This window comes from Polyergus mexicanus, unplaced genomic scaffold (genome assembly GCF_030449975.1).
Source record: "Polyergus mexicanus isolate NDT 795.1 unplaced genomic scaffold, iyPolMexi1.0 SCAF_9, whole genome shotgun sequence".
Taxonomy (NCBI): domain Eukaryota; kingdom Metazoa; phylum Arthropoda; class Insecta; order Hymenoptera; family Formicidae; genus Polyergus; species Polyergus mexicanus.
In genome coordinates this window covers 8,730,639-8,864,512 of record NW_027223329.1, presented here as the reverse complement: position 1 = coordinate 8,864,512, position 133,874 = coordinate 8,730,639, and the positions used below count along the sequence as shown (strand labels likewise).

The window sequence follows — 133,874 nt, the reverse complement described above, 5'->3', positions numbered from 1 at the left end:
TATCAACGCAGAGTACTTGCAACAGTGCAGAGAAAAACGTGGATATTTTATACCCGTCACATACGTCACATTGTCATCTACTTCTTTTATCTCGTTCTTTCTTCGTTCATCCTCCTCCTTCCCTTCTCGGAAGCTATGGAGATTTGGACGATAACATGGTGGATTCAACGGTGTATCCACGCCCGCTCCCATCACCGATCCATAAATTCGACAATTTGTCCGACCCGTCCGCGGAGTTTTGATCGCGGCCGATTCGAATCTGAACGGGCCCCCCACCCACCCTCGCTGCGCCGCCCGCGGCCTCGTATAATTAGCCGGATACGAACGCCGATATCACGCGTCACCGAGATTCGCCGTCCAATTCTGAAGATCGGGAAGGAGCGAGAGAATCCACGGAGTAGTAAGATCGATGAAAATGTTTTAATAAAAATAAATCCAAAAAAATTAGACAATATTAACGTGAAAATCCAGCGAAGCGACGCGTTTAATTTCACGATCTGTATTTTATCTCACTGCGTACGTCGCGCGACCCGAGGTTTTTCTCGCGCGACGAGCATAATTTGGCAGGCGCGAGGACAAAGGGATTGTCAGTCCGGCCGGCGCTCGACAGTCGTTTCGAAAATGTGTTGCGACACGAAATTCCTCTGGCGTTATAAAGCGTTCACCAAAATGGCAGCGCGGTCGCTCGGTAACCGCGCCGCCTCGGTAGAGAAGAGACGCGGCCCCTTTGTAATGCCCCGCGTGGAATTCCAACGCCGAAAAGCTACTCATAGAAGGCTGCTGGCTCATACACGCGGCTCTCTCCTCTTCCCTCTTCCCCTCCCGTCCGGTTTCTTCGTGTTTTATTGGGAGGGTCCTCGCGACATAGTCGGCGCATTTTGACGGGCCCCCGCGGATCGCATACGAAATCAAGTGCCCGAGCCTGCCGGAGAAGAGAGGTGCCTGAGTTTTATCGCTCGAGCCGCGGCGGCAACGGACCCCGCCGACCATGTAAATTATGCGTCACTTTCGGCTACCTCGTTAGACATCAATTTCGGTTGTCCCCGTCGTGTGTCTTCAACTTGGTAAAATGTGTACGGTCGGATGCAAACTATTTCGCAATTTCGTTATCTCGAAGAAAAAATTCAAAGGCGCTAACAATGGATTGCCGCTATTAATGATATTGTTGTTTTAAAATAATTAATTTAGCCGACAAAATCTAAAACTCGTACGCTCGATGCAGATACAATATATGCAGAACGCGGTAAAAAATCGTTATACGGCGTTTCTTTAAATACTATAAAAACGAGATATTCGTCATTCGATTCCTGCAAAATTCTAGACGCGAAAGACGGCAACGGATTTATTTGAGAAGAGAATAATCCAAATTCGCGCGAGGATCGAGAAATCCGCGTCCTCGTCTCCGCGACGGAATCGTAGAGGGGAGGGAGGGAGGGAGAGGCTTTGACGATCCGTAAATTATTCGCGTATTATTCCACGTAGCTTCGGTGGCCTTGGGAAACGCTCTGGCCCCCTGCGCGATAATGCGCGCGCTAACGACTTTATCGCGTTATAACCGGCCGCTTGCGAAAGGCTCTGCGGCCCCCGCAAGCGAGTCGAGCGGGCAAACGAGGAAGGAATTATCGATCCGCGCGCGCGCGCGCGCGGGACTACGGAGCCACCGATGGCGGCGCGATAAATCTTTCGTAGTTCCTTCTGACACGTTTCAACGTGGTGGCCGTAAGCGTTATCTTCGCCGCATGAAATATGTCGGAAACGCTTTTCTTTCGCCGCGCGAATATCGCAAGCTCACGCTCGCGCACGTGCGCTTCGAACGCGGCGCGTTCGCGAAATAGCTTTAAAAAAGAGAGAGAGAGAAAGAGAGTGTGGGAGAGCGATAGGCGAGAAGGGGGAAGAATCGGCAGGAGGGGAGAAAAGAAGGGACGCGAGATTATGCGGCGCGTTTGTCTTCCGACACGAGACTGGATCGATAGTACATTAATAATATAACTTCATTTCTCGCTCGCGTACATAATACGAACACGAGAACGCGCGACATCGCGTGTCCTGCCGTCGCTCTCTCGGTTATACGCTTTCTACGCGAACGTTCTATTTGATATAAATGTAGTTTTTTTTTTTTTTTTTTTTTTAATTCCCCTCGTAATATTTCGACCCGGTAACTTGAAACGTTATCGGATACGTCGTGCCTTGTATAAGCGCAAAGTCTCTTCGTGTAGTCTTAAATCAGCCAATTGGAAAGGTCTTTTTTCCTTCGAGCTCGCCTCAATCGTTGTAAACTTTCGGCGTACAATATACAATATATGTACCGAGGCTTTAATAGCAATTCATAAACGCTACTCGCGGAGCCTGTTATTTAATTAGCATGCTATTTCTCGGTTTAAGAAATGTGTTTTAATCTTTGAAACAATACGGTTTATATCCGGAAAGAAATTCTAAATTCTAAAATTGCCAGTCAGTTTGATAATATATATCATTATTAGGAAAAAAATAATATTTAATTTTTAATATAACAATATTACGGAATTATAACAATTTCATTGAAAAAAGCCACGAGTGTCCGCGGTGTCACGCGAAAAAATCCGCATCGTTCTCTCATCGCGCGGTAATTTAATAACGCGCAAGCCTGCCCTATCGCGTTACTCGGACTTACTTATGCAACGATGCGATGATCGCGAACAGCGCGGAAAATTTAGATGCGCGCCGCACGTGGAGATATATACGCATCCTGACGAAGGCGGAATAATGTTGCGAATACGGCTAATAACTTTCTCTCGCGCACGGCATTAATAACGCGGCGACGAGGCGCACACCTGGCGAAACGTTGTTAAAGTTAATCGATCGCAACGAGAATGAAAAATGAAGATCTTATCGCATCGTGAATTAAAAGAAAATCTGGAGAAAAGCACATCGCGAGGAAGAACCATTATTAAGCTTCAAGTTGCAGAAACGAAATGTGTTGTTTCTATATAAAAAGATATTTATATTTTATTGCTATAAGTACTATATAATTTCAGCATGCGAAACAATATATTAAATATATAGAAAATATATTGAGAACAGATATTTTCTATACCCTCGGAGATTTCGCGATTGAATTTTTTTTCTTCCCAAAGACGCGAATTTTTCGTCGAGTCGCAACGAGAGAGTTTTATGCATGGCAGCGTATATAGCAAACGTTTAATACATATATAAATATGTAAATAACACGCCACGCACACGAGTATCTTTCGTGCGGCCGGGACCAAACTGGTGGCGGCGGCTAACTTATGGCAGGGACCAGGAAGACCGGCTATATACGGTTCGGTCATCCATAATGGTGTGTTCCTCGCTGCGAATCTATCGTCACGTTTTATAAGCTCTCTCGCATGCGTACACACGAATTACATCCCGGCGATAAACGTCCCGAGCCACTTAGTACCTCATTCGGTTGATATTCAACGACCTTCATAGAGACTCATGCTGGCGCATTAATATGTCTCTTGAGAGATATTTAAGAGCAAGTTCTCTTTCTCTCTTCTTCCCCCCGCTATTATATTTTATCATAAATAGAAATCTATTCGTCAGATAGATTGTCGATTATTTCAAACTCTCGCTACATATTTCGTTATGAAAATATTAATTACAACCGTTAAAAAGAGAAAAGAGTTTCGCGAAAATCAGGACAGCCAGACGATAGCCTTGTTCCATTAAAATCCAGCATTTTTCTCATCGAGCATGATAAGCCAGCAAAAGGTAAAGTCTCGCGTGAGCGGGCGATTCGCGTGACGTTCGCAAGCATTACTATCCAGCCCTGACCTATTCTCTACACGAATCTCGATCGTTTTAACCGATAAAAGCTCACGCGGTTATGGACCAAAAACGACTTTACATATTTATATCGTGCTCCGAAAAGTGAGATCGGTGTCTCTAAAAATTTTATTAAAATAAAAATCGATTTCTCAGATTTATATATTAGAAAAGAAAATATATAGAAATGTGATTGCTAAATCAGAAAGGATCACTCATTTCGCAGCGCGAATAAAGATCAAGATTCAGTTTCCTTTATTTTCACTAATCTGATAATCACGAAAAAGAACTACAAAAAAAAAAAAAAAGGGAGAGTAGGATACGTTATCGCGAAACAACGCAATCCGAAAGTAAGCAGCAGAAATAGAGTCGATGCATCGACTCGTCTACGGGAATCGAAAGGGAATCGACGACAGTTGACAATAGTTTGGCCAGCGGCGAGACGATCCGGCGTGCTCGAAGAGGAGAGAGTGCCCGTCGCAATAAAAGATCTTCGACAGCGGATGTGACAAAAATGAATTGTTATATTGTTTTAACAAATGAAGAGGGAGAGAGAAGGGGCGAAAGGGGACGAGGGGGGGAGGGAGAGAAAGAGAGGCCGCCGCTCACCCCCGTTTCCTCTTCGTCGCATCGAAACGAAGAAAGAGGCCATCCTCCTTTTTTCCCCCCTCCTTCGCCCGCAGCCTCCTCGCCGTATTATGTATCTGGACCCCGCGTTCTTCCCAACCACCACGCCGATCTCCTCCCTCGACCACCTCACTCTCTCATTTTCTCTCTCTCTCTCTCTCTCACTCGCTCCCACAGATCCTTTGGCTGGTTTTGCGGAGCGCGCGCGAAGCACGTGTTTTGCCAGTTCCTATTGTTTCCTGTATGATAAATGACTACGTGGACCTCTCGCCGGCTTCGACTGCATACGCCTCGTTTCGGGCCTTCGATGGCTCGATAGATCGCGAGGGAGGCGCTGCGAAATTCGAGAGGCGAACGCGGAGGCACCTTCGGATATGGTTTGAAAAAAAAAAAAAAAACAGTGCAAACGGCAATAACGTGTGTGAATTAAGCGCGGGGATTCCTTTACACAATCCTAAGAATAACGAAAACGTTTCAGATAATTTATACAAAGTCTGCCTGATTAAATGCGCAATTAACTCTTTGGTACTAATAATATATATATATATATATATATATATATATATATAGATCAAATACATATCAATAAAATATGATATTAGAAAAAAATGTTTAAGAGCAAAAATGTGTAGAATGCACGTTTAACTGATAATATCTCACACGGTGAAATAGATTGAAGATTAAAACGTCTCTATAAGAGACTTAATTGTCATTAAGAATATAATTTTATTGTACAAGAGAATATAGTTACGCAATATCGATTGATTAGAGATTATATTTAACGATACGCGTCACGTATTGCGATTGGAAGACATATATTAATCCGTTCAATGGACTAACAGCGTGGCTCGTCGTTTTAACGCGACGTCACGCGAAAAGGCAATCTACCGGTTGTTTCAGAAAAATACGGTTCGCTCGAAGTAGTAATAACTAATCGATTATGTAACGCGCCGCGCCACTTAATTAGAATTGCGCAACGCGCGCAGTATAGGTGGTGCGTATAGAGAGAGAGAGAGAGAGAGAGAGAGAGAGAGAGAGAGAGAGAGAGAGAGAGAGAGAGAGTGTTCACGCTGCAACAAAATATATTAACTTGAATAAAATTCAATGACAAAAATTCATGAAATATTGAGATTAAATGAAAAATTAAATTCATACCTTACATTTTTTTGTAAGGTATTTTAAAGCTTATATTATTATGTCGTAAATTATTTTCTTGGTACACACACACAAGATACGATAATATAAAATTTCCTTGGGAGAACTCGAGATCCATTTCTCAATAATGACGCGCAGGTGCTTGATTTTTTTCTTCAACGAAATACGTTTGACATAAGAATTATTGTCTAAACGCGGACATGGATTCAATGAGTAGAGTCCGAAAGTCTAATATAACGCGCCTTCCGATTCTCAAGAACATCATCGCGTCGCGATAAGGCCTTTTCTCCCCGCGATTGGTCAACTCGACTACTGCAGCGGGGAGTCGCCGTAAAGACTCGCCGTGCACACAAACGCACTCGTAAGTCCGTAACGTACATAAACCACGGCGGTTACGTACGAGTATATGTAAGAGTTGGTAGCTTCTGAAATCCGTGGCTGATGCGGGACCGATAGTGTTGGGACGCCCAGCGGGCAGTCCCAGCTACCACGGCACCCAAGGATCTACTACGGTCGTGACGAGAATCCACGGGACCATTACAAGCCGAACGTAAGCGTTCCGGGATTCATTTTTGCCGCGAGGGGGGACGACGGGGGAGGAATGTCTCGCCGCAAACCCGAAAATACGCCGCGTCGATTCTCGATCAGCACCTACGCAGTGTCCTTACACGCGTGTACCGATATACATATGTATAAGAGATATTCTGCATCTCGTATGAGTTGCCAAGCAGTGATAAAAAGAAAAAAAAAAAACAAGTCTACGATTCACCAAACATGTCAAAAAATTGTACAAAATTTTATATATTTAAATTCGATATCTTGCATTATTATCAAGGAGTGGCAATATTTTCTCTTTTAAAAACCGTATTAACCTGATAATTCTTTACAAAAGAAAATTATATTCTGGATATTAAACTGGTTGTCTCGTAGGTTATTAAAAAAAAATAAATAAATAAATAAATAAATAAATAAATAAAAAGAAAGTTGGCTAATAAAGAAAAGAAAGATACACGGGCATCGGGACCGTGAGAACGAAACGGATCACTCACCGCACTTTGCGGACGCGCATAAATTTAATGGGGATTATAGCAGGGGCGATATTTAGTCGGCATAACGTCGAGAAGTCTCGACAGCCACCCTCGGTCATCCTTATCTGCGCGGCCGCATCTGCCATGAGCGACGAAAGAAAAATGGTCCCCGCTCGATAATCAAAGACGGTAGCCACCGGTCGCAGCCGGTTGATCGCCGATCGGATACTTCGCGAAGGAAAAGACGAGTATAATTCAAAATCGCGCATGACTTCTCACCTCGCCCGATCTCTCGGCAAAAAAAATAAGTCGGGAATAATTGACGTACGGCGAGATGTAAAACAAGAGGGGGAGGGGGAGAAGGAATCGCGCTCGCGATGACGAGACTCGCGCGCGAGAATTCAATCCACGTACCTGGGAATGGTTATATCTCATAAAGCGACGCGTGTTATCATCGCATCGTCATTGTGTCCCGGGCTTCCTCGTTTCGTCCCAGATACGCATACGCATCCGCGAGGGAGAAAACGAAAGAAGGATTGTGCCGTTTAAGGAGATGCGAAACTCACTGCGCGTTTCCGCGTACGCTTGGTTAATTTCGCGACGCGAAAGCTGTATACGTGGATTATCAGAGAGATAAAACATTGTTAACCGGAGGGTTCGTTAAGTTTTATAATGCCCGCTGTATAAGCGACGTGCGTAACGACGTTGCGATGATTGCGACGATAGCGTATAAGTATATATATATATCACTCGTGCATAATTTATTCGCATAATTTACAATATTCATTAACGTTTCATAAAATTAAAATGTACCGGGTTAAAGAGTCATTAGCGCTTCGTTTAAAATGTCTCGGCGCGTTCGTTGTCGGCATTCAAATTAATCGTAATTTATCGATGAAGATGGAAAAAAAATCCTCCAACTCTAATAAGATTCGCTGCTTCGTTAAAGCGTCGAAATGATTGGCGCGACGTCGCGCGCTTCGAAAAATCATCGGTTATCGCGAGGGTAATAGTATCCGCGAGGCCCGATCGCGCTGAGGTTGGACACGATAAATCTAAAGAGGAATTAATTGCCGTTTGGTCCTGTCCGGTCTGGGTCCAGTCCCGGGTCCCATGCGCCTCTCCTCGCTGTCTCTCGTTTCTTCTCCCCCGCCCTTTCCCCCTCTCCCTCCCTCCCTCCCTCCCTCTCTCTCTCTCTCTCTCTCTCTCTCTCTCTCTCTCTCTCTTTCTCGAGCCTCCCCAGCCTCGCATTCTACGTCCCCCTCTCGGGGCTCGCCTCGCCTGCGCGACTGGTTGACATCCTACAAATAAAATCAGCTCCAGGAATGCCCGCGACGACACCGGGGCCTGTGGGATCTCTCTCGGAGGCTCTGTCCCCCTCCGTCACCCCCCCTCCCCTCCCCCCTATCTATCTCGGATGGGGAAGAAGGAGGATCCGATCCGGACGCGCGCGAGCAGGACGAGGACTAACGCCGGGACCCCACGGCATGAGACGTAATATATAGTAGCCCTAAGACAACAGTTTGGTATATCTTTGGGTATACCCGTGGATATCCCGTGCCCCGTATCCACCTTCGGCACCCATTCCACTCGGAACACGCTCAGACGGCGATATATGTGTAATGTATATCGTTCTCCTGCGTATGCAAAGGGGAAGACGAGCGCCCGAGCTTGTCGCAACTTCGACCGCATCTGGGCCCATTTGTGGTTTATTTAATTGTCGCTATTCGGGGAGGCGGGGCCGTAAAGCGCTTGTACGGGTCTTTGAATGAATTGCGTAATCGGACGCACGATTTATTCGAATATTCCTTTAACGAATGACGCAAAGCATAATTGACATAAATTTAATTACAATCATTTAAAATTTAAATTAAGAGAGAGAGAGAGAGAGAGAGAGAAGGGAAGATTTAAAGCGTGGAATCGTCTCCGTATAATTGAGAGAACGGGGAGGTGGCGCGGAAGGCACGCGGAGAAACAAGAGCAACACCTCTCTCGTCGCGAAAAAGAAGGACCGAGGAAGGCGGGAATGTTGTTCGCTCGCGGAGTTTGTCACCGTGGAACGCTACATTATACCATTAAAGGAGACCCAAAAATAGGAGCGACGGGCGGTTCGAGTTTTACGTGCCACATTTGCCACGAAATTCGCGCGGAGTCCGTGCGCGTGATTTACAATTGGCTTTATACAGACCGTCGCGAGCCAACGAACGAGTGCCATACGGCAAACATTCGACGTTCATCTTCAATTCTCGATATCGATAAAAATCCATGAGCTGCCATAAAGCTAAATCAAAGTCGCTGACGTAACGAGGTAAATCGTGTAATGTTTGGGCCGTTAGAGTTTTATCTCGCAAAATTATACGTTATGACTCATTGTTGGGACGATGTCAATATCTCGAAACGAGGACAATGTCGGTGCCGTTTTGTATCTTGAAAGTACACAAAGGAACGAACGTGCTAAGTCACGGAATGACGTCAGTTGTTTCGGAATGTTGATTTGAAAGAATTGTCTAGGGTCTAGGAAATTTGATTAATAATTATTAACGACATTCGCGAAACTTTGGACGTAAATTAACGAGAGACGCATAATCGAGAGCGGAGACGGGATCGAACGATGACGAGGGATTCTGATCTCGACGAGAGAAATCGCGAAGAAGCTGAGCGATCGACATTCGGGTTTCTTCCGACGAATGATTCTCTCCGTTTTCGTGCGGACAACGCGGCAAAAAAATCCATCATATGGCGACGGAGACGTGGTGGCGACATGCCGCACATCCAATTATCATAAAACGCTCCAGATGCTGAGAGTCCGCAGTTATAGCGAATCGCGAATCGGCGATTCTCTCGTTGTCTCCCGAGACTATAAATTCTGCACGCGTCCGAACGATACGTCCCCGTCGGAGCCGCGGATCCGACTTTATTCCTGATTCCCTCTCGGTGGAAGAACACGGGTTTTAAGGTGATCGGAGAAACCGGGGCAGATCCGATCCGAGTGCTCTGATGGATTGACTTGGTGCGCCGTGTTAACGAACACGGTGGTCCCCCCGCGCGTGGGCGTGCTTGGAAAAAAAAATTATCGACTGTTCTTAGAAAAATTCTCTTGTCGAGAGTAACGCTGCATCTCTATTCCAGATCGAGGAAATTCTATTTCGCCATATAAATTCTTATTCCATATACGATACTTTTTCCTCGAATTTTTTTATACTTAACGATATATCTCGATAAACAAATATTTAAACGGATCGGACAAATTCGGTTTAAACTTCGATAAACACTCATTGTCGAATTTCTAATTAATCAGGTAGATGCAAAAAAAAAAAAAAAAAAAACGCAAAATATATATCGATATTATTTATATAATTTTATAGAATATAATTTTTTATAGAAAATATGAATATAATTATAATATAAATTAATATAAAATATAATATATTATAGAAAGTATATTATAACGTTCTAAAATTATATCGCGCTGAGGTATTTGACAATTCGCGAAGGGGAAGGATGAGTCGCCACCGAAGCCTTTACGAAGGAGAGAAAGACTCGCGACGATTCTCCCCGGGCCGCGTTTACCTACGGCCGTATGTAAGAGGGCACGTACCGTGGGCCCCTAAAGACCGCGGTGAAGCCGATACTTAAATCACTCCGGTCACTCAGCCTCGCAGCTCAGATTGATGTAAGGCCGTGTTTTACATTCAATTCAATTGGGCAAAAAACTGCTATCCGCTGGCGGGACGCGAGCGATGTCGGCGCATTGTGCCGACGAGATCCGCTCCCGCCGTAAGGTCGGTCCTTTGGAGGCACGATCGGCCTCTGCTTTCTTTCCATTCGTGCGGACCTCCGGCTCGGTGCGCAAGAGGTAAAGGCTCGTTAGAACTGTCCGCACGCGGTTCCGCTGACACGAAATTGTCATTATCTATCACGCGCCGGAGAGCGTTCGCTGCAGAAAACGAACGATTGCAGTCCCGATTCTCTCTCTCTCTCTCTCTCGCTCCCCTTGTCTCTCTTCGTCGCTTTTTTCTCGCAATGTTTCGCGGCATTCGCCTTCCGAAAGCAAAGTGAATCCTTTAAACGCCGATCACTCAAGGGAAGGGAACACAAATGAAAAGAAAGACCCGCCTTATCGCATTATAATATAATACAAAATCTTACAAGGTATGTCAAATTAGAAAAATGCAACAAAGTGTGATATATAATACCTTTACGCATGAAATATAAGGCATATCATACAATGTCTTTGCTTTATCCTAATTACGTTGCTCGAGGAAAAGGATGAAGCAAACAGAAAATTATTTTACACAATAAAATATTACACTGATTTTAAAGTCTCTATAAAAAAAGACCGGCGATCGTGTGAGAAAAGTTATTTGTTAGATCAGTGTTTCGGATATCCGAATAAATGATTGTGTCACATGTGACGATCGTTGGAAAGATGCACCGACTATTTCCTTTTTTCTGCGTGAGATTCTAGAGAAGGAAAAGGAGAGAGAGAGAGAGAGAGAGAGAGAGAGAGAGAGAGAGAGAGAGAGAGAGAGAGAGAGAGAGAGAAGGACAGACGCGCGGTATTTTCCTATCGGGATCGGATCTACATAGGGGACATTATTCTCGGGACGACGTCGTTATTCGGTATGCGGGATCCCACGACGCCGCTTTTGACGTAAATTGCGAGGAGCGCCGGTCACGTTCCCGCTTTATTCCGCCATCGTGTCGTTTGCGTCTCGTCGTCGCTGCCGAAGGACGTGCAAACATCCAACCGTCGTGTCGCAGGACGCACGTGTCCACCCTGCTTCGATCTTGTGTACGGTCAAGCGTATCTTCAAAACCCCCTTTAACCCCTCCCCCCTCCCCCCGTGGACTCCACAATAAACTTATAATGCGACGGATTTTTTGAAGCCAAATTCGGAATATAATCTCGACGGATACAATATGAACTTTGAGAAATGCCAAGTGTAATTGAATGTCTCTAGTTTTGCATTGTATCTTGAATATTGCAAAATATTTTCTACGAGTTTTAATGAAATTATTTTAATTGCTTTAAAAAAGCAATAATTATTTAATTAAACAGGCTATAAATATAAGAATGCTGCTTAAAAGAAGTATGTTAATTTAAGATGACAAACGTATTTTCTCTCTCTCTCTCTCTCTCTCTCTCTCTCTCTCTCTCTCGCTCTTTTTATAAAATATTTTTAAAATATCATGAAAATATCAATAATAATTCCCGCATACATGCGTAATTAAAAGTACGCTTATGCACGATTTGTCACCCGAGGCGACACATTGACGTCGCGCGAGATATATACGAGTATCTTGCAATCAGATTCGACGACTTGGTGGTTCTTTCGCTACCAATCGGAAAAGAAGAAAACGAGATAGCCGCTAATTAGTGATTCCAAGAATCGAGGCCGTTTCCATTCGGCGATCTCCTGCGTGGATCAAATCGCCGGAGAAAGATAGGCTTCTTGAAGGTGCGAAGGGTCGAAAAGAAGTGCGAGGCATTCGAAATATTCGTTGAAGAAATCGATAAAACGTGCATCGATCGACTAGAAAGTATCTTATTCTACTGGCACTCAATGTCACTCAATATCGATTAGTATTTATCTAACATAGATGAAATTATTAAAATTAATTTGAGGGAGAGATTAGAGAGAAGCAAAACTTTGTTCGAGTCATCACGATCCGCGAATGTGAACTTGATTTAAAGAATGTCAAGGATCATTTTCAAAATAAATTACAAATTTAAATAAACATCTCGATATGGACTTGTTCTTTTATCATAAAATTAAATTATCGAATGCCGAAAAATATTCTTAATAGAATGAAATTTGTTTGCGAGGGGGAAAAAAAAAATTGTACGCGATTGCGATTACGTGCGATTCCGAGAAGATGAAATTGTCATCCCGGGCGTCAATCTGTCTCTGATCGAGTAGAAGGGGACCAATGTCGCTGCCACGACGTGAACACCGATTTTCAGGCAAGGGACGAGAGGCGACGGGAATAAAACAAGCGGGACACTAATTAGCGATTCCAGGAACCGAGAACACACGAACCGTAGTACAGTACCGGACCTCTTCTCCCGCTTGTCGGAGCCCATAACACTGGATCCGTGTCGGATCCAACTGGAGGTACCCGCGTGGAGGATGAGAGAGGATCGAGAGACATCGAGGGAAGGGGACGGGATGGGGAAGAGAAAACCATCCGAAATATTCGGGCCAGCCACGAATGTCAACTCATAGAATGCATCACCCTTGACCCCACATCCTCCCTCCCTTCCTCTCTCACCGGTCTTTTCTCTCACGAACTCACCCTGTCGTTGAGGGAATTTTCCCCGGAATTCTTAAGGCTTATCAGTACGTCGAAATTAACGGCAGGGTATCCAATGCCGATGTCTAATTTGAAATGTATATATGCGCGATGCAAATTAACTTTATGATAGATAAAACAATCTTTTCTAAGATCTAAAAAAGAATTACATTGTATTTTAATGGATGCAGAAGAGTTTTGTTATTTAGAGAATATTTAAAGAAATGACAAATAGAGAAAATTTTAATAATCTAGAATTGTAATATCTAAATTTGAAAGTTGATTCGAGTAAAATTTAACGGATTGTGTGTAATTTTGATATGTATTAAAGTATCAAATTTAAATAATACAGCAAGAACAACGAAGTTTTACGTCAACCTTGATTTAATCTTATAATCTCATCGCAAATAAATATTTATCCTACCATTACTACAATATATTGTCAGACGCAATTACGATCTTTTTTCCCCAAAAAGATCTTTCCTCGTTATTATATCGTCAGATGCAATTACGATATAGAAATATAACAAAGCCCTATCAATTATATCGAAAATGGCTCGCTCACCTCGGAGCTCTTGCGACACACTTGCACGTCACGGGCAATTGTGGATACATGCAGGCTCAAAAATAATTTGGTAATTGTAAAAGCGTAATGTCCGTGCAATTACACGCGACAGAGAAATCGGAAGAATTATCATCAGCTGACAGCGGGTGAATTGAAATTTTTTTGTATGCCCGTCAACTTAACGATCCTCCGTGATGTATCGTTGCGCGCTTATTGTTGTGTCGATCTAATGTAAAATCTTGGACACGTCTAAACGATTTTTATCGGCAACGCAACTACACGATACATGAAAATTACGCCTTCATTAATCAATTTCATCATTTAATTCGATTAACCGTGTTACTCTCGATTTAATGATATGTAAATTATATTTTTAAATAAATAGAGAGTTTTTAATATTTCCTCTTTTACTTATGCCTAAGAGAAGAGTAAAAGTTAGATTAAATATTTGTTTCCTGTAACAATGATTAAATATTCTTGAATTTTTTTACGTTATAATATTAGCATTATAATACTGATTAGTGATGAAATACGTTAAAAACTCTGGAGATAAGAAATCGAGATGAATTAATAAATCTTGAACTCGTTATCCGCGACGAGTAAAAGAATTCCCGATACAGGTCAGTTAGTAAAGTGATTCGAGAGAGATTCGTGTGAATCGTTTCGGATAATAGTGTTATCAGACACGGCTCGTGTAGGACACGATGTGTTTCTGATACCAAGATCGAGCTACCTGAGCCAAGGCGCTGAGAGAAATGTTTGAGCATCGCGACATTTCGAACAAATCGCAAGATGAAATAAAATTTTTTCTTTAGTGCTTACATGCTATATACAAAAAAGAAAGATATTTCTTCTTGCAATAATATATCTACATATATTTAGAAATATTATTATCCGTAATAATGCGCCAACCGTGGATGTAATTCTGAAGAAACGTGTTGTATCAAACCATTTGACACGTAACATTTACAACGTTCAAATTTTCGTGTTATATCAAATAATTCTACGTGACATAATATTTTATTCCATGCTTTTTTTTTTTTTTTTTTTTATTCTGATTTACCTTCATTTTCGTCGAATATAAAGCAAGAGATAACTTGTGCAGATATTGCTCTTTACAGACTCGTTCGCTCACAACTTGGCGATTTTTCTAAATACAGCTAGTATTTTCACGAGCTCTGCGCAAGTTTCTTTCTCTTTCTTTCTCTTTCTCACGTGTATATATACATGTGTATACGTACAACTACTAAATTCGAAATCCTGAACGCGCGCACAGACAAGGGTAAAACTACCGATCGGGTTTAAGAGCGGCGCGACTCGGCGACCATTTCATTTAATTAAGACTTGTTTTTATTTTTCTGCGGTAAACTCGTTCGGGTATTTTAGAAAGCGATCTGCCCGAGTCGGCGATTTACCTCGTCTCGGGCTCTACTCTTGAATTTATTTATTAGCTCATCTAATATAATAGCAATTACCGCTACGTCGCCAATGCGAAAATCGCGGGAAAAAGCCCAGTAAAGATATAGTTTTTGACGATACACAATCGTCAAAACGCTTTATCGAAATTGACATTGAGATAAATAAATTTGTCACTTGACGATTCATCGCTTTATCGGAAAATTAATTACTATAAATAACTCTTTTATGCGAGAGAGATTCCCAAGTTTATAATGCATAAGATTATCGATTCGGCACCCGCAAGAAACGTCACAGTTGCAACAACGCGTTGAATAAATTTAGACATAAAATGAGTTTAATGTTCATAAAGCAAAACGCCCTGAAGAAAATTTCTCTCTCTCTCTCTCTCTCTCTCTCTCTCTCTCGTTACTTCTTCTCGATAATAATTCTCGAGTAGCAGCGAAACAGGTTACGGCAGATATATAAAAAAGAACTAGTAGTTAATAATCGCCAACGTATCTACTGGGGAATAGCCTCGCGTTCGTTTCTATATCTCACAACAAGATAGTCTCCTAAAGTGTAATTGTCGCATATCGATATAAGAAACATCTCTTTAAGAATCTTCCTAGACATTACGAGAAATCGTGTCGATTGAACAGATATAACAATGCAATTATTTATTTTATTTCACATAAATCGAAATTATTAATATATGTTAAAATAATTTTGGGATGACAAATTAAAAATAAAATATTTTCAAAAATATTTAAATAATTGCAAAAAATACTAATTTATTAAACAAATAAATTTACTACCAAAATCCGAATATACTTTTATATAACAAAGAATCAGCTCTTTTTCGTCAAATTTTCATCAAATTATTTATTATCGCGATCAGATACACATTAGCCAATCGATGATTAGATTGATCGATAATCATCGCGATAACGCAATGCGAGGACCACAAAAAAAAAAAAAAACTTTTCTAGCAAACGTAACTCGCGAGCGGTCGCGAGCGTTAAAAAGCGCAGAATTCAACTCCCGCGCGCGATAATGAAACCGGAGAAAAAAAATTTCATCAGACCGACGTTAACGCGCGCGAAACAATATCTATCTGCGTCTCTTTCTCGTGTGGAAACACACTGTCGGATTATTGCCGCGGCAGACAGGACAGTTGAGAGAAAAAGGAAGAACGCGCGGTGAAAAAAAAAAAAATAACGAAACGGAGACAAAGAGGGCGATAAAAAGAGGCGACAGTGAAGGGGACGCGAGAAAGGTGGAGGCGGCGGGAGAACGAGATGGAGACGGATCCGGAGAGGGTTGCTCGTACCCAGGTACCCCCAATTCTGGGAAACATGTTCTGCCAGCTTGTTAGGTGTCCCCAACAGTTCTCTAATATATGACTGGCACTCTCTACCCTTTTTCGAGGGAGGAGAACGAAAGAGAGAGAGAGAGAAAAAGGGAGAGGACAGGACTAGTCCTCGAGAGAAGGTCCAGTTAGAATACCGTCGGACTTACCTGGACTCACTAACCGCGACGACGTTCCTACGCGCCCGCTCGTTCCGGTCCCCGTTGTTTTACGGCGACAAAAAAAGCGCGCTCTCCACCTCTTCCTTTTTCTCCGCAGCATTGCGCGATAATTAATGGACCCGTGCGCAGCGAGAGAATCCGTTCTCCGTCGATTTGATTGATGGTGCCTGCTGGCGTTCCTTTAAAACGGTCACGTGGGTCGTGACCGTGATACCGCTCCGGCATTTGTACTTGCACGTCGCTCTCTGGAAAATCACGAACAATCGTTTCTTAGAGTTATTTATCGTGAGTGGACGCGCGTTGTTACAACAATCATTCGTCAATTGCCTTTCTCGCTCGGATATAGTCACTTGTACTTAATAATTGTGACATACTTAACGTAATAAATATATTAGTTAGAATAAATCATTAGAAAAAATCAAATCAAACATTTTTGCTTCTCGAATATAAAATCACATTTTAACAGATATATGTATATATATAATAAAAATTTTTCGAAAAAAAGTTGGAGAGAAAAAAAGATTAATATTCGAATTCCGAATTATGTAACCGAGTTGACAGCTTAAGAACAGCTGACGAATTCGCGTGAAAGCGAACCGGGATCGGATTTTCCAATAGCGGAGGGACAAAGATCTATCGATCATCGCTGAAATCAATCAGCTACTTTCCGCGCGCGCTTTTCCTTCCGGACAAGGTCGATGATGTCTAGTCGCAACACTATTGTTTCAATAGCCCGCTGTCCCGCCCAGTAGGTGGTCCCACCCACCCTTCAGACACTAATGAGGCGACAAGTTTGAGTTTCAAGGATCATCAATACGCGGAGAGAGAGACGAGGAGGTGTTGATATGGCCGAGCCTCCTCTCGGGATGGAAAAATCATCTATAAATTTTCTTGTTATTCAATTTTTTTTCAACGTAATAAGCCTCCATTACTCATCTATCCAAAAGATTTTAGCGGTCGCAACTTGTATTCGCTTCCTTCTTATGCTCTACATATAGGATGATTTATCCTGAAATGAGTCGAGGGTAATTTCTATATATCCAGAGTATCATTACCCGTGCGATCGAAGAGAGTACAAAGGTGTCATTCAAAACTTATCGTCTAACAAGTATCAAAGCAACGTGTTATCGCAACGAGAGGTGTGGGAGGGAGGGATAGGAGAAAGGGCTTCCATCGAGACGGGCTTTCGACGTAAATCGATCAATCGTACGCGCGAGATATCGATACCGGCTGGAAATGAGGCAGCTCCGTGACGTCCGTAACATCCAGCGTGAATGAGGCGCTAACGACCAGTGATTACCACGCACGGTACCCTGCGCGGGTAACGCACGCACGCACGCACGCACGTACGCACGCGGTCCGACGAATAATCACGCATGCGAGTAGGTAGGTGAGGATGTCCATCAATCCTGCGGGACCTCCCGCGACGTTTCTCATCTTCTCACCATAACCCGACACGGGGCGTCGTCTCCCGCCATCAACCCCCTTTCCGTCTCCCTCCCCCAGCGGACGTCACCCCGTGAGATTCTCGGCGCGAAGAAGAAGCGTCTCTTCCGACGCGCGAAATCAATGAGCCACCAGCGGCTACCACATCGCGTCCGAAGACACGCGCGAAATAACGTGCGCGCTTGAATGGGATCCGCAACATCGTGAACGTCGGTCGTAGAGATCGGTAAGATAAATGATAAATAAGCGAAAAGAGAAGTGAAATATGGAACGAAGAAGTGAAGCGCATTTTTTACGACGATCTGTAATCCGTGAATAAAATTGGAGTAATGTTTCGATTTTAATACATTTGTATCGTTAAAGACACGCGCGTATATCTATTAGCGCCATTGTGCGTTAACAAAGATCCGCGATATATATTGGGAGTAACTAAGTTTCTCTCTCCGTCTCTCTTCGGCATCACAATAGGCTTCGTTCATGTCGATGAGAAATTCTTTCATCAATCGCTAGTCGATTCGTGAACACCACCTGTGGTCTCCGTGCCACATGGGCGCAAGATTAATACGCGGCCCGGTAGACTCTTAAATTAATATCCACCGTTAGTCAATATCCTTTTCACAAGTACGTGACGTCGTAGCCCGCCTTCCACCCAATAACTATCTACCACGAAACCAATTTCTAAATCAACATTCATGTGTAAAATATAAATATATACGTATAGACATTTATTATTATATTTTGACATCTCAAATATCCGCTAAATAGCAAATGTGTTTCTATAAATAGCACAATTTTCTCTCGAAAAAGATAAGGTAAAATTTAACAAACAACGCGAGCAATTCTTTTTCTCAGTAAAATATTGATATGATATAATTTACATTTATTCTCTCTCAGAGTCGAATCTTATAAATTTGGGACAAGTCATTTGCCAAAAAGAGATAAACGCCGATTACGCCGCATCACGTAATTACCTAAGAATGTGTTTATATAAATTTAAACATAGCGTGGATTATATCAGTGGTGAATCCAACGCGACGTTAATAAAACCGAAATTACACCGGTAAATCGAAGAGGATCGCGGGACGCAAACACGGGCATATAATGCGAAATGCCTGGAAATAGACAATGGACACTTACGGGCTGAGAATGCGATAACTCTATACGCGATCGACCAACGGGGAAGGTGGCGAGACGAGCAAGTGGAAGAGAAGCGCGAGGGAGAGGAGGCGAAGGGGTGAGCGAGAGAGAAGGCGTGGATGATCACGATTTACCCATACAAAATCGCGCCGCGCGCGTATCGTACACGACGGTAATCAAACCCATAAATCCGAGGCACAACCAACCTCTGACACAGATTCTCTTTATACCTTTTTATCTCCCGCGGTCCGCGCTCGGTAGTAGTGCATCATCGATTTCGCTGGATAAGTCCGTTTCGCATTCTCCTTCTCTGTCTCTCTTTCTCTTGTCGAACCATTTCCTTATAATTGTCACCGTCCCTCAAGTAGCGGTAGTGAGATATGTCGAATAAACGCGCGATCGATCAACGATTATTTATCAAAATACTATAAAATATTATAAATTATATATTAATAAATATATACAGAGTACCTTCGAATTCACAACAAAATTTGCACGATTACGAATATAATGAGTTTTGTATTACAGTGGATATAAAAGAGTAATAATCTCTCAAAAATTCAATCATTAGAAATTACAAGAAAGAAAATACAATATATGTAATTTTTAGAGAGATTTCTTACTTCATCTTTAGATTCTAATTTCTCATCATTATTATTCATATTATTCATAAAACATTTTTATTAATTTATAAATTATATTTTATTAAAATATTATTGTATACAACTGAGGACCTACGGAAAACTACCTAATTACGGAAAGAATACGATGCAACGAACGCGAATGCATTTAAAGTCTGTGAAATATAAAACGGTTATTGAATAATTATCTTTTCAACCCCTCTTCGCGGCAATATATCAATATATATATATATATATTTACAACGCGCTTTCAACAGAGTCTCCTTCCCTTTGCGCCGAAAGATTCCCGAAGATTCTTTTCGGCCGGAGAGAGCGGGGGGATCTCGGCAAAGCCACCCTTGCCGGGCGGGTCTCGGAGTGTACTTTGTGCCTGGCGAGAAATTGCAGAAGCTTCGAAGGCTCGCTCTCGCGCATCCTCGCCCTAAGGGCGACAGAAATCCCCCGGTGCTCGATCGAGCGAGACCGCCGCAGCATAACATTAAAGAGAGCGAGTCCCGCTCGTCGGCGGATTAACGTTGCGTTGGCCGTTTGCGGTGTTTATCGAGGGGAGGGTTTGCGGGGCTGCGTACTCGCTCGTGTACACCACGGGATGGGCGTGGTTGGTGCACGGAGAGAGCTCCGGCTATCGAACTGCTCTATCGCTAATAAATCTACGACTCAACTAGAATCTGCCTCGAGTTATACGAGAGGCGCAGCTGATAACGATGGATCGACCGCGCCGCGTCGATCCGTCAAAAAAATTCTGCGCCCCGCCATTTTTACGATCGACGATGATGCTCCGATGAAGCTCTGGGAGTTACCTTCATTATTTCGCAAACTCCCTCTCTTTCTTTCTATCTATCTTTATAGCGAGCCTTCGACGTTCCTCGCGATCGTTGTTGAGGGAGAGTATCCGAGGCGCGTGCACCCATAGTTTTGATTTCATTTATTAGAGAGTTTTATCATCTTTCCGCGATATCTGTATAATCGGATATTGCGTACGGTATAAAAGTTGGCAAATTTTGAAATTAGTTGCCTAAATTGATATCAATTAAAACATAGATTTTCACCGCTAATTATCGGAAAAATATACATATAATTGTAAGAAAATAATTTAATTTTAAAGACCTTTTAAAAAATAAATATTATGAATTTATTATTAAAAAATGCCCTCTGGAATATACATATAAAATAAATAGATGTCAAATAGAAAAACGGAACAACATGCAGTGTCGAAAGACGTACAAGTAGAGTCATCTCTTGAGAAAGTCTGCAAACCGCAGAGGGGCATCTAGATATTAGATGCATAAAATGCATCGTGCCTCGAATCATACTCTAGAGAGAGAGACAGTTAAATACAGATATCGCTAATCAAAATTCCCGTCATCGATGTCACTCTGATCGCCATTGCCCAAAATATAAAATAAAGCAAGATAAAAATAAATCTGTACCTCTAAGGCGAATAAATATCGATCAATAACAGCTGTTCTAATCGAGAAGTATGCCAACTATGTCAGATGTAACATTTTTAGAACGGCCAATCGGCACATCGATCCGAATAAATTGAAGGCGTAGCGAGGGGCACGCTTGGATTTGTCATTGATTCCTGGGTGGCCGCGGGTCAGGATAACACGATGCCTAGGAAGTGGCTGAAACGGTTTTGTGCCGGGACATCAATACTTGCACTCCACTACGAGGGACCCCCCTCCCACCCCACATTACCCGATAATAATAATAACGGCCTATACTCGCGACGCGAATTACGCCGCGATCGTTATTATCCCCTCGCGCCCCCGACTTGGCCGGATGATGAAACGCGTCTCTCGCCTTTGATCCCTGGACGAAAGGTTGTCAAGGAATTCAGCAACGCGTGTATCTGACGTTATCTCGCATCAAACTTTCTATCGTCAAACATGTTCGGAACGACACTATCGATTCTCGTCGCTATCGATATCGCTTGCAATTGCACGCAATCCGTCTCGTTTCCATTCGCGAAAGCAGAACTTTCTACGTCGATTAATCCAATTTGAAATAAAAAAATTTGCATCTTTTTACGAAATTAATATAAAATATTTGCACATAGGAAGAGTATCCAATACGCATTTTAATTTATTCAAACGTATTAATATATCGATTAATTATGCCCCGTTCGACATTTATTTAATTAACAATACTTAAGCGCTAAATAAGATTTTTAATTGTATCGTGACAAACGCGTGGATGCCGTGGGAGAGATTCTCGAGAGTACGAACTTCTTTCTGTACAACGAGCAGAGAAACGCAAAGAAGGGATAAACATGAAATAACAGAAAAAGAGGGCAGAAGGAGGCGAGGGATGGGGAAAAATGAGGCAAAACTGTATCGGAAGATAATAATGGGGTAGCCGTTATGCGATGATCGAGTCCGTTCACCGAAGAAATGGAAGAGCACGATGCAACCGAGACACCACAGCTAGATGCAATTTAATAAGAAAAAGATGTTCTCTCTTCGTAAAAAATTTCTAGGCGATAACTTATTTGTATTTTTTTCTCGCGCACACCTGTATATTCCCGCGGCGGGAATCTTCCCTAAAAACGTAGATAATTATCTACGGCAGCCCTGATATAATTAAGTAACATTTGACGAATGGACGTTTTAGATCGACTATTTAATATTTAGCCAGAAATTTCTCAATAGTATATCGATGAATTAACAAGTGGAAATAATTTTGAGAAAAGTATTGTTACGTATAAATTTCGTCAAGAAGAATTTATTCGATCATGACGTGACGTTTCCATTTCGATTCTGTCACGTCAAATTTCAATTTAATTCAACTCGAATAATTTAATCACGCAACGCCAATGCATTCCCGCGATTCGCATGATCGATATATTGTATTTTTCAAGTTCCGAGGGGAAATTTTCGCGAGTAAAATTTTCAAAATTTTCAGGATCAGAGGGAGGGGCGGGAGGGGGAGGGAGGGGGGAGGGAAGAATGGCAAAACTTTTCGATTGTATCTGTCGATCGAAGGAATGTTAGCGCTCACTGTCGAAGCCAATAAATTTTTCGCATAACCTGTACCAATAAAATGAGATAGCGGGAGTAGAGGAGAGCATCGACGCGATCCTGAAACAACTATACTTATCGAGGATCGTGCCTCGCAGGGTCCGATGGAGCCCCGCGTTTTCAGTCCCGCTTCTGTAATTACTATCTTCTTCGCGTATATAAGGATCGTTGTGTGCCTCTTTTACTCCGTTTCGTGCCAAAAATCCCGATAACTTTCTCGGTTCACATCACAATAGGGGCAATAGTCGCGCGATTATCTTCCTACCAAGAACATATGTACACATATCGTTCTATTCTCTTCGCAATGAATTGTAGAATATTTCTTACCTAACACAACATTGTACGAAATAATATACGTTACGTGTAATATTGTCGCAACTGTGCGACGATATTACACTCGTAGCCTTGCCTTTTCTCACACGCCGAAAGCGGGTCGGGTGAAGGAATCGTTATCCCCCGCGTCCGGTTTTCCCCATATAATATATATACCGACGATCGTGATAAAACCATCGGACAATAATAAACAATACGTGGCAGGGGGAAGGGGGAGAAGGGCGCGACCGGGGGCATTTCGCGAGATGCTATCGTGTCCGTGGGACTCGCAGCGCCCGGTAGCGGAGCGCAATCGATCATTCGTACCGGATAAAATATAAAATACGGTACACCAGCAGGCCGCGATGTATGTTTGCCGTTTTATTTATTTGCACGGTCATGCAAGCCACGCGGAATTAACGTATTTTTTGCACGCGACCTCCTCGCCAGGATATGTGACGGCGGCGAGGTACCGGCCTAAGCTTTCGTTATCGCCGGCGCGTTCAAACAGCCGCGATAACAATTTTTTTTTTTCTTTTAATCTCCCTCTATTCTCGCGACGCGATGATGCTCGGAGGATTTCGCCGTAATTTTAAAAGAATTCAGAGAGTCGGATAGGTTCTCTGGATTAAGGGCAACGACGCGAGTTTCTAGAGACGGAAGCTCTCGTAAAAGAGACGCGGTCGATCTTTGGAGAGGAGCGTAATGGCGATTCGCGTCGCGTGATGGATGACACCCGTGGTATCTTGTATCGCGGTATATATCGCCGCCACCGCTCTTGCTTATTAAACTGTTCGGTATTTCTCGCGGACGGGTAACAAGGCAGAGGGTATATCGCGCTCGTGCGGGAAGAAAGAGATGCGCGAGGGGAGGAGGGGGGGGGGGGGAAGATCGATGCCTCGTGTGTGCGGCGACTCGATCCGAAACTTTTAATAAGTGTCATCCGTGCTACCGAGATAGTGAAACAGTCTCGTCTCGTTATAAATCGCTACCGTTCTCCTTCCTCGAACACGTCGGAAAAATTATCTGATTTATTTCAAACGACCGGATCGGGCTGGCTATCCTGAAGGTACTCGAGACTCGAACTTGGAAATCGAAGGATCGTTTGACATTTAATCTTTCGCTAAGAAAGTTGAAAATGTCGCAGAACTTTGTCTTATCGTACATACATTTATTTCGCGTATGCGATTTTAACGCTTGTAAATCTATCGATTTTCTGTTTTCCACTGTAAATTTTCTTAAATGTAGAGATCAAACACGAACGCGTTCGGCAAATATCTCACGATGCTCGACGTGACTCGGAAGAATTTTTCGTATTCCTATACAGCGGGTGATAGCGCGATTACACTTGTATACGAGCAATAAAATATCCTCGGAGGAAGCGCCTTATAGGTCTTGTAGTTCTCCGCGGACACCCGGTACCGAAACGGATGATTGCGCGCCGCGAACGCAACAGATCGCTACGTTATTATTTTCGCCAGTTATCGAATTAGATGTTGGCTTAACGGATACGTACAACATGGTCCCCGTATAGCCGTCTCATAGGCGTACATACGCGTGACTTGCCATCCGACGAATATTCTATATAATTCGAACCTCTTCCCGTTACATTCGCAAATAAAACAAAAATGCTTCGGACAAAAATATTTCGGATAATTCATCGGACGAAAATTTCGCTCGCCCAAAAGCTGCGACTGCGGGAAATTGTTTCGCGTAATGTAAAAAAAAAAAAAAAATCCTAATCGATTAAGACGAGATAATTAAAAATCTTCGATGAAAACGATCATGAATTGTCAATGTCGATTTGACAAAAATTATTGACGGGCGAGTGATCGAGGAGTAAAAATGCTTCCTTTGCCGGAAGGAAAAAAGCGGCGGCCGAGTCCGAGTTTCTGCCGCGATCGTCCTCACGTCGATCGCGTGCTTTATGTCACCCACCCCTTTTGCATAAACGCGCTCGATTTGTTCGGATGGGGCTGTAAATTATGCCAATTCAGAGGAACGTAGCACGGATGACGCCCATGGGCTCTCTCTCTCTCCCCCCCTTCTCTGTCTGTCTTTCATCTCCCTCCCCTTTCCCTCCGTTTCAGCTCTCTCGATTCCTCTCCTCCTTTACCTCCCCACGGACATAGGGGCATCCCCCGAGATTACGGCTCTCCCTCCCCCCCCCCCTCCACTTGTTACTACCTACAACGTACTTACGTTACTTTTAGAACTGCTTATTACTGTGATTACCGCCGCATAATGCGGCGACCGAGCCGTTCTACAATTTATTATTGAATTGCTATAATACGTACCGAACCGCGGCATCGTTCGATGCGCCCCGCCATCGTTATTATACACGTTGTTGCGGAAAATGCACGACGCGAATCGAATTTCTCTATACACGAAAAATTTGACACGCTCGATGGCATTTTATTCACATTACAGCTAGATATATCGTAGTTTATCATTATACAGAAAGATTTTCGTATCTTCGAAGATAACTTTTCGCAAGTTTTTAACGATAAAATATCGCGATCAATTGTCAAATTACAAATTTGTTAAAATTTACTGTAAATGAGAGATGATGTATATAGATCTTCTCTCAATCCAATTTATAAAAAACAAAACTTCATTATTAAAAATTTACCTTTATCAAATACAACTTCTCGAATTTAAAAAAATTATATTTATAATTATATTTAATATCAATTACAGATTTATAAAATATTATTATATTTATAAGAAAAATTGATATATATTACAATGACGGGAATCCAATGCCGGGTATTTTATTGTTTATTATAATATATTCTATCGAGTCTATTTTATATAATAGCAGAAGTAAAGAAGAATCGATGTAGGAAATATGTTTTCGCGAGAATTCAGTCATTAGCATCTCCAATTGTATCTTACGTACAAATTTTGGATAGCGCATTTTCTGTTTCCTTAAAAATAAAATTTTAAGACGTTATAAATCCTATCTATTTGCTTTATATATACTTCACTTAAATCGTCAACTGTAATATCGCAGAAAAAATTTAAAATTTAATCAAATAACAATACTTTATAAGAATATTCTTTACTCCGTGTATATAATCGACAGATAGTTTCGTAGAATTTTTCCTCTTTTGACGACGTGAAATGCGGAAGAGGATGCCCAAGGCGTGGACTCCGCTGAAACTGTATACGTGTATATATACAGAGAAAAAAAAGAAAGAGAGAGAGAGACGCACACACACGCACACATGCATGCAGGTGCTCGAACGCATCGGACAAAATCACCGGTCTGGCCTTCTATCCGCCTATTTCGATGCTATTCATTGTTACTTTCATGCGTGATTGCCCACGCTCAGGTGGTTGCACAAAATAACACATTCAAGTCGAACATACTACCATAAGTGTGTGTGTGTGAAGGGGGGGGGGGGGGGGGTAACGGGTTGATTTTCTCAAATGCGTTATGTTGCATTTTCTTGTAAAGTGCACGTTGCGTATATATACGCAAAAAATACAATACACGTACAAAAATCCATAAAATATACGAAATATATATTTATAAAGCGCGTTTAAAAGTTCGTAATGATCGTAATCAGAATTTTTTCAAATAAAAATCAAAACAATCTATTTTAATTGATCCTTTACATAAACTTTATAATATCGAAAGGAATATAAAAGTGAATTGATAATAAATTATATTCATTAGTTTATTATCAAACACAAGACACAATGAATTGTGCAAATGAAATTACGCGAGATTGAACGAAGAAAAATTAATCTTTCCTCTAATTACAATTTAGAGAAAAATTGTTGCTAAAACAGATTTAAAAGAATATATACATATAAATATATAAATAATAAAAATAATTTAAAACCTTGCTAGGAGAGATTAGTTTATATAAAAAAATTAAACATTAAATAAATAAAGAAATATCCGAAAATTACTATTATTGTGAGATATAAACTGATTAATTGTATAATTTTGTATAATCGACAAAATTCGATTAGCATGTATTTTAAATTTCAACTATATTTAAGTTTGTCCTTTGTTCCTTGTCTTTTCTACTTCCAATGCTTACGTACACACATCTATCTTATTTTAACGATAAAAAGTGTGAAAAGGGGCAACTGAATTTATTTGCACATTTATATAACAATCTATTTCAACTAGAAATGTAGGCTGTATCGTTGCGTGTCGCTAAACACGTGGCGTCAGTGGCATCGTAAACATAACCTGACATAACCTGCAAGTGAGCGTATCATAAAGGACAAAAAATGTTGCGAAGGCAGGCACGATTGCGTAGAGAATATCTCTACAGAAAATCCGTGCAAGATAAGGTGAAAGGTATTCAAGAGAAGAAGGAGAAGCTGAAGCGTAGCTTGGAGGAGAATGTACCGATTCACCCGGATCTGAGGAAAAGCGCGTTGCACGTGCAGAGGAAGATCGAATGGGAGGATGCCGGACCGCGGATGGCAATGGCCATGGGCACGGAGATGGGTGGCGGTGCCGTGGCCAACCACGAGGACGACGAGTATCGCTGGGCCGGCGTGGAGGACCCGAAGATCGTCATCACGACGTCCCGCGATCCGAGCTCCCGGCTGAAGATGTTCGCCAAAGAGCTACGTCTGATATTTCCCAATTCGCAGCGAATGAATCGCGGTAATTACGAGATGAAGCAACTGATCCACGCCTGCCGCGCCAACGACGTCACGGATTTTATCATCGTGCACGAGCACCGGGGTATTCCCGATACCCTGGTGATATCCCATCTGCCGTATGGGCCAACGGCCCACTTTACCTTGTCTGGTGTCATAATGCGACACGATATACCTGATATCGGCACAATGTCGGAGCAATATCCACATCTAATATTTCACAATTTTAAAACGAAACTAGGAGCGAGAGCTATGAACATTCTAAAGTATTTGTTTCCTGTACCGAAGGAAGATAGCAAGAGAGTGATCAGTTTCGCTAATCACGATGATTATATATGTTTCCGCCATCATACGTACAAAAAGTTACATGGAAAGGATATCGAAATGACAGAAGTTGGACCCCGTTTTCAGATGAAGCTATACGAGATCAAATTGGGAACCTTGGATACTGAATCATCGGCTGATACAGAATGGGCTTTGAGGCCCTACATGAATACAAGTCATAAAAGGAGATTTCTATCCGACCAAGATGGTTGGGAGCAAGAAGATAGCATTTAATTTAATTGTATTAATATAAGCAAGTGTTTAGTTGTGACAAATTTTAATAACGCTATATTAATATTTTTATACGCGTAATAGAAATGCTTTCTTGTACATATAGTACTATATATATCAAATATTCTCATTTAGACTGTAAAAGAGTACAAAAATAGCACACGCACATATAATGAATATAAAATAATCATAAATGATATATTAAAGTTTCAAAGTATTTCAATATTATTCGATAACTTATATATAATCAACGCTACAGTGAAAAACATGCATCGATGATATAAATTATTGGCCATATGTGTAAAGAAGCGTGACAAAATTGCTTTTTGCTTTTGATAGAAGCAAAAATTTTATACCGGAATTATAATACATTGGATTTATATTTTATATATCTATTCGTATATTAATAATCTCTCTCTCTTTTCTTCATGTAATCTTGATATAAGAAAATATTATTCGACTACAATTAGCGTCAGCTATATTTGTCACGGTATTAATATTCTTTTTCATAATAATTTCATATATAAAATCCAAATGTGTACATATACGAGTATGTATTAATAAAATCTATAATGATAAATATATTGCATACATTTTATAATTATATAACATGCTATTCAAATATAAATTTGACTCTAAATATACAAATTATCCAACAATATAAAATAATTAATTAGAGATTTATGAAAAAATAATTATCTTTATAATTCAACTTAAAAACAAACGTGATTACAAGATAGTTATACTTTTCTCACGTACCTATTGACAATCGCTTTACATTGATATGGCAAACAGAGATCTCGATTTAATGTTATTTTTTCCGCAAAGATTTTTTTTTTTTTTTTATTTCACGACGCGCGAGAAAAATTTTGTACCGCGGGTCGGTAAAAGAACTTTAGAAACTTGGGCGATCCGCCTAAAGAAGTCGCGCTATTCGAATTTATGGGTGATGGGGTGGCTAATTTTTTTATGATTGAAGGTTACAGAATTATGCGATTATAAATCAATAATTTTGTCACTTACCCATCAGCAATCATTGCCCTTCGATATTGCAAACGAAGACTTTGATCCACTGCTATCCTCTCGACAAAGATCTCTCTCCTTTCTTCCTCGATTCTTGATATTTCGCACGATTCGTGACGCGAAGAGAAGAGTTTCCGCGAACCGTTAAAGAAACTATCAGTCGCGTCTCGCTTGAAGTTTGTCGCGCCGTTTAATTTCGTCAGGCGAATAAAGGGGGCGTTTAATCTTGGTTGAAGGTTATTAAAAAGAATGCCCGATTTTGAGACAATAAATATTATCATATACTCATTAGCATACTCACTGCACTTCGATACGGCAAACATGATCTCGATCTAATTCTATTCTTTTCGCAAAGATTACTGTCCTTTCTTCCCCGATGCCTGATATTTCGCACGATTCGCGACGCGAAGAGAAGAGTTTCCGCGAACCGTTAAAGAAACTCTCAGTCGCGTCTCGCTTGAAGTTTGTCGCGCCGTTTAATTTCGTCAGGCGAATAAAGGGGGCGTTTAATCTTGGTTGAAGGTTATTAAAAAGAATGCCCGATTTTGAGACAATAAATATTATCATATACTCAGTATACTCACTGCACTTCGATACGGCAAACAAGATCTCGATCTAATTCTATTCTTTTCGCAAAGATTACTGTCCTTTCTTCCCCGATTCCTGATATTTCGCACGATTCGCCACGCGAAGAGAAGAGTTTCCGCGAACCGTTAAAGAAACTCTCAGTCGCGTCTCGCTTGAAGTTTGTCGCGCCGTTCGATTTCGTCGGCGCGACAAAAAAAAAGAAGGCGTTCATCTTAGTTACTAATTATTAAAAAAATGCGCCATCTTGATAAAAACATTATCACATACTCATTAGCAATCACTATCGTATTTGAATATCAACAAACAAAATCTCGATCTAATTCTATTCTTTTCGCAAATATCTCTTTTTCGATTCTTGATAATTTTTATATTTTCACCCGTAGAAAACGTCCTCGGTCGCGTTCTATCTAAAATCGTTTCACGATTGATCGGCGAATGAAGGAGAAAGAGGTTTCTTTAATAGTTAGAAATATGCGAGAGATATGAAATAAAAATTTTTAATTAACATACCTATTAAAGCAGTCACAGAGACGTAGGCGATCTTATTCTTTCCGCAAAAATCTCTCCGGTTTCTAACAATTTCTATAGTTTGGCGACGCGCGGGAGAGAGATTTCGTACTATTTATATAAAGACGAGCACCGATGAGTGTGAAACTGCCGCCTGAAGTGAATCTCGCGTCTCGGAATTGGCGCGTGCGGCGGATTATTCGAAATGTCGCGCGCTGCGCCGGCGCACATCTTGAGCGCGAACGCACGTCTCGTGCGTAGCAATTGTTTTCGAAAATACGTCGTAAATAAATAAAGGTGATTTCGTCAGTTTTACCGCGACGTGCGGGCGAGGAATCGACGAATCCTTTCGCGCTCGTAAGCGCTCGTAGAACACGTTGATTCGAAATTGGCGGCGCGATTGAAGGTAGCGTCATGAATACGAAGTTTCGTGAGCCCGCGAAATCCGACGACAGTACGCCACGGCGCAGCGCCCGCGTTCAGGCATCACGGTGGCGGAGGGACGCTATGGATATGTACGGATCGTCGAAACCACGCACGCAGAAGAGCGACGGTGAGGATCGGTTTCTCGTTTCACGCGTCTGCATCGGATAGTTGGTTTTTGCTTGCTCGGCTGGTATCGCTTGCGGTGAATCGCATGAATATACGCGCGTTGATAGAAAATCCCGGAGTTTCTCTCTCCGGCGATATTCGGTTGCGACTTGGCCCGTTATATGTCTCTATGTATGTGAGGTGTTATATAGATACGTTTTGGCGGCGCGCGGTGAATAATCGCCGCACTAACTGCCGCCGTACACGAAACCATTCGTCGTGTACTGCGTCATTGGAATTTGAAAATTTCGAAATCGAGTTAATCTCGCGTCAAGTTTTTTCCCCGTGTCTCTATGATCTTTTTAAATTATAATACATATTTCTTCGTACATTGTTTAAACTTTCTCACGATTTGTTGCGTTTACTCAATGAACGGAGTTGTGTCAAAAGTAAATGCATTGGACCAGAGATGTAGAAATATCTTTATTATATTTTCAAATTTATTCATCTGGTTGTTATTATTTTCTATGAAATGTTTGAATAATTGAATAAAATTGTCTTTTATAAGAATATAATACAGAATTTCCAAGACAAAAAGAAATCTCCAAGTTATAACGCAACTGGCTGCCCATGCCTTTAGTAGCTGATACATCGTAGCCTGCATAAAAGTAGTGTTTCTATACTGTGCCTCTATCCTGACTCTATAGATGTTTAAGCCTGGTAGTTAGCTATTGCAAAGTATATTAGACCCTTTCCTTTGTTTGGCAAGGTGCAGTCTGCTTTATCTTTCAGATCTAGAAGTCACGGGTATCTCTCGCAGTGGCCGTGTAAGGAAGAAATCTTCTAAGCTCGTTGACTTTGAGTCTCCCGATGATCTTACGGAAAATAAACTCAAACGACAGAAGGCGCAACAGTTACAAACTCAGCAACTCTTGGATCAGTATGAAGTACAACAGCAGCAGCAACAAATATTGCCTACCCAATCTAGCCAATCCCATCAAATCATTGGGCGACAAAGAAAAAATTCAGGCTCCAATCATGTGCAACAAAGGATCAAGGTGGAATCCCTGTCTGATAATGAGATACAGTCATCGGGTTCAGAATCTGACGATCCCTCTGGGATAAATGAGGATGAGAGATACAGCATGGACTCTGGGAGCGACAATGAAGTAGATCCCCTTATGATAGATGATAGAGAAACGGGGTTTAGAAAACTAGAGCCACCATCAGGTCAGGAAACACCATCGCAAGCAAATAGTTTATACATGCTCGAAAAATGTAAGAAAAAGTTGATTATTAAGGATGGAAAAATTATAGGAAAAACGAAGGCACAGCGTAAAGACAAAGGGGTACGTACTAATAAAGAGCGATACCATAGAATCGCCTTAATCTTTTGATATTTTTAGAAGACGAGATTTACCGCTTACATGCTATGGGCAAAGAAAATTAGACAAGAACTGTTAGAGCAATCTCCTTATATGGGTATTTAAGCTATATTTATTCTTTTTCATACAATTATACAAAAGCATGCAATTTTGATGTTGTTTATTGATTGTTGCTTTTTGTAGATTTTGCGGCAATTTCTAAGCGATTAGGAGAGTTGTGGGCTACAGTACCACATCTGGAAAAATATAATTGGCGTAGACGCGCGAAACGCCTAGCAGCAAAACCTCATACTTTACCAGCGAGTAAAGATGAGCCTATCTGGAAAATGCCACCACCCGCCTCGCGAAAAAAATTCATTAATAAAATTGGTGGGTTTGTTTAGTTCCTTGTGTATATAAGCAGTGTATGATTTGTGTGTGTCATGTTATGCATCTTTTATTAGTTTATGTATCTTTGTCTTCTTCATGTGCATGTTGCATTAGTCAAAAATATTTATTGAACTAAATATATATTCATCCTTTATAATCTTCTTTGTAGTTCTTTTCTTTTTCTTTTTTTTTTAGCGTGCATGCACTTTGTTTAAATGTAAGAAGTACAACGTTAATAAATTATTCTCGTATGCATTGTATTTCAGGTAATGGGAAAGAAACGAAGACTATTACCAAAAAAACTATCCAACTCGGTGTGCCGTCTGTTGTCGGGAATATCCCAATCTCACCGCCGTCAAATCGTACCGGTAAAGATCTGGTTAATGAACCGGTAATAGGTACGGGAATGTACAAGGTGATTGGAACACAGCCGATTGATGTTGCGGCTCATCTCAAACTGCTTGGCGAAAGCTTGACGATCATTGGGGAACGTTTGAAGGAGCACGATGGACAAATAGCTGTCTCTGGCAGTCTTTCGGTTCTATTGGATTCATTGCTCTGTGCCTTAGGTCCATTAATTTGTTTAACGCAACAATTGCCAGAAACTAACGGAGCTAAACCAGAGACACTTTCCTCGATGCTCGATAACATCGCTTATCTTATGCCTGGTCTATAATACATGTACAAAATATTTAAAGAATAACTATTATCAGTAATTGTGTAAATATGTGTATCAAGTTAGATAAAAATTAGTAGGTTGAGCATGAAAACAAAAATGGAGATATATGTCATTTATTTGCTAAAAGTTTGAATTTTTGACACAGATTGTCGTATTTTCTTATCTACAGATATAAAAAAATAGCACATTATGTTTTATATAAATAATATATCATTTGCAGGTGTAAAATAGCATTGTGTTTTCTATATAAATAATATATTGTATAAAAATTATAATAAATATATAAATATACAATTTTAAGTAGGAAGTGAGCTAATAATAACCAAACACAATAAGTCGATGCAACTAAATTATGTATAAAAATCTTTAATTTTACTGAATGTTCCAAATGATAAATTCATGTAAATCTCCTATCAGTTTCAGCTATTAAGAGATAACACGAAATTAATCCGAATTTCATCTTTTACTAAAGATGGAAACTGATAATAAAAACTGAAGGTCAAGACATATGAATTTGTTGAAGATGATTCAAAGGATCGAAACGTGTATTGGAATTAAAGATTTTTACATAATTTAGTTGTGTGCCTCCTTATTGCGCGTGACTCTTATTAGCCATTTTCTATTTGAATTTTTATATTGAATATATTAAAACTTTCGTTTTATTTAAATATTTAAATAGTTCTATTATAACTAACTGTACATATGATATATATAAAAATAATATGGTACAACTCTATTGTTCTGGTAAAATAGGCGGACATGTACAAAATAGATTTTTATCACCATATATATCGTCTATCCTTCCTACACTTGGCCAAATCTTGTTGTTTCCTTTCACGAATGGCTAGAAAAAGACATAAAATTCTATAATTGTACATTCGATTAGATAAAATATTTAAGAGATACTTACAGCGGGGAAAGCTGCTAACTTTCGCGAATATGCTCGATTCCATTTGGTTGCTATTACTTGTTCCTGTGTGTGAGGTGCCATCTTTAAAGGATTTTGTTCAATATCTAATTTTCCTTCCTGAATGTCTGCAATCTCTTTTCTTATAGCTATCAAAAGAAATGTCAACGTGAATAAGAGCGACAGAAATATTATTGTTTAACTTTGTTGTTTTAAGCATAACATTCAAAAAGTTTTTATAAAACTTACATATTAGAGAATCGCAAAATCTATCTAATTCAGTCTTATCCTCGGATTCAGTCGGTTCGATCATTAAGGTGCCAGCTACAGGCCAACTCATAGTTGGTGCGTGAAAACCATAATCCATCAATCTCTTCGCAATATCAACGGCTTCGACGTTGGTGGTTTTCTTCAAATCCCTTATGTCCAGAATGAATTCATGTGCAATCAGTCCGGTTTCACCCTTGTACAACGTGTTGTAGTGCTTTTCCAGCCTCTTGCTCATGTAATTAGCATTGAGAATGGCCACTTGTGTAGCTTTACGCAAGCCTTTCGGGCCCATCATCTTGATGTAAGCCCACGATATTGGTAAAATGGCAGATGATCCAAAAGGCGCAGCCGACACAGTGCCAAAACTCTTTATATCACCATTACCATTACCAGAACAATTTATTACCGGATGATTTGGCAGAAAAGGTATGAGATGTCGTTTTCTGTAAGTTAAATTATATACATACATATAATTTAATGCAAAACTCTTTCCTTTCAAGATAAAAATGAATGTTATTTACACTCCAATAGGACCCATGCCGGGTCCACCACCTCCGTGAGGAATACAGAACGTCTTGTGCAAGTTGAGATGTGACACGTCGCTGCCATAATCACCGGGTCGACATAAACCGACTTGAGCATTCATATTGGCGCCGTCCAAGTATATCTGCCCGCCGGCAATATGCACCAAGTTACATATGTCGCCGATTGTCTCCTCAAATACTCCGTTTGTCGATGGATACGTGATCATCAGGCACGACAACGTCTCTCGATACTTGTCGATCATTTCCGTCAGATGCGCCATGTCGACGGAGCCGTCCTTACGCACGAAAATTGGCTCCACCTGCATACCCGCCATTTGGGCGGACGCGGGATTCGTGCCGTGTGCGGATACCGGAATTAAACATACTTGCCGGTGCTTTCCACCCTTAGATTCGTGATAACATTGTATAGCTCTCAAACCCGCATATTCACCCTGTGCCCCGCTGTTCGGCTGGAAACTGATACCATCATAACCGGTGATCGCGCACAGATCACGCTCCAATTCGGCGAATAATTGTTGATATCCCTTAGTCTGCTCCAAAGGAGCAAAAGGGTGCATATCCGTGAGACCTTTCAAACTGCACGGCATCATTTCCGTCGTTGAATTCAATTTCATCGTGCAAGAACCCTGATATGAACATTGATGTTAATTAACGTTAAACTATACTAGAATTCATTTTTGTAAAATTGAAGCTGCTTACCAATGGAATCATACTATGTACAAGAGACACATCCTTATTTTCCAGAGATTTCATGTATCTGACTATTCTTGTCTCGGAATGATAGCTATTGAAGACAGGATGTTGCAAGTATGGAATAGTACGATGGAAATCTGACTTATCCAAACTTCTCGCGAGAAAGTCTTCGTTTTTGATAACATCTTCAACTGTAGTATGTTCGGTATTCACCGAAAATACATTATAAAGATCATTCACGTCCTCTATCGTTGTAGTTTCATCGAGGGCTATTCCAATGGTACCGTCACTGTAATATCTGCAAATTTCCGTTCATAATTTTATCAAAATTATTAATTGTTATTCATCTATTAAATATTGTTATGCATCTATTAAGAGGAGAGTACACAAACCTTAAATTTATTTCAGCTTTGCTCGCATTCTCTTTTACCTTCTGCGCAGAAATTTTTGGCGATACTTTAATAGTATCAAAAAAATATATGTTGTTTATTCCGTTTCCAGCTACTTCCAAACCTCTCGCCAAGGCCAAAGTCAAATTGTGCACTCTGCTCGCAATATCACGTATTCCATGAGGACCGTGATACACGGCATACATTGCGGACATGTTGGCTAGCAACGCTTGTGCGGTACAGATATTGCTGGTGGCTTTGTCCCGTCTGATGTGTTGCTCGCGCGTTTGAAGGGCCAACCGATAAGCCTCCCGTCCGTCAAAGTCTTTTGTAACGCCTATCATTCGACCGGGCATTAATCGCACCAATTTTTGTCGGCACGCGAAGAATGCGGCATGAGGACCGCCGTATCCTAGAGGTACTCCGAAACGTTGACTCGTGCCCACGCATACGTCGACGCCGAATTCACTCGGCGGTTGAAGTACAGCTAACGCCAATAAGTCGGTAGCCGCGCAAACGAGTGTCTGGAACGTAATGCATATTGTTAAACTGCGATATATGATAATCACATTCGTATAATATATCTATGAACGAGATACTATTTTTCTATAAAAATTACAAAAAGATTATTTTTCCTACATAAAACATATTTATGACGGGAACATTTTTGTTCCTCTGTATATATTATAGTTTTTTTTATGATTATTATTACCCCGTTAGTATGTGCCTTTTTGACAACGCTGTTAAAATCATGTATACAGCCAGTCGTATCGGGATATTGCACGAGAATGCCGGCGATATCCTTCCCATTGGTATCCACTTTGAACACGTCTCCGACTTCCAGCGTTAAACCTAGGGACGCGGCGCGCGTTGCTATCACACTAATAGTCTGCGGATGCACTTGGTCGGAGAGAAACAACTTTCTTCTCTTATTATGTCTGCATGCAAGCGCCAAAGCCTCCGCTGCTGCTGTTCCCTCGTCCAAGAGGGAGGCGTTCGCCACTTCCATCCCCGTGAAGTCGCATATCATGGTTTGGTAATTCAATAAGCTTTCTAGTCGTCCTTGCGAGATCTCCGGTTGATAAGGAGTGTATTGCGTCGTCCTGAGACAAGATACAATGGCATTTTTTATACATTTTCCTACATATATTTCATGTTTTTTGGTTTTGTTCTAGCACGATTTACCATCCTGGATTTTCGAAGATGTTACGCATGATTGTGTGTGGCACACAGCAATTATGGTACCCCATACCTATGTAAGAGCGCCATATGTCGTTTTTTTCTGAAATTTTGGTGACCCTCTTCATCAGATCATATTCGGCTACAGAATTAATTAATTTGTATTACTTTTATATTCCACAATAATTCTAAACTCTAATTGTATATTATTTCAACATAAATAATATATAATACATTTCAATATAAATAATATATAATTAGAGTTTTATACGAACAACAAAATATAATGTTGTATATATGTGTTATTGCAAAATGAGATTAAATCTATGCAAATCTATAAACTTAATTCTATTTGAGATCACGTGAATATGAGACGGACACACGAGATTGATCTGTGACCTGTAAGATAACGATAGATAGATAGAAGGTTATCAAAATTTTAGGTCAAGTCAAATCGTAAAGTCTCGTGACTTGTCACGTTTCTACAGAATGACGATTGTCTTATAAAGAAAAAAATACTGTTTATATATTATATATTTATATATTTATATATTAGTCCATTCTTTTGTAAATTGCTGTTTATATCTTTGCAAATAAGAAACAAAAATCCATCATTTCACTCCAAATTAATATAAGAGAGATTTCTCTAATTGTGTTTTAATAAAACCTAAAATATATAGATGTACTAATTAAGAGAACACGTTACTCACTAACTGGCTCATCGAGATTTAAATCTTCCTTGCGAAGAATTTTCACTGGTACTGCCGCTTCCGTTAATTCATCAAGACTCTGCAATATCGAGTTGCAAATTAAATTAATTACAAGTACCTTTTTCTCATTAATAAAAAAATTTCATAAGCATATGTTACCTTAAATCCAATTAATTTCAACATTTCCATTTGCTCGTGTTCTCTGGGTCCGATATGCCTTGCTTGAAATTCCTCTTTTGGTGGGAGTAATTTATCGAGATTCTTTTGCAAATTACTCAATCGTAATCCACGCACATGTTGAGCTATGATATGTTTATTTAGAAGTCTCGAGTATCGTGCTACCTTTAAAGTATGCTGCATTGTAACGTTTTAAGAAGAGACCGCGTAGAAAAACGTTAGTGATAAATACCACTCGAGGATCTTCACAAAACTAAGAAGTTATGAACTTGACGGAGATTTTATACTCAGTATATTGATATCGTACAGTCACACAGTATATCGATATCGTATGTCACAATTCTTGATTACATAGCTTGAACTTTAACCTTGGCTTGTACAATATTGAAAAATTATTTTCGCAATTATATCTCTTAATGTCCGATCTAATATAGAGCTCTTCTATTAAAGAAATGTTTTTTCCAAACTTTGTTTTTGCTCCTATTTTACAAATATTGTGCAACACATAAAAGATTTTGTATAGCAATAATTTTTATTAACTTGATTATAATAATTTATTATATATTTTTTTTAATTTAATTTTATTTATATTATAATTATTTAAAATAATATAATAAAATTTTTAAGTATATATATAAAAAGAAATATATTTTTATAATACATAGATATATATATTTTACGAGAATTATTTTTATTTATATCTTCGATATACAAAAACATTTGTATGTAAAATATATCAATCCATATGAAAAAATGTTACATGTAAGGTTGCTTCATTATACAACGGTAATATATTTAACATTACTATTTACACTTAAATCTGTTGTTACTCTATTCAGAATACAAATACGATTGAGGAATTGAAAAAATTAAAAACTAAACGATAAATATTTAAGAATTTATCAAATTATTTTCCAATTTTGGTTTAAAACAGTATTGGATGCAGGAAAATAAATTTAAAATGCATTTGAAAAACTATTGTAAGACTAGTCTTTATTTCATAAACTTATCTTTATTTTGCGTGAGTATCTTAGCAGATGATTTAGCATCCAAGAAAAGCGTATTGACTTCCTCAACATCCTCTTTCTTGATGCTGGTTCTTTCATTGATTTTTGCAGTCAAAGCCGCGGGTGTTAGAAGTTGCACTACATATCGCAGAGTCGTTTTCGTACCGAGTTCACCGAGAGCAGACAGAGCTTCGTCCTCGATTTGCAATCCTTCTGTTACTGCTCTCAGCTTCACTATCTGCTCAATCTCTTGCCTAGAATATGGAAGAGTCTTGATGATGAGCAGACGATCCAATAGGTCCAGAGGTATGCCGTGTGGAGAGACGATGTCTTCGGTTCCCCGAATCACGCAACGGCCACGATTTGTGGCGAAAATAACGATCGGCGCTATAGCGCTCTCCAGCGCGCGATGCAGGTAGGTAAACGTTTCTATGTCTAGCATGTGGACCTCATCTATGAACAATACTCCTGGTACTAATTCGGCGATGCCTTGATCGATATACTTGTTTACTACCTTATTTATTTCTTTCCGCAATTTATCTATAAAATATAATTTGTATATATAATATAATACGTACATATATTAAATTATATTAAATCTAAAAATATCTATAATACATAAGTAATTTACTAGAAAATATTAGATATATTAAATAATATAATGTCTTATTTTACCTGTAATTTCGGTTTTTTTAGGTTTCATTAATTGTCCCATCATGGACATTATATCCTGTCCTCCTTGTGGCTTGGCATTTGCTACGTCTAAATCATGCAACGTTACATCTTGAATAACTTCCTTCTTTTTATGTACATCACCTTTTGGTAAGGGAACATATTCCTCTGCTTCCAAATCGAACTCGGTAGCAAAATTATCACTTCGACCTTGCCTCTTTACTGCACCACTATTAGCTTCGATATAAATTACATCGCCAGTTTCTACTTTTTCTTTTTGCAGAGACTCGTATATGGAGGGATCCAGCTTTAACTGTTTTGTGCCTTTAGAAGTCTTCAGTCCAAGGACCACATGTGATACAGTTTTACCATAACCACCCATAGGATTCTCTGTTTCCACTGGTGTCAACTCTGTGACTTCACCCTCGTATACTTCCTTTGTTTCTTTGATTCTCAAACCAATGGCCCTTCTGAAATTCTCCATGAGAACCTCTGTTTTCTTGATTTCAGAACTGTAAACTTCTGAACCCACCATAGGACAGAAAGGCACCTTGTTACCAAGTTCTTGAGCAATGGCAAGAGCTATCGCAGTTTTGCCCGTGCCCGGTGGACCAGCCAACAACACGGCGCGTCCCGCCATTCTCTTAGACTTTATCATATCGACAACGATGCCTGCCGCCTATAAAAGCAAGGTGACAAGACTATATTTAATAATTTTTATCGCATACACCATCTCTTCTATTATTAGTGTACAAAAGAAAAAAATATAAAATAGCAAAATTTGGAGAAGCAGATTTTACAATAATACAATGTTATTTTTGTTTATATCAAGAAAACAAATCGACATACATGTAATATAAGGTCTGTTCTTTACAGCTGAACTGGCTGCACCAGTTCAGAGCCCATCCTTCTCCTTCCAATGGGGACAGAAAAAGATAAACTCTGAACCGGTGCAGCCAGTTCAGCTGCAAAGAACAGACCCATAATATTGTACAATTCTCACAGCGTTTTCGAATGTAGCAGGTTTAATCGCTCTGAGAGCGATTAATGACGTCATTGCATTATATCTGTCAATAAAAGACTTGAATTCATAGTAAAATAGTAATTAATTGATCCGAATTGGTTTAAAAATTATTCATTCGAAAAGGCTAGAACAATACTATTTCTCTGAGAAAATACTAACCTCTCGCGCCATTTCTTGACCGACGAGACCGGCCGCATTTTGGATAGCTGTGCCTTTCTCGTCAAGTCCCAATCCCTTGATATGCGTGTGCGCGGAGATCCTTTGAGTCTTCGCAGTGCTCTTCACCTCCTCGATCTTCATGACGTTACGTTTTATACAGCAAAAAGAATTTGAGAAAATGAAACGCCAAGAGAACGAGCACGTTGCTAGCTACTCCTGTTTGATTGATATATGCGTAACTCTCTTTCTCTCTCTCCCTCACCACTGTTGTTACAGCAACGCGATTCGCCATTGGCGGAAATCAAACGCAGAGCTTTGCTCACATTACGCGCCATCTTCCAAAGCTCAAGCTCGTGGAATTTATTGATTCGTTCATTCTCGGCCCTGCAAATGTATTTCTCGTCATCTTCTAATAAAATCGAGGAATAAATTCAAATAAAAGAAATACATTTGTATACCGTAAAAAGTATATTTACAACGAGACGAATAATATCGATTACACACAATACATTCGTGAAAGCTATCTGAGAAATTCGCGTCTAGCAATTGATACATTTTTCGGAAACTAGATGTCTCATGGGACGAATAGTTTCTCGATAACGCCACGGGCAGCCAGGTTTCGTATATAAAGGCATTTCAAGGGGTCTGCTCTCGGGTCCGAAGCACCTGGGAAAAAGCTAACGATAAATCGTAATCTTAATTTGAAGTTGCCGCTAATTTCAATACAGTTCAACTATCTCAGCCCAAGGTGCGACGGCGACCCATTTTGCTGAACATCCTTTTCTCGTATAAACTTTATTTAATGCTCTCTCTTCTATATTTTATCGAGCAATTTATATTTTTTATATCCATAATTCGACTCTTCTCTGATATTAATTTTAATCGTGATATATTTAAAATTCTTTTTACCCATTTTTAGATTTCTTTAAGCAAAGTTAATTAACATTACAGAAAGAAAGCTAACTTAAAATCTCTTACTTGAAATTTAATTTTATATATACATTAAGTAAGTACCTTTTCGGAATATTACATATATCTTAATTAAAATTAGGAGGCTGTAAAATAAATTCGAGAGTAATAAATAAACTTTATTGTAACATAGATTTTAAATTTACAAAATTTATGTATTATTAAGTACCATGATAAATTTCTTTCACTTCCAGATTTTTTGTTTCTTCGGCTGTCAATTATCTTCCCTGAAATAGAATCACACTTTGTGCAAAGGTTTCGTTTCTCTGATTTTAAATTCTGGCACTACAGTCTGGTTATCTTTCATCTGGAAAGAGAAATGTATTAAATACAAGCTATTGACATATAGAGAAGCGTTGCATAAAAACTGAGCATACTTTGACGTGAGCATATAATATAATTCCCACTAATGTCAAAGTTATACCAATGACTTGATTTATTTCCAATGTTTCATGGAAAAGTAATGAACCTCCCAATAAAAGGAGGCAGAATTTGGAATGTCCAACCATATTATATCTGAATACTTTGTTAAAGTGTGTAATACACAAATTGATAAATTTTTTGTAATAATTTTACATAAGGATACGTTAAAGGTGAAGTTTTTCCTATGATCCAATAGGAAGTCAAATTCACAAAAAATGCAACCACACCTGATAAGATCACCATGACCTATAAATGATATAAAGATGAGATAATTTAGTCAAGAGAACAATGTTGATTTAAAAAAATTGTCAGAAACATACTATATCTAATAGTGACCAATTGTGTGTGAATGTTTGCCCAACTGGCTCCAAGATTGGAATAACAATCAAAAGCATAACAGTGGATAATGGTGCTTGATAAAATAACAATTGCATCGGATCCATCTGAAATTCTCTCTGTTTTCTGTTTATCATCTGCAAGAAAATGCAGTATGTATAATCAAAAACTATGTACGCTCTTACATTTATATTCTTAGATTTATATGTAAATTTTGATATTTATTGAAAATTGAGAAACGATCAAAACGTACCACTTGATACAGGGATGTTACAAGCACTCCAAGCGTCGCATAAATGGTTCCAACGACATTGAATCGTATATCGTAATAAAAATTGATCGCTACTCCTAGAGTAATCGGTATCAATGTTAATTTGACAAGCGTGCTAAAATGCTTTCTATAAAATATCATTTGCATTACTATCACGCAGGGTGTCGTTAACATTTTCGCCACCTGATAAGTCCCGACTGTGTTGTGAGCCAAGCTCAGGTTCGTCAGAACGACGAATCCGCAAAATGTCATGGCGATTAACACCATCTCCTTGATGTCAATATCCTTGACGCAAAAGACATTCAACTTTTCGCAAATTATCAAGCCGACAAATGTCATAACGAAGTGTATCATGGACAGCGTGATGTTCGGAAAGCGGGTGTGAATATAGAGCCATTTGTTCAACAATACAATTACGATCGAGAAGATTACGTTTAGCAGCAGATAAAATGCAATGACCACCTTCTTGTTCATTTTACGATCTCATATGTTACTGTCCGTTTTTTCAAACTAATAATTTCGACATTTAATGAACTTTGACGTTTAGTGTTTCAGGTTATGTCTCGCACGAACGTGTACACATGTCACATTCCAGTGGATTATCGTAAAGAAAATTACAGTCGCTCCATTTGAGCTCATTCATTTCTCCATTTCGCTCGTGATTGCTAATTTACAGATATCTCTCGAATGATATGCCATGTTCGAAGAGTGTCTTCGGATATATATATTTATTTACCAATTATTCGACATTTTAGCGTAAAATCGCGATCATTCATTCACTCATACGACTGATGCTACTACAAGTACTCCACCTCCACGTGACTCTTTTTTCTATACAAATTAGCTATACAAGCAAAACTCCTACAGGGTGTCCCGCGCGAAGTGTCGAGATATCGATAATGACTTTATTATTAGCGTTTGAATTTGGCCAATCGCAGTTTATCTAGCTATCGAAAAAATGTATCTTGCGACACTACGATTGGCCGATTTTGAATTCTAGTTCGAGGACTTGATCGATACCTCGAATAACCATGATTTTTTTTTTACAAAAAACACGAATCAGACACTCGGTATATACACACACACACTGCACTGCATATATTACACATAGGTTATACACACACACACACACACACACATCACAGACCACACATAACGCTACGTAGAGCACGAGACGAGCGCCAAAAATCGTTCGATATTCACTCGAATTTCGGGCGGTTTTCTGTAATGTAAAGTAAGAAACCGCTATAAATTTCTCCTGTATTATCTTGAAAATTATTGGAACATGATGGAATTTCCGCTGGGATATCGCGAGGTCGTGCCGGATCAAACTCTGCCGGAAAAATGGAAAGAGATCACCCTGAACACAGGTGAGCACATCCTAACCTCCACGTGACGGCCCGGCAAACCGAAATTTCTCTCGTAACCTAACATAAGAATGCTTTGAAAAACTATTCGCGATGATGCATAAGTAATAATGCTCACGGAATAAAATATTATACGATGTTTGCAAGTCACATCTTTTTGTACAACTTTTCTAACCTCTATCTACCTGTTACTCTTCTATTGTAAATTAGTGTCTGAAAATTCTTGAGAAAAATTAAACGTCAAATCTGACAGGTGTTATAAGAGATTGCACATTAAATACATATACATGTCATAATGTTTTGACTAAATTAATAAATAATCGCATAATAATGCATGATAAATATAAAGCATGATGACGTCAAGATAGTTGCTTTTTTATAATTATAAGGAACAAATATAGTAATAACTTAATTTTTTTTGCAGGTGGAAGCCAAAGTACATTGCAGGATATAAAGGTACCGGAAAGGGCTGGCGGTTACTCGTACAGAGACTCATCCAAATATTTTACTCGTAATCGTTTCATTTACTGGCGTATTTGTCATGACGTACTCGAATTGATTGAGCATAGTCTTGATATTAATCTCGCCAACTGTCGAGTCAGATACAAATTTACGGATACCCCAATTTTGGATGGAATTTCTATTCATGAGACAATTAACTCTGTCATTATTCTGATTGTCACCGTTTCTAGCGTTCACAAATTTACCTTTTCTCACCCAGATAAAATTCACAAACAAGTGAGTATACAAGGATATTTTGACTTTTGTTTTTGAATGCATATTGCTTTGTTAATAACAATTTATTTCCTTCCAGGAAAACTTATTGGGTACATATACAGATCTCAGTGTACAGTCTATATTTAGTGAAGCTTCTGCACAAAATGCCAGAGATCCTCATACATTTCACATCATTTCCAATGCTGGAACTACAAGTAAGTTTGGAGAATATAATGTAATATAGTCTATATATATGCTTACTGCGTAGTAAATTTATTTTTATGTGTTATTGTCACTATTATTTGCATATTGGGTGCTCACTCGATCGTTTTACTTGACTCGTAGATTCTCCAGTGCCCCATGCAGCAGCATCGTGGCTTACATTGCCACAGGAAGAGGCACTATTTGCTCTTGCCTACAGTTCAGCAACTATATTACTTCTGAGGCTCGACTCACTCACAAGTCTTGTACATACCAGTGAATTGAAACAAGATTCGATAATGCCCAAATTTCTGAGCGGTATAGCCACAGCGTTTAGAGGTCGTAATACCGAAGCTCATGTTGCCATGTCCCTCGTTATACACAGTTACGGTAGCGATACGTATTTGTTCGCGTTATGTCGAGAAGGTAACGTACGTATATGGTCTTGTAATAAGACGCAGTGCGTAGCTGTGATGGACGCGGCAATCGAGAATCGCATTGTGTCTCGAAGCGCGCAAGGTCACGTCTTGAGGAAAGCGCTGGGCACCGATAACGAATTGTATCTCGGAACATTTTTAAAATTCAGCGGTGGATGCGAATTCAGCATTCTAAAGCCTATGCAAGATAACGGCATATTCAAGTTTGTTAGATTATGTACGTTATACGCGCCGGATGTGAGTATACCTTCATCGATATAATTTTCGTTTATTTCGCTATATAAGAGAGAACGTAATGAATTTATATTATTCCTAAATAGCAACACCTGGTAGATTTTGCATTCACACCGACCAGATTGTGGGCAGTGTGGAGAACAGCAGACATGGACGCTGTGGCGGTTACGCACGCGCAATTATCGCTGAATGGCATGCAACGTATTAATTCCGAATGGGAGACCACAATTTTGGAACAAGCGCGCGACAGAGATTACATTGTAACCGATCCTGGAACCGATCCGAGGCAAGCATATATAAATTACATTTTTCATCCTGGACAATTCTCATTGGTGGACATCACGAAAGCGCTAAGTATCTACAGAAGATCCAACGTAATAGCAGAAATGGTTTTTTCACCGGCTGTCTTAAAAGAGAGAGTATGTATGGCGGTGGAGGCCGAAATACAGGCGGAAGTGATGGATTCCGCCGATTTACAAGCGGATGTGATTATGGATGAGGATTATCTCGAAATCGCTAACCGATGCTGGTCGAAATTTTATTCATGCGTCGTTCAATATCACGCTAACGGCACTCGTCCTGTAGGTCTATTGTTACTGCCGAGCGTTTATGGCATTGTCTTATTGAAAAAGTCATCCTTATCGCTTTTGAGACCCATGGAAGCTTTAGAACATTTAGTATTTTGCAATGACAAGTCTTACACATTCCGTTTCAAAACAACGCCTGTTTTATCGCAAGACGAAGACACGTGCCAAGATCTAATTACACTAATGTCCGCGTTGGTCATATTGGGAGAACAATTGTCTGAAGAAACTAAAACTGAAATTGAGAGGGAATTGTATCATCTTAGAAGTCCCGATATTATAATCGATGATTTGCTGTCAAAGTTGATGCTGGAACCCGACGATCCGGTGAGTATAATCAATCTATAATTAGCTTTTACTCTGTTTCTTTTTGTTAGATTAAAAATCACTTGCATGTCATCAACAGCTATCGGATTTCGATTTCCAATCGGAACTCTATCACAAACTAAGTAGTGTCAAGGATATATCGGGCGCCATGGCCATGTTGCTTGACGCTTTAACGTACGATCTTGGACAACCGAGTAAGCTGCAATTCGAGAACGATCACGATGCCTCGAGAATCTTGTTAAACGTCAATCATCTATTCGGCAGCCAGCTGGGAATTTCCGCAATTGCGGAAACCATAACGCAAATAGCGCTTTTGAGATTCTCCATCTGCAGAGATCTATTGATCTTACAGCAATTCATATTACTACGTCCCGAGATATTTGATTCGAGTTCCTTGCATACCATAAAATCATCTTTAGCGCCGAGAACTGTTGTACTTACTCAAGCTTACTATGTCGTCACATGGATATGTGAGTCTACGGCAACATACACTCCTTCGCAATCCTTACTGTAAGTTTTATTACTTAGATAATGTATTATAGTACATATGTATGTACATGTTAGCACAAACTTGTGCTTATACATATATTTTTTAATGTCGATGCAACGAAAGTGTAAAAAAAGCTATGAAATATTTCCAGCGAATCCAGCTCGCAGCGTCTTTCCATGTTGAAGCTTGTTGATCCACGAATCAACGTCGGACAAAGGCAACATCGATCCCTGTCGCTCTTAGAACTGTTTATCCATAGCAGCGGTGGGAAACATGCTCATATGTTGATGGCTCAGGCGAATATGGATCCGATGACTCTAATACCTTGGCATTATAGTATGCTAACGCATGTAACGCTTATCGCACAACTTATGTATCCTTTCATATAAGTCGTATTAGTTTTGATATATTGTATTAAGTCCTGATATATATATGGGATTCAAGATTGATCACGTATCTTTATACACATTTCCTTAAATAATTTAAATTAGATGGCCGATATCCGGAAATTTTATCTTTCCCGAATGGTTACTCTCGAGTTGTCAATTTCTGCTTGTTCAAGAATATGTGAGACTTCTGAACACGTGGTGCGAGTGGAACAGCGCTTCGAGGAAGTTTATTCTAGCTATTGCATTACTAGAAATGGGAGAGATGCAAAAGGCGTGCGATAATTTCCTTCGTGCTTCCAATGGAATTTTGACTGACGTATTTTTGGTGGACACCTTACTCCACTCTAACGTAATATCAAGAAACAAGGATTTGGTCCATTATTATCTAAAAGTTATCAAATTGTTTGAGGAACACAACGCATCCGATTGTATCATAGAGATTGCCGAGACGGCTATAGCGACCGCCGACATAGATGATCCAAATTTGCCGACGCTCCATTCAATAATATTCGCGCAACACCTGGGTCTAGGTCATCACGCAGAAGCTTACCATTGCCTGAACGCAAATCCAGACGCTGCACGTAGAGTGGACTGTTTACGGCAACTGGTCGTAACGTTATTCGAGAAAAAATTGTTAATAGACTTAATTTCTTTTCCCTATGTCGATATGTATGAGGATCTCGAGAGAATAGTAGAGGGCAGAGCCAGAAGTGTCGACCTTATGGAAAATAATTATTATAACTTTTTATATAGTTTTCACGTCAATAAGCAAAACATGCGGAAAGGTAAGTTTGTGTAATTTGAAGTATGTAACTGAGTATCATTACTATATTTATATATATATTGTTACTATATTTTTATAGCCGCATCCGTAATGTACGAACAAGCTATGCGTTTAAGTCAGGAACCTCATTCTGCACCGATTATAGCGAAGCAAGCGCAATGTTTATTGGCGTGTATTAATGCCTTGTATCATGTAAGCGAAAAATATAGATGGATTGTAAGACCTGTCGATCAGAACATTTCCGGCGAATTGAATTCGTCGAACACGCAAAAGAAGAGAGACATAGATGGAAAAGAAGTGTTGCATTACAAGATAAAGAAACAAGTTGAAGTCCTCGAATTGGATGATATCAAAAAAGAGTATTATATAGTAGATGCGAGATTGAAAATATCGAAAGTCAATTCGGAGATGCATATAGTCGCACATACTGGTAAGCATCTTTTAATTGTGTGTAATTTATGTTTCTACAAAAATGCTATCGAGATTAATTTTGAAAATATTTTTGTATGTTCATAGAACCATCTGAGCTGATTATCACTTTGTGCAGTACTGGCTTGTATACAACAGCGCTACACTTGTGCGACGAATTTAAAATTAGTAAAGCCTCTGTACTCGAAAGTTTAACTTCTCAATGCATCAAATTGAGCCAACACGAGGATCCAAATGCTTGGGACTGGCTAATACAAAATGATATATTCGGTATATGTTAGCCATTAATAATTTTCATTTTATTATTACATCGAGAATCATGTCTAATTTTTTCTCTACAAAAGCGCTATATGATATTAATATTCTTCTCCAGATATTGGAATATCTAATACAACCATTGCAAATACCGCTTGGAGATTGTTGGAATACTTTACGTTAAAGCATGAAAAAAACGACAACAGTGAATTACATAAGGCCGTTGCGCGCAAATTATTGCAAGATGGAGCCTTTATACCACAATGGTTATTAATATCGTATAAAGTGAGTAATTCATTAATCGAAATATTTTCTTTGTTTTGCCCTATTACTTTCATTTAGAAAATATTATATTTACATAAATATTACAGAAGCGCAACGCCTCGGAGCTTCTTCGTCTCATGTTGAATACCGGCCGATTAGTAGAAGCAAGCGAGTTAGCTGTAGATTATATTAACGCGGCATTAGGTAGCGGAAAAGAACATTTTGGTTTTGAGACACCATTAGTAGCTACTGCGCCACCAACCTGGTTGCCGTTTAATACCATCGAAGTATTGTTAAATGAATTAGAATACTTAAGTAAAGACTCCACTTATATAGAGGTATGATAAATTTACTTCTCGCTGAAGTTATGTATTAATATCATGTTAATAAATTCAAATTTAATACATGTTGTAATTTATGTTGTAGAGCTATGATAGATTAAATTCAATGCTGGAGAAATATCTAGAAACAGCGGAACGTGTTTCCAAAGATATGATTAAAATGAAAATGATGAGTGAACACTCTTAGTAGTAAGTAAGATATCTATTTATTCAATGTATACAATTGTTACAAAATTTGTAAATATTCGATCAGTTCTGTACTCTCATAGCTTAATGTATATAAAAGAGAAAGATTTATTCAATATAACAGTCGATAATTATTTGGCTTAAACATGTTAAGTGTAAATTGGCTCATGATTAAGCGATACTATAGCTGTTAATATGATAATGATAGCAAGAATTGCGGCAACAATCGCGGCTACTGTATGAGGACATCGTTTGAACAGTACCTATAATCATCATTTGAAATTTTCAATTTTGATTGTACATTTGATAAAGAGCGAAAGAGAGAGTTTAATATCATGTAGATATTAGATCAAATAAATTTTTAGACATTTTACCATCAGCAAAACGACTACTCCAAGAATAAAAATCGATCCGACCGGTAAGAAGAAAGATGCGGTCCAATAATGTCTCGACATTTCAGGATCTATAATATAATATTACTTTGAATTTAATCTAAAAAATTTTATAAATATAACAAGATATATAAATCGGTATTCTACTATATTTTCACATATGCAATAAAAACAGACTCACCTACACGCCAATTTTGATGAAATCTATTGTAGAGGGGAAATGGAAATTTTGTTATAATACTTTTGTTTCTTTCAATTACAGAATTGGACATATTCTGTGTATCTATCATTTGCATACCACCGCCCCTCAACTGGTCTCCTGCGATGTACATATTATCAATTTATGTTATTAGTACAATGACTGAAACAGTATCAAAAATCATCATTTGCAGTTTTTGAAATTAGTTTTCATTTTGTACATTCGTTAAACGTGAATTTTCCGCTATGTAATAAGAGAATTTGTTTGTATAATGATTTAAAGTGCCAAGAAATGAATTATACTACACTTTACACATCTTGTTAGAGTACAGTTTATGGTAAGGATGCTTTGTTGAATGCCGAATGTTTTTGTTAATTTTAAATTATTGTTATATTTGTATATGTATACCTCAATATTTATTATTATATTTTCTATATCTTCATTTTTTTTTCATATGGTGAGATTAAGTACCACTGCCAAGTTTTCTTAGTTGATACTGCAACCTTACCTCTTCTGTAATCTAACAACATAACGCGCCGTCATGAAAGACTTACAAATTCTTTCTGATTATTTTCACAATATTATATATATATATATAATGACATTATTATACAGAATAATGAATTCTTCCATTTTTACAAACTCAAATCAATAAACAATTTAATTGGTTATTGAATGTTGACAACAATAATGTAACAACATGTTCATAAACTACTAAAGTTTCTACTCGTGATTTTGATTTATAAAAATCCTATCGTACATTAATATACTAGAAAAATTAAAACTATTATAAGAACAAAATATAGGACAGGGTTACATGTGTATGCTAACTTTCACAAAATTTGCAACGTATAATCGTATATATTTTTTACAGTGAAGACATTCGTAGTTTAACAAAAAACACTTGTTTTGTATTTTGAATTTTATGCTCTTTACTTATAAAATAGCATATATGTATATGATGTAATTGCGTTATCGAAAATAGTTCTTACACGAAAAACAATATCGATAATTCGTCGAACAACAAATCGCAATACGGTATACCGGTAACGTGATATACAAGACTTCCACACGAATACAGGGGTACTCACTTTGAAGCACAGACATTATTCTTGCACGCTCTAACACGTGGCTACTGTTATCGCTGATCACGAAATACCATTGTACGAATGCATCCTATTTACAATTAAATTAAGTCAGGATTAATCAACGGTATACACATATGTGACCGTAAAGCGCAATAACATTTCCCTTTTATTTATGTCATATGCGTGTACGCATCACCGAGCGAGACAAGCAATTAGAGATAAACAAGTTGAAAGTTCAACTGCTTCAAAGTGCAGGGAGATATTACACTTGCAATTACAGATTATTTGAAGTTTATCCTTCAGCTTTTCTAGTTCAAACATGTGTGCTTTTTTTCGTTTTAGTTGCATTTACCAGAAAGAATAAATGTACACTCCGGCTTCTTTCACGGAGAAAGAAAAAGAGGAGAGGAACGGAAAAAGATGCCGAAAGTACAATGATGAAACATAGCCCTAATTATAATACAATCGTCATTTCAAAAAGCTACATACTGGAGGCACATTAAAATCTATTTAAAAGAAACCAATCGCCATTTGATCGAATCATCTCCAACGATCTCCAACCAGCAGATGCTGCTCAATGATCGAATGATCTTGTCATCTAGGATCAAGGGCTGTGTTCCGATTCCCCACCCTGGTGCACCCGATATTATAGTATACGTGACAAGAGGTCTGTTCTTTACAGCTGAACTGGCTGCACCAGTTCAGAGCCCATCCTTCTCTTTCCAATGGGGAGAGAGAAAGATAAACTCTAAACCAGTGCAGCCAGTTCAGCTGCAAAGAACAAACCCCTAGAATCTAGATATCTAGAATACGCGACATTCGCCGTGATATGTGATATGGCGGCGTGTTAAAAAACCGGCGTCTGTGCTTTTGTTGACGTTTTTGTATGCAAGCGTTGATACCGCGCGAAAATCTCTCCGCAGAGGATGATTAAAATATCGGCGCTCAACGAGGAGTCGAACGAGGAGAGTGAGGAGGAGGATGTACCCACGATCACGAAGGAGGCGCAAGTATGAGATGTTTACGCTCTGTTTACATTCGCATATAACCTCAAAACATCAGCGACATTTCGCGCAATTTCCAACATTTAACGTCATTGCTATAACGTAGAAAGAAAATTTTATTTTTTTACGATACATTTCTATACGAGATTTATTCAATGTGACGGATTAATATTTAAAGAGCCACATTGATTGAAAATCGAGAAAATCGTAGGGATCTGCATCTGTCTCCTATATTCGGGGCACGTGATTCATATTTTTAACCTTTTAACTGGCTGTTTTTAATATTGGAGATTATATATAAATAAAGTTGCGGATAATGAGGGCGTTGAGTGTTAAATTAAAAGTTGAAGAGGGAATGTACTTGATGCGTATATTAAAATGCCAATTAATTTATTCCAGGAACAAATAGCATTAACGGAATACAACAAAGCTTTGGACTTGTTGAAAAAGGATAAACGAGAAGAGGCGTTAGTTATTTTTAAGGATCTTTTGGAAACCGAATTGCTGGATGAAGTGGAGAAGCCCGAAGTGCCAGATGGCAGATCAAGACCAATGTTGTCTTTAAAATATTCTTGCTTCAAGAATATTGGTGCCATTCAAACAGCCTGCGGGAATTACAAGGATGCTGTGGAGAACTACTGGGAAGCTGCAAACTTGGATGGTTCCGATGTAATGCTGTGGTATAGAATTGGAACATTAGCTATGAAGATTTCTAATTTAGAATTAGCTTGTTCGTCTTTTAAACAGGGTTTAAAGTGCAATTCTAATCACTGGCCTTGCTTGGATAATTTAATAACTGCCTCATATGCTGTTCCTGATTATATGAACTGTCTGTTGTATATTTCTGTGGCATTGGAAATGGATCCTAATTATGTGAAGGGTCTGGCATTTCGCGATAGGATATTTAAAGACATTCCATGTATGGAAGAATGTTATAAATTGTATAACAGCGATTGGCAATTAGATCCACCTTTATATACCGAATATGATCATGTATTGGGTGACAAGTTATTAACAGAAGCAAGAGAAGTTTCCATAAAATGGGCAGAGGTTTGTAAAGCAGAATTTATGCCAAAACCATTGCCGGAATTGATTTTGAGAATGCCTTTAATAAATTATACATGGCTGGCTCTCGGAGAAAGTTTACTGGACATGCACAGATATATCACTGAAAATGATTTGAACTTTGTCTGTAGAATTGTATTATTGGTTCGAAAACCTGATGACAAGGGTGTAATAGCGAATAAAGAGTGTGAGATTGAAGAAATTAACATTATGGAAATAGATCAGCAGAATGTAAATGATCCAATTCCAAATGAAGAAAATGATATCGGCAAATCTGTCAAGATCGAGACGGAAGATTGCGAAATATCGAACGACAATCAGGCTTTCAACACAGCCTCGGATACCGCGATGGAAATTGAAACGGAGGACGACAAAAAATCTTGTTCGACCGACGTGCAAATAATTGAAGATGAAGATCCACTGAGAATGTTCGACACAGACGGTTTGCAATGCGAAGAACAAAGCGAAACGAAGAACATGGATTTAGAGGAACAGATGCAATCCGAAACGGACGTGAATATCGATAAATTAGAGAATGACAAAGTCACAGATGATGTCTACAGTATGGATAATGGAGTACCCAATGAGAAGTCTAGCGACAAAGAAAGCGATAAATTGAGCAATGATAAGGTTTCTGATAAAGGTGCCGAGAAAGTGAGTGACGCGATGTGTAAGACAGACGATAAAACTCACTCTGAGAAAACTTTCGGGAAAGAGGAAGGACAAAAGGTGAAGAAAAGGCGCAGAAGTGCGCTGTGCTTTCTGCAGCAATGGGCCTGGAGTTGCAGCAGCATGAGACGATCCGCGAGAGTCAGAGGTTCAAACAGACGGGAAGCAGAAAGGGACGATGTTCAATTGGAAGAAGCACTTAGAAGATTATTCCCTAGTACTTTATTGTATGCACACATCCAGTAATTAAATATGCATATATATTGTGTGGCTTAGAGATGTAAATTTTCTATAATTATGGAAATATAATTTCTTTATACAGACCCGATAGAGTAAGATTGACTAAAGATGATGTCACTAAAAATCTCGACGAATCTATGGACACAATGGATATGTACCAGTTATTCACGAATCAAGAGAATAATAGTACTAATGTTGAACTTCTCAAAAGTTCGGAAAGTTCAAAATCTCCAAGCCCTGACTCAAGGTGCTTGCCTATAGCTTAGTTTTTGCTCGGAAATATAATAGGAAATGTATAATAATAAATGTATACAATAGGAAATTATTAACCTCTGATCTTATGTCGCACAGTCAACAACAGAAATACTTTGGGACAGAGGCAGAAATTGCTGATGTGGACGCCTTTATAAATCAGCATAGCAGTAAAAGTAATTTAATGATAATTATCGCGAAATTTACAGAATTTCTGTGTACCAAATGGAATCAGATGTGGCCGAAAGGAATGTCGGATATTTATCTACAAGCATATGTCTTTATGAGGTAAATATGCATAAAGATTATTCACTGTGTATATAGATAAAAATCTGGATTAACCAATCTTATTTAGGCAACATATTCCACATTTGTCATCATTCGATGAAGATGTCAATGATAATATTTTGAAATTGGATACCGAAATGACACTGCTATTTGGGGAGCTTCATACAGATAAATGGTTGGATAATAAACCAGATACTTTGCCAAACCCTACGTAAGTCATCGATAATCTTATCTTTACAAGTTTTATGTTACTTATAAAAAAGCTTCTTGCATATGAAATTGTTATTGAAGATTGGATAAACTTGGCACTGGGATGCCAGCAGAAGAATTAGGACATATAATATTTACAAGCGTTAGACAAGATCTCTTAAATGACGAAAACTTATACATCTTACTGAGAATTCTATGGCTTAAAGCTAGCATCTTCCTCTGTCAAGGTGATATAGACATAGTCATAGAGACGCTAGAACTGGTAAGAAATTTTTGTTCAATATTGAAAAGAAATGTTTATTATTATAAACTATAAAGTATGAATTTTCAGTTATTGAATCGTCTGCAAGAGATGGAAAGTAAAAGCCCAAGTCTATGTATTAGGCTATTAAATTGTAAAAATAACTCTCAAATCAGTACCAAACTCGTAAAGAACAAACTCACATCAATTCAGAGGTATATTTTCAATCTTGATATTTTCTAATGTATATTATACTTATTGTCAAGATATTGAATACATTAAATATTTAGATATTATAATTTAATTTGTAATCATTTAGGGGTCAAAAATTAGGCGAAATTCAACATTTGTATGATGAAAAAAAATATGCAGAACTGTCTTACATACTGCAGGATACTTTCAAATTTGCCAAACAGAGGCACAAATTGTTGATAACTAATGAAAACATCGTCGACAGAGTTCGACAATTAACTATGTTACTCGACAGCTTATGGCAACTTCAACAGTATGAGGTAACATTTGTTACTGGTGTTAATAACAAATACAATATATCAATATATAGTGTAAGAAAATATTAAATTTTTGATAAAATACTTTTAGGAATGTTATGTTTGGGCAGAAGCTTGTCTCAATGAATCATGGCAAAATTACTTGATTTTATCTGATGAAGCTGAACAAAAGAAGTGGACAAGTTCTATTGTAATGGCACTTGAAAAATTGGAAGCTTGTACGATCGAAGTTAGTGTATTCATTGGTAAGATTACAAAATACATTATATAAAAAACTCTTGCAATATAATATTCTTTTATGATATTTTTATATTGTAATTTCAGTAAAATATTTGTCGGAATCTCGTCTGTCGAGATTGGTGCAGAATTTAGTTCACATTGTCTGTCATCAATTAGATGTACCAGAGAATGCTGTTGAAATGCCATTGGAGACTGTTCTACCCTGGATCCTGTTACATTATATTTTACAATAGTAAGTTTGTATCAATGTATATATATATATATACATACACATATTCACATATATACATATTACTATATATTGCAATGTAAAATTTTGGTGTGTTAATAGTGAAGAAGATAAGGAAAAAGCAAAGATCGAATCCTCTTACAAAAATAAATTGCACAGTTCTCATCATTCCGAATCAGATGACGAGGACGATGACATCCCACCGTCCATCATGATTCTGTTTACCGCCCACGAATTTATTGGCAGACACTCTTGGTGTTGCTTCAATGAGGCAAAACTTTTATTCTTCATCATGAATCTCATTATACCACAGCTCGAAACTCCCTTGTACGCTTCCATAAAGAACAGACTGACGAAATATCTGGAACAGATATTCTTCTGTTTATACGGTCATCCAAACAGAGTCAACAAAATACGTCCAAAGTATCTACAGGATCACATGGTGCCGCAAATGGAATTAACCTGGGAAGGAGCACAGTTGCTATTCGACTTTTATAAACCGAAGCAGTTACCCAATTTTCAGTCTCCCCGTCCTTTCTCCATCAGCATGGATACGGAAATACTGTTTAAGAGAATAATCAGATTAATTCCGCGAGAGAGCGACCCGAATCAAATTGTAGATGAGATGACGACATACATAATCGGCGCACGGGATAAAATGCCGAGCGTGGTGAAACTTCTACCACATGCGATATCCACGATTTATTATTTACTAGGTGATTTTTATTTCAAGAACAACAAGTGGGAGCACGCTTGTCGATATTATTTACTAGATCTGTGTCTATATCCGAAAGGATTAAATTCGTGGGCAGGTCTAGCTATGGCGACAGGCAGTATAATAGAGAATTGGTTGAACAATTACAGACCTATGTAAGTATTGTTTTTTTCCTAAATTTTATTTCTTTGTATTATTTATATGTATTATATGTATATTTTCTATCACATTTAGAGGAAAAGATAAGTTTCTCAATAAGGCAAAAATGGCACAATCGAGTTATCAACATGCTATTGAGCTGGCGCCTGGCCATTCTGTCATTTGGACAGAGTATGGAAATTTCGTTTATATAGTTCATTCATTTTGTTCGCGATTGCTCAAACAAGAAACCGACACATTGAGCATGGAGAGATTCGAAATTTTGGAAACTAGAAAGGAGGAAATGCTGGAGATTGCGGATCAGTGCTTCGAGTCTGCCAATCGAATATGCCAAACTATCGAGGAACCGACTATACAGCACGACGAGAGATGGCTTTATCAATATATGCTCGGTAAAGTCGCAGAAAAGAAAAATCAAGATCCTCCCATATTCTTGGAACATTACGCAAAGGTCAGTCTTGTCTACTATCCTGTTTTCTCTGTTTACCAATATAGTTTTGAAATTAATGTTTACTTTTAGGCTAGTGAATTATTATACGAGAATAACGCTCAATATCCGCGTAGAATAAGCCACAAGAGTCCACAGAATTTATCTATAGAAGCACTAGAAGTTCATTACCGTATTCATGCTAGTATACTAAAGTATTTGGAGCAACATGAGGGTAAACCGCTGAAAAAATCATTGGGTCAATTGTTCAATTGGCACCTTAAAAATTGCTCCGAAGGACCCTTTATGAAGTATCAGTCCAAACTTAACGAAAAGAAAAGGGAGGAGAATGCTGATGTTGAGAAAAGTTTTTCGAAGGAAGTCGATAGTGCATTAGATGTGGATAAGAACATAGTTACGATATGTCGACGCTCAAATAGTATTGAAGAAATAGAAATAATAGATAGATCGAACAAAATCTCCGATGTTAAGATGGAGATGGGAAAGTCTGAAAGCCGCAAGAGACTTCCCGATGAACTGTCACATGACAATACGAAAAAAATAAAATTAAGTAACATTTCGCATTTACAATTGATGCAAGACGTCGTAGCTTTAATAGACGATTTAATTACCAAAGTTTGTGATATGGTATCGCAAAAAGAGAAAACGAGCGACGATGTGATGATTGTGTCTAGTGATGAAAGTAACGAACCGAAATTACAAAAGAAAAAGCTGGAAAACAAGAGTGCTGATAAAACAAAATTGCAGACAAAAACAGAAGAGAATAAAAATATTTCAGTAAATATAGTAACAGTCGATTCTGAACGAAAGACTGACAATGTACAAGATTTAATGGATGCTCTTATGAAACAGGCAATGGAAATTAGCCAGGAAACCCAGCAATCTTCCGCGGATGATGAAGACACCAGAAGATTCGATGGCAAATGGTTGCAGAACGAAGACTTGCAAACTACTGTACGTTTATCTAATCTTATTTTTTCCTTTTTTTCAATATGCTTTGCTAATATGTATGTGTTTGAAATGAATACAAGCATTATTCTGATATTATTTGGTAGGGAAAAGATAATAAAGATAAGATGGAAGAGAAAAGGAAAACACAAACCAATGCAAATGAAGAAATGACTCTGAGCAGAAGAGGTTCTCAAGAAAGCACTACAACTACGCAAACTACAACTACAACTACAGAGACAAATAACTCGAGCTCTAGTAGTAGCGAAGAATCTAGCAGTAGTGACGATAGTTCTGACAGTGATAGTTCTAGTGATAGCGATACTGAATCTGTCGACAGTGACGCAGAAAAAAAGAAGAAAGATTCTGCCAATATAGACAATGGTAAATTATATACTACTACTTTTTACTTTTATCATTACATTTTATTGTAGCTTGTGCTTAATATTTTATTAAAGTGCAAAAAAAAAGATTCCTATATATTGTGTTTTATTGTATTTTAACTTCTAGAGGAACATATGCCGGAAGAAGAGGTAGCGATATTAATTGCGTATTGTCTAGCTGGTTTAGAACAATGTATATTAAGATTCGCCGAACATCATAAGTCCTTTTATAGACTCGCACACTTTTTCTTTAACAATAAAAAGGCGAAAGACACCGTGAAATGCAAGGATCTCTTGTTAAGGACATACAGTTGTCAATTTTATCCTGGACAAACCTTTCAAGGACTTTTCACTGAGAGAAGAAGTACCAACTTTTTTAATGTAAGTATATATATATTATTAATAGTATGCATAATATAATGAATAATATAATAATACATGAATATAATATAAAATAAAAAATGAATTTAGCATAATAATTCCACAATTTAGATTAATACTGTTAAGAAAGATATTCTAATAGAAGATTTTTAAATATAGTTATATTAACATTTTGTATAATTTCTGCATTGCAGACTTGATTATTCTTATCCATATCTTTCACAACTGAACCTCTTGCATCACCTGCGATTACCGGTCTTAAATTAGTTTTATAACGTTCCGTTATCATTTCTGGTTGTAGTGCACTTGCCATAGCGATTCCGTCTGCTGGTTCCCACATCTCGGTTTTTTCCAAACCGATTTTTTCAGCTTGATACAAAAAGTTTGCAATAGAAACATCCAGATTATTATAAATGTTTCTATATTCTTCCTGTGTATCAAATAATATTCTATGATTCATAGATCAATATAATTCACGTATGCTTATATAAATATTATGATATTACTTTTGAAATAGAATTAGCATATACTGTGTTTGACGGCAATATAATACTAGGTTTATTGGTGTTATTCAATACAATCCAATCGCTTTCCGGATCTTGTTTAAAATTAAATTCAATTATATTACTGTCAATGTTCGATCCCATTATGACATGTTGCTTTACTAAACGCAGAAAATTAGGTTCCAATGCGATTGCTGTAGCAATTGTTGTCAGAGATCCAAGAGTAACTATAGTTATTTCACCTACAAAAATTATAAATGAATTGAATATTTATATTAAAACATATATATGCATATATACCTGGATATTGTTTCACTAATTCTACAAGTAATACAGAAGCGTGTTTTGATTTGTCCACTTTTGCAGTTATAGTTTTAGTAAAATTAAAATCTCCAAATCCATCTTTGCCAAAGTAATTAGTATTTTCATACATATTTATCAATGGTTTTTGGGCACCACTATACACGGGTATCTGCAAAAATTTGGAAAGAAATAATTATATCATGATGTAATCAATAACACACATTGTGTTAATGAAATTTTTGAATTCTTTAAATTGTTTATAAAAATTTGAACAAAGTGAATCAAAAGCCTTCAGCTATCAAGTATGTACTTACGTCGCTTCTATTAACAATTGTTAAAGTTTTTAATACATTCTGTTCCACGTTCTTCAAGTACGTGTTACCATATGTAGCAATTATAGCTAGAATTTCGATGTCGTGTGTCTTGGTCTCATACATGAGAGCCAACATTATTGCTAGAGCATCATCTCCTCCAGCATCTGTATCTATTATCATCTTTCTAGGCGTAGTATTACAATACCTTTGATAATTTTAAAGAAGTTATTCTTTTATTTATATTATTTGACGTGGAATTATTCTATAATATATACTATAATATTATTTTATTAGATAAATATATTAAGTAATATTTTTTATTTTTATTTTCAAAAGTTAAAAAATTTTTAAGATGATATGAAGCTATGCTTTTATTTTATCATTTGTAATAGATTATGATGATAATCATTGTTAATTACTACCTAGTGATAAGACAGAATATATATAACAATATCATAATCACAGATATGCCATGAAGCAGAGCCATTTTCCCCGATTATCCTGATACTCTGTAATTGCAATATATGAAATTAATATACAAAGTTATTGGAGTAAACGTTTCTATTTTATATCATCAAATTATATGATGCATAATTGATGTATATGTTCTAATATTACGTGATTTCCAGGGAGTATGGCATATACCGATTAATGAAATTGACAGACCCGGAAGCTTTGCCTCACACATGTCAAAATGTGTGACGCTACTCATGCAGGTATTAAAGGAAACTAACGATAGTCGGATGTTGATGCAGTTGTGCATACAACTCGGAAAAATTCCAGATTCAGACAAGTAAGATCAAAATCAAATAATTAAAAGACTAAATTGTTCTTTCTCTTCTCTTTTTTCTTAAAAAATTAATAAAATTTTTTGTGCAAAAACTTAAATAATATGAAAAAAAAAACTAATATTACTTTTTTCTCTAGAAAATACTTACGTGATTCCGAGAGAGAGCAATTATCCCGACAAGCTCTGACACTTTGTCAACAATCGCTCAGAAGCAGAGTTCAGGCAATGGGTTCGGCAAGCACAATCGACAGCGTCCACCTTATTAGAACAGATGCCAGAACGCAAGTGTTGCTTGATGTGTATGAAACATATCAACTTGTACAAAAGCACCTTCAGGGTAAAGAGTCGACTATACAAACATTTGCGACATTATTGACAGACACTTATAAAATGTACATAGGGAATAAAGTAAGTATAGTATGTATATGTGTGTATATATATATATATAAAATCTCTAAATAATTAGACTATAGAAATTAATTCTGTATATGTGTGTGATTGCATTTTGCATATATTTTTTAAATAAGCAAACTTGTATACATATACCTTCTTTTTTATCTTATCTTTTATCGGATCTCTTCTATCTTATCAGATTATTGTTCGTACACTTGTATGTGATTATAGAACTTAAATTAGTTTTATGGACAAAATAAAACATTTTTATAATGGTAAAAGATCATCTCGCAATATTCGCATAAAAATATTTTAAAAATCTTTTTATGTGGAAAAATATCTTTTACATTTTTTTTATAAAACATTATTACTTTGTCATTAAAAATAACTTTTCAAGAGGATCGAGGAGCGAGTTAAATAATTAAAACCATTTGTTAAAAATCATTATTTTTTTTACTCAGATTTAAGATATTAGGTAATAATTGCAATAATTTCAAATGTCAACGCAATCATTTTTGCATTGCTTTTTAGAATCTGGAGGGAAATGTCCTGGATATCGCTATCAAATGTTGTCAGCGACAAATACAGGCGAACAAACTTGCATCGATTAATAACAGCAATAGCAATCACATGCAACCTCAAGTCACTTCTACTATTCCGGTAAGCGAACTCCTTCATTGTTGCTGTTGTAAGTTATGACGATCGTATCAATATCTCAAAAACGATTTTCTTATCTCACAGGCACCCATACCGCAGATACCAGTAAACTCGACATCATCACAGGCCTTACAGAATCGCAAACCGCATAGGAACTTAATATCCACCGGACGTCCAAGGGGACGTCCGCCTAACGCTAACAAGTATCTGCAGCATGCAATGCAGCAGGGCGGCAATGTGATGAATCAATTTGGTTCCAAGAGTAACTTTAGTTTTATGGGCACGTCCGGGCCAAATCGTTCCATGATAAATCCTTATTTCATAAACCCTCTAGTCGATGCGAACATGCTATCGGCTATACTGGCCAGTGGACTGGGCGCCAATATGATGGATCCCTTATCGGCTATGAGTTACTTAAACCAAGTAGGAAGTTATCAAGATATCCTCAGGCAATATCAGAACAATTTGTCATCACTAAACAATCTCGCCAGCGGTTTAAACAACCAGGGTACTACAATAACCGCTGGTATCAGTAATGTCTCGACGATAAGTACATCTAGCTGCAATGTCAATACTTTAAGTAATATCGGTAATTTAGGTAATTTGAAAGGATCTTTAGACTCTATGACAGTACAACAATTATTAAACTTGAGCAATTCTACGGCATCGACGTCGCGGCCCATGTACCATCAAGCGACGGCCAAAACCAGCACAACCACGTCGATGCCAAAGGATCGACCTAATATATCCATAACGCCGGTGAGCCAGCAACAACAGCAGCAACAGCAGCAGCTGCCATCTCATCACAAGACGAAACCTAGCGGCAAGCAGCCGAGCTTGCAGACCGACTCAGCCGCGGCATTGCATCCCGTCCACATTCCGAAATCGCTTCAGATATCGCCGTCAAAACCGATGTTACATTCGGCAAATGCGGTGATGACGGCGGCAGCGCAAATGTCTCTGCTCAAGCCGTCCATCATTCAGCAAGTAAAGAGCAGCCCGCCGAAGCAGATAAGCGCACCGCAGATACGCGTGTCAAAATCGTTGACTGAGCCGCAACCCGCGCATAACAACTCGTCACTGTCACATTCACCTTTGAAGAACAGTAACGGCGGCGGTGGTGCCGTGACGACGAATCCACAAATTGCTCACGCATCCATGGGTGCGCCTGTGATTATGAAACAGCAACAGACGCTGCCTGTGAACTTACCCATGAACGTGTCGCGATCTGGCACGTCGCTACAACACAAATTATTGTCAAAGAAGAATTGTCAGCGACCTTACTCGAACTTGCAAACGAGCGTACAGAACGTGCATCCCAACGTGAGGAAGACAACGAAGACGGTGACCGCGGCAGCTGCGAAAACTTCTACGGCAATGCCCGTGTCAATGCCTGGCAATTTTCCAAGTATATTAAACGCGATACCGTCAGGAAATTCCTCTGCGATGTCGCAATCGTCTTTTATACCGCCGGACTTGAGCGGCATCTCTGTGAGTCCTGTCGTCGCTCCGCAATCTGGCAGTATCAAGACTGTCGCGGGTGTCAAGTATCACAGCTACAAAAAACCATCTGCTGGCAACAAATTGGCGAAACCGTCGACGGCAATGGATGTACCGTCGAGCTCGCTACCGAGTTCAGCTTCCTTTCCTCAGAGCAGCACGGTTGAGGCGCTCTCGATGTTATCACAATTGCAGCAGCATTCTCATCTAGAGATAATACCGCAGCAAAAGCCGTCGCAATTAAAGCCCAGTCTGGATTACTCGAAAAATATCTCGTCCTTGAGTGTAGTGTCGCAAAAAGTGAACCCGGAAATATCTAGGCCATCGCCGACGATCGCCGACTGTATGTCCGTGTACGATATATCGAGGGGAAAACCCACTAACATTTCGAATAAAAAGACACAGGACAAACTCGTTAATGATAGTGTCGAAATTATAACATTGGACGATTAAGAATCACCGTCTAGGTCCACTTTGTGTATAACGTAAATTTTTTTTCTCAAGAGAAACGTAAGTAGTTGCTGAGCTGAAACTTTGATCGCTAACTCCTTGCATTGGAATGAGACAAGTCACATTATTTACGCAACAGCAATAACATTACAAGGGAAAATAACACATTTACTAAATAATTTTGATGTGTTAGTTTCTTATGTTATGTGTTTCGTACATAAAAATCTCGAGCCTCAAATTGAACTATAAATCAGTTATATAAATTGTTCAAAAAATTCTAACGCAATGAGTTGATATAGCTAATTTATATAAACGATTTGTTTCTTTTTAGATTTGTTATATTAAAATACTATATTATAAAATACTATAGTCATATAATATATACATATACACTATAAGAGATTATTTCTTTTTTTTTGTATATATAAATTTTATACTTCTTTATCGCGAAAAAAAAGAATTCTATTGGCTGCGATATAAAGATAACATTCGACTATATGTTTTGCCTTTTAATTTATCGTATTCAAATTTTTTTCTCCGAATATTAAACATAAAAATTCTCAAGACAAATTTATATATTAAAACATCTTTTTGTTTCTATGATTATTTTACAATTCTCAGAGAAGTGTAAACTACATTATTTTATATTTACAATTCCATTGATATATCAAACTTATATAAACAGTTTAAAAGACTTTATGTTATTCAATTACAAAGTTACAATTATATACATATTTCTTTCATTAATTAAAAATAACACTTATTGTTTTATGTATTTATTTAATTTTTTTGTATGTCATCTGTTTAGATATCAACAAAAAACATATTATTTTCTCAATAATTCTACTAGAGCACATTTTTGAATAAAGAAACATTATTTTTCTACCACATACATTTGATAACAATAGAACTTTCTTCTACTTACACAAAACCGAATGTAAGTAGCTTCAGTAAGCCCAAATGTTTTCTAAAATTTGTAACTCCCTTCTTGTATTAAAGAAGCATCCACAATTATAAATTATTGATTTCTCTTTGTTTCACAGTGTTCACCAACCTTTTAAATAATAAACCACATTTTATATTTTAGGATCATCACAATAAGATAATAGTTTCTAATAATTAATAATTATGTACTCTACTAAAAGACATAATTTTTATACAATTTTCTTTAAAATAAGAAGATATGAAAAAATATTTTTTACAGAAGCAATACTTGAACGTTTTTATTTAACATACAATATTTAAAAATACATGCAAATGTATAAATTTTCATGAGAAGCAAAACATGTCTTCATTCATCTGATTTTTCCTCATCTGATTGCTTTTCGTTCATCACAAACGAATTTGCAAGAATTCCACGAACTCCCAAGCCCTTTACTGCGAACACGGAGCCAGCGTAGGGAGTTTTCTTTCGTTGTTCGGCAGTTAAATTATGGCCCGCAGTAGTCACATACAGAATATCGAGAAGCGGACCACCAAAGGCGACACTAGTTACATTTTCAGCTGGAATCTTAACTTTTTTCAACAATTTTTGTGTTTTTGGATTCACGTGAATGACCTAGATAAAACATTTTCGTAGTCATTATATTTTAATATAATCTTCAGTAAATATTTCATACATTGCATATATTTATTTGATTAGTTGTCAAATTTATGTATCATATATTTATTTATATATATTAAACTAAAGGGAATTCTGAGGTGCTTGAAACATATTAAATAATATCTAGAAAAATATTAATTTTATAAGGAAATATTTTTTAGATCTCCGATAGAATATTTAATGATTGTTGAACAACAACAACTTTGTCACATATAATATCATTTTTTGTGAAAAAAATTACTGTTTAGAGCTATGTATTAATATCACAAATAACAAATCTTTCATTGCACTCTAAATCCATAACCATATATATATGGTTATGGATTTAGAGTGCAATGAAAGATTTGTTATCTATATATATATACTTACATGATGGCCCCCATATACTGCTATCCAAAGATTGCCATCTGTATCTATGGTCATTCCGTCAGGAACGCCTTCTATATTAATCTTATTCAAGTCAAATACAATCCTCTTATTAGCTAAAAATATAGAAACTGTAAGTATATACGTAATTCTTGAAAAAAATTTCTCTTTTGAATATATATATAAATATATGTATATATTTAATACTTTAATATTTTTCATAATTATTTCAATTTTCGGTTACATATAATTTAATTTGTGTCAAAAATTTTTCATTGTTATAATATAATTTATATTTGTACACTTTTCTATAAAGTAATTTTAATTGGAAAATGTTATCAAGCCTTACAGATTGTCCCAGTATTTGGATCATAATCGTATGCTGCAATCTGACGTGTAGGTGAATCAATATAATAGAAAGTATTATCATCGATATTCCATGCTAATCCGTTACTTATTGTAACAGGAGTTATTTCCTTTTTAGGTTTTAATGTATCGTCAATGCGATATAATGATCCCTGATTAGGAGTTACATCTCCATTAAGTTTTTCATTTCCCATAGTACCTATTGGTAATGTAATTGATACATAACAAATAATTATCGCATTAAAAAAAAATACATTTCTATTCATAATATATATATATATATATATATATATATATATTTTTTCAATTTACCAATCCAGAATCTTCCAGATGAATCTACTTTTCCATCATTGACTCTTGTATCACTAGAAGAAGATTCAATAGAAGTCAGTACTTTGAATGGCACCTTCTTCGAATCTTCATCTCCTTCCCAGGTGACAAGAATAAGATCTTTTCCAGAACCTGCTACGAGTTTATCAGATGTATCATCCACAGGTACAACAACACTAACAGGACCATGTCCTAAAGAAGTATTATTTCAGAAATCATAATATTATCTGATATGTAATAAATACAGTGAATTAGGTAATAGTGATATAAAAAAAAGTTCAATCTTACCTACATAGGCACTGGTTACAACACCTGTCGCAGTATCTAGTCTACGTATGTACTGGTTATATATATCAACAAAATACAACTTTTGAGTCCGATGATTCCAATGAGGACCTTCGGAAAGGCCAAAAGGTTCCGTCACTTTCTCTACTCTCATACGAGTTTCCCTATAAATAAATAAATAATACATCACATTCTATATCATGTAAAACTTAAAAACTAATTATTTGCAGGAGATTTTATTCTTTATGTAATATGATATTTATGATTTTTTTTTATTATCTCATCTCATCTTTTCTTTCTTAACTTTAATTAGCAATTTAATTTTGTAGTATCCTCAATCATTTAAGTCAATGAAAATGTCTTTATTGTATAACATTGATCTAAATGAAAGATTGTAGAGTGATTTTGATTGACAACGCATATTAAATTTTTATAATACAAGCAAAATATATAAGAAAATAAAACAAGCGAGACTTGTTCTTTTTAATTGCATTTGCATTTTCTGCATTGGTAAAAGATATACATTAAAAAAAAAAGAAAAAAAGAAGAGGAAATTAAGAAAAAACGCAGTTTTGAAAAAAATTAATCTGTGCCTATATTTCGTATCGCAAGCACTTTTTACACTTTTCTACACTTTTATTCTCTCTTTTGCTTCCTTTCTTATCGCGGAAAAAAGAGGTAGAAAGCGCGCGAGTTACATAAAAAATTGTTTACGTTGTCATTATGTGAGTCCCGTTTGAGAAACCGGTTGCAAAAGGATTCGAAAATCAGATTGTCGGTGAAAAAGCGACAAGCCGCAATTGGACGCGGACGAGCGAGTGTTTAGAATGATGAACAGCTGACGAATTATTTTAACTCGCGAGCAGTGCTGGACGGGGATAATTGCTCCGATTGCTCAAACAAAATGTCAATTACTCCGATGATGACGGTACTGTGTACCAGAAAAACAGGGTCACGGCTATTTAATAAACGCTGATAAACCTGTATGTACGATAAAACTGATATATATATATTATTTTAAATCGAAGAGTTATCGACGATCATGCTTCGCGTTACATCACATTTCAAAGCTTTGTAAAAATACATTTATAAATAGCAACAGTATACATTGTATATATATGCATCACAACATATTTCGAAATAAATATTAGAAAAATTGTGAAAAATTCGTAATGCAAAATATTTTCCAAAGTTGAAAATCCTAGGAAAATAAATGAAGATATCGCTTAAAAATAGTATGTAATACATATATTAATATAATAATAATACTTTTAGTGTAATTCAATACTCTTCTTTTTAAACGAAATAAAAATGTGTTATTTTGATATTACGACATTTAAAAAATACAATAACATAATACTCTTTTTTTACATCAGATACAAAATATTTTAAGATATGTTTCTTGGAATAATATATAGCAGCAATATTAAAAATATTAAATTTATAAATTACAGGATACAGATATATAGATGTTATATAGAGTATGGATGTCATATATTACGCCTAGCAGATGTAACGAGGTATTAATATTTCTAATGGAATATTGGGTACAAATGGCGATGCTTCTGCAGGCAAAAGAAGCGGAAAAGAAAATGTGCAAAAAGAGATTGTCTATATCATCTCCTCTCTATTTGTCTGTTTCTACCAGATAAAAACAAAACTCGTAAAAGTCATTCGAGGAAAATTACGAGCTTTGAAAGAGATTTTTTTCAATATCAAGAAATGATTTGTCGCAGTGATATGGATTTTTGCAAAATTTATTTATATGATAGCAATATAAATATTTTTTGATAATGTGTATTAGACATATATTGTTGTTAATAAGTTATAGTTCAAGCAATTTGATTCAATCGATCTTTATAATCAAAGTTCAATCGATTATCGGTCCCTCTTCCTTTCTCTTTCTATTATAATTATCAGTTAAAAAAATAACAGTTAAGAGATAACAGATTAACAGTTAATAGATATAACAATCAAATTTTAGTTATCTATATCTATCTTATCTTAATTAATCTTCTGGAAATATTTTTATCTATATAACTAGTAGTCTAGTAAACAATCTATAAATAGTAGTTTATACTTTGATAAGTGATTTTCTTTCAAACTTAGTTTTTCTTACAACTCATTTTTATCAGATAATTTCTGGATTTTGTTACTACACATACATACACACACAAACGTACACCACGACGCTATTATATTATTTCTAGCGTTTAATCAAAAAATTTAAATATTTGTTTATACAAATTTGTTTCTGTTTTTCATTATTTTGACATTAGATGAAATATTACTTTATATACGCGGCGCGTTATGTTGCGTGTGCCAACTTTTTTTATTAAAAATGCGTACGCGATTCATCGATTTATAGAAGCCATGTCCTTTCACTTACCCGCTATGAATAAGAACGATGAGAACGCACGTCAAGGACACATATTTACAAATTGCATTTCTCATGATGTTCTATATATCTTATCGTACTGTTTAACTCAAAAGTATAATTCTCTCTCTTTCAGGATAAATGAGAAAGAACGAGTTAGACTTAAACGCACCGGCTTATATATATATAGACGTTCCCACCTTCACTGATTTGATCGAAACCTGCGAGGGGAGTTTCACTCTTTAACGACGAATACATTTTGACGTTAATAGATAGTATCGCTTGACGTAAATTTATTGACAAATTATTTTATCTCGCTTTTCTGACAATAATTCGCGAAACTAAATTGCGTGAATCGTGTAATTTAATGGCACATGAAAATATAAAATAGTTTTTAACGCGATCGATATTACTTAAGATAATAATCTTTGATAAGAAAAGGTTACAGAGTAATCAGCTATGATGATTTATCGTAACGTAAAAATATATATTACTCAATCTTCTGTCATTAATTGCAGGAAAAAATATTTTTGGAGAAAATGTTTATTTACTCTGTGCGTATAGGCAATATATGATTTACAGTCGTACGTCTTTTTCTTTATTTATATATTTACAAATTGTTTTTACATAGCGAATGATAACAGGATAAAATATGTCTAGACACATTCGTAAATATTATCGAATTACATTATGAAATATGAAATGCATTGTTTGTTTATAGATTTAGATAGGATAATATTAAATATTATCTCCAAAAAGGTTTTTTGTCTAAGTATATTGCAATCTTATAAAATACATATATTGTAAAAAAATCTCTGTAAAATGTAGAAAAAGATAAGTAAATTAAGAATAAATTTTGACGAAATTTAAAATTTTACACGATTTGTAAAGAATTATATGAAATATCAACAATATATAGGCAACAATAATATATTAATGCCGAAACAGTATTAATGCACATTCATATTAATGTACACTCATAAAAATATACATTTGGACGATCATATACAAATGCACAAACATGAAATTATACATGCATTTGTGTAGATAAATAGAAGTAAGATAATAAAAGTGACAAATTAATCTATTGCAGTAAATCATTAGTTCCATAGGTTTTCTGCATAAAATATGAATCCTTGACCGATATGTACGTATATTCAATCATGCGAATACGGAAGAAAGCAAAATTACGTAATTTTTACTATGCAATAGTTTCGATAATATGTAAATTATTCTTATTTTTACTAGCAATATTTATGTTTCGTAGATAAGATTGCAACATCTAGAAACTAGTGCATGCATTAGTTTCTTAAAAATTTCAAAATGTTTGAAACATTTCTTAGTTTATTTTATTCATAATATTGCAATATTTCTAGAAATGCGGTACAAAAGCCCCAAATCTGATGAGAAAATATTTTAATTCATGGCAATAACAATCTTAACGATATCTATACTCTAAGCACCTTTATTTAAGTGAAATAGAGACATTTAAGTAAATGACTAGGCAAATGCTTTACAGGAGAGTTAAAAAAAATATATAAATATAGGATGAATTTTTTATACATTCAAGAAAATCAGATTTTTAAAACATAAGATTTACATATTCCTCAAAGGTCTGTATTCATATAGTTTGTTTTTATATTCAAGATTGTCTTTTAAATGATTTTAAGCTTTTATTCAATGAAATGACTGTATAGCATTTTAAGATAATCTTGAATATAAAAACGGAATACGAATACGGATCTAAATGAAGATGGGCCTTTTAATCACAAGCACAGCCTTTATATCTATAGCTAAATTTAATTAAACATACGTAGCTTCAATTTTACAACGTCTATCGATATGCAACCCATCCCATATGTTGCTGCAAAAAAACGGCGATATCAGAGTGAAGTCGCGACTTTGACAATTGCAAACTCGTGTCAGTCGCGTCGATATATCGGCTTATTTTTACGCACACATAAATCAAATGTAATATCAATAAAATATCAGTGTCAAATGTAATAAGATCTTATATGGCTCCGTTTGATCGATTCTCTAAAAGTTATTTAAAAAATTTTGAACAATATTAATTAAAAAAAGAGTGAAGTAAGAAAGAAAGAGAAATGTCTGATGTATATAAATACGATTATATGAAGGTAATCAAGTAATTTATATAAGTTAATACAATTTGAAATATATAATTTATATAATTTAATATAATTTAAAATACTGTAGCGTTTATTACATTGCTCTATTTGCCGCCGCTATGTCGTGCATGCGCGAAAAAGGAAGCCCATCTGTCATTCTTTTGACGTCAATCGCGCACAGCTGACGCGCGTGGCAGACTGCGCCATCTGACATCGACGATGACAGGCGCGTGGAACGAACGAGTGGAAACGTGCCGGCCAACATCATCAGGTCACGTGACACTGGTATATTGATACGTGTCGGCGGGGTGAGCCACGACTCTGTTACGCTTTGCCAGTCGAGCGTATACGCGGCCGTATTTTCGTTCGTTTTATGACAGAGAAGGAGAGAGAGCAAGAGCGTATTCTCGTGGCTCTCGTGTGATTCTCGTGATCCTGTGAGGGACGGTCATTCGATACGTAGTGCTAGCTAGCCGCTTCAACGTCAAGACAAGATGGGATGTGAGTAAATTCGTTTATCAATCAAAAATATCCTCGCGTACTTTGCGTTTGCCGCAACCTCTCGTACGCGTGTAACCTCTCTCGCACGCACATCGTATAACATATTGTTGGCGATGCAAATTGCTCGACGTATGTGCGTTTCCGTCTGTGGTTATCTAAGTCGTCTTTTCTCTTTCTGCTTTCAGTCAAGTTTCTCGAGGTGATAAAACCGTTCTGCAGTATACTGCCGGAAATAGCGAAGCCACAACGAAAGGTAAGATCGCGCGAACTATTTCTGTCTCTCTCTCGTATTTACAGTTTCGTGTACCGTTTTTCCTAAATTCCTCGATTATCTGGTGTGTATAAAGTTTAAGATCGGACCAAATACTTTCTACCATCTGTTTATGACGCACGTCTATAACATTATAATATACAATACATAAAGTTATTCCTGATTTAATAAGGAAGAAAACCTTTCTCTGATATAAACTCATTACAATTATTGTTCTTCCACAGATTCAATTTAGGGAAAAGGTATTATGGACGGCGATCACATTGTTTATCTTTCTAGTATGTTGTCAGGTAAATTAATAAATCAATAGTGTTGAAAGTTAATTTAACGTTTTATAAATAAATGCTGCTATACATAATCTTGTTATTTTCAGATTCCATTATTTGGTATTATGTCTTCAGACAGTGCGGATCCATTTTATTGGATCCGTGTGATACTTGCGTCAAACAGAGGTACATTGATGGAATTGGGTATCTCGCCGATCGTTACCTCCGGTCTTATTATGCAACTGCTACATGGTGCAAAGATCATCGAAGTCGGTGATACACCAAAAGATAGGGCGTTATTTAATGGTGCACAGAAATGTAAGTATATTGGTTAAGTTTACTAAATTACTATATTATTATTAAATTTAAATGTTAAAGTCATAAATATTATTTATCTTTTTTTTACAGTGTTTGGCATGGTTATTACTGTTGGTCAAGCTATTGTTTATGTAATGACTGGAATGTATGGAGATCCAACTGAGATTGGAGCTGGAGTTTGTCTTTTGATTATTATCCAATTGTTCGTCGCTGGACTTATTGTATTATTATTGGATGAGCTTCTTCAAAAAGGATATGGATTAGGAAGCGGAATATCTCTCTTCATTGCTACTAATATTTGCGAGACTATTGTTTGGAAAGCATTCTCACCAGCCACAGTTAACACTGGTATGTTTTTATTCTTTATCAAAGAAAGATCACATAATATATAGAAATATTGCTCTTGAAATATTTAAACTTTAGTATACTATTTATTATATTATAATAATAACTGATTAAAGTTATATATATATATATATATTGTTTTTTTTTATATTTAATAGGTCGTGGTACAGAATTTGAAGGAGCTGTAATCGCTTTGTTCCACTTGCTGGCCACCAGACAAGACAAAGTCCGTGCCCTCCGAGAAGCATTTTATAGACAGAATCTTCCAAATCTGATGAATCTTCTCGCCACTATTCTAGTGTTTGCTATTGTTATTTACTTTCAAGTAAGTTGAAGAATATTGATATAATCTAATAAATGTTATATTGTGCATGAATAGCTAAACTCGAAATTAAACCTATAATTTTTTGCTTGTCAGATCGATTACTTTTATCATTAAAATATTCAAGGCGTGCGCATTAATTTCTGACGTTCCTTTGCACATGTTTTATTGTGATGATGATTTTATTCAATATTATATTTTATTTTTAGGGCTTTCGTGTAGATCTTCCGATCAAATCTGCCAGATATCGCGGTCAATACAGCAGCTATCCGATCAAATTATTTTACACCAGTAATATCCCGATCATCTTGCAATCAGCCTTGGTATCCAATTTATACGTCATCTCTCAGATGTTAGCCGTTAAGTTTCAAGGAAATCTTATAGTGAATCTGTTGGGCGTTTGGTCGGATGTCGGTGGCGGTGGTCCCGCCAGATCGTATCCAGTCGGCGGATTATGTTATTACTTATCACCACCAGAATCAGTCGGCCACATCGTTCAAGATCCCGTCCATGCCGTACTCTATATTCTCTTCATGCTTGGCTCGTGCGCCTTCTTCTCTAAGACGTGGATCGAAGTTTCTGGAAGCTCGGCGAAGGATGTCAGTACAAGTTTTTCACTAAAGGACAATATAAATCTTTTCGATATATTGTAAAAATCAATAATACTTATCGTTATCACTTACAGGTTGCTAAACAATTGAGAGAACAGCAGATGGTAATGCGAGGCCACAGAGACAATTCCATGATTCGCGAACTGAATCGGTATATTCCGACCGCTGCAGCATTTGGCGGACTGTGCATTGGAGCTCTCTCTGTTCTGGCGGATTTTCTGGGCGCGATTGGTTCCGGTACCGGTATCTTGCTCGCTGTCACCATTATATATCAATACTTCGAGATTTTTGTTAAGGAGCAAAGTGAAATGGGTGGCATGAGCACGTTACTTTTCTAAACTTAGTTCAACTATAGATTTGAAAAGTAAACTTTTTTTAATTCTGAAGAACTACATAATTTATTGTAAGATAAGAGAGTTTGGTCGAATTGGCAGTTTTGTGTATATGTATGTGTGTATGAAAGTGCATGTGTATATGTGTGGTGTGTGTGTGTCAAGCTCATGGATGTAGACATACTAACGCCAATCGAATTTCCCTCCCCCTTTTCGCCCGCGTTATAGATAAAATCGCACATATTTAACTTACGATTGTATATTGTTGATTCTATGCTCAAAAGATTACAATGTGTCAGTGACTTTCCAAAAAAAAAAAAAACAAAAAAAAGAAAGAAAGGAAAAAGTTACATGTACTTCTTTTATAGGATATATTAATGTGATTATTGAGACACGATATATTTTCGGATCTATCCAGAAAATAATACAATTATTTTATGTTACATTTATGAGATCTTGGTTTATGCATTATGAGACTGTACTCTTTATTTTTACATTAAACATTAATAATGCTATGCAAACTGTACACAAACCATTAGCCTGATAAAGGCAAGAACATATTGACAGAGTGTAGAGAATAAGAACTTAGACATACAACAGTTAAAATGCTCGCAAAATACAGATGCGGAAGATATTTCGCAAGATATGACGCGATCAATAATATCTTTCGTACAATAAGCAGTATGTACATAGTAAGAAAATAATTGAATAATTCCAACATTTTTTACTAGCGTTTTTTGGGCTCTGCAACATGACAAAGAGCCGCGTCAAGACTCAATTGCATATATATATATATATGAGTAAAATTGTGACGTTTATATTAATTGAACCAATATATTATTATGAATATAGTCATTTCAGTCAGGACGAGACACCCACCTAGGGTATTCGTACAGCAATTCGAACAGCGTTCGTTCATCTTGGGTACCATTCATTCCTATATCGATAATAATACGAAGTAAGTTAATATTTGTTTTTCGTATATATATACATATATGTATTTAGGAAAAAAGAAGAGAATATGCTTTTATAAATATTAAAAACATATCTTTTTTTTTTTTTCGTTTTCTTCGTTTCATCCCTCTTCAAACATTTTATCGCGTTTTGTCGATTATGTTATGCGTGATATCTCATTTCGTCATTCATTTAATGATATTGTCCCAAAGTCGCGTAAAATGAATTTCTATTCATTGTCATTAATCGAGAATAATACAACGCACCTGATCGATTACACCATTAAGAAAAAAAGATTCATGTATTGTGTAATATTATATATATATATATATATATATATATATATAAAGCAGAATGTATATACAAGAAACTCTAGTAAAAATTACTTCCTATTTTATACAATCCGTAATTGTGTCGTTTTCTACTTTATACGTAGAATTGTTATAAGAGATATATGAATTATAGCTATTGTTATAGAATATCAATATGTATAACAGGAAGAAGAAAAAAAAACACTAAATATACTTATTGTCAATACATGAAGTTTTTGCGAAAATATTTAAACTTAATATTTATACACATACACATGTGTATATATAATATATATATATAATCTTGAAAAATATGTTATATAAAATAATACAAATCTCGTGAGTCTCTTCTCATAAAATAGATGCATTTTGATAATATTTTCAGTTGGTGCACACATGCATTATTTTGATTTAGTATTATATCAAGTTTTCCAATCATCATATATATCAAATTATAATTTAATGTTATTTCTGTCAGGAGAATGCTATTTACAAGTGTGTCGTGTAATTATATATTAATTAAAATCAATTTAAATTTCCATTCGAGATGTATTCTGTTTCTCTTTCTCTTTCTGCATTTTACTTATTTTCATTATAAAATAATGTCAAGTATAGAGATCCTAAAGTGTGAATATTCGCCAGCAATACTAAGCGGAGAGTATCTGTAAAGCGTGCATTGGGCAATGATGTATCGATATCTCTCCAAGCTATATTAGCGCCTTCGCTCCGCGTAAATAACGCAGGAGACGGTACGTTCTCGCGCATGTACGCCCATAGGCATTCCCTCATTATCGTATTTATCTGGAATGCAAATTGGAATCATTTATCAAATATATCTTACTGAAATAACCCCGCTCCCCCTCCCGATTACAGGATCGAGAATGTATACCTGGTGCGGCTGTAAAACAGGCAGAATGTCCCTAATACTCGCCAATGGCGGCGGTAATAATTGACCAAGTGCCATTATATTGACGAGCGAGACACCTTCCTCCGTATTCCAATTAGCCATCACGGTTGCGGTGATGCCTCTCAGTAAAACGGAACAATACGCTAACGCCGGTCTGTACCAGGCGGTTAATTCTAGCAAGGTCCATAGTAGAGGTACGTCCTTAAACTTGCGACGAATTTGCAAATCCCTCTCTATCGTCACCTGTCACACAATTGAAATCGTTATTTTATTGTATTGTAACAAACGGGTTAATAGAAGGTTTCAGCTGAATATTTGAGAATTACCTTTGTAAACTCTTCATCAGGCCATGGAAGGCCATTGTACATAACGTCAGGAGACACTAATTCGACCAACAACAAGCTAACCATTGTCAGAGCATCCAAGTTGACAGGATATCGATCTGATTCCTGGTTGCTGCAACAAGCCTAAAAAAATATTCAAACTGAAAGTTAAGCTGTTTAAAGCGATACTCGTCAATCTAGCAGAAGCATATGATAAATTGCTTTGTCGGATTTCTCTTTACCTTTATGACATCCATTAATAACATTTTGTTTAAAGCTAAAGTTTCCTTATCGACCGAATTCTCAGGAGATAGTCTCCGCGGACCGTGTCCTATTACACCGGCATGAAATACCGATGAATGTCGCTGTGCTAACATAGTGCTCGTCACCTGCGAATGGAATCATTTAAATTCTATATATCTTCATATATCAAATCGATTCGATATTAATATGATGTCGTAACAAGTACGAAACATGTACTTTTTTCGAAACATATCTTTCGTATGTTTTATAAGATATATTTTTTAAATCATATTTATACTCTGTATACTCTTATATACACACTTGTTTATGATTCTGATGTAACAATAACGGTTCCTCGAAACGGGGCTCAAATTTCTCCTTTGCTCCAAAGTGCTTTGCCTGCTCATTATTGATACTGTTCCCTAATAGTTCTCTGAGCGCCAGTACTCGAGCGCAAGGAGAATAACATGTTAAATCTTTCAATAAGTGACAAACCATCTTCACTCCTTGTTCCTTTTTTATGATATCTAAGTGGAACAAAGTGGATTATCTTGTATATTGTTACTTAGAGAAATGAAAGACATTAGACAGTTTTATTTACCTGTTTGTGCAATGCACAAGAAGAAATACTGGATGACTACTCTTGTCAATTTCAGTACAAGTTCCATATTGAGAATATAATCTTTCTCGGGGGTGCTTAACAGATCCAATAGAGTAATAATATCGTTCGCCAAGTCAAAGTTGTCGGTTTTCATCAACAAAGAAGATATTTGATACAAATTAGATCTGAGGGCTCTAGTAATCATTTTCGATTGTAATATCGGCGACTTATTCGATTTTTCCCACCTAAATGAAATATAGAAAAGAGATTATAATTATTATATTAAACTATATATAAAAAAATATACATAATTATCGAAAATATTATTGACACTTGCTTTAACATTATAGTAAGATTTTTAAATAACTGTCTCGACTCTTCCTCATTTATGACATTTTTATAGTATATCTCTCTAAGCGCTTGTTCTAAGATCTGTGTAAGATAATCGTGACTAGCGAGGATGTTTTCGGTTCCAGATTTGTTCGCAGGAAACAGTACGATGTTGTTAGTGATAAGACGTATCAGGGCTGCGAGATGAAACATCGTTGGCGCCTTCACCAGCATGTGGGATGCCATAGAAACGACTATGTTTGGACTTTGACTTCTCAGAAAGCACAACAGTCTAACAGCCGTTTGCACGCGCAATGGATTAGGATTCAATAACATTGGCACTATCAGCGATATCTCCTGTTTGATAGAACTCAGGAGAGCGATATTGGCGGACTGTGGTCCGTGCGTTCTCAACAAAAGATCTATTTCTTGTAAAATCAGTTCTAGTAACTCCCGACAAATATTTGTCACACCTTGCGTCGCGTTAACACTGTGATAACCGACGTTACTCGTGTTTAGACTCGTATCTAGCAGTATATTGATTATTTGCGATGCGCCCTGCTCGCATCCTAACGCCAAGTGCACTGTCAAGTCTATTAATGCTGCTGGTTGATTGTCAAAGTATTTACACCAATCTGCTGCAAACAACGCCAAACGCGGTATGACGTCGGGTCTCACTATAATAAAATTTATATAGTTAATCATATAATTCACTATAAAAAATATAATTTCTACTAGAGACTTACATGTTTGTAACACATTGCTGGTCATCGCTTTCAAAAGAGTCTGCGAAAGTGAAGCTAAATTCAAAAGAAACGGTACCGTGGCTAATTTCTGGCTTTTAATATCCTCATCAAAATTCGCATCTTCATCTAAACTCCACTATAACAATATTATTGCAAGTATATTAATAAATTTTTAAGTCAAATATAATATATGCCTGCTTATTTTTAGCAACAACACTCAATATAATCCATCGGAGCTTGCCTCAAACAAATCTAGCAGTGCTTTTCTAATATCTTGAAAATGGCTACCCGCCAAATGTCCCAATATGCCAACAACAGAATTCAACTTTGGATTTTTAACATTATGTTCATAGCCCATAGAGCAAAAGTCTTTCAATCCACACGATAGCACCCTAGTAATCACAGTATTTGGAAAACAGCTTCCTACATGAGCAACCACCCAATCAAAATATGGGCTATGCAGCACGCTGGTATCTAACAATGCCTTGATACAAGACTCTGTGTCGGAGTGCATAAGGCATTGTAAACATTGTGCCGTAATGTCTATCAGAGTTCGCGTTGCACGGCATGACATCCATTGCTGTAGAAAATCATTGATCCCAGCATCAACGGGCAAATTGCGACGTTTTGAATAATCGGAGGATACTTTGCCTGCGAAAAAAATATGTCGTTTAAAATTGTATTTCTCTTCTGTTCGACTGTACATCAAATATATACCGAGTAGGTCCAACGACCATGCTGATATAATAGGCGCCCACGCTTCTGGGTTTCCATTTATGAAACTGCTCAGAACAGCGTGAATCTCTGCTATAATGCTCTCTTCGGGTATTGATATATTTTGATTTGTCTGCAAAAATTATAATTTATCTTATTATTACATATTATTCTTCATATCACATGTGAATGAAATGTGTTGCTGACATACCTCGATCTGACGAACATATTTTGACACTGCGGTGAAAAATACATTGCAAAAATATTCAAGTACGGCGTCCCTTGCCGCGGGTACAGTTTTCAGCAGAAATAACGCCGTACGTGTCACATCTTGCGTGTTTGCGCTATGAGAAGACCTGGATATGGCACCGGAGATAAATTTTCTAACCTCGGCCAGAATGTCCTGAGGCGATAAAGTCGTTGTATTGTGCAGCATTCTCGAATTATCTATAATAATGCTTCAATTATAAGACATCGGCCAATTATATGCGTATTTCCGATTTAATTTAATTGAATTAAATTCATCATATGGCCGTGTTAAAAGTAACGTGGCATTCTCGATTAAGAGGTTATGTTTTAACAGATATATATATATATATATACAGGGTGTTTAAAAATATCTGTATCTACTTTAGCGTGGAAGAAAATTAACTTATTTTTTTCGCGGGACAATTTTTATTTACAAAATCCATTAATAACTCTTTCACTTCATCCTTGATTATATCTTAACACTATTTCTTTTTTATAAAAATATAAAATAATTATATTAATTATTATATACGCACACAAAAATAATAGGAATAGAGTACAATATGTGGGATATATAAGATTAAAAACATATATTTAAGAAATTAATATTATAAAATTTCTTCCAACACTAACTTATATATATATATATTTCAGATATATATAACGCGGAAGGAATTATGTATTCTTGGAAGTGAAAAACCAATCTTCAAATGGTCGTAAAATGTAAGTATACAAATGTAAAAATAGATAAATTAGAGAATGTAAAACTCGATCGTTGCAGAAAGAATGTCTTAACGCCTCTTCTTCTTTTCTTGCTTGCGTGGTCGATGAGGTCTTCTTGGTGTTACTTGAGGACTGTTTTCAGAACATTCTACATCACTTGGATCGTCCTGCAATTGTAACAATTATTGCAGTAGGTATAAAGAAGAAATTACATCCTCAACAATCTGAAATAATCGCAAGATGATACCTTCAAAGCTGCCACACCATCGGATGGACCTGCCTGATATATCACTATGGACAACAAGCATATTATTTGGAATACTGCACCAACATAGAGGCCAAATCTCAACAATTGCTCAAATAAAGTTTCCTCTGCTGGCAGTAAAAGGCGTTTGAACTGTGGATCTGTATCCGCCATTTCTGCATGTGGAAAAAATATAAATTAGATGATAACTTTCACTTATACTATAGAGATGAGGTAAAAAGTTTATTATATACTAAAGAAGATAATATATTTATAAGTTATGTTTCAAACAAATGTATAAAATGATTATTCTTCATCGAACAAATTGCAATATGTATTGTGTTATAATCTGTTATATCTGTTACTTTAACTATATCGAAATATCATATCTCGTTCGAACAGAATCGCGGACGCATTCGTAATGATTCGAAAAGTGTCCCGTTTATTCGTGAATTCAATTTCAAAACTCTTGACGCACTATTATTTTTTTCCGTGTTCTCTTTATCCCCAACGACATTCCATTCTCTTATCCCGTATTCTTTCTTTTCTCGTTCAAGGGATCTCTCGCGGTTCTTTCGAACGATCAACTATATCTCGCCAATTGCCAACAAGGGCAATTTCTAATTGACAATAATACCTGCTCAATCGCGTCGGTACATGGTGTTCCGCTATTGTTTATGGGTGTTAGAGATATATATATATATGTGAAGGGAGGGCGAGGAAATCAATAACAAGCGATCGGCGACGATCGCCGTGTTTCGCGCGAAGCGACAAATAGTACTATCATTGCGATGCGCAACGCTTTTTTTCGGCAACTGTCATCGTCGCCGACAATCGCGACGTATTTCGTAGAACGACGATAGGAGTTTCGATATTTTTCTTTTTTTTTTCAAGATTGGCGAAGTACATAACAACATACAATCGGAGTCGCGGTTGCGCTCTCTCCGCTTACGCGCCGAATTCAGCCGAATACACTCGGCTCGGTTCGGTTTCGTCATCTTCCCCTCTACCCTTTCCCTTAATGTTGGTAGCGCATGGCGATCGTACCTACCGCGCTCGCCGCCGGATGGCGCTACGCGCGACCGTCGCGACATCTACCAGCGACTGCGAGTAGGCTTAGCCAGCTGGAGCATCTGTCATCGACTTGAATTTACACGCGAAAGATTTCATTTCACATCATTGTTCGTCGCGTGCGTCTCGAATTTGTATTTTTATCGCGCTAGCCTAGAGTTTCGTAAATCGTAATTTTCGACGAAAGAACGACGTCGAAGTCGAGACGACACGAAAATATCGCGCATGGGCGGATCCGATCGATTCGAATCTCGCGCGGCGCGACGAAAGCGCCGGAAAGTGAGCTGGGTTCGAGGCTCGCTCGCTCGCAAGTCCGTGGATGTGAACCTTTGTTTTGTACATTTGCACAAAAGTAATGGCTACCACATCTAGTTTTCGAGTAATGTTTTCCGCGAAGAGCCCGGATTCCCGTGTTTATCGCGGTATTTAATAACGCAAGATTGGCTTGCGCAACGCATCGGCGTCGGCCGAGATGCGTGCGGTATCTATACACGAGTTGTTTCGACTGCCTTAGTGTCATTTTCGTCGAAAAATGCCTGTGTTTACATCCGAATTGCGACCGAGCTTCTGTGTTCCTGTCACATTAAGGTAAGCGACGCTTTCGCGGATCATAAATGTCCGGCAGTGCGACGGGGTCCGGATCGCGGAGAGCTCGTCCGTGGAAACGCCACCGAGTAGATATTCATCGGCGACGCATACTCGTCTTCGTCGGCGACAACGACGACGATAATCGTCGTCGTTGCTCGTCCTCGTACTACTCGCCCTGGTGTATGCATGTTTAAAGGCGCGAGTTTTGCGCTTCGTCTATCCCCGCGACCGAGAAATCGCGCGAGTGTCCGCGAAATCGTCTCGACGAAGCGTACGAGTCCGTCGTACTTAACCAAAAAAAAAAAAGTTTCATCCGCCCGAGGACGAGCTGTGCGACGCGGATCCCGACCTGAGAGAGAAAGAGAGCAACGAGAAAACATTCTTCGCGTCGTCGAATCGTCCTCGTCGAAATGGCGAGGAATATCCCGCGGGATATAATCCTGTGCATACGCAATTTTTCGTCCCGGATGGTGGCAACAATGCCTGGTAAAATGGTGAGCGAGGGCAGGTCAAGCACACGCATCACATCGGGAAATATTTCGGCTCGCGTTCTCTGCGATCGCGAAATACATTTTACTCGATCATGTCGCGATCACGATTTAGACGGTTTTTAGAAGAGACAATCCATACATTTTTATCTTTCCCGCACTCTGAGAAAATCTGTTGGATTCTATTATATTGATACACTGCACAATCTGGACTAAATAATCTGTAAATCCTGTAGAAACATTGCTATAATGTTTGTAATGGTTTGTTGTTTTTTTTTTTTCTTCCTTAAGGACACTAGGTGAATAATATTTCTTGACATTCGTATACAATTTCATCAGTGTTGTCTTGACATACCTCCAGACAACACAAGTAGATGTTGCTCCTTATATTTATTCTATTTATTCGTTAAATCAAATATTATATTTATTCACCAGTTGGTTTTAGGTGGTTCTTGTTGAAAATTGATTCCGATGGAAGTTTCTTGTGGCAATAATAAAATAAATCAATCGTCTAAAATGAAAATGAAATCGTTCGCTGTACCTCTCAGGAAGAGATACTTAAGTTTCTTTAAGTAACTATAGGAAGGTAAGGGACAGAACGCAAGAAATATAAATGCCAATGCAGCACAAATGATAACAGTTTATTAGAGTATAAAGCTGTTTTACTGCAAATATGTAGATTCAAATCTATACAAGGACAAATATTTCATTAACAACAAGTTTATTATTGTGATTCGAAATATGTACAAAAATATTTTACTTTTCTTTTCTATCAAATGTGTTGGGCCTCCAAACACATTTGTCCAAGGATTACTATCAGACATTTGTCTTGAATAAAAATTTATCATCAACACAAATCAAGGTCAGGATTTAATAACAGCATGTAAATAATCGTTATATTATATTAGAGAACATTTTTTTTTTTTTTTAGACGCAACAATTTCTGGCATTATGTCTTTTTTCTGTGTTAAGTAAAAATGTCGGTGTTCAAAATTTAAACGACGACATTGTCAATTATAATTTCGCTTGAAAGTCGAGATTTCACGGATCTAACCTAAGCGATTAGAAGAGGCAGCAAAACGACAATCGAAAACTATTTCACCGCGGGAGTAGAAAAATGTTGCCAGGCGGCGCTCGTTTCGCTCGATGGCGGCCATATTGTCAATTTGCCCTGCCCGTTCCCCGACCCTCCCTCTCCCCCTCGCTCGCTCGACTACCCCTCCGCCCCCGTGCGCGCGCGCGCGCGCGACGGCCTCTCACTACCCTCCACCGTCCACCTTTACAGAATCTTTTCACGAGTGCGCGATTCCTCTTACTCTTGTGTCTTCTATTTTCCCTCTTGCCGTCGCCCGTTCTTGCTCTCTCCGCGCCAACTTTCCTCGTTTTTGTCGCTACGAAAGCATATCCTTTAGCGTTAAAATGTGCCCCTTCGATATATTTAGTGTGTCCATGCATATATAGAGGATTGGTATGGCAGATGTCGAAACGCGCGAACCATCATATACGTGAGCGCGGAGAAATTTCAAGCTTTTCTTCCAGCACATGTTCTCTGAATAGGGTTGCCACCCGTACTTTAAAATAAAGTATTTTTATATTTTGTAAAGAAATAAAGTACGCTAAAAATACTTTATTTTACACAAATAAAATTTATATAAATTTTTTATTCTTTATCGATAAATCCTTATGTTACTTAGAGAAGTGGTTCAATTTCAGCAATACAAATTGGCTATTTTCACTTAACAACTTTAACCTAAAAACTCAAATCAAATATGAACATTTTGTGAACATAATTGAATCTTTAAATCTGCAAAAACTTAATATTAATATGGACAATCTATATTCCGAAATATTATTAATGAATGAGTTACTTGCAAAAATAATTGATTGTAAAGATTTTACAGATATAAATATAACTACTGCACAAAAATGGCAGTATATTTTTAATCGATGTGACGAAATTTTCCGAATATTTATAAAGTTATTTCATATCTTTTGTCTGTTCCCGCCACTTCGGCATTTACTGAGAGAGTTTTCTCTGTAATGAATTTAAAATGGCGGAAAGAGAGGAACAAAGCTTCTCTAAATTTAATTAAAAATGAGTTGTTGATATATCTAAATTTAAATATCGGTTGTAAAGACGCTGTAGAAGTCTTTAAAAAAGACAAACACTTATTAGATATCGCTAAAAGTAATAAAAAATATGTATGGAAAAATAAATAATATAAAAAATATATGTACTTTTTTTTTATTTGACGTACTTTTTTTTTTCGTTCTCAAAGGCGTTACATACGTTATTCGTTTTGAAAAAAGGTGGCAATCCTATCTCTGAACGAGAGAACGGATAATGATACAAAAGATCATTTAATCGAACGTTTGATCGATTCTAATTTTTCGTATTTTTATTATCTTATTCCTTGACAAATTGAAAATAAATCTCTGTAAATTTTTTACCGCCTTTCGTGGACAGAAATCTGTTTAATCGTATCCAAGATTAGGCGAAGAGTAAAGTATCATCATTTCGCGTGTCCCCCCGTCAAACCCGGATATAATATAGCTTTAAGTAAAATTTCGTTCGCGAAATCCGTTCCCCTCCTCGCGTCATTTTATTTACCGTGAGGTTTATCCGCGAAATGTTGCCCGCGCTCGTTTCATCCACTCCTACCCCGCGATTTACATCCGCGCGCAGATCTATATTCCTATTTTTAGACAAGCAGCGCGCATACGCCGGGCCGACTCCGAGGCCCGGTGCCGCGCGATACGCCGGAAGTGAAATATTAAACAGGACGGTGCGCTGTCTATCCGCGCTATAACAGCTTAATCACCGTTCTAGTATCGTCATTGAAGAATTTCAACGATAACGGTCTATCTTTTTTTTTTTTTTTTTTTTTTTTTTAGAGCGACCAGGTTGACATCTCACGCGGGGAGCATAGAAAATTACTACAAATTAAATTAATGTCACGTTAAATGCGTGCGTTAATCACGATAATCTGCTACGATCTCTAGATTCGCAATAATTTTAATAATCTGTCGGATAGATCTCCGAGATAGGAATTCATCTCGCCGCCAAAGTGTGGAAATCGGGAAGTTAATTGGTCGAGAGAGAGAGAGAGAGAGAAAGAGAGAGATATCTCGCTATCGCTTCGAGTGCATTCGATTAATGCGCTATTGATTTGCTTGACTCTATTACGGCTTGTGCATCTATGCGGGAATCAATTATCGATCGGTTTATCCAAACTCGTAGGCGTGTTGCTTTCATAGGTACCATGAACGCCAATTTGAACCGTGTTTCGCAACAACTGGAAACAATCGGTTACAGCATTTTTTTTTTTTTTTTTTGCGTGCAATGGACCAAAGAGATAGAATAGCGAGAGAGATATCTTTAATTGAAATTGTTTTTGTGCGTTCCAGTGAGTTTTATACAAATTTATATCGCTAAATCCTTTCATAATCTTGTGATATTAAATACGAAATTTACAGAGTAGAAGCAATTTCAGAATAGTAACGATCAAAAGTTAAAATATGAAACACAAAATTATATATATATATATATCCTGTATATTATAGTGATATTGCGGAATTGCTAATTAGATGGACGAACTCATTAAAATTGATTCTAATCCGAATACAAGCTAGCGTGATTATATTAGCATCGTGTTTTTTTTTTCTCCTGGAAATGTATGCAGTGTTATTTGAATATTTTCTGTATCGTCGACAAAATCGTCTCTGCGTGGGCGAGGATGGTGTTCACCGCGAGGTGAAATCGTATCGACCGCGAAGGAAAGGAAGTCGCGCGAACAGAGCGAATGAGCGAGCGACACACATACATATATAGAATCAGATTGGACACACTTTGGATTTATTCCCATGCAATTTACGTGAGGATGTACAATAACAATATTACTATTATTGATATTACAATTGCGCGATAATTAATACAATTACCCTTGCCGCCAAGAATATTATTACTAGAGATTAATGATATAATAATCTTGCTGTTCAGTGGCTAGAATTTTTCAGCGTACTCTCTCGAGTAATTTATTTTCTGACGTGTTATTTACAATGCAAAATTAAATATAAAAGTTAAATGTAATAAAGATTAATAGTTATTAAGTGAATCGACATCTCTCTCTCTCTCTCTCTCTCTCTCTCTCTCTCTCGTCGTCTCCATCATCTCGACGCCGTGCGTATACGTCAGCAGCAGCGCCCGAAGAAGAGGCGGCCACGAAGGGCATCGCGTTTCCCCTCGCGCGGCTTTAACCTTAACCCGGGTCGTTTCGGGGAACGATCGATAGGCTGCATTCTCTGCGGTCCGTCATCGACGCTCGACCTGCCGCCGTATGGATCCTAATTGCGGCGCGATTGACTTTTAAACCCGCGGCACCGTGCATAATTCACGAGTCATGCAAATCCCAATCAGCGCGCGCACACCTTTGCTCCGTTAATCCGATCCCCTGCGATCGGACAATTCAACGAGCGGACGGAAGTCGGTCGGGTCCGCGTGTAGGCGCGTTTCGCATCTCGCGACGTGCTTGCACGCTTTTCCGGTGAATTTCTTTTTTTTTTCTTTCTTTTTTTTTCCCCGCGATATTCTATCTCTTATCATAGCACGTGACATTTGACGCGAGAGACGGTAGGAGGATGTTATTTTTTTAAATTAAGTTTGAGCAATAAACGTAAAGAGAGTGATTTAAAGTTTAATTAATACTGGAAAAATTTTACGATTAGCATTCGAATGGAATTGTCATTTAACTTTTTTTTTTTTTTTTTCCTTCCTTCAAGGGAAGATCGGCTCTACATTCGCCGCATAATAATCCCCCCGCTCGCATAATGAAATGGAAGGATGGTGAATCTGCAATTTTTTGCGGATCATCGACCGTCGTCATCAGGGGGTCACGATGTCGTGCGAAATCACGACGTCACGCGATAAAGGCTACGAAGAGATCGAACGGTGCCCCCCCCATCCATCGATGGTCGATGATTGTTACCGTCGATTATCCCCGCGCGCCGTAAAATATCGTTCGTTTATCGGACGTTTAACGAGATACGGTTTATCGGGGCGACACGTCCGATTGCGCAACAATCGATGCGATTAAAGATTATCGTATAGGACCCGAATGTCTTTAGCGGAAGATACGCTCGGATGAAAAATTTCATCAGATAACGATCGTTATACGAGACACTTGACGCGATTCGATTAAGTACTTTCGCGCCAATTAATCTCAAGAACTTTTGAAACAGATCGCGAATACTTATGCTCGATCTATCGACATTGTCATGTCGATTCAAATTTTTTCGAGGTATTTTAAAACACTTTAAACAAGTTTGACAAGTGGATGTTATCGTAACTTGTATGCACGAGGATTAATAATTATCTCATCTTGAAAGAAAAATCTTTCTAAGAAAGATTGACAAAGACACAAGACGGATTTAACAATATATTCGCTATAATATTAGTATGTGTGTGTGTGTATATATGTGTGAGCCAGTATAAACAAACACGCGTTATCAGTGATCCGGGCTGTAGAAACGTTATAGTCCGGATTTTACTAAAGATGCACATCTCGTTTTGAAACGGCCGCTTTCGATATTTACAATTAAAGCCCTTATCTTTGAGGTCGACGTGCGTGTTTGATTAGAGAATCGTAATATCTTCTGTATTAATCTTTATCGGTTCTAACAAGAGCATTGAGATAATTCGCAATTTGTACAATTAATATTTAAAACATCTCTATCTCTTGTTGATCTCTGCACAATCACATTTCTCGTTAATATAATCCCCCTTAGAAATTGCGACATGTGCAATCAACAGAAAACATTTCAAAAGAAAATGCCGATAAAAATAAAATTATATTTCTGTTATAAAATAATTTATTAATGACATTTGACATTTATAACTTACACGATTTATTTCAATATTTGTAAGATATTATTTCATAATATATATATATATATTTATTACATATTTATTTAGATATAATAGAATTTAATTAGGAATTTATAATTAAATTAAAATTAAAATTGATTGAATTGAAACAAAATTTGAGAATCTCGATATCGAAAGATACGAATGCAGGATCGATGCAATTGCGCGCGTTTTTTTTTTTTTTTTTTCCCCACTATAAATGTGTACTTTCGTTTACGTATTTGAATATCGCGAATCGAATTGATTCGCGCATCAAACTGCAAGGATTCGATGCGTTTCTGCGGAATGACGTCAGCGTGTATTAATGGCGCGTGTAATTCTGACATCACGCAGTTTCGTGCCGAGTAATAAGTCATACGCGGTTTCTGGCACGCGTTTGACGAAACTAACCACGGCGATGTCGTATCCCCCCCCCTCTCTCTCTCTCTCTCTCTCTCTCTCTCTTTCTCGAATCAATCATATTTTCGTATCGTAAATATCCGATGCGGGTGCGGTTATACGTTTATATTGACAGTCGATTAATTTTCCATAATAATCCGAATACACATCGGATGTAATATTTATCCGTTAAATTGTTTTATCTCGGATAATATCGGGGGAATATTGTAATCATTATATTCGTCGATAATACACAAAAGAGGGGTGAAACGTACATACGATATTTACATTTTCACCTATATCAGTAATACGCGACGAGATATCGTAACGGCCTTTACGATAATGAACACTTTACATGCGAATGCATTTATACATATATTGGTTGCGTGTCCGCGATAAGGGAAAAACGCATTTATGACGCGCTTGTACGCTCGTCCTCGTGCGTTCACCCTTTCATGATAACCCTTTCGTTTAACGTATCTGATCTTTCCCCGATGTTGCAGAAGAGTAAGAAATCGAGCGTAATACATTATTTATCTTCCTAACTAGATTTTACTATATACTTGATACGTATAATTTTTGTCTATATATTATGTAATTTTGTATGAATTAACTATCGGTTTTTTTTTTTTTTTTTTTTTTTATAACATCGTACGCGAACGTTAACTTCCCGAAGCAATTGAGATATCGCGAGATTTCGTTCGTCAAATTCGGCATCGTCGCTTAAAGCGGCTCCAGCTGTAAAAGTAATTAATTTTTATCGCGCGCGGTGATTGAAATTCCTGCGAAGCGAGCAATTTCGAAGATATTTATATCTTTATATGGCACGCAATATAGAACAAAGCGCATGTTTCCCGATTGTGAGAAGGTACAATAAGCGGATAAAAAAAAATTAAGTCATAATATATATATATACGGTGCGCGTTATTATATCGATTTACGCGCAATCCATATATGTCGGCGCATTTAACCCGATATTAGTATAGCCGGTCGTCCATTCGATGTGAAACATTTAATTTTCGTCTAAATAATAGCGTGCTTTTTATGAACTGACATATATATTCGAGGAAACGGAGAGCAGAAAGCATTTACGTTTTAAGATCCTTTAAAAAGATACCGAGTAAGTCTAGAAAGATTTATTGTATTTATGGCAATATTTATTATTATATTAAAATATTATTATATTTTAATTTTTCTAAAAAAATAAATTAATGTTAGTTTCTTTGAAAATTTGAGCGCTCTATTTGCGCAGAGAGAGAGAGAGAGAGAGGGAGGGAGTCGTGTCGACGCAATTACTTCAATTCGTAATTGCCTCGTGAATTAAGCCGCTTGTTAAACTATACACGTAACGGAAACGTGGAGGACAATTCGCTAGTGAGCGCGAACGAATTAATCGACATTATTACGCGAGTATAGTCGGCATTAGATTAAAGAAAGAAAGAAAAAAGTTATCTTCTTCCGTAAATGTGTTCGACGTGGATGTAGTTTTATTGACACGCTTCGTCGCGCTCACGTGAGGAACGCACGTTTATTGCGTCGCGCATATGTAACAGGCCGAATGATCATGTATAGCATAATGGACACGCGTGCGGATGAATGTACGTAGGTGCGTGCGTGCGTGCGTGCGTGCAAAACGGACGAAAAAGAGGATGTCGATCTTCTTTCAGCGGGTTTCTCACCCGGCGCGATTTCTCCTACGCGACTATATCTTTCCGTTTCTCGCATCCCCCTTTTGCGTCTCTTTCTGTCAAAGTGAAAAGTTCACGCTTTCTCTCTCTCTCTCTCTCTCTCTCTCTTTGCGTAAAACATTTTCTGTGCTCCATTTTCCGTCCGCGCTGATAACCTTTAACGCGCTGTCAACCCGTAATCAAACAACGTTGACATTACGCTCTCTCATTCACGCAGCTGGAAAGTAGAATATAAATATCGAATCGTGTATCAAGATTTACTTATCGAGAAAGATCATTAACTCGTATATACAATAATCGAAGATTCGAATGCGATTACACTATCTGTCAAAAAAAAAAAAGGAAGTATTAGATATATTGACGAAAAAATACGACGATTTACAAAATTAATGTAATTTCTTTCGCGCGCGCGCGCACACACACACACACACACACACACTTGTTCTTCGATGCGTTGCGTTAATTTTTCGGGGACGTATATAATCGTTATCTTATCGTGTCGCTTAATTTCCGTATAACATTTTCAATATTCATTTTTGTACAATCCCGGATTTACGATTAAATGTCAGCGCGATGTCATCCAGATGTCCCGACACCCTGTACGTTATCGAGATGTATTTGAAATATGATCGCCGATAAACGGAACACAGGGTTGATGCACGAGAGCAAAAGAACGGGCGAAGCGGGGGAGAGAGAGAGAGATGGAAAGAGGAGAACTTACGACTCGTCGGGGGTAACCTTGGATGTAATAGCGGCGGAGGCGCATACAATGCCGGGTCGTCGTCTCTTTCTCGTCCCCCCCCCCCCCCCCCGTCCTTCTGGGACATCCATGTTAATACTGTGATTCGCTCGGGTGATATCGAACAAACATTGGTTTCCAATGGAGTGAACACTATCCTCTCTCTAAATCCGTCATTTTACTTTTAAATAAAGCACACGCGACTTTCTGTCAAAAAATACCATCCGTTCTAATTTTATAAAGAATTTTGGATTTTTTGCAAATAGCGTCGTAAATTATATACGAAATTTTGTCGCGAATTATATAAATCGCGCTTCAAATATCGATCGCGTATCGATCTACTCCGATCTATATCCGATCGTTTCTTGCCCCAGATCCCTCCTCGACGAGAACTTGGCATTCCTGACTGATTAATCCGCGGAATCGCAACGCGAGATTCTTATGGCGGTCGCGACTGGAAAGGAACCTCCGTCCACGGTGCAACGCTCCTCTCATCAAACATATATCGTGATTATTAAATGCTAACTATACGAGCGGAAATAATAATCAGTTGGGCTTAACGATGCTCAGAAGCCAATTTTTTTTTTTTTAATAGTCTATCAATAGCAGCGCGAAATGAATCACAGGTCAAATTAATTATACACTGTAACATACATACATAATCTCAGAAATATATAAAAAATGATAGACCTTTTGTAACGATAAGAAAGACAGTTCGAAATAATTGAAACAATCACGGAATTGAAATGTAAAAAATTTCTTCTTCTTTATTCACATCTGAAACATCTCGTCTCTCAAGGTAAAAATAAATATTGCTACAACTTCTGCTGAACCCCCCCCCCCCCCCAAGGATGTCAGAGGTTGCATATCCTGTGGTAGGGAGTTTTATGGATAAATGATTTTTTTATAAATCTCAGTAGGAACGGAATGAGTAGAATTGGAGGCACGAGTCTGTCTCATGGACAAGGGAGGAAGGGTGAGGAAAAAGTAGGATATATATATATATATATAGGGTGTAACAGAGCGCCCGTCTCAGCAGTTTTTTGAAGAAACAACGCATTTTCGTGAAAAATGTTTCGTGCAAAAGTTGTAGAATTCTAAGTGGTGTATTATATAATAATGTCAGTATGACCTTGAATAGCACCGTCAAAGTCATATAAAAATCACTTTGAATTTTTAAAATGGAACCACCTATTTTCCATTACACGTTCTCGTAGCTCACCTCGAGAGCTTTCCAAAACAATATAATAAAATATTTTTTCATCAAGTACTTTTTGAGTTATTTTATATTTTAATCTGACGTATTTTGATATAAAAAATAAAATACCTAACAGAGCGTTACACCCTATATATATATATATATATTGTATATATATGTTGCGCGCGTCGCATGCAAGGAACGCGGCCATCTTTCAGGGACTGGTTGAACGAGCGCGAAACCATCGCATATCGACCGAAAGTACGGAAAAGGGGATTATTGCGAAAACCACCATTCGCATTTCTGTTACGTCAAGCATCAGGATAGAATTCTTCAGCCGTAACTATAACGGCGTGTCGCAATTAGCGAATTGATTTGTCTCATTATTCTGTACATAAAAGTATTACGGTAAGATTATCGAAAACTGAATATTTTATGAGATATTTAATTTTTTCTATCAAAAGATGTCAGATAAAAATATAAAATAACTCGAAAAGTATTGAATAAAAAAATAGTTTATTATAGTGTTTTGGAAAGCTCTCGATGTCAGCTACAAGAATACTAAATAAAAAATGGGGGTTTCCATCTAAGATTTTAAAGTTGACCTTCACATAACCTTCAAATGATTTTCCAAGGTCAAATCATTGTCACCATCTTACGGCCCCCTTGAAGCCGCACAACTTTTGTTTGAAACATTTTTCGATTTAACGCAGTGTTTCTGAGATATTTGAGTGGGTCCTTTAAAATGGGACACCCTCTGTATATATATTTATATTTATATATTTAATGCACATATTTTAATTAATATATTTAAACAATGAAAGAGAATGGAAATTTGCCGTAAATGATAGGCATATGTACAGCGAGACGCGGCGAATGACATATCTCGACTCTCCTCGGGGTACATGAGTACTCGCGGCTCTCGAGTAGCCCAGCCACTCGGATTGCCGCTACAATCACTGGTTATCGCGCGCGTCGCCCATTATGCGCGGTTCCCAGCCCCGACTCTATATTGCATTCCGAAATGCGCCGCGTGACCACCGCGTAAACCTCAACAGCCTGAAACTACGCGGCTGACGTACCTTCTATATTTCTCTCTTACACTATGGATTAACTGATAATTATACGACGTTCTACGCTATCCCGCTTACTTTTCTAGATCGCGAGAAATCTGGTGTACGAGTGTATCCGAGAGTAAATCGAGCGCGCGATACTTTCGTCTCTTTTTACTCCTTATCGAATTCTTGTTAAATGTATATTTAATATATTTTTTTGAAGGATTTTAAATAATGTTTTTAGAGAAAACGCACAGTTTTTAAACGTGAATTTACAAGACAAGGCGTGATTTTCTCGCGATAACGTTGGTACAACCTCGCATTGTTGCCCTAGAGTCTCACCTAGCCTTACCTAGCTTCACTCTCTCCCGCTTATCTTCGATCGAAGCAGCTGTATAATAAAAAGCGCACGAAATAAGCGAATATCCGCTAAAAAAAAATGCTCCCTTTCCTCTCGTCTATTTTAATTTTATTTCGTTGAATAAAATGTGTCATTTTGCACGTATGCGCATATATATACAATATATATATATATATGTAATTTACATCGTTCATTTCACAGTGGTTACTCGAATCCATTATGTAACGCGGTCGATGATTTATAAAAGTCGGATATATCTCCGGGCAACTTTGCTGTCAAAATAATGGCCTCCCCCTCTCTTTTATCCTAATTATTTCCGCGCAATCGGTATCGGTATACTATTTATTCATTTTTTGTTTTAATGAACGATTTTCCCTATACGTGTTAAATAAATAATTTTTCTTCATCCTTGCACTGTGCGCGATGTAGGGAGCACCGGGATATCCAGCTTCGCGTCGCATTGTCTTTCGCGTCTCGATACACTTCCAGCGACGTTCGCTCCATCCTGTTTCCCTCCCGCGTTCCTTCCCTCCTTTACCTCCTCCCCCTCCCCCTCCCCCTCCCCCCTCCTCTCCCGCGACTCTTATCCGTCGTCTCCCCCTTCGACCGGGGCCCCTGCCGCTCCGTCGTGAACCCGTGCGGTGAAGACAGCGCAAAAATGAAGAGAGGGCAGCGAGAGATACCGGTTATTGGCGGGGACTGGCATATTTCACCGGGTGTCCGGCAATCAGGCCTTTGTGTACGGCTCACTGCACGCCGTTGTATACGAGAACACGCGCGAAAAGGGGGAGAGTTGGGGACAGGGGACGGTAGGGTGGGGGGGGGGGAGGAAGGAGCGGCGCGGAAGACGGGGGTGGAGGAGCGATGGTGGACGAGGTGAGAGCGACCGAGAAACGGAACGGTTTATTCAACGGTGTGGAACGTAGTCGTAGGTGCGTTCGTGAGGGATGCGCGGGGCCACAGCTAAATACATATACACTACACGCATACATATATATATATATATACAGCCGAGAGTATCTAAATGACATGACGCGTATCCACGCGATCGATATTTTCCGGCGACCGTACAGAGGCTGCTTAAAAAAAAAAAAAAAAAAAAAAAAAAAAAAAAAAAAAAAAAAAAGACACGTAGTAATTTTTGACGCTTTTCTCCCTGATGAAAAATCAGACCTCTCCTTTACCTTTCTCTTCGGCTTTCTTTCTGTTCCTCGCCAGAGTTTGGGAGCAGTTTTCTCCAGGAAAGTTAATTTCCGATAGTAAGTTTACATCGTGGTAATTGAAACTCTACATTAAGGACCCGTTTGAATTCTAAGTCCAAGCGCATCTTAATTACATTACGTGAAACTTAACTGAGATATATGTATATACGAAGCTTATCTCTAAGATTCTTTGTCGAGGAAATACAAAGAGATATGTGCGGGTTCGCAAATTCGACTAGCATCTTACATTCTAGAACGTAAAATATCTAAATACCCCGAGCAGTTTAATCTCTCTGATCCAGATGTTTTCGCATCGCATCTTTAACGACGCTCGAAAGTGACGATATGAGGCAATGATATTGGTTTACATTGCCCGCGGTTACTATAGGTAATATTGGAATCATCGAATTGACTATAGGCTGCGTCCCTTCTCCCCTTTCTCTCCCTCTCTGTCTCTCTTTTCAACACCCTGCCACAAGCAGGAGCGGATTGAAATCCGTGTCTCTGCGGACTTGAATATCGCGACTTGCCATTCTTCCCTTGCGCTCACGATATTCGACCTTCGATACTCGATATATGCTATTCCACGTGTTAATGACGTGAAGATATTAACAATTTTCGATCTCTACAAAAAAGTCAAGAACTATCTCTTATCGTTGATATAATCTGAACGCGACGTCTCTCTCTCTCTCGAGTTTCGAATAAAAAGAAAAGTCGCGATACCATCCAGTAAAACACGTATCGCGTATAATGAAGGGCCTTGCAAATTGCCATTGACTCGAAGAGGTCGAGCGATTCGCGCCCCGAGAATTAGCCGACACCGCCGGCCCTGCATCCGTGACGTTTGCGCGGCAGTTACATCGGCCGGGGCCCTCTCTTACAACGAGGTTGGCTACACACGACGGCGGAATGCGCGCCGCGGAGAGTCGCGCACGCGCGCGAGACAGCAACACCGTTTCCCTGTAACGTCGACCGGGAGGAACAAAGAGAGAGCGAGCCTCTCTCTCTCTCCCCCTCTTTCTCTGTCTCTTCGAAAGGGTCAGCGACGGAGCGTCCGTCGTGCGCAATCCGCGCGCTTTGTAAAAGCGACTTTGTAAAATCGGTAGCGGCCGACAACAAGCGAGTAAACTCGCTCGATTGATAACGCCGCGAGGGAATAAGGAGATACGCGCGGGTCCCTTTATGTATATAATTAATTAAGGATCAACGAAATTACGTCGATCCATACCGCAATTATGATATTCTATCTCGTCTCTTTGCTTCCATATCCTCGGTACAATTTTGTTAAATATTTACGTAGATAAATCTTTTAATCGATTTATTGAAATATTTTTAATCGCGTTAATTAAATTATTAAAATGATTATATATATATATTTTTTTTTTTTTTTTCTATATCTCCCCAATTGCGTATCGGCATAATACGTTTAAATATTATTTGTTGTATGGTAGTTCGCTCGGAAACAAAGAGGTTTCCACACGTGATCGTAAATAATTCATGTTAATACTCGTCACGATGAGGTCATTGTTTTCAAGAGATAAATACGTAATAGGCGTTCCTTTGCTGCGCCTAAAGCGATTTACGTTGCAGAAATGCGCCTGTCACCTGCCAATGCCTTGTTAGAACACCGACATACGTCTTCGGTTCGAGCAAGAAACTCGACTCTTATTCACAGACATCTCTATACAATATCGATCGGTAATTCTGATCCGTCTTTATTTTCAAAATACGTCGAGTTCGTTAAAAAAAAAAAAAAAAAAAAAAATGAAAAATTAATTTATGCGATGGAGGAAATTGATAATCTTTCGAGGACGCGAAAGCACGCATACATTGCGAAAATGCGCGCGATTAAAATTACGTGAGGGTCTCCATTTTCAAAAGGAGCGCTCTCGAGGGGTGGAATTCGAACGATGGGGATGGCGCGAACAATAATCGCTTCGAGAAGGAAGGAGGGTCGAGGCACGCCAAGTAGGTCGTCGCTGATCCCACTGCTGCCAACAACGACGACGACGACGACGACGACTTCAACCTCGTAGGTCTCCGATAGCTAAGAGAGCTCGTTAATTCCTCGCGCGCGACAGCGTCCCTCCGTCGAGCGGATACTCGAAGCTAGCTAGCGCGATGCAACCGATAAACGTTGTACGGGGACGAGGATCGATGACTCTTCCTAGCGTTTATGCAGAGCTCGAGAGAGCGGATAATCGCGAACTGGGGACGCAACCAAGAGACTTTCCAAGATCGATACTCACCCTCACTTGCTTTGTAGCTCAAGATTTTAGATATCGATAGAATTCTGTTGCTTGGAAAACGTTATGCCGAGAAACGATTATCTCTTAAGAGAGCTATCGAAGTTATATGCAATCGATGTATTTCTAATTATTTGTATAACTCTTTGGATTTATCTATTTATCTTAGATATCCTATGCCACATGAGTTTCTCAAAAGTAAAACTGAATAGATTTCGCTTTTTAAATTTCTTAATTTTGAATAACTAATTTTAAGAATTATAATATTATGTTTTAAAAAAATTAAAACAATATAATCATAATTTTTATTCGTACGATTTTTTATTTTTACCGGTACTCTTTTCGTAAGAAATACTGTAGGTCGAATACTTGATATTAACATTTTATATAGGATATTTATATTTTATATATAAGTATTAATATTTTATTTAAAAAATATTATATTGAGTATTAATATTTTTATTAAATTCGATTCTCTTTCGCGCACGTGGCTGTATGAACGTCACGATGATTTGTTCCGTGGACCGGCTCTCTCTCTCTCTTACATACTCTCTCACTCTCTTTCTCTTTACGCGGACAATGCCATTCAAAAGTCGGTCACGAGAAAGAGAAAAGGGTTTCGCAAAATCTCGGCTCCTTAAGGTTCACCCGATGCAATCCTTCGGCCGCGAGACATTCCAAAAATCATACATACTTGGCGAGACTTTCTAATTCCCTCCTCGCGCTGTTGTCTCGTGTTCGATACGTCAATTGTAAATCACACGTACTTATTTATACGTTACTTTTGTCTGCAGCCAACGTTTCGGCGTTTTACGATCCCCTCGATCCTATCAACGACACGAAATTATATATCGATTGTCCGTATATCGCTGTCGATATTAACTTCGCCGTATAGTCATTCAATTTTTTAACCTTTGATGAAGATTGTTTATACAAACGGTAGGTTAACATTTTACATTAGAGGATTTTTTAAGCTTTAGAAGACTGATCATCCAAGTAATTAATTGTGCTTAACAAGATTTCGAAGATCAGCTCGTAACGTAGTAATTGTAGAATCTGTAAAATCGGAAAAGATCTCCAATGGATCTTAATATTTTATTTCTCACACACACGTATTATATAATTGATAAAAGCATAATATGCGACTGGACATTGTCGCTCGTAATCGTGCCGAACATAAGCGAATGCGTATGATAATTAAGTGATTAAACACGGTATGCTACGCTAAGCTCGACATAATTCATTATCTTGGACGATAACGCGCGTGTCATTCATCGTCCTTCTTTTGCATATCGGCGCGAGGCCGCGAATAACCGAATTATCGCAGAATCAAAATAATGCAGTATTTCGAGTAGACTTACAACGAAATAATCCGGGATACCCTGAGAGAGTATCGCGATTAAGATTCGATGTTCTTAAGATTATTTTATTTTCAAATGAGACGTCATCACACGCGCGTTAATACGATATCGTTGAAATTCCGATACGCATCCTTATTACGCAAAGGTAACGAGATACGAAAGTTGACACCCGCAGTGGTGATCAATGACCGAGCAAACAGTTCGCGAGCGTGCGTGGCGTACTTGTCGAGAGAAAGTTGTTCGGAATCTGCGCTTCTCGAAGATCTCTCTCGCGCGCGCGCTTCCGTCTTTCTCGGACCTCGTGTTGATTACGAAAGGGGTGATGTCGGTTTTGAAAAAGAGCATCGCGTTATTATCAAGCCCTGTCGAAGCTGCAACCCGTCGTTGATCGACGAGTTTAGGATACTTCCGGTGAAATTTGACGTCCCGATGATTGTAGGTCTTGAGTGCAATTGAGATTTTTTTTTTTTTTTTTTTTTTTTTAATATAATTAAAAAATAAATTTATATTCTGAAAGAGTGTTTCTTTCTCTCTTTTTTGTAGACTGAAATATCATTAATCCATAACATTGTTGTTGTTATTACATTAACGGCAACATCTAATTCTTTCGACATATTAATTTCGAGATGATTGACATCTGAAAAATAAAACTAACAAACTGCTCAGCTTATTTGCAAACTCGATAATGATCAATTTTGATTTTTTGTTGTTGCAGCGTATGGTCCACAGTCCTCAAATAGCCGAATCGAGAACTAGACTTGGTAAGGATAAAGCTGTGCGAGGACGATAGCCAATTGTACCTGGACCGATCGCGCAACTCGCTCGCGAGTTTCCATTTGGCGTGCTCTCGCAAGGCTACCAAAACGTCGATCCCATCGGTAATCAAGTTATCGGGGGGTGGAACAGCTGGCAGTGGGGAGCAAGTGTCCCCAGGGCCTGGCCCACCTCCCCCGGTGTCTCCGTTAGCCGGCGGTGACAATCGCAGCAACGAGAACGCAACATCGGCGGCAGCAAACAACGATGATGAAGCGGTGCAAGTTGCCGTTTCGACGGCGATTGGAACGACCAAATCTGCGTCCGCGGAAATGGAGGAAGAATACGGGCAAGCCGCCGAAACCACCATGAGCTTCGTTCTGAAACTGGATGTGGATGTGGAGGCCACAACGGCATCGGTGGTAGAGAATGTAACAAAGAGCGGCGAAGGGCAACCGCCAACGTTGTTGTTCGCCCGAGAAATATGGCGGTCCCAGGAACCTGTAGCAATTGCCACTGATACCAACAGCACCTCGACGGGGAACGCTGTAATGATTGCGAGCAGCGACGACGTCGCTGCGGGTGCTTGTGGTAGTAAGTCGCAATTGTTGCAGTGTCTAGAGGCGGCGACTACTCAGCAATCCATAGCGATGGCGGCTACTGCGTCTGCTCTCACAACGGTCAAGCCTGTGGTAACCTATCCAGTTGCCAAAGGTGCTAGGGAACAGGTGCAGAAAATGATCGCCGGTTCGCAAACCAATACTACACAAGTATCGACGACACGCGTAATTTCGCAAAAGCTACCGTCATCCAGCCAAGCGCAACCTGTTCCGTTGGCGATTCTCAACACCTCTCCTGTACCGACTCAACCTCCATTAGTAGCGAGCAATATGCAGGCTGCATTGCATCCCAAATTCCATCCCGTCTCCGTTCAACAGCATATTATAGGCACTGCTGCGGCCGTAAAGACTATCGCTACGATGGCGGCGACAAATCTTCAAAGGATACAAGTGAAAACGACATCTTCAAATGTTATAACAAACAGCCAAACTGCGCAAAAGGGAAAAACCGTAATGAATATGACCAATACTACCCAGTCTGCTGCCGGAACCGCGCAACGTAACAACTCCCTGTCCAGGGCACATAACTTGCAAAAGTCGCAGGTATTAACCAGTCACATTAATCAGTTGACAGTCAACAATCAGGCAACCGCGAATTCACAAAAGATTCAGCAGGCTAATCCGGTGATACAAAAGACGACGCAATCTGTCAACGCGCAAAAGTCTATTTGTAATAATCAGAAGATTTCATCGCAGCTGTTGAGCAGTGGCTATCATCAAAATCATAAGACACAACAACAGCAACAAAATCTGCAGAAATTACAGGGGCCCCAGAAAACTCTATCAATGACTAGACAGCAGCAGCAATTGACCGTGCAACAGATAAATAACGTTCCAAAGTCTAGCGGTCCCGGTATACAAAAGATTCAGACATCCGGACAGCAGCAGCAGCAGCAGCCTACAATGAGCCAACAGCAAGTGCAGGGACCTCATCAGAGATCTCAGTCGGCGATGACCGGGTTGCAAAAATCCCAAACGATACTAAATACTAGTCGGGTATCAACTGTAATGAGTAACGTTTGCAAGAGCAATAGCGTACCAAACATCTCCAAAATACCACCGCATTCGAATGTACTTGGTAATAAGCAGTCGCAAGTACAACCTACGTCGACACAATTGCAGCAGCAAATCGTACAAACTTCGCAGCAACAATTGGTAATGCAAAAGTCACAACAGCAACAGCCGACAAACACAAATAATCTACAGGCTCAAAGAAGTCACAGTATTACTAATATGCATCAAAAAGTAGTAGCGACTGTACCGAATAATCAAAGGACTCAAGCTGTGATAAATTCAAAGGTTCAACAGCAGCAACAACCGTTGCAACAGATGATGATGAGAGTATCGAAAAGTCAGACCCCGCAAGCTTTACAGTCTACGACAGGCCTGAAAGGCGTTTCCTCAAAATTAATGAATTCCGTCAAAGTTACTGCAAATTCCCAAAATAATGTCATTCAACAGCCCGTAATACAGAGAAGTAGTAATCCTCCTCAATCTATGAAGATTGTAACACAGCAGCAGCAACAACAACAACAGAACATAATCAATCCGCAGAACGCTCCGCAGAAACAACCCGGCTGTATCAAGACAATTCCGCCGCAGAAACCCGTACAAAGGAATCACGCTCAGAAAGTTGGTGGCAGTGGCATTAAGACCTCGTTGAACACGAACGTGACAGCATTGACGAAGACTCAGGGTTCGACCACGATACAGATTGCGCAAAAGGGGTGTATTAAGACCTTATTGCAGCAAACAACTGCGATCCCATCGTCCAACGTAATGACTGCGCACAAAAGCTCACCGATCAAGATTCAACCACAAGTGATACAGCAGAAGCAACTAATCATGACGCCGCAATATACCCAACAAATCAGGCAACAGGCTGGACAAATAAAGACCCTATTGCCAATATCCTCGACTGTGACCGAACTTCGTAAAGACCTCTTTGAAGTCAAGTAAGTTCATGTATAGACTCAACTAATCTTTTCTCTTTTTGTTTATATTAAGCAATGGCAATCTCAATCGTCGTTGAGTTAAAAACACGTTTCTTTTTTCTTTTGTAGAAATGAAATCGAGTTACGAGTTTCCAAAGAAGAAGAACAAAATGCTCGTAAATCACCAGTGAGAAGAATGCCACTTCCTTACGAGGTACAAATCTATATGTCAAAGTAATCCAGTGTCTTAGAAAATTCTGTGAATATATATCTATTGGGTATATATATCTACTTGTGTTTTTTTACAAGATTATGCATAATGTGATATTTTGCTTAATTTAAAACGAATATCCTCGATTAATATATAAATATATTCCCATCCAATTTCAGTGTCTTCAATTTGTTCTCCAAGACCACAATTACGGAGCACCACCGCCGCGGACTCCACCACCACCTCCGTCATCACCGCCTCATCCAAAGCAGCAACCCATTAATGCAGCCAGCAGTTCCATGGCCACCTCCCAACATCCTTACATTTTTGGTCCCGGTAAAGCCTTCTATATCATTGCAACATTACGCCAATTGCGAAATTATTCGTGTTTTTCTTTTCAAGAAGGCATATCTTTAAGCTTATTTCTCTTATGCGAATGTCAAACTATTTCTGATATTTTCCATGTTAATATAATAAAATTAATGATAATAAATGTTATTTATTTTGAAGTTGTGAGTAATACCAATACGGAGGATGATGCCGCCAGCACGATCAGTAGCGAAGCAGGACGAGAAGCGGAACCGGAGGGGGAGGAAACCGAAACTGCACCAGAAGGAGAGGGCGATGACGAAGATAGTGTCACTAGATGCATTTGGTAGGCAAACGATCGTTTTTAAGTATACGATATACAACGCTGTATATTTATGCTAGATCCATAGATAAATAAATAGGGATATCATATAATTCGTGATGATAATATTATAATATATAATTATTTATATGATTTTAGCGACTTTGAACATGACGATGGATATATGATTTGTTGCGATCGATGCTTGTAAGTCATTAATAATTTAAATATTAGTATAAAATATATAGATTAGACAACAGAAAGCGAAAATATATAAGAAAATATATAAGAAACTTTATATATATAAGAAAATATATAAGAAACTTTATATATATAAGAAAATATATAAGAAACTTTATATATATAAGAAAATATATAAAAAACTTTATATATTCTCTCTTTGTGGTACTTCTTAATCTATATATAAAAGATGCTTATATATATTTTCGTTACATATCCATTAGAGACATCTATTACAAATGAAATAAATCATCTGGAAATTTGCAAGCCACAACTTTCCAGATGATAAAAAAATCATTTATATATTGAAAACTTAACCTAATCTCGATTACACGATTACAGAGTATGGCAACATGTCGATTGCATGGGCATAGACCGTTCGAACATTCCTGACGAGTATCTCTGCGAGAGGTGTCGACCGCGACGAGTGGACAGACAGCGAGCCCGCGCTTTGCAAATGCGTAAACGCGAGGAGCTGCTCAATTCGGATACGTCATCTGACACGTCGTCCACCAGCTCAGCGGACACGGACGTTGGCTCGGCGAACGCCACGGTCCAAAAGAAACGCTCGCTACCGCAACAGCAGCAGCCATCGTCGCAGATCCCGCGACGCGGCAAGTCCGATGCACCCGCTCAATCTGCGCAGGTGCGAAGACTAAATAATAACAATAACAATAACAACAACGTCGCGAAACGACAAAGAAGAGACTCGCATCCTCGACAATCGAGCGCAGTTCGCAAGAAGGAGAATACTACACCGAAGCGGGGACCCGGCAAACGCAAGGCCAAGAGGAGAATGAGCCTCGAGGATAAGGACGAGGATATACAAGATGCCTGGGGCAGCAACATTGCGCCCCTGAGACAGTGGATCGAGAGATACGAGGAGGCAGTCACAAATCATTACAGTCCCGAATTACGTGCCAGGATATCGAGCATCAAGATTAACGGCACGCATAGCGATCTCAGACAGACTAACATGAATGTCATTGCCACTGGTAAATGCAGACTCAACGTGCACAGTAATAACCTCAGAGTAAGTAAATTATTGAAAAAAATAAAATAAAAACCGCGAGAAATTCTTAGAGTTATAAGAATTTTTAAATTATTTTATTTTATATTTTTAATTATTAAATTATTATCCTTTCTTGTTTCAATATTATCCACTGTTAATATTTATCATAATTATTCATCGCAATTATTCGCTGAACTTTAGAATAAGATTGAAAATATATGTACAGTGCATTTTTTTCATTTATAGGCTAATTCTTGCCTTATATATAAAAACATATATTGAAATTTATACTAAAACATTTTTTCTTTATGATGCAGTTTTTAGTGGCGACGATGTACCTTCCTCCAAATACCCCCGTCGTGGAGCTGCGCGGCAAATATATGCTCAGTACGCAACATCGGTCGCAGCATCCGCAGGGTGGTAGACAGCACGCCCAGCGACCGGGACCGTTCGTCTTCTTTTACCGTTTGCCACGCGACGGTACCGAAGTATGCGTGGATACGCGGACGTACGGAAACGATGCAAGGTTCGTGCGGCGCAGCTGCAAGCCAAACGCCGAAGTGAAACATTGCATCGAGAAGGGCACGCTGCATCTCTACATCGTGACAACCTGCGCGATAGAAAAGAACGCCGAAATAACAATCAAGCACGAGCAGCACGACCTATTACTATCACCGAATCCCGGCTCTTCCCCCGCGCTACCCATCGTGTGCGCGTGTAATAATCCGCGGGAATGTCAGATTGCCAATGCGGCGAATCAACAACTGAACAGAAGAGGTAGCAATGGTGCTCTCGTCGAAAACGCTGAGTAAGTATACACAATATAATAATATAAATAATAGAATCGAATAACGCGTGATATATATTTCATCGTGTATTTTTGTTACGTGTGCGTATAGTGGCAGAGAACGGAGGCGGCGAGGTAGGAGGAACACCGTCTGCGAGGAAACCGATCCTGCGCCGCCGGCAATTCCTACGAGTGTCGCACAACAACAAGTCACTTCGACCGCGACGTCATCTGCACCGTCAACGGTGATTGTCACGTCACCGAGAAAAACCGTTACGACTACGGTTACCGTTTCAACGACTCGCCAAATGCCCAAGGAGGAACCTACCACGACTGTAATGAATGTGCAACCTCAAATATCACCTGGTTTAAGCCAATCGGTGTCAATGCCTGAAACGAAAAAGGATAAAAAGAAAATGACGCGGGAGGAGAGAAAGATGGAGGCGATCATGAAGGCCATTGAAAGAATGGAAAAAGCGGAACAGAGGAGACAGGAGGTGCAAGCGAGAAACGCGCAACGAAAAGAATCTAGCGGCACACATAGCGACAATGAGGATAATAATCCTACGACGGGACAATCATCCAAGAGTGGTAAACAGACAAACTCGGATAGACCGCTACGACGGAAGAGGAGAAAAGGTCGGGCGAGGACGACGAGCACATCTCAATCGCAAAATAATAGTCGAAGAACGAGATTAAATTCGGCCGAATCTGACATGTCCTCTGGAGACGAAAGCAATTCCATGCAATCGCCGCCTCTACTGGGTCGTCCACCCAGCCGGGAAGTTCCCTATTCGTCGCATTTACATACACCGGCCAAGAACACAATCACGATAGGAGATAGCAGCATCGAACCATCGTCCGGTGGCCATCATAGTGGAATTCCCACAGCTGCCGGTTTACTATTGGCCCTGGCGAATTCCAATGCTCCGGGTCCTCCAAGTTCACCGCCATTGCAACAACCTACGCCCGTCAAAAGTCCTACATGCGACAGCGGGGCCAGTAGTAGCTCGCAAAGTTCCACGCCATCCACACCGTTGTCATCCGCCTGTTTATTGGTGGCCGCGGCGGTCGGCCCGCTGGCACCAGGTTTTAAGTTCCCAAAAACGAAGAAGGTACTGATGAACGAATGGCTGAAGGAGTCTCCCGATCCGCCACAGGCCAACGTACCCCAGGTATCGCCGCTATCGGCTCTATCTTCAGCACCGACCTTACAAAATTCCATGAATCATCCGCTATGCAATAGACATTTCCCGCCGTTACCGACGACAGATCCAACGGCGGAATTTCTCTCACAGAGTTATGCGGCCAAGAGCTTAGCCACTCTTGTACAAGCCGCCAATTCGGTTAGCGGTATATGCGACTCTCCGCCGCAACGGAGACAGCAACAGCAGCCTGTTGCTGCTTCTGGCAATAACAACAACAACAACAACAACGGCGGTGGTTGTCCCACGGGCTCGGCAAAGAAGCGATGGCTACGTCAGGCAATCTCGGAGGAATGCGATTCGCCCAATAGCCGGCCAGAGAGTCCGCCATCGCTTAGCGAAACAGTGGCACCCCCCAAGAAGCGAAGAATAGCTCGGGAGAGTATATCGTCGGAAAATTATACTCCACCAACAACGCCGACTATGCTACTACCGACCGAGGCAGCGTCTAACAGCAGATCACTATGTCCCGCTGAGGTAAGTCTCGCATTAGCATATTTCAGCATTTGAATGTTATAATATTCTAATGCATCTAAATATGAAATTTGATTCGATTTTTTAATAGTATCAAAATTACTATCTTTCTAGGATGACTACGCAGAACGCGCGCAGTCGCCTTTCGTAGAGCAGAATGACGAGGTTCATTATGAATCGGAATCCATGAAAGAAGATGTTAAGGCTGACAACAGACCGGTAGATTCTGACGATCCAGTTCAAAAGAAACTCTTGATTGATACTTTTCCTCAATCAGATTTTTACATAAAGTGTGAAAAAAAAACGGAATGCTCGGATATCGTTAAAATGGAAATTTCTCCCGTAATGAAGTCAGAAAATGCTACGATAAAGGAAGAGAAAGTTTTTCCAAAGTGGGAGAAAGGTGATATAAAAACCGAATGTAATTATGGTCCATTAGATCCGAAAATATTTGCCAAGATTCAAAAAGTCGTCGAAAGTGGAGTGTCTTTCAGCGATTTGAATTTGAAAAAAGAGCCTTTCATAAAGAAGGAGGAGCAAGGTACAGTCGAGATAATCCATCATAATGTAACGCGTACCGAGATAGAAGAATATCCATCTCCCATGGCACCCGATGAAATTCTGGAGCAACGAATGACCGAGTTGCAGCTAGAGTTTAGTGGCATCGATGAAATCGCATTAAATGTTGCCAGTAATGAAAATAAGAAATCCAATGACGAGAATAAACCGTCTGAAGCCGCCGCAAAGTGTCAAGAGATGGTCGTCGAGAAATCGGACGATAACGCATCCATCGACGAGTTCGATGTCGAAGCGCAGATGAAGAAAATCACAGGCGATGATGGCAACGATTACCAAGAAAAGATTGATACGAGTTCGGAGAAAGACAAAAGCATGGACGGAATAGAGGGATTGATGGAAAGCTCGAAGGAGGATTCAGATTCGGAGGATAAGGACATTGACGACGACAAGTACTGCGAATCATCCTTTAAATTATTTGATATCAAACACGAAGAAACGCCTTTCAACGAACTGGACACTAAGCCAGATATCAAATTGGAACAGATTACCATTACGGAAGATGGCGAGAAAGAGACGGTTAAGAGAGATACGAATGACGAGGCTTCGAAGGAGGTCTCCAAGACGGAACAATCGTGTGCCTTCACCGCTTTATCCGAGGAGTCTATTTTCGAATCGGCTTCTTCGAACGCGGAGTCCGTCTCGGATCCTCCCAAGATCTTCCATTCGATTCCACCATTGAGCGAGCGCATTCGTAAGAAGACCGATCCGGCGACCGCGCCAAAAACGGCCAAGATGGATTTTGAGGCGGCCATCATAGAATCTACGATAAGCATGGACACAGTGGAAGAATCGACGAATGGCGAGGAGAAATCGATGCTGTCGACCGCGTTGCGCGAGCTTCTGGAAGCGAAACTGGACGATGAACCCGAAGTAATAAAAAATGACATTGATAACGAGATTAGCGCATCGTCGCAAGTAACTCAACCAAAATCGGACATCTCCCCTGAACATAGCCTAGACACGGTACAAGGCTCGGCCATGACCCAAGAAGCCCCGAAGCCGGAAGAAGCTCCCGCCAAGAAGGACGAGGAGACCAAACCTAAGGAAATAAAACGATTGAAAGATCCGAGGACCGTCGTACCGAATAACATGCCTGCACCGCCGGCTTTTAAATCGGACGCTCTTCCCCCCGTCAAGCGCAAGGTTAGAACGGTAGGACTGTAGTATATTTTTTTATGTTGCTAAGAGGTTAGAATATCCCGTTGTTTGTCTCTTTCTTTATTAACTTTTTATCTGCACCATTACACATGTCCATCGTAGTGTAAAATCAAATATAATTTTTTCGCTCGCTTTATCCTTGCTTTCGTCTTTTTTAAATTGATGTCCATGATGAAAGATGACGAATATGTTATAGGAAAATGTTTCTATTTACTTTTTCAGTTATCCATATCAGAATATCGAAAACGCAAACAACAATCTTCCGGAGGAACCGGAGCCGAACCGGAATCGTCGAAAGATGATTCCACCGTGGATAAAAACGGAGCGCGAGGTAGATCGGATAGCACCAGCAGCGGCACCTCTTCGCTCAGCTCCGACGAAGAAGGTTCCAAAACATCTGCTACCCTCGATTTACCAGGCGTTACCACGTTAACGCTCTTCCCAAACGCCACCAATGAGAACGATGAAAAGAAAGGTAATGGTACAAATACTTATCCAGTATACAAAATTTATTAATCGATAAAGAGAGAGAAAATATGTAAATTTCTACAGGATTATGGAAAATTTCTCAAAAAAAGTTCTTAAATTTAGAATATAAACTCACGCATATATATATAAACTCCCGTGGTATTCTCTTGCTTTTATTCAACGCGATTAAATAGATTAATATTCGAATCAGGTGGAGAGGAGGGTATGATCGGTTGGTCCGCGGCCCCAACTCTGGTAGAACGTCAACGAGAAAATCTCACCGAGCGATTAAAACGCGAATTCGGATTGTTTCTCAGTGATGACGAAGAGGAGAGAGCTCGTAAGCATGGTACGCACCGAGTTGAAATTTATAATTCAGCATATTTAAAAAATATGTATGCGAGTGAAAGAGAGAATATAACTTGGAGAAATATATTTAGGGAATTAATTTTGAAGACAATAGAACTATTAATTTCTATTTCGCATTTAAAAAATTTATGACAAAAGTACCGTAAAATTACATCAGTTTTTTGCTTCCTTGTATTCACTCTATTGCTTCTGTCTGGATTATAGGTTTGACAGCTGAGGCGATATTGAAGGCGCACAAGTCTCCGCCTCAGAATCTGGTCTCTAGCACCCCGCCGGGATATCCCGGATTGCAACAATTACCACCTCAGCCGTACATACCGCCACCTGGCTCCGCGTCTATTCATTATCCCCAGTTCCAAAACAACAAATCCGGCGCGGTGCAGTATCCGAACTTTGCGATATCCCCGCAAACTACCGTGACTCAACAGCCGATATATAGCACTTCCGTGCCGTCGCAAGCGGGCGGAGCTGCCAGCAAGCAAGTGCAACAGCAATTTTTGGTACCTCAAGCGTCCCAAGCACCGCCGGGTTCCAACCCGTATCCACCGCCGCAATTCGTGCCGCCGCCGCCGGTAACAGCGGCAACGGCAACGGCAACGACACCCGCAGCAACTACGGGAACGACGGTGTCCAAGTTCTCGTCGACAACACCACCGCCAACAGGCAACCAAGTGTACCTCCCTGCCGCGCCGTCGGGACAACCGCAAAAACCATTTTTCAATCATCCAGCACCGCCGAGATCGTAACCGGCAGAAAGGGGTAGGATTGTTTAAAGTTCTCAAGTTCCAAATTAATATCATTTTACATTCTCGATCGAGAGCGATGTCTCACGAGCCGTTGAACCTGCTTGCTCCCGTCATGCGTGGTTTTTCTCTTTAGAAAGCAAAAATACGAATTCAAGCTGAACGTTCTTGATATCGGAAGTTCACATTCTCTCTTGCTGTAAAATAATATATATATATATCATTTTGTGCGTGTACGAAGAATGCGGCGGAATGAGGCGAGATATAAGAATGCGCGAAGTCGCACATATGTAAAATTCCGACAGTTTCACTAAATAATTAGAAAGAGAAATGCCGCGGAGTTTAGTTTGCCGCTAATCGCTTCTAGAATCGACGCGTACATATTTAAGAAGTTTAATCAATAGACGTTAATTTGATGGTTTTTCTCTCAAAATATTTTACGGAATTCGCGCGGTGGCCTAAAGGTGATAACTGAGTATTTCAAGGGTATATAATGGCGCGCATTTTAAGTAGCATATATTTCGAGTATATCCGGTACATTCTCTTTGATGGCCAAAAGTGTATTTCGATGTATACTTTTTATACCGGCAATGTGCGGTACCCTAAAATGTTTATATATAATCATCGTAGTCTACACACACACACACACACACACACAATTTTGATAAGATTAAAATTGAAGGCGCGCTCGCGAATAAAGCCGACATTTCGGTTCTCGTGATATATTCCTTCTAAGAACAGTTATCATTACATACAATGTGCATACCTTGCATCATTCAATTTGTCTGTATATATATGTATGTATGTATGTATGTATGTATGTATGTATGTATGTATGTATGTATGTATGTATGTATGTATGTATGTATGTATGTATGTATGTATGTATATATACGTATACATATGCATATATACACATATAAATGTGTGTGTGTGTGTGTGTGTGTGTGTGTGTGTGTGTGTGTGTAAAGTTTGCATAATATTAACAATATACGAAGTTATACATTTAACGAAGCTATATTTAGACTAATCTGTAGAAACGCAATTACTCTCTAATCTCAATACAAACTATTCTAATAGATATACGAGCTAGTACTATGTTGTGCAGTTTTTTGACGTAGGAAAGGCAAAAGGGAGCGTGGAATTCTCTATATTTTATATTTCACTGTAAAATGATAATTATTTATAATAAAGAATAAATGTTGAAATTTAAGCTTGAGTTCTATTTTGGAAATTTGTAAGTCAGGCTATTTCGTTTATTTTTCGTACACAGGGTGACGCGTTATCGATATAACCAACGTTTTCTACCTTTTAGCGTTAATATTTTATTTAAATACGTTATTAATCTTAAATCCATATATCGGAACCGATATTAATGTTGTAAGGAAATTTAGAACGATATATTACTATTATACGATAAATTATACAATATAACTGTGCGTTTTGTTTTTGTCAACGCTTTAAGCAATACGGAATATATTTTTAGTTAAACGAAAAAAAGCGAAAGTAATTTAACGATGATATTTTATTTATAGATTTCTTTATTTTTTTAAGTCAATCTCCCGAAACTTTATTCGCACACATTCAACATTCATTCAAGTACAAAACTTACTAAGTGGTAAAAAAAAAAGTGTATTAAAAAAAGTATAGAGATTTAAAAAAAAATTGCGAGATAAATTAAATGCAGAGAGAGAATTTAGAAAGAAAGAAAGAATTAGGCTATTTTGTAACGAGAAAAGTGCTTCTTCTTATTTAGTCCACGAAACAAAAAAAGAACACGGTTGTTAGTCAAAATGTGCGTTTTTTCTTTTTTGCGTGAAAAACTGCGGACAGCGCATTGCGACGTATTAATTTTGTGCGATATCGTTAAGACTTGTAACTCGACGTAATCACGTAATGACGAGAAGCAATTGCTTTTGAACTTGAAATTACAATCTAATAGTCTTCTAGTTGCAACGTCGACCCGGTGTACGCGCGTGTAATTGAAATTATATATATTGTACTTTATATGTGTAATTAAAATTATTATATATATACATATACATATATATAAATATATAACATATATAAGAAAAAGAAGAGTTTCGAATTTTGACGGTGCGTGATTATTATAGGTGTACATTAATATGTTATTACTTGTTGGAGGCGAGGAGAAGCCAAGTTTCGCATTTCTTTAATTCGTAAGTTAATTTTCATGTGTTTGTATAATATTAACGTATGGTTTATTGTATTTTCGGTCACAGACACTTGCGAGAGGGTGAGCGATGGTGAATATTATTATAAAAGAAAACAACGACGAATACTTCTCGCTAGAAACACTCTCTGCGATATATTTAAGATTTCGCTGTACTCTGTAATAGTCGTCATAGTTATTCACTTTCCGCAGCAGTAGAAACGTTATGAATATGCGTCGCTTGCAAACTAATTATAGTACAACATTAGAGGCGGTACAATCTTAGAGAGACTCTCGTAAAAATTATATACAGGTGCTCAAGGTACCTCGCGTCAAGCGACTAATTAGAATCGATTCAATGAGAGAGGAGGCATTGTAAACTTACATTTAACGAACGTCTCGAGAGAGCATTGGCAGAGAAAAGTAAATATATATCTTAATTTATTATTCGGAAAACAATATAGTTGCGTTATTTTTTTTTTTTTTTTTTTTTTTTTTTTAATATCTTCAAATTTTCTCAGTTTTAAATTACACGATCCGTTGGTCACAAATATGTAACTATGGCTGCGGTCCACGTGTCGCTAAATGCTTTGTGAGAAGGCGAAGAAGATGAAACGAGAGAAAATATCCGGCGCTTTTGATTCTGTGGATCGTATCCGTTACGTGATCCGCGATCAAAATTTTATCTGAACGAAAATGCAAAACATATGTAACGCATGGAGTTTTCGAAACGTATATAAAGGAAGAAACAATTGTGCGATTTCAATCATCGGTTCTTAAGCAAATATCAAAGTTTAGAGATCTGTGATTAGGAAGTGAGAAGGGCAAAAAATTAAGTTATAATATGTATTTATGTATTCTCTGCAAAAGTATTTCAACGGAATTCTCTTCTGAGCGCATATATGTACGGTTCTCCTATGGTCGAAAGCGATGGGAGAAGAAGAGAGGGGGAGCCCTTTTTATATTGCGTTCGGCTGCGATTTCAAAATGTAAACAGACATATTTTTGGCATTTGGTGTTTACTTTGTACTTTAGCTGATATTTTGTAATAATAAAAGAAAAAAGAAACGTGTGTGTACTAATGTAAGTTATAAATTGCCGTGGATGGCGTAACATCAGATACGGAGGGAGAATGGTGGGGAGTGTACAGCTCATGTTCGCCATCCGAGTTACAATGAGAACATGTAAATATTTTTGTAACATAACTTTAAATACACACACACACACACACATACACACACACACACACACACACACACACACACACACACACATATATATATATATCTACATTAATCTTTCTCTATCCTCTTTAATTTTTCGTGAAATTCGTAAAATAAGATACAAGGATATGATTGCTTTGCAGCTAAATCTGTACGTTTATTGTCCGTTGTACAATTCTCCTACATATATGGCTCGTAATATATGTATAATGACATTCTGATAAAGAGAGCAGGCAAAAACAAGCGACTTTGTTATTAAAGGTATCTGATAGTATAAAGCAACTCGTTAGAGATAATCGTTTCAATGTTGTAAATAAGAGAGTACACACAGAGAGAGCATAGCAGTTATATATATATATTATATTATATATTATATTAATATTATATATTATTATATTCAACTTTATAAAATAGGCTGAGAACATAATTTTTTTATTTGCGATTCACTGTTACATGTATGTGCCTAGTTATAGCAATGTTACATTATTATCTATTATATTGTACGATAATTTAATCAACGTACTACCGATTATAATAAATGTATAACAAGTTCTTCGATATCAAACTCTACACGATATATATTATTATAACGTGTAAAGAGCTCATATTTAGGCATACGTGAAATTTAATAAATCGGAATACATTTTACGAATTAACACTGTTACTCGTGTTTCATCCTCGCTTTACCCCGCGCGTGTTTAACGTAAGAACGTTATTCGATGACAATTCGGTCTTGTTTTTTTTAATCGAGCGCGAAAAGAAATATATATCGTCTGAAATACAATGAAGCTTTTATCGAGAAGGAATAATTGAAAACAAAAGTGGCGGGTTAAAAACTGACGCGTCATTTGTACCAGAGCATAATTTATTGCATTATTATCGTTGCTGTAGATAAAAATTTATCTATTTCTCGTCTCTTTGGCAATAATATTTGTCCCGTATTATCGATACTAATTATACATTGTCAGAGATTAAATTCCACTTTATTGTTTTATTATCATGCCACTTTATTTTTATCAACATGCTTGTACGCACTATTCGCACTTATCAAGATCGATAATTTACAACAACGACAATTTGTCATTGGCAAATATTATATTTCATTTGGTTTTTCAAAGGATTCTCAGAGAGAGAGAGAGAGAGACTCGTGTTTTCGAAATTTTAAAGAGAAAATTATAACTCGACTCTTAAATCACGTCATACGATCTCGACATAAATATCAAAAAAAGGGGGGGGGGGAGATCTCTAAGCATTTTTGAAATCAAAAAGTCAGGATCCATCGTCGATTTCTCTCTCTCTCTATTCGCGCCAATTTTCCTATTTAAAAGAAAAATAAAGACGAGAACGGTGATTATCCTTGCCGATAGCGTCGTGTTGCCATGCGTCTTCGAATCGCGCCGGTCCACGACGTGGCGGACGTGCGTGATCTCGCGCGTCGCGTGGGAGAGGGAGCCTGTTACCAGGCCGCGCCATTCGATTCGAGCGCGCGGCCGTGACGTAAGCGCCGGTAACCGGCGGCAATTGGGCGAGCCGAGCCGCGGCGTTCGTTCGGGTCGCGCGACATTCTGGCCGCTGCGGCACTCCGGATCTCGACGCGGCGTCTTCTGCTGTGACAGTCGTGATAGCCGACGGTATAGCGTCCGCACGCGCACCAAACTAGCGATAGACCCGAAGCTTCCGAGGATAAGGCACTCCGAGACGGAAAAGAGAGAGAGAGAGAGAGAGCGGACGGATCGCTGGACCGATGTCGCCGTCACAGATCGAGCTGGATGAAACAGCTGTGGAGAACTTTCGCGAATACCTGCGGATACCATCGGTGCAGCCGAATATTAATTACGGTGAGCGAAACTCGATTCGACGAAATTTCGGGAAACTATCTGCAAATCGCGACTTTGAGAATAAGATAAAGAGAAAGAGACAGAGATTTTTGTGCAACGCGCGTCTCAAATTCGACAGCGAAACTAGATCACTTTGGAGCGTATATTGTATATCCGACTCTGATGGAAAATTAGGGAAAAGTGGATAGAAAGATGGGAGAGAGCGCACGATTAAATACCATGTACCGGGAGGGGAAAAAAAAAAAGATATCCGTAAACGGGAAGTGCGGTAAGGGGGGAGGGAAACGAGACCCACGCCGGCCGCGTCCGCGTGAACGGGGTCGCGAGAAGGAACGCTTAACGACGCGTTTCCTCGTTAAGTAAATCACGCGCTTCATCGACGGTCGCCGATGGGTATACGTGGTCGGCGATGATCCTCGGTCGCATAAAATCACGCGACGCGACGCGACGCATGGGGACGCTCGCGAGAAATGGAGATAGCGTCGGTGACGCTATCCAGCCATTGCATGCCCCACCCTGCGTGCGCGACGTTATTTTCTATTTTTATTCCCTTTCCGTCCGATCGCAGCTTCACGCCGATCTCGTTCCACGATGTCCCCGGGAAAGATATCCTGCGCGTCTTTTTTCCGAATGATCGAATCGCGACGAGGACGGTGATTACGGCGGCCTCTCGGCGTGTTCCGGATTTCGAAGACAGTCCCCGGCGGGTACCTTTTCGTCCTGTTATAAATTTCGAATCTGCAATTTCCAATTGTAAACTGACGATATCACCAGCTTCATTTTGCAAATTGATTATATAATTAGCAATGCAATCTCGTTTCGTCATACACGTGGTGATATGATTTACGAATCTGTTGCACTTGGAAAATTTGCTCTTTTCCTCGATAACGGGAAAGCACAATTGATCTATATCATGTCTGCTTATCTATTTTAAAATAGATAAGAGGCCATAATCGACAATCAAGCCTAATTTACTCACTTATTTCAAATATCCTATCTCTCATCGGAATTATCAAATGATTGCCAGTCCAATATTTTCAGAGGAATTAGTTGTAATATGTAGGTTAAACTGTCTAACTATGATTTATGTCATTTACGAAGAAATTAATAATGCTAATTCCGCATATATATTACTAAGTTAATAGCCAATTATATTATTTTTATCATAGAATTTCAGAATTCTTATATCAGTTTATCAGGAGCTTTACGAAATCAATATTTATAACTGTCATGAAAATATTTAAAAGGCAGATACACAATATGCAGCTTAATAGAACTTGCTAATAATAGAATTCAATATTTTCTAGAATACACATACATATTCTTACTGTGTTTGAATCTTAAAGACATCTTAATAACATTCTATATTTTTCATTTTAGATGCGTGTGTGGTATTTTTGAAGAAACAAGCGCAATCACTCGATTTGCCGATCAAAATCTATCATGTACATCCCGAGAAACCAATCGTGATTGTCACATGGACAGGAACGCAACCGACGAAACCGTCGATTCTCTTGAACAGTCATATGGACGTTGTACCTGTGTTCGAGGTAAGTGGTATTTATTGGCGTAAATTTCACGTTAACGAGATTACAGTATCATGATTCACCTCTCGATTGATGTAGGACAAATGGACTTATCCACCGTTCAGCGCTCACATGGACGAGCAGAGTAACATCTACGCTCGCGGTAGCCAGGACATGAAATGCGTCGGGATACAGTATTTGGAAGCGATTCGCAGACTGAAATTGAAGGGACAACATTGCGAGCGCACCATTCACATCTCTTTTGTGCCGGACGAGGAGATTGGCGGTGTTCTCGGGATGAAAGATTTCGTACACACCGCGGACTTCAAAGCTCTAAACGTCGGTTTTTCCTTGGACGAGGGTGTGGCCTGTCCGAAGAATCACTTCTACATGTTCAACGGAGAGAGATCGATCTGGCACGTGGATATAAGATGCGCTGGCAGTACCGGTCACGGCTCGATTATGCTGGATAATACGGCCGGGGAGAAATTGAGAGTCATAATCGACCGTTTCATGGAGTTCAGAGAGACCGAGAAAGCGAAGCTGAAAGATCCCAAGAACCAACTTGGCGATGTAACGTCTGTCAATCTTACGAAAATTTCGGTAAGTATATATTGCGCGTATGTATACATTTCGTAAAGCGATTTTTACCATCTAACCATCTAACATCTAACGGATACAAAAGCATCGATTCGTTACTCTTGAGAATGAAATGACAAATTATGTATTGAATTATCGTATTTTCCTTCATTTAATTTTGAACTAAATTCACGTGTGTCAAGAAAATAATTATACGGTGAATTTATATTGCTACGGAAGAAAATTGTGTTCTCTCAAACAGATGAATTAGCTTTAGTTTTCAAGCTGTTACATGATAGTTATTTGTTTTACATGTCTGTTCCATTGGGATATTCATATTCTACAGTGAGTATTTTAATATGTTCTAATAATACGTCGAATCGTTTGCATTCAATAATAATAATAATATACATATTACAATGTACACACACCACTTTCCTGTTTTATTACACTTTTCTTACGTTATACAATTATCTTGGAATTTTATTCTCTGCCAGTTTGCGGTTTTATTAAATTCTACGTTCTCTTTCTTATCTATCTATTCGATATTGTTCGAGTCTAATTAAACATGTCTTTGCAGGGTGGTGTACAGACTAATGTTATACCCGCCGAGTTCTACGCTACATTCGACATTCGTATAACGCCCAGTGTCGATCACGAAGAATTCGAGGCTACTATCAAACGCTGGTGCGAGGAAGCCGGTCCAGACGTAACTTATTCCTTCAAACAGAAAAATCCTAAAGTCGAGAATACGAAGCTTGACGATTCTAATCCTTTCTGGCTCGCTTTTAAAAAGTGTTGCGACGAAATAGGTGTCGAACTGCAAATTGGTATCTTTCCAGGAGGCACAGATAGCCGTTTTGTGCGCGAGGTGAGCATATTAAACTGCTCTCGATATGTTAAAACTTAATATTTTATTTTTAAATATATACAAAAGTTGAAATATCCATTGTCATTATGTATTTCACGCTTTGAACGCGAAATATCTCGTATCGGCATATTTGCGAGATTTGTTCCTATCCATCTCTACTTTACGCTGTTTTAAAGACATTTATTCACCTTTTAATAAACCTAGTATAAATTTGAATTTTACAAAAAATTATTTAAAAACATTTTTCATTCAATATTTTTATAAATCTTTAGTTTAGATTTATATACTTTTGTATACTTTTGAATGATAAATGATGTACGATCAAAGTGTCAAATTTAAAATATATAGCAATCATAATAAATTAAGCATTGTACAATATTGCGTCAAATATATATAGATTGTTAAGAGTATGCTATAATTTTTGCTTTATCTTATTAATTGATCTTTATTTTACAAAATAAAACTTTAAATATTCCTATTTTTCAGGTGGGAATTCCTTCTATCTGCTTTTCGCCAATGAACAACACAAAGATACTTCTTCATGATCACGATGAATATTTAAACAAAGACATATTTCTGAAAGGAGTAGAAATATATACCAAAATAATACCGGCTGTTGCGAGTGCTTAAACTTATACGCTATATATTATATTATAAAAGACTAAAAGATGCCATAATCATATATAGAACTAGTGGCGGCTCACTCTGCAAACCTGCCAATGGTATTAATCTGAGTCTTCTTGAGCTTATAAGCAAATCATATGTGCAATACTATACTAAGTCAATATATATCTATATTGCATTTATATATATTAATGTTATGCAATTCTAAAAGTTTACGATTGTTGAATATATTTGTCTTGAAGAAGAATATTTTCAAGATAAATATAAAGAAAGACAAATGATACATGAATACTTATGAAGAAACAAACATATAAATAAAGATTCAAGTCTAATAACGAATAACAGGATATGAAGAGATATCAAGTATTGACTGATGTGAAAGAATGAATGGAAGAAAACGCAAACAACAACATCAAAACAATATGGTATCAAGATATTAGTAGAAAATTGGATGGCCAGATAATCATCGATTACGAAGATAAAATGCACGGTTTTTATTTACCTGTATGGACATTGAAAGTAGAGTATGAAAACAATGGTGCTACAAGTATATTTTCTACTGGGACCAAATCAGTGCGTGCATACTGCTCAATACAGAGAATTTCCTTGAAATACGTAAAGCTGTAAAGTATATATATATATATATATATATATATATGAGAGAGTGTTATCTTATACCAAATATTTTTATAAGATTGAACATAAGTATATGTATATATTTTATACACACACACACACATATATATATATGTGTGTGTGCGTGTGTGCGTGTGTATATATATATATATATATATATATATCCTTATGAGAGAGCTTGAAGCAATAAGAAAAACAAAGATATTAATATATATACATTGAAATAAGAAATAATTGAGCTACTGAATAAACTGGGATATGATTGACAAATGTGTTTTAATACATATTATAACAAAATAATGCAGAGAAATATGTAATCAGTGGTAAGAAATGTTGCGAAATAAATATTATGGAGAAATATATTCGGAGAGATAATTCGCATTAAAAAGAGAGAGAAACCATCTATATCGATTTCGGAGGTAAAAGACCTGGAGTAAACGGTTATATGGGAAGAAATAGCGCTGTGGAATGAAAAAATGACCAAATTTGTCACGAGGAGCGAAGAGGAGACGCGGGAAGATCGAGAGAGTGCGGTGTGTATTTACCTACTCAAAGTCAATAAATCGCCATGTGCTGCGTATACACGTACCTTCCCGCCATTATCGCGTAGTGTTTCATTCTTAACGGGAAGCTGCCCGACACCCCTTCGTAGTGGCCGCGATGGACTCGCCCATCGTATTCGATCTCGTTGAACGGGGACGGCAATTATTTGTCGCTTTCGCGGCGAGACTCGCGAGTGACTCGGCGACGGTGCGTCGCGAGAAAAATCACACGAATCCATCGGAAGGATCGTCGAGCCGGAATACGGTCGCGATATGTGCCACCTCGGTGAATGACTTTCCGCGCGCGCAGTGTTGTTTGGGTTCGGCCATTTTCTTGTGGGGAAGGTTAGGGAACGTGTGTGTGCGGAGCACAACAGTACGTTAGTAGCAGCATCATATATATATATATATATATATATATATTACGTGTCGTCCGAGGGAAATAGTCGCCGTTTACGTGGTCGTGTCATCGTTTGTCGTCAACGATTTCGGTGAGCCCCGTGTACGGATTATCTCGTGGGTGTCGAGAGAGACGGACGTCCGCGAGAGATCGCCCCGCGAAAATCCGCCTTTGTCAGCCATGTGCATTGCGGCGCATCGTTCAAAACGTTCTCGCATCCCCGTGGCGGCGGGCCAATAGGCGGCCGCGCGCCTCGGCCACGTGATCTACGCCGACCAATCGACGCGACGGGATTTGAAATCTTGTGGTCTTTGTTCACGGGCCTGCTCGTGTCAACCCAACGTTGCCTCAGTTCCGTCAAGGGGGACCCGTGTCGGTGTACGTTTATACATGGTCGCTGCGCCGAAAATCGTGCGACACGCTCGTAAATATATGTGTGAAAGTTGTGACCGTCGCGAACGGACAGTGTGATACGGGGATCATTGGACGCGCAGTATCGATATACGGTAAGGTCCGGCGCCATTATTACGCGTCGCGTAAATTGTGTACCCCGCGCGTAAAAAGCATTATTGCCCGTCTCGTCTCTCGCGGGCTCTCCCGACCGACCGACCGACCGGCGCGCGCGCTCTCTCTCTCATTCTCTCTTTCTCTCTTTCTCTCTTCGGCTGTCAAGAACGAGTGGATACACCGGAGCAGACGCGAGGAGATTTCACAGAGTGTTCCTTTGTTTATTTCTTTCCCCTCTCATTTTCGGCCGTGTTGTAAGCGAGTTCGCGATCGAAAAATATTCACCGCGTTTAATGTCACGTCGACGACATTCACTCTCTCTCTCCTCGTCCCGCGCATGTCGCCGGTATTTTCGGTCGATTCGCGGTTATATTTCCGCGACGGCGCTGAATCGCGCCCGCCGATTATATCACGCGACGATAATCTGTCATCGGTGATGATGGACAAACGCGTCGGCCGGGGCACGGCTGCCCCGGAAAGTGGAAAACATCCGTCGTCCGTCCCTCCTCCGCCTTGTGTCAAATCGCTCGCCGTGCGAATGAGCGATTCACTGGCGCGGGAGTACGGCCCCGTGAATTTCGGCGGGAAGAATGTATGCCGTGACGTACAAAGAAACAGAGAAAGAAAGAGAGAGAGAGGGAGAATAATTTATTAGAGAGGCGCTCTGGGAAGAATTTCTAAAAATACGCTAGCAAAACAATACAATGTATTCAAGAACGTCGGTGCAGGAATATATGTAAACAAAAAAGCGTGCGCGAGTGTGTGCGCGCGCGTAAGTACGCGTGTATACGTACGCGGAATATGTATGAGGGAAAGAGAGGAGAGAGGGGAAGGCGTAGGAGGGGTGAAGAGGAGGGAAGAGAGAAAGAAAGCGTTATGCGCTTCGTCGTGAGAGAGGTTGGTTCCCTTAAGCGTCCGGTGAATAAAGTAAATGGATAGATCCAATAAGCTGCAGAGACCATGAAACATACGAGTACGAGTAATATGCAAATTTCTTCCCCGAAGGGAAGGAGAAGGAGATAGGTAGAGCGATGGAAATGAAGGGAAGCGATAAGAGCGTCTATGAGTATACATGTCTATATATATCGTAATTCCTCTCACGATTTCTTAAAATAAATCGAGTCGTCGCGAAATGGATAATATACAATACTTGTTTACGTTTAGACGCTTCGCTTCAACCATCTTCGAACAGGGCGAATTCAGGTCTCATTCATTCCCTTTCCGCGCTCTCGAGTGTAATACTCGGGACAAAGGCTCTCGAGAAGTTTGGACCGCAAAACGGAAACTGCAAATCGCCGAAATATCCGTCCGCGTCGATTCGCCGGACGATTTTCCAATTTCCGCTTGTTTCGATTTCTTTCTCTCTCTCTCTCTCTCTCTCTCTCTCTCTCTCTCTCTCTCTCTCTCTCTCTCTCTCTCTATTTCGCGAGCGCATCGTCTAGCGACGTTTCCCGCGTAATTATCTGGAGTCGGCGGTGATGATGGTGGTTGTCGCCGAAACCGCCAACGGCGGTATCGATTTCCATTGATAGCCACGAATAATAATTTTGCGCGGATCGCGAACGTTAATTGGCCATCTCGGAATAACTAATAGTCGTTGTAATTAAAAGTTTCGTCCTCCCGTCATTTTTTCATCGTCCTTCTTCTGATTTACGAGATAGTCTCTTTATCGCGATTTATGGTCGTATACCTGATGTTACGGGGCTTTTTCTGAAAAAGTGGAATTTTAGAAATCCTACTGAATATTTTACGTCTTTGGAAATTCGAGCGAGAGAGAATAAGAGACGTAACAGAGAAAATGCGAATGTGCAGCCTGCAGGCAAGCACGGAAGAGGGATGGGTACGTGAAGGGTAAGAGGGGTAAGAGGTGGAAGGGCAGCCCCTCGAGCACTTTCCAGCCGCATACCGCCGGGAAAGCTATTGACCGTGAGAACCTTCCGGGAAACCCCTCGTACCCCCGGTAGCCCCGGTATCCCTTCTGGTCTCTTCCACGCCAGATGCCCACCACGGCAAGCGCGCTGTTTCTACGATTCACGACCGAAATTCACAATTCCTTCACTCTTCCCTACCTTTTTCGCCGTGTTCGATTCTTGCGTTTTGTCTCTTCTCGCGTCCTCGGACGATTACTTTTACGGGACGAGAAAGGGAAAGAAAGAAGAAGCTCGAGAGACAAAGAAAGAACGAAGGACAGAAGGATGATGGAACGTCATCCTCTTCTCGAGGATTTTTTATCTGTAATCTTATAGAAAAGATGATGGAAACATTTTTTTTTTTTTTTCCCCGACACGCAAAAGTATACAAAAGGTGTCTCATATACGTAGGGTAATAAAGATAATAAGTACTCTATCGTAAATTCCTTCTCAAAAAAATAATTAGAATCGCCCAAATTTTGACACGAAGAGCCAGCAAATATATTAAAAAAAATGAATATAATAAATAATAATAAAATAAATTTCGAAAACGATGAGAAATTCAAATTTTTGGTCAAAGGAATAAGATGTATATTTTTTGACAAGAAGTATCTTCATAAGAAATACTCCGTATAATACGATGCGTGTATACTTTGGAATTTTTTTTTTGTTCTCGAATACATTACCCCCCCCCTCCCCCCTCCCCCTATTAATTCGACAGATCTGTACAATGCGCTTTCCGGAATGTCTCGGCGTGTTGAAAGATGAAAATGTCCAGCGTCAGGTGCTAGATCTGAAAGGCGCGTTTGAAATCTGCGCCTCTCTACGCGGCGATTCTCTTTCATCGCGAAACGAATTTGCGAAATAATCGGCAATTTTCGCTCGTCGTTAGCCGTAACCTCGCGGTTAATAACGCGCCATTTGTGCTTTCGTGCTTTCGCGTCGCGTTGCGAGCCCGCGGCGGCTCTCTTTCGTTTTTAGCGATGACGCGAGCGAGAGAGAGAGAGAGAGAGAGAGAGAGAACGCGGAATGGAAACATTTGCCCGGTCACTTTCGCGGCGCTTTGATAATATCAAGACGGACGAAGCGTGGAAGATTTTAACCATTGGTCTAATTTAGAGCTGTTCTACATTTAGAACGTTCACTGTCCCAAGTACACCATCCGATTTACGCCGATTTGTAACATGTTAATTTACGCGATTACATGCACACTGACTCTAGGCATGGAAAAAAATATTCTCTCTTAAGTAGAGTATCTATTTCATTGCTCTTTTAAAATACTAAAACTCCACAATTGTATCGATAGAGAATCATTCATGTTTGATCGCCCTTTTATGGAGGACATGCAAAGTCCCGAAAAAAAAATGTACATTTTATTTCCATTTTATTCTTCAAAAGAGAGAGACGCTGTGTAATCTGTGCGTGTTAAAGACACATTGAGAAACGCGTTTCATTGTAATCGCGTATACTTTGGTTTCGCGGTAACGTGCGAAATTTTGTAAGATGTCGAACGGAGACCTCGCGATTGACTCATCCATTTGGCCAGTGAAAGCAAAAAATTTTAAGCCTGAAATTCATTGAATTAGCAGTAGACGGGATTAGCAAATGCACCGTGAGATTGACATTAAGCTAAAGAGAAGCCCATTTCAGGCGCGCTCTTACATAATTGAGACGAAGTAATCGTTAATGCAAATCTCTTTTTAATTTCGATATTCCCGTTTATAAATATCTAAGAAATCGGTAAATATTTACAAATAATATTCAACTATTATTTTATATTCTCCTATATGTATATATATGTATATATGACAAGACAAGTGAAATAATTATATGCAGTTTGAGACGCGCCGCGTCGAATAATCGTGTGGTAAGTATATTATTACAAGAGCTGTGTGTGGGACGCTACGATTTAGAAAGGAACAGGTTCGCTGCCCCTTTCTCTAAATCGGCAATATTATAACGACGAATGATAGAAGAGGAAATATCATTTGGACACGATAAGCGCTCTGATCCAATAATAATCCCATTGAAACACACACGATAATTTAATTCCTCATCCTTTTGAGATTATTTTTTTCAAAATACTTTCGCTCAAAATACTTGATCAAAATTCCGTGAGTCCATGAAATCCATTTCTATCTAGATTCTCCCGTTTATACAGACGAAATCGGAAGATGCAAAGCATGCGTGAGATTGTCACGACGTTAACGTCACGGGCAGGAGGAGGAGGAGGAGGCGGGCAGGGGGGGGGCGTACTTTTTCGCGCCAATTCCGCGCGGCCACGTGCGTACGGTGCCACGCGTGCGACATCGTTGCGCTCACAGACGCGTCATTGTGCGACACGCCGTTCTATATAAGTGACACATATTAATCCATCGAGAAAACGGGATCGTGTGAATAAACGATCTTACCATCGTGTCACGCCTCTGTGAGAATCAGCTGTTTTTTCAATCGATAATTTTAGTTGTACGTAGGGGAACATTCTTTCTGAGAGATTAAATTGATTGCCATTAGCTATTTCTTTCTAGTTTCTTTATATATATATATATATATATATATATATATATATATATATATATATAAGCCCAACCTATTTTTTATTGTACAGATTTCCATCGCGAATCTATTCTCGTGTAGTCGTTTAAACAAATGTTTCCGGTTTGTAAATTATTAAACTTGACTTGAAATAGAGAACAGTCGACGTGTAAATCTTCGACGAATCAAAACTCGAATATTCTAATTTTGTTGAAAGTAACGTATAAAATTTGTCTTTTTATTTGCAAAGATAGAGAAGCATTAATTCGACTCTAGTGAGCGATATTAAGGGTTAACGGGCGCTTTGCGCTGGGGATCTGTGGAGGAACTGAAGGGGAGACCGAGAGAGAGAGAGAGAGAGAGGGATGAATTCTCAAACAGGCTTGCGAGGAAGAGAACACGAAGGGATGTAGGAAGGGTGCCACCCTGATGAACGCGGGCGCGGCATTGGTGCACGCTGCGCGGGATGCACGCTCTTGCAGCTCGCAAATACCGACTGGGGGGGGGGAGGAGGGGGAGAAGGATACAACGAGGGTGGATGACAGGGGTCGAGGGGTGGCCGAAGGGAGGGGAACGGGGGAGAGAGAAGGGAAAGAGAGGGTAGACATCGAGGGTATCAGATCGATACTCGGCGAAAAGCGCGGGCTGAGCAGAGACGGCGCGCGGCTTTGTATCTACAGTTGGTCCATCGCGAGATACGGATGCTGCGTACATGTGTGTTTACGTGCGCGCGAGAATACGCACGATCTACCGGCTGGAATATTCGAATCAATGCCGTATGTTTGTTTCCATAATACACACATACACGTGTAGGATAGGAATAAGGAGGGAGGGAGAGGATGAAGGTCCGCTCGTTTCGGCTGTGCTTAAAATCAAATAAGCGCGTAAAAATACGCGTAAGCAAAGTTTGTTAGAATTTACATTAAAAAAAAAAAAAAAAAAAAGGTCTCTTTTGAAATAGGATCCCTCTTCGTTTATACGCTAATTTCAGCAATGTTGGAAACAATCTCTCAAAACTCTTCCATTGCGTCAGAACATCGAATCGAGATGACAAATAATTTTTTTTTTTTTTTTTTTTTTTTTTAAATTAAAAGAATTCTCCGCATACATTTCTTTCATTTGTCAATATTTGTCGTTATTTTATTTTTGAATGAGAATTGGAAGACAAAAGAGAAGACGAAGAGCTGCATGAAAGGGAAAAGGGTAAGAGGGGAGTACTACGAATCTATGCGTATATTTAGTAAATTTACTATGAGTTAGTCACACCCACAAGTCGGTTGTAGGTTCAAGATCCTCGTACGCATACTCGCTTTCTCTCTCTCTCTCTCTCTCTCTCTCTGCCCTTCTCTCATTCTCTTTCTCACATGCACACAGATTCACGCACAAATGTGGTGTATGTCGCGCAACTATACGTGAATCTATCGGTTTTGTCTGGCATAGTGAAACACTATCGTGATATTCGTTGTATTCATACGGAACATGCTGATAAGGATGCGAGATAACGTAGAAATTTTTAGAGCGTACTATCCCGGGATATCTAGATCGCGAATCGCTCGGAAAGATCAGAGGGACGCGCGCCGAGTTGTATATATTTTAATATAAAATTCATGATACAAAAAGAAAATTCTGTTTATATATACAGTATAAAATTAATACGGTTAACGTGTACAAAATAGAGAGAGAAAGAGAGAGTTCATTAAGGCAGCATGATCGAGGATAATTCGCGAGTTCGAAGAGGCACAAAATACGCGAATGTTGTTTCCTCAACCGTCTCGATCAGCGAATAATATTTCGACGTACAGATCTGCTTTCATTCGAGACGAGGAACACTCTCGAGAACTCTCACGTCTCTACTCGAGCGGGCTATTATTTGATTTTATCCGATGAAGCACAGCACGCGGGGCCGTAGATATCAATCCGGGCGCCCTTATGAAGGCCGATCCGTGAAAATGATCGATCTACGAGCCTAAGCGTGCTAATCCGAAATAAATTTTGGGTGTCGTTAAAAAAAACGCACACGTCTTTCGGCTTAGGATGTGGCTTCCAGTTTACATTCGATTCTTATTTCTAAATTCTTTGCTCTTTGCTCTTTGCATTAACCGTTAAATTAAAATTCGAATCAAAATCAAAATCTCGATATAAATATAAACGTAAACCTAAACATAATATTATATGTTTATATATATACACATTTTATTATATAATTATAAATTTAATTTTCACTAATAATTCTCGATAAAATTAAATATAAAGAAATAATAAATATATAGAAATATACGATATATACAATAATTGTAAAGCGCGCAAACAATATAATATACGGTTATAAAACTAGACTTCTTTTATAGGGCTATAAAAATATAGTTTCACGATAGAGCAACTTCCTTACGATCGCTCTTACCGAAAAAGGAAACTACTTTCGAAGATTATAATTCGCCGTGTTCTGCAACTTAACTATTCGATAGATTTTTAACGACGATCCTCTTAAAAATATCGCTTCATATCCTTTTGCAGTCGAGTGAATGGAATTGGATACCGTAAATGCGTACGTCGGGATGGAGCAGGGACTGTCCGGGGATCCGTGGGACTGCCTGTTCGGCAGCGACAGCATCTCCGATGCCTTCCAAGGCCGTCCAGATATGTTCCATATGGACATCCGGCGTTGCGACAACACGGGTCGACTCGGCTGGCACGGTCCGGGTCTTGGTTTCGACTTCGACGATGTCTTGACGGAAACCGAGGAAGACCCGGTCGGTTTCAACGACAAAAGCCGTAGTTCGAATAGGTGAGAATTTATAGCTAATTAGAATTCAGCATCTATGATGGGAAAGTATTAGAGACGTGATTATATTACCAAAACTCGAAGATTCAAAAGATAAATTGAAAAAAGCTCGTTTAAATTTAATGAATTGAATAGAAAATTTAAATTTGGATCTGTTTATTTCGAACAGCAACCTGGAGGAACTAAATCTGGACAGCGACAGCGAGCTGGCATTGACGTTGGACCCGAATTTGATATTGCCGCGCAACATGTGCATGCCTATTCGTAGCCCCGCGTCGAACAGCGAAGCGGCGATGTTGGAGACGGCGAGCGTGGAAGAGAACGTTGTTGAGAACGAGGAGGAAGAGACGGAGAACGAAAGTGAGGCCGAGCGAACCGAAAACGACGAGGAGAACGAAAGCGAAGAAGAGGAGGAAGAGGAAGAGGAGATCGAGGAGAACGAGCACAACGAAACAGAATACGAGGAGACGGAGGAAGACGAGACGGAAGAGGAGGAGGAAGAGGAAGAGACGGAGGACGACGAGCAGCAGGATGTGTCTGCGGCTCAACTTGCATCCTCGAATGCGGAAACGCCGACGTCGATGTCATCGTCGTCGTCCTCTCCTGGTATCAGGACGACGGTGACAGCCTCCTCCTCGCCGACGATACAATTGACGAGGGTGCAGATGCAGCACCCCAAGATAGGTACCGTGTCCGGCACGATGGATATCAAGATGTTGACCTCTAGCCCAGGCGGTCATATACGCAAACAGATTTACAACAATAACGTGCACGATGTCGGTCCGGGTGCGACTACGACGGTGATGATACAGACGGCGAAGCGGGAGAAAGATCTGACGGGCCAGCGCGACAACCCCTATCCGAAACCCGCGTACTCATACTCGTGTCTTATCGCGATGGCATTAAAAAACAGCCAAACGGGCTTGCTGCCAGTCTCCGAAATCTACAACTTCATGTGGTGAGTGTCCTTCGAATTATTATCAAAATTATCGCAAAATGCATGCGATCAAAATAATTTTATAAATTTCTCAATAATTAAATATATCTAAACGATATTTAATTAATTTTTATAAAAATAATCTACAAATCTTTCCGTTCTTTGACTCAAGTTTTTCAAATACATATTGCAAGTTACTATATGTTGTTGTTTAACATCAGGGGATCTTTTTTTCTAAACTTAAATTCTATTACTTTGATCTCGATCGCTATTATTGAATATATGAAGTCTATTATTTAAAATATTACTATAAAATAAATCAATCACGCAATAAAAGATAGCTGTTTAAAAAATTATTTTTTCCGCGGATCTTTTTAAAAATTTGAGCTAAAAATTCATGAAACTTGTAATTTTTTATCATGATTGTGTGATATTTTCGTGACGAGCAACGAGAAATTTTATACTTGACGAACAAACGTGTCGCCTCGTCCGTTTATTTTCGGCCGGAAGAATAAGGGGGCTGCCGAAGCCCCCTTTTGCGTTTAGGTATATATACGAAGGGCAAAAGTATTGTCTTTTCCCTCTTTATTTCTGGGTTTTACGGGAGGGAAAGAGAGCTAAAAGAGAAAGAGAGAGAAACTGCCATTTTGTATGGGGCCCTTGGAACAACCAGGGGCACATGCCGGGGTACAGTCTTCCTAGAAACCAACGGTGGGGCCTGCTTTCTCGTCATTTACCACCTGCCTACGTTTCTGTCCGTTATGACTAACACGGTTCATAAAATGACTGAAGTCTTACTGAAATAACCTTGTAGCCTTGTTCCATTAAATCATTAAAGCATCGTTTTGTAAAGCGAAGCTATCAAAAAATGCATTTTATCTCTCTAAAATATTTATGGTTTTGAAGCATTCGATGAAAACAATTCTTTCCAAAAATGTACGTAACTAATGATAGAATTTTCCAGATGTGTTTCTATTTTCTTCGAACATTCTTTGATATTAAAAAAATATGCAATATTTACGAGAGAGATAATTTGGCTTTTAAATTTTATTAAGATTTAATCCGCGAATCGATATTTGAATAAATTTTATCTATATAAGTTCGCTAACGATAGTTTCGAAAATTTTTTTCATAAATTAATCGTTTGTCGGAAATATATTCTTAAATTAACGTCCAGAAATGCGTCCATATTAACGCGAATTTCATTTTCCATTTTCTCATTTTCTTTATGCAGCCGACACTTTCCCTATTTCAAAACCGCGCCGACGGGCTGGAAAAATTCCGTGAGGCATAACTTGTCGTTGAACAAATGCTTCGAGAAGATTGAGAAGCCGCCCGGCAACGGTAGCCAGCGCAAGGGCTGCCTCTGGGCCATCCATCCGTCGAAAGTGGCCAAGATGGACGAGGAGGTACGAAAGTGGTCGAGGAAAGATCCGATTGCGATCAAGCGGGCCATGGTACATCCCGATCATCTTGAACTTCTCGAACGGGGCGAGATGAAGTACGAGAGTGACAGGCACGAGGAGATCTACGAGGATGCGGAGAGCTACGCGGGCTCCGAGACGGGCGGCTCCGCGGCGGACGAGATCATCAACGATGACGAGAATATCACGTATGACGAGACTAAGCACATCGATATCGTCGACGACGATATTGTCGTGGGACAGCTCTACGAAGGTCTCGATCTCGGCGACGCCGCCGAATTACTTGACACGCGACTGACCGATTTTCCCAGGGAGGAACAATCCTTCGTGTACGAGTACGTCTCGTGCGCAAAACGTCAAAAGACCCTCTCAAGTTCGCCGATACAGAGCAAGTACGTCTATCAACAGGTCAGTGCAGCGTCGCCGCGAAAGAAGTCACATCTTGTCGCACTACGACCCGGAAGTAGTCCGATCACCGGGTCGCTCCTCGAGGCCGATTGAGTGGTCTCTTGGGATATTGCCCGGGATAGTCTCATCTGATGAGACTTTTTTATCACTACACTATTGTAAATAATTGTGTATCGTACTTTTTTTACATCTAAATTTTGTAAATAATCGATTTGTGTTTTATATTGATAACTTGTATTTTTTTTATACACAACACTCTTGTAAATAATTGTAATTTTAAAATGTACAAAATACGTGTACATATATACAGTGTACAAAGGCTGTTTTTTTTTCCTTTTTTTACAAACGTGATATGGGACCACAGTCGCGCGAGTATAGAAAAGTTTTACATCCAAGAATGATCAGTTAATATTCTACTCTATGCATATTTGTACATTTTATAGACATATGTGCGAGAAAATTTGCAGACAGAAAATCAAACTCGTTTTCCGTACGAGTGTTATATTATTAAACTTTTGGATCATATATGTTAAATTTCGCGCTATTACTATTTTATAATAAACGTTTTTTGATGATCATTAATTTTCTACTTTTTTTCGTTTTGTGATATTTTCGCAAAATAATAAAAACACACAGAGATAATAGTGCAGGATATACGTCGAATTCCTCGCACTGTCCACGCAAATAGAAAATAAATTAATCGAGAAATAAGTACGAAAAGAGCTCGCAACTTAACACTGCCAAGTATGGTCAAAGATAAAGTTATGTTAGCGTTAACGTGTAGATTACAGTAAAGATACATGACATACGATCTCATACCGAATTTTCGACGACTATAATTCACGTATATATTACTATCCCTCCCCTGTGATTACATAAAATTTTTGAAGATCTTTTTTTACCGAATCATTATATATTTAGCTCTTTTAGCAAAAGTATTATTTTTATGCATGACGCGCATGTATCGACTGATATTACTAATTAGCGATAGAAAGTCCCTAATCTATTTTATAATTTTAATTGTAATGTTAAAATAGTTGGCAAGATTTTTCAAATTTACAAACGAGAATGTCCGCCTATTGAATGAAGAATGAATTTTTGATAACAAAATCCTTCCTATTTTTCCATACGGACAGAGGGATTTTTGCTAAAAAAATTATGTTGAACGAGAAAGTAGCTATGCGAATCTTTTCGAGATTCCATCTTTGACATTTTATCTAGTTACGACTCGATGTACATCGTATTTATACATATACATAAATCGTTCGTTGCGTTCGAACGTGAATTTCATTCCAGTCGAGCGAGACCAAGCTCTATAACGCTTATAATTCATTTAGCGATAAAGAAAATAGGCGACTGGGCGATAATATTAAGGTAGCAATTAAGTTAGCGTAGCGTAGTTTTTGTACCTGTTTGTAATATTTCTATCATAAGTAATGAGTGTGTAACGTTCGTGTAGGGCGCACGACATTTAAAATGCGTAAAAGATGATGTATATGTGCAATGACTGCAATTTGTAATAAAATGCTGATAAGCACATTCCACGTCTAAAGTACGAACGCTCGATCGTATTCTATATACATATACATTCTTATCCGATTATAAATTTATCATTTATAATTTTTATTTGTCTCAATCGCGGTATTGTTTATGAATTATGAAACAATTGATATCAGAGCAATCGTGTATCCTCCTTTTTAATCATCGATATACATATTGATTTATATCATACATGATATTGAATATTCTATTCCAATGTAATGTAATATTCTTAATTTTATTATATCGGTTTAACTATCTCGCTTATATAACCCGGCGTAAAAAAAAAAGAGGGGAGAGAGGAAACAGTGACTGTTGACGCGCATCTGCCTGCGTATACGTTTATCGATATGCGATCGCACGCGTGTCGTTCGCATGCCGATTACATACGATCGGCGATAGCCAGTTAGCCAGTTTACATTGTAACAGGCCGCGCGCGATTCACGTTCGGTTCACTTCACAGAGAGGAAGAGAGAGAAAGAGAGGGACCCTCCGCCAATGAAACCGGTTTCTCGGTCGAGCCCTGATCACAAAGAACTCGGCCGCGCTCACGAGAGATCACCGCCCTGTGGCGGCCCTCGATCGTGGTGCCGCGATTCTCACTGAAACGACTCTCCGCCATCGACTTTGTAATAGCGTCTTTGTATC

At 38.6% G+C, this 133,874-nt stretch overlaps 16 protein-coding genes across 37 annotated transcripts; 8 read left to right on the top strand and 8 right to left on the bottom strand.

Moving 5' to 3' along the window:
* The first annotated feature begins 27,096 nt into the window (after positions 1–27,096).
* On the top strand, positions 27,097–28,683 carry LOC138936161 (U3 small nucleolar ribonucleoprotein protein IMP4). Its single transcript, XM_070301303.1, has one exon. It carries the CDS (start codon positions 27,200–27,202, stop codon positions 28,136–28,138), a length of 939 nt encoding a protein of 312 aa, XP_070157404.1. The 5' UTR covers positions 27,097–27,199; the 3' UTR covers positions 28,139–28,683.
* A 1,876-nt stretch (positions 28,684–30,559) lies between these two features.
* On the top strand, positions 30,560–33,848 carry LOC138936655 (HMG box-containing protein 4). 6 transcript variants are annotated; one of them, XM_070302238.1, is made up of 6 exons: positions 30,727–30,806; positions 31,353–31,504; positions 31,577–32,133; positions 32,191–32,266; positions 32,353–32,538; positions 32,805–33,847. In XM_070302238.1, the coding sequence occupies exons 2-6, from the start codon at positions 31,492–31,494 to the stop codon at positions 33,212–33,214; spliced, it is 1,242 nt and encodes a 413-aa protein (XP_070158339.1). In that variant the 5' UTR covers positions 30,727–30,806; positions 31,353–31,491; the 3' UTR covers positions 33,215–33,847. The 6 variants fall into 6 exon arrangements, with proteins under 6 accessions (XP_070158337.1, XP_070158336.1, XP_070158339.1 ...); XM_070302239.1 differs by lacking the exon at positions 30,727–30,806 and adding an exon at positions 30,813–30,976; XM_070302236.1 differs by lacking the exon at positions 31,353–31,504 and having other exon boundaries at positions 30,560–30,806; positions 31,583–32,133; positions 32,805–33,848.
* Positions 33,536–38,328, bottom strand: LOC138936654 (glycine dehydrogenase (decarboxylating), mitochondrial). Its single transcript, XM_070302234.1, has 10 exons — positions 38,070–38,328; positions 37,911–37,989; positions 37,207–37,342; positions 36,734–37,124; positions 36,025–36,545; positions 35,639–35,930; positions 34,916–35,565; positions 34,374–34,837; positions 34,128–34,273; positions 33,536–34,061 (listed from the first exon to the last, which is right to left on the bottom strand). The coding sequence occupies exons 1-10, from the start codon at positions 38,268–38,270 to the stop codon at positions 33,951–33,953; spliced, it is 2,991 nt and encodes a 996-aa protein (XP_070158335.1). The 5' UTR covers positions 38,271–38,328; the 3' UTR covers positions 33,536–33,950.
* A 522-nt stretch (positions 38,329–38,850) lies between these two features.
* On the bottom strand, positions 38,851–41,215 carry Pont (RuvB-like helicase pontin). Its single transcript, XM_070301079.1, has 3 exons — positions 40,950–41,215; positions 39,770–40,445; positions 38,851–39,634 (listed from the first exon to the last, which is right to left on the bottom strand). Exons 1-3 carry the CDS (start codon positions 41,088–41,090, stop codon positions 39,081–39,083), a joined length of 1,371 nt encoding a protein of 456 aa, XP_070157180.1. The 5' UTR covers positions 41,091–41,215; the 3' UTR covers positions 38,851–39,080.
* An 804-nt stretch (positions 41,216–42,019) lies between these two features.
* On the bottom strand, positions 42,020–43,805 carry LOC138936656 (solute carrier family 35 member E3-like). The gene is made up of 5 exons (XM_070302241.1): positions 42,931–43,805; positions 42,662–42,814; positions 42,505–42,587; positions 42,296–42,434; positions 42,020–42,225 (listed from the first exon to the last, which is right to left on the bottom strand). Exons 1-5 carry the CDS (start codon positions 43,420–43,422, stop codon positions 42,157–42,159), a joined length of 936 nt encoding a protein of 311 aa, XP_070158342.1. The 5' UTR covers positions 43,423–43,805; the 3' UTR covers positions 42,020–42,156.
* A 188-nt stretch (positions 43,806–43,993) lies between these two features.
* Positions 43,994–51,229, top strand: Nup160 (nuclear pore complex protein Nup160). 2 transcript variants are annotated; one of them, XM_070302232.1, is made up of 14 exons: positions 43,994–44,318; positions 44,740–45,053; positions 45,130–45,247; positions 45,378–45,907; positions 45,991–46,815; positions 46,895–47,325; positions 47,457–47,678; positions 47,797–48,479; positions 48,558–48,908; positions 48,995–49,177; positions 49,281–49,447; positions 49,534–49,764; positions 49,853–49,960; positions 50,608–51,229. In XM_070302232.1, exons 1-13 carry the CDS (start codon positions 44,234–44,236, stop codon positions 49,952–49,954), a joined length of 4,242 nt encoding a protein of 1,413 aa, XP_070158333.1. In that variant the 5' UTR covers positions 43,994–44,233; the 3' UTR covers positions 49,955–49,960; positions 50,608–51,229. The 2 variants fall into 2 exon arrangements, with proteins under 2 accessions (XP_070158333.1, XP_070158332.1); XM_070302231.1 differs by having other exon boundaries at positions 43,995–44,318; positions 49,853–49,956.
* On the bottom strand, positions 49,969–52,287 carry LOC138936657 (uncharacterized). Of its 5 annotated transcripts, none has more exons than XM_070302242.1 (5): positions 51,985–52,287; positions 51,636–51,720; positions 50,527–50,664; positions 50,328–50,416; positions 49,969–50,216 (listed from the first exon to the last, which is right to left on the bottom strand). In XM_070302242.1, exons 2-5 carry the CDS (start codon positions 51,649–51,651, stop codon positions 50,103–50,105), a joined length of 357 nt encoding a protein of 118 aa, XP_070158343.1. In that variant the 5' UTR covers positions 51,652–51,720; positions 51,985–52,287; the 3' UTR covers positions 49,969–50,102. The 5 variants fall into 5 exon arrangements, with proteins under 5 accessions (XP_070158343.1, XP_070158345.1, XP_070158347.1 ...); XM_070302244.1 differs by having other exon boundaries at positions 52,122–52,287; XM_070302246.1 differs by adding an exon at positions 50,953–51,064 and having other exon boundaries at positions 50,527–50,706; positions 51,636–52,286.
* Positions 52,288–52,441: 154 nt separating this feature from the next.
* On the top strand, positions 52,442–65,429 carry LOC138936683 (calcineurin-binding protein cabin-1). Of its 3 annotated transcripts, XM_070302290.1 has the most exons (20): positions 52,442–52,642; positions 53,036–54,612; positions 54,693–54,857; positions 54,962–55,150; positions 55,218–55,361; positions 55,442–55,622; positions 55,692–55,816; positions 55,921–56,113; positions 56,202–56,355; positions 56,435–56,582; positions 56,682–57,449; positions 57,529–57,904; positions 57,974–58,678; positions 58,754–58,855; positions 58,957–59,233; positions 59,360–59,613; positions 61,363–61,526; positions 61,661–61,931; positions 62,448–62,576; positions 62,658–65,429. In XM_070302290.1, exons 1-20 carry the CDS (start codon positions 52,559–52,561, stop codon positions 64,524–64,526), a joined length of 7,875 nt encoding a protein of 2,624 aa, XP_070158391.1. In that variant the 5' UTR covers positions 52,442–52,558; the 3' UTR covers positions 64,527–65,429. The 3 variants fall into 3 exon arrangements, with proteins under 3 accessions (XP_070158391.1, XP_070158390.1, XP_070158389.1); XM_070302289.1 differs by having other exon boundaries at positions 53,036–54,597; positions 57,974–58,855; XM_070302288.1 differs by having other exon boundaries at positions 57,974–58,855.
* LOC138936687 (nucleoside hydrolase) lies at positions 59,624–64,199 on the bottom strand. Of its 4 annotated transcripts, none has more exons than XM_070302294.1 (7): positions 63,784–64,199; positions 61,672–61,814; positions 61,156–61,242; positions 60,734–60,938; positions 60,417–60,588; positions 60,120–60,358; positions 59,624–60,043 (listed from the first exon to the last, which is right to left on the bottom strand). In XM_070302294.1, exons 3-7 carry the CDS (start codon positions 61,218–61,220, stop codon positions 59,735–59,737), a joined length of 990 nt encoding a protein of 329 aa, XP_070158395.1. In that variant the 5' UTR covers positions 61,221–61,242; positions 61,672–61,814; positions 63,784–64,199; the 3' UTR covers positions 59,624–59,734. The 4 variants fall into 4 exon arrangements, with proteins under 4 accessions (XP_070158395.1, XP_070158396.1, XP_070158394.1 ...); XM_070302295.1 differs by lacking the exon at positions 63,784–64,199 and adding an exon at positions 62,070–62,140; XM_070302293.1 differs by lacking the exon at positions 63,784–64,199 and having other exon boundaries at positions 61,672–62,056.
* Positions 65,430–65,715: 286 nt separating the features above from the next.
* LOC138936684 (regucalcin) lies at positions 65,716–70,014 on the bottom strand. Of its 2 annotated transcripts, none has more exons than XM_070302291.1 (6): positions 69,863–70,014; positions 67,477–67,637; positions 67,171–67,380; positions 66,842–67,057; positions 66,496–66,608; positions 65,716–66,081 (listed from the first exon to the last, which is right to left on the bottom strand). In XM_070302291.1, exons 1-6 carry the CDS (start codon positions 69,925–69,927, stop codon positions 65,815–65,817), a joined length of 1,032 nt encoding a protein of 343 aa, XP_070158392.1. In that variant the 5' UTR covers positions 69,928–70,014; the 3' UTR covers positions 65,716–65,814. The 2 variants fall into 2 exon arrangements, with proteins under 2 accessions (XP_070158392.1, XP_070158393.1); XM_070302292.1 differs by lacking the exon at positions 69,863–70,014 and adding an exon at positions 68,188–68,290.
* Positions 70,015–72,281: 2,267 nt separating this feature from the next.
* Sec61alpha (SEC61 translocon subunit alpha) lies at positions 72,282–76,210 on the top strand. Its single transcript, XM_070301113.1, has 8 exons — positions 72,282–72,480; positions 72,666–72,733; positions 72,976–73,041; positions 73,125–73,335; positions 73,426–73,683; positions 73,839–74,005; positions 74,212–74,601; positions 74,688–76,210. Exons 1-8 carry the CDS (start codon positions 72,474–72,476, stop codon positions 74,949–74,951), a joined length of 1,431 nt encoding a protein of 476 aa, XP_070157214.1. The 5' UTR covers positions 72,282–72,473; the 3' UTR covers positions 74,952–76,210.
* A 16-nt stretch (positions 76,211–76,226) lies between these two features.
* Positions 76,227–80,637, bottom strand: Omd (integrator complex subunit 5 omd). The gene is made up of 11 exons (XM_070301112.1): positions 80,286–80,637; positions 80,078–80,207; positions 79,602–80,011; positions 79,361–79,496; positions 78,622–79,291; positions 78,285–78,529; positions 78,005–78,210; positions 77,683–77,829; positions 77,444–77,584; positions 77,100–77,360; positions 76,227–77,011 (listed from the first exon to the last, which is right to left on the bottom strand). Exons 1-11 carry the CDS (start codon positions 80,508–80,510, stop codon positions 76,790–76,792), a joined length of 2,793 nt encoding a protein of 930 aa, XP_070157213.1. The 5' UTR covers positions 80,511–80,637; the 3' UTR covers positions 76,227–76,789.
* Positions 80,638–80,844: 207 nt separating this feature from the next.
* LOC138936057 (protein anon-73B1) lies at positions 80,845–82,234 on the bottom strand. Of its 2 annotated transcripts, none has more exons than XM_070301115.1 (3): positions 81,769–81,909; positions 81,294–81,466; positions 80,845–81,213 (listed from the first exon to the last, which is right to left on the bottom strand). In XM_070301115.1, exons 2-3 carry the CDS (start codon positions 81,462–81,464, stop codon positions 81,115–81,117), a joined length of 270 nt encoding a protein of 89 aa, XP_070157216.1. In that variant the 5' UTR covers positions 81,465–81,466; positions 81,769–81,909; the 3' UTR covers positions 80,845–81,114. The 2 variants fall into 2 exon arrangements, with proteins under 2 accessions (XP_070157216.1, XP_070157215.1); XM_070301114.1 differs by lacking the exon at positions 81,769–81,909 and adding an exon at positions 81,928–82,234 and having other exon boundaries at positions 80,857–81,213.
* Positions 82,235–100,328: 18,094 nt separating this feature from the next.
* Upset (SET domain-containing protein upSET) lies at positions 100,329–114,013 on the top strand. 3 transcript variants are annotated; one of them, XM_070301589.1, is made up of 12 exons: positions 100,329–102,916; positions 103,025–103,109; positions 103,286–103,442; positions 103,617–103,761; positions 103,897–103,944; positions 104,320–105,010; positions 105,307–105,797; positions 105,889–107,458; positions 107,570–109,186; positions 109,415–109,667; positions 109,872–110,009; positions 110,234–114,013. In XM_070301589.1, the coding sequence occupies exons 1-12, from the start codon at positions 100,674–100,676 to the stop codon at positions 110,773–110,775; spliced, it is 7,980 nt and encodes a 2,659-aa protein (XP_070157690.1). In that variant the 5' UTR covers positions 100,329–100,673; the 3' UTR covers positions 110,776–114,013. The 3 variants fall into 3 exon arrangements, with proteins under 3 accessions (XP_070157690.1, XP_070157688.1, XP_070157689.1); XM_070301587.1 differs by having other exon boundaries at positions 100,576–102,916; positions 107,570–109,177; XM_070301588.1 differs by lacking the exon at positions 109,872–110,009 and having other exon boundaries at positions 100,576–102,916.
* Positions 114,014–115,692: 1,679 nt separating this feature from the next.
* LOC138936308 (aminoacylase-1) lies at positions 115,693–120,828 on the top strand. The gene is made up of 5 exons (XM_070301594.1): positions 115,693–116,006; positions 117,387–117,556; positions 117,632–118,135; positions 118,692–118,982; positions 119,469–120,828. The coding sequence occupies exons 1-5, from the start codon at positions 115,913–115,915 to the stop codon at positions 119,610–119,612; spliced, it is 1,203 nt and encodes a 400-aa protein (XP_070157695.1). The 5' UTR covers positions 115,693–115,912; the 3' UTR covers positions 119,613–120,828.
* Jumu (jumeau) lies at positions 120,692–133,279 on the top strand. Of its 3 annotated transcripts, none has more exons than XM_070301592.1 (4): positions 120,692–120,775; positions 128,651–128,921; positions 129,088–129,876; positions 131,090–133,279. In XM_070301592.1, exons 2-4 carry the CDS (start codon positions 128,659–128,661, stop codon positions 131,778–131,780), a joined length of 1,743 nt encoding a protein of 580 aa, XP_070157693.1. In that variant the 5' UTR covers positions 120,692–120,775; positions 128,651–128,658; the 3' UTR covers positions 131,781–133,279. The 3 variants fall into 3 exon arrangements, with proteins under 3 accessions (XP_070157693.1, XP_070157692.1, XP_070157691.1); XM_070301591.1 differs by lacking the exon at positions 120,692–120,775 and adding an exon at positions 120,894–121,275; XM_070301590.1 differs by lacking the exon at positions 120,692–120,775 and adding an exon at positions 120,894–121,690.
* The last annotated feature ends 595 nt before the right edge of the window (positions 133,280–133,874 follow it).

Coding starts and splice junctions, on each gene's coding strand:
- LOC138936161 (XM_070301303.1), top strand. CDS start 27,200: ATGTTGCGAAGGCAGGCACGATTGCGTAGAGAATATCTCTACAGAAAA.
- LOC138936655 (XM_070302235.1), top strand. CDS start 30,668: ATGAATACGAAGTTTCGTGAGCCCGCGAAATCCGACGACAGTACGCCA. Junction 30,807..31,576: donor ACGCACGCAGAAGAGCGACG/GTGAGGATCGGT, acceptor TTTATCTTTCAG/ATCTAGAAGTCACGGGTATC. Junction 32,267..32,352: donor AGAGCAATCTCCTTATATGG/GTATTTAAGCTA, acceptor TGCTTTTTGTAG/ATTTTGCGGCAATTTCTAAG.
- LOC138936654 (XM_070302234.1), bottom strand. CDS start 38,270: ATGCAGCATACTTTAAAGGTAGCACGATACTCGAGACTTCTAAATAAA. Junction 34,838..34,915: donor GGCATGGGTCCTATTGGAGT/GTAAATAACATT, acceptor TTTAACTTACAG/AAAACGACATCTCATACCTT. Junction 34,274..34,373: donor ATTTTGCGATTCTCTAATAT/GTAAGTTTTATA, acceptor TTCTTTTGATAG/CTATAAGAAAAGAGATTGCA.
- Pont (XM_070301079.1), bottom strand. CDS start 41,090: ATGAAGATCGAGGAGGTGAAGAGCACTGCGAAGACTCAAAGGATCTCC. Junction 40,446..40,949: donor GTCAAGAAATGGCGCGAGAG/GTTAGTATTTTC, acceptor TTGCTTTTATAG/GCGGCAGGCATCGTTGTCGA. Junction 39,635..39,769: donor TAAAAAAACCGAAATTACAG/GTAAAATAAGAC, acceptor TATATTTTATAG/ATAAATTGCGGAAAGAAATA.
- LOC138936656 (XM_070302241.1), bottom strand. CDS start 43,422: ATGAACAAGAAGGTGGTCATTGCATTTTATCTGCTGCTAAACGTAATC. Junction 42,815..42,930: donor TAACATCCCTGTATCAAGTG/GTACGTTTTGAT, acceptor ATTTTCTTGCAG/ATGATAAACAGAAAACAGAG. Junction 42,226..42,295: donor TATTATATGCTCACGTCAAA/GTATGCTCAGTT, acceptor TTCTCTTTCCAG/ATGAAAGATAACCAGACTGT.
- Nup160 (XM_070302232.1), top strand. CDS start 44,234: ATGATGGAATTTCCGCTGGGATATCGCGAGGTCGTGCCGGATCAAACT. Junction 46,816..46,894: donor TGCTGGAACCCGACGATCCG/GTGAGTATAATC, acceptor TGTCATCAACAG/CTATCGGATTTCGATTTCCA. Junction 49,765..49,852: donor AAGACTCCACTTATATAGAG/GTATGATAAATT, acceptor TTTATGTTGTAG/AGCTATGATAGATTAAATTC.
- LOC138936657 (XM_070302242.1), bottom strand. Junction 50,417..50,526: donor TCATCAAAATTGGCGTGTAG/GTGAGTCTGTTT, acceptor ATTATATTATAG/ATCCTGAAATGTCGAGACAT. Junction 50,217..50,327: donor GAGTAGTCGTTTTGCTGATG/GTAAAATGTCTA, acceptor TGATGATTATAG/GTACTGTTCAAACGATGTCC.
- LOC138936683 (XM_070302288.1), top strand. CDS start 52,559: ATGATTAAAATATCGGCGCTCAACGAGGAGTCGAACGAGGAGAGTGAG. Junction 55,623..55,691: donor TCATAGAGACGCTAGAACTG/GTAAGAAATTTT, acceptor ATGAATTTTCAG/TTATTGAATCGTCTGCAAGA. Junction 55,817..55,920: donor AAACTCACATCAATTCAGAG/GTATATTTTCAA, acceptor GTAATCATTTAG/GGGTCAAAAATTAGGCGAAA.
- LOC138936687 (XM_070302294.1), bottom strand. CDS start 61,220: ATGGCTCTGCTTCATGGCATATCTGTGATTATGATATTGTTATATATA. Junction 60,359..60,416: donor ATTAGTGAAACAATATCCAG/GTATATATGCAT, acceptor TAATTTTTGTAG/GTGAAATAACTATAGTTACT. Junction 60,044..60,119: donor ATGCTAATTCTATTTCAAAA/GTAATATCATAA, acceptor TTTGATACACAG/GAAGAATATAGAAACATTTA.
- LOC138936684 (XM_070302291.1), bottom strand. CDS start 69,927: ATGAGAAATGCAATTTGTAAATATGTGTCCTTGACGTGCGTTCTCATC. Junction 67,381..67,476: donor TGTAACCAGTGCCTATGTAG/GTAAGATTGAAC, acceptor ATACTTCTTTAG/GACATGGTCCTGTTAGTGTT. Junction 67,058..67,170: donor ATCTGGAAGATTCTGGATTG/GTAAATTGAAAA, acceptor CATTACCAATAG/GTACTATGGGAAATGAAAAA.
- Sec61alpha (XM_070301113.1), top strand. Junction 73,684..73,838: donor ACCAGCCACAGTTAACACTG/GTATGTTTTTAT, acceptor TATATTTAATAG/GTCGTGGTACAGAATTTGAA. Junction 74,006..74,211: donor CTATTGTTATTTACTTTCAA/GTAAGTTGAAGA, acceptor TTTTATTTTTAG/GGCTTTCGTGTAGATCTTCC.
- Omd (XM_070301112.1), bottom strand. CDS start 80,510: ATGCTGCACAATACAACGACTTTATCGCCTCAGGACATTCTGGCCGAG. Junction 80,208..80,285: donor AATATGTTCGTCAGATCGAG/GTATGTCAGCAA, acceptor TAATTTTTGCAG/ACAAATCAAAATATATCAAT. Junction 78,530..78,621: donor AATCTTACTATAATGTTAAA/GCAAGTGTCAAT, acceptor TATTTCATTTAG/GTGGGAAAAATCGAATAAGT.
- LOC138936057 (XM_070301114.1), bottom strand. CDS start 81,464: ATGGCGGATACAGATCCACAGTTCAAACGCCTTTTACTGCCAGCAGAG. Junction 81,214..81,293: donor ATGGTGTGGCAGCTTTGAAG/GTATCATCTTGC, acceptor TTACAATTGCAG/GACGATCCAAGTGATGTAGA.
- Upset (XM_070301589.1), top strand. CDS start 100,674: ATGGAGGAAGAATACGGGCAAGCCGCCGAAACCACCATGAGCTTCGTT. Junction 103,945..104,319: donor ATTTGTTGCGATCGATGCTT/GTAAGTCATTAA, acceptor ACACGATTACAG/AGTATGGCAACATGTCGATT. Junction 109,668..109,871: donor TGAGAACGATGAAAAGAAAG/GTAATGGTACAA, acceptor TATTCGAATCAG/GTGGAGAGGAGGGTATGATC.
- LOC138936308 (XM_070301594.1), top strand. CDS start 115,913: ATGTCGCCGTCACAGATCGAGCTGGATGAAACAGCTGTGGAGAACTTT. Junction 116,007..117,386: donor GCAGCCGAATATTAATTACG/GTGAGCGAAACT, acceptor TTTTCATTTTAG/ATGCGTGTGTGGTATTTTTG. Junction 117,557..117,631: donor ACGTTGTACCTGTGTTCGAG/GTAAGTGGTATT, acceptor CGATTGATGTAG/GACAAATGGACTTATCCACC.
- Jumu (XM_070301592.1), top strand. CDS start 128,659: ATGGAATTGGATACCGTAAATGCGTACGTCGGGATGGAGCAGGGACTG. Junction 128,922..129,087: donor AAAAGCCGTAGTTCGAATAG/GTGAGAATTTAT, acceptor TATTTCGAACAG/CAACCTGGAGGAACTAAATC. Junction 129,877..131,089: donor GAAATCTACAACTTCATGTG/GTGAGTGTCCTT, acceptor TTCTTTATGCAG/CCGACACTTTCCCTATTTCA.